This window comes from Rhinolophus sinicus, chromosome 2 (genome assembly GCF_057876585.1).
Source record: "Rhinolophus sinicus isolate RSI-liver-muscle chromosome 2, RSI-T2T, whole genome shotgun sequence".
Lineage (NCBI taxonomy): Eukaryota > Metazoa > Chordata > Mammalia > Chiroptera > Rhinolophidae > Rhinolophus > Rhinolophus sinicus.
Genome location: NC_142502.1, coordinates 159,695,069 through 159,839,247, shown reverse-complemented (window position 1 = coordinate 159,839,247; position 144,179 = coordinate 159,695,069). Strand labels below are relative to the sequence as shown.

At 44.9% G+C, this 144,179-nt stretch overlaps 1 protein-coding gene and 2 long non-coding RNA genes across 5 annotated transcripts in view; 1 reads left to right on the top strand and 2 right to left on the bottom strand.

The window, feature by feature from the left end:
• Positions 1-2,319, bottom strand: part of SIX2 (SIX homeobox 2) — a 4,844-nt gene extending 2,525 nt beyond the window's left edge. The window contains exon 1 of one of the 2 annotated variants that reach the window (XM_019748594.3): positions 984-2,319. In XM_019748594.3, coding sequence (XP_019604153.1) covers positions 984-1,549 — 566 coding nt within the window. In that variant the 5' untranslated portion in view covers positions 1,550-2,319. The remainder of the gene's footprint in view (positions 1-983) is intronic. The other variant, XM_019748595.3, reaches the window with a different exon arrangement.
• A 42,358-nt stretch (positions 2,320-44,677) lies between these two features.
• On the bottom strand, positions 44,678-143,256 carry LOC109456350 (uncharacterized). Its single transcript, XR_016020461.1, has 13 exons — positions 142,339-143,256; positions 134,566-139,024; positions 134,001-134,157; positions 133,002-133,149; positions 120,881-120,936; positions 119,377-119,611; positions 119,090-119,220; positions 91,411-91,484; positions 89,841-90,328; positions 85,510-85,547; positions 83,367-83,531; positions 47,911-48,034; positions 44,678-45,757 (listed from the first exon to the last, which is right to left on the bottom strand). It is a non-coding gene; the product is annotated as an uncharacterized LOC109456350 (long non-coding RNA).
• Positions 116,886-119,196, top strand: LOC141571536 (uncharacterized). 2 transcript variants are annotated; one of them, XR_012496336.2, is made up of 3 exons: positions 116,886-117,514; positions 118,393-118,473; positions 119,059-119,196. It is a non-coding gene; the product is annotated as an uncharacterized LOC141571536 (long non-coding RNA). The 2 variants fall into 2 exon arrangements; XR_016020462.1 differs by lacking the exon at positions 116,886-117,514 and adding an exon at positions 117,957-118,073.
• Positions 143,257-144,179: the final 923 nt, after the last annotated feature.

Sequence of the window (144,179 nt, the reverse complement as noted above, 5' to 3'; positions counted from 1 at the left end):
CTCCACCCTACTAATCATGCAAACTCTGGGCTGCACACACTCTGTTGCACTCCGGCTGGACTCTGTTCTCACAATCAGTTTCTCTATTTCTCCCTCTAGATTTGGGGTTCTGAGAGACAACAGAGCTGGCAGCCACAAGGGCCTAATGGGCAACCATTAGATTAATTCAGGAAGTCCTGAGAACTGGAGGACAAGTGACTCCCAGCTTTTCTGAGGTCCTCCGCTCACTCCAAACTTACCGACCTACCTACTAAGTAGGGCAGGGACTGAAGAGAGAGGGGTGAAGGGCCTGACAGGCCAGGGAAGGGTGGCTGTATCCAACAAAGCAGAAAAAGGGGCATGTGTTTCTCTTCTTCTCTCCCAGAGCTGACAATTCCTCCCCAAGCCTTTTGCCTCCTGGTCCTTTGTATGCGGGATAAAAGACTCGCTATCAACTCCTATGTCCAGACAAGGAAAATTCTTGCCCAGGTCCCTCCACATCCAGGTCATACCAGGGAAATGCCAATCCCAGTGCTGATTCCTAGTCACACTTTGGCGGAGGGCTCAGTAAGGCCTATATCGAAAGTGCGAGGAAGTGCTGGTGAATTCGCACAGGCAGCCTGAAATCTGCAACGCCAACAGTCCTGACCAAAACCCCTCTGTCCTTCGGAAGACTATTAGGCCCTGCCGGGTGTGCTCCCCTTGCAGGGGATCCAGGCTCTGTCTTGCCTTCGTTCGGAAACTCGCTGCTTCTCCGCTTTTGTCCACAAGCGACCAGGGAGTTAGTTGACAACTTCCCCGATTGCTTTGCCCGCTTTAGACAAATCCCTGCCTTCCTGTCCTCCCGCAAGACCTGAGCGCCGTCCGGGGCAGACCAGGATGCGATCGGGCGGTGGCTGGGACCAGGGACCCAGTTTAGGCCTCTGCTGGGGTTAAGCCGACGCCCTGAGACCCCCTCCCTCGAGCCCAGGGGTGAGGGAAACTGGCGCCGGAGCTCTACTTACTCGTACCTTTCCTTGGCCTCGGCTGCCCGGTCACGCTGCCGCCGGTTCTTAAACCAGTTGCTGACCTGCGTTGTGGTGAGGCCCGTGGCCTCTGCCAGCTCGCGTTTCTCGCGGGGTGAGGGATAGGGGTTGTGTGCGTACCACTCGCGCAGCACACTGCGGCTCTTTTCCTTGAAGCAGTAGCTGGTCTCCTCGCCGTCCCAGATGGAGCGCGGCAGGGGAAACTTGCGGCGCACGCGGTACTTGCCCACCGCGCCCAGGGGTCGGCCGCGCAGCTTCTCCGCTTCGATGTAATGCGCCTTGAGCCACAGTTGCTGCAGCTTGGCGTGGTTGTGCGGCGAGAACTGGTGGCTCTCCAGGATCTTGTAGAGCTCGCGGAAGTTGCCGCGGTGGAAGGCCACCACCGCCTTGGCCTTGAGCACGCTTTCATTCTTGTGGAGATGCTCGCAGGCTGGCAGCGACCACAAGAAGCGGCCCAGCCGCTCGATGTTGCCGCCCTGTTGCAGCACCTCGCAGACGCAAGCCACTTGCTCCTGCGTGAAGCCGAAGGTGGGCAGCATGGACATGGTGCCGGCTGAGCCCCAGCCCGCCCGCCGGCGCGCGCGCGCGCCCTCACCGCTCTGGGCTGTCCGGCATGGGCGCCTCCCCGCCGGGCGGTCCCGGCCGAGAGGCGGGCGGGGCAGGCCCCCTGGTCCGGCGCTGGCTCACTGCGAACTCCGAGTCACTGCAGTACGTCCCCGCGCCGGTTGCGACTCCCGCGCCCGGCCGCGCCACCACCGCCTGCACGCCTCGCCTTCGCCCTCGTCCAAGCCCGGGGGCCGCCCCGGGCGCCGCTCGGCATGCTCTGCGCCCGCCCGCCCGCCCGCCCGCCGCTCCCTTGCTCGCTTCTTGCTCGCTCTCCCTCCGGTCTAGCTCGCTCGCTGCTTTTTTAATAATATTATTCTAAGCGGGCATGAGGCGCAGCGGCCCGCGCCCTGATTGGTCTGGTTATCTGACCCGGGGCTTGCCCGCGCCAGACAATAGCCGGAGTCAAATTATTCGCCATGGAGACGCTGTCAGTCACTGGTAACCCGAGCCCCGGCGGGCCGGGCGGCTCCCCCCCGCCGGCTCCGCTGACAGATCGCCCCGCTCTGCGCAAAGCGGAGGGCGGCTTGAGACAGGAGCCGGAGGCGCTCCAAGAGCCTGGGAGGCGCTGAGGGCCGGGCAGGGGCCCGCAGCGGCGGTGATTGACGGGGCGGACGCCCAAAGAGCAAGGGAGGAGACGGACTTTGGAGTGGGGCGGAGTAGAGACGCGGGGAGAAGAAAAGGGGAGGACCGAGGTAGGGAGGGAAGAGGAGAGAAGGGAAGGCGGAGGACTGTTTAAGGGGGTGCCGGGAAGAAGGGGAGAGAAGGGTGGAGGGAACCTCGAGGGGGAAGAACTTTGGGCAGCTTTTCGCAAGGCCCTGCTGGGCGCCTCCGCCCCGAGGATCGCCACGCCTCTCCCGGGGCCCCTGTTTTCGGGGGGTAGATTCTACCCGGGAACCCGCCAGTGGGATGGTAGAGTTTGGACGTGCTCGGACGCCCCTCAAAAGATTTGGCTTTTCCTGCTGACCGCGCCCCACCCCCATCTTAAGAACTCCGGACCAGTGCGGTCCTCGAGGAAAAGGGGGAGGGAGTAGGGGAGAGACGTGGGGGAAGATTTGGCAGTGGCTGCAGGCGGATGCCTGAGAATCTACTTCTTGGAGGATCCCGCCTTTCCTCCCTCTCCTAACCCGGCCGGCTGCCCCACTGCCGGTACCGCCCCGCCTCGGCGCTCTCTCTTCTCACCGGGCGGCGACTCAAACTTAACCCCACGGGTCCCACTGGTCCCGCGGCCAGAGAAGCGCCCAGCACTTCCGTGTGGCCTCTACGGAAGTTGACTCCGGTCGGCTGCGCCCGCAGTCTGCCCACGGGGAGGCGAGGGCTGGGAGACTAGGACGTCGTTGGCGCTTCTCCGGTGGGTGGTCGGGGAGGACCGAATGGAGGCAAGACACCGCCCCCCGCCCCCCCCCCCCCCCCGCCCCCTTCAGCCTCTCAGCTCTGAATCGGCTCCGGTCACTTCCAGCATGGGAACCGGGTCGCTGAGCTCCGGAATGAAGGGCTTAAAAAGGGGGTCCTGGTTTTTCTTCTTTGTCAGGGCGATGTGAAAACACGTGTTGCTGGTTCTCTGGGACAGGGTCAGACAGAGGAGGTGAGAGAGTTGGGGGGTGCTGCTAATGTTTCTACGGTTTTGAAAAGCAAGGGGCTGAGTTCCTTCCCGACTGGTCCTTTCCACTTCGGCTCTGAGCTGTTTCAGGCCAGAGCGGATCTGGCTTCCCGTGCCAGGACCCAAGCCAACACAGAGCCTGGGCTCTGCCCTCGGCTTAAGTGTGGAACCTGTGTCTAGGCAACAGTTCTTTGTTCCCACCCCTTTAAGCTTTCTCAGGAGTTTGTGCTAGGAGAACCAGAATGGGAATCCAGAGCCCTGGGTTCAAGTTTTGGCTTTGCTTGGTGTCTAAGAGTAAGTCTCCTATTCCTCTAAGTCTGTTTTTGTTTGTTTGTTTTTGCAAGAGTTCCCCGTCCCCCCTCCCCTCCAGCTTAATAGAAGTCTTCTAGGGAGAGGGGTTTGCATGCGTGAAAGAGTGGGACCCTGGGACTTTGCCTAAGACTTTTGTTTCCGGGGGACCTGCCCTAGTGTGTTTAGCCCACAGGGCTCAAAGTATGTTCCAAGCTAGTGCCAGGGACAGCTCCTTGCAGAAATCCAGGTGGCATCTTTAGGGTCTGCGTCTGTGGGCTGGGAGGAGCCCTGCTATGTCCAGACTACTTTATCCACAGTCCTGTGTGCTGCTGAACAGGGTTTTGCCCCGGAATTGGGCTACCAGGACTCGGACACATGGGGAATAATTTATTTGCCCCTGGCTACACTGAGGTTCAGAGTCCACCTTGCTGAACCCCCCAAAAGGGGCAACCTACTCTTTTCAAGACCTCTACTTTAGCCACATAGTTAACAGCTGGCAGGTGGGTATCAGCTCTGGTCATGTCGATTTTACATCCTGGCAAAATCAGACAAAGGCTGAGGGGGAGCACCCTTGTCTGGTGTGGGTGAGTGGGACTGGGCAGTTACTTCCTGGTGTGAAACTTTGGACCACTTTGTGGTCTGCTCCACTTCACTCTCTCCTACAATTAGATGAGGCCTGCATGACCTTTCAGGTCCCTGCTGGTTCTGGGCTGGGGTGAGTCTAAGAATATTAACCTTGAAAAAGCAGGTAATCTTTGCAACTTCAACCACAGCTTCCATCATTAATATGCCTCCCTGGACCCCTGGAGTTTCAAGATTAAATTTCCACCAGGTCTGGGTCCTGCTCAAATTCAGCTAAGGCTGATTTTCTGTAACTTTTCTGGAGCTTCAGACTCACTGTCCTTTCTAGCGTTGCCCTTTTTGCGACCCCCCTAGGTGCTAAGCCCAAGAGTCAGCCCTGCCAGGAGAACAGATGTGGAACCTGCCTCCTTAGATAATATAGTGTATGCTATATGAGAAGTCATAACAGAGCAAGCACAGAAAACCTGTAACCCCGTTTGCCCAATGTATGGGTGTGTGTCCATATGTCACTAGTTTTCCCCTCCCCCCATATTTGTAGGAAACCAACCGGTTCTAGCAGGTCTGGGCTAGAACCTCTTGCCAGCAGTGGCAGCTGAGTGCCTGCCAACCTATGAAGGTTACAAGCTCAGCTAGGGTCTTTTCACTCCTCAGCCCCCTCCCTAACTAACCCTTCCCTGACAGTCTTTGTCACAGGACAGAGGACTTGGGAGATGACAGGGTGAGGATTTGATAGATACCAGCCTGACCCTAAGGCAATCTCAGCCCCTAGTTACAGTGTTCAGAGCAGCTGCTGGAGAGGCCTGCAGGCACTAAGAGCCTAGGACTTACCCCACCCCTATCCACGGGAATCCCGTACTCCTTCCTCCCCTAAGGCGTAATTGAGAGGCCTGCATGTACTGTTTCATCAAGCCCAAATAGAAGCTCCATTGCTGGGGAGGAGAAAACTTTTGTAGACCTGTGGAAATCTGGGCTTCATTGAAATGTTTCCTTTCACCTCCAAGGTGTGTTGGAAGGTCCCTGGGATGGGACTTTCTAGAAGGCAGCAGTAGGGATGGATGGGTATGATCCAATGAGTTCACACTGTCAGAATGCCTTTACCCCCTACTCTTGTCAGGGACTGTCTGGGGCCTTTGTGTCTGGAACTGGGCGGGAAGCTGTCCAGAGCAAGGCTGGAGGGCTCTCACAGATGGCACCCATTGCCCTCCCCAGAGCCGGCACATCGCCACGGGGGGACTTCTGGAGAAAGGGGGAAAGCAGCCGCACCAGCCTCTCAAGGGCTTCCCTGATTTTGGGTTGGGGCCATTTTGGTAAGAAGAGGGTGACCTAAGGCTAACGAGTTCCTTACCGGCTATTGCCAACGCCTTTAGAGAAGGGAGAGGGGGTTCAGTGCCAAACCAGAGGACCAGAAGCTTTTTTTTTTTTTTTTGCTTTAAATCTTTATTTTTCCAGCCTATAAAAACTGCAGAAACCCCTACGCAGACTCAGGCCCTGGCACTGCCCGTCTCAGGCCCTTCCTGCAGCTCCACACTCAGGACTCCAGAGCTCTGGGGCGCCCTGCGGGGGTGGACTGGACGTGGTCCTGGAGCCTTCTCTTCCCGCGTGGGCCTCAGCGGCGCGTTTCGTTGAAAGCGGGCAAGGAGCTCGGGGCGGGTGTGTGCTGAGGCTCCGGTCGCCTCGCTACTGTCCCCGACCTCACCTGCCCTCGCACCCGCGGGTTCTGTTGCTGCTGTGCGGACACATTGGGGGTATTTGCAAACCTCCGTACCCCACGGTTTTCTGTGTTGTCCAAAGTTTGAGGCCCGTCAAGGCGCGGGAATTCCGCTCACAACAATTCTCCGTTTCAGACAATAGTCCCGCGGCGCCCCGAGCCCGGGCGAGGTTGCAGGGCACTGGGCTCCGGTTGGCCGCCATCCTGAAACGGCGAGAAACGGGGCGTCGCCCGCGCCGCACGTGGCTGGCATGGTCACAGGCCCCCAAGATCCGGGGCAGCAGGGTCCCCCTGGGGCCACCACTGTCCCTCCGTCCCTCGGGCCTTTTGCTTCGGACCCACACAGCGGCCTGGAGGGCCCTCGCAAGAAAACGGTTTGGAGGCCGCGGGCTCACGGGGGATCTTGTTCAAACGAAAAGAAAGCTCCAGGCCCATTTGGAGTCCGGCACATCGGCCAGAAGCGGCGCCAGGATCGAGCGGGACTTGAAGCGGGTGCCCAGGCCCCGGGCGATGCCCGCCTTCTTGCGACGCCCGGCCCGGCTTGCGGCCGTTCGTACCCGCCCGAGGTCAGGGCTCAGTCCTGGAGTCCCTTCCTCCCCGCTCCGCGCTCCCTCCCCGGCGGGCAGGGGACACCGGGCTCCTTCGCCTAGGGTGGAATGGGGAACGCGAGCGCAGCTGGCCAAGCATCTGAGTGGGGGCCAGGCTGTCGGCTTTGGGTTCTAGAAGACAAATTCTGTCTGTCTGAGTTCATTGGAGAACACCCATTCACTCCTGCTGCGGCCTTCCAGAAAATCCGCCGCCGGGTTTTTTCCGCGGGGCGGTAGAGGGCCTGTGAGTCCCTTATCTGCCTGGGGCCGGGTCTGTCTGGGAGCGCCCCCACGCGGCAGGTTTCAGCGTCCGGGTCGGTGGGTCGCTTCAGTTTCCCCCAGGCTTCCAGCCGAGGAGGGAGAGGGCAACCTGCGGGCCCGCTTGTTCCTCCCTTCTCACGCCCCAACCCCCCGCACTAACCGGCCTTATGCGCTGGAGGAGGAGGCACCAGAACTGGGGCGCGTCGGTGAAGCGCGCTCCCTCGGAGACAGACACACAAGCCCGGAGGCGCGTTAGGTGGCTAGGGTCTGATCACACCATCTTTGGGGGACAGACACCGGCTTTTTACTCTCGCATGTTCCCTTTGGAGAGTCTGGATCCGCTTTGCCTACATTGGGTGCCCAGGAGATGTGTGAATGGATGCCTGAATGACCAGTGGGATTTGACTGACAGAAACAACTGGGAAGTACCAGGCCCAGAGGAGAATGGTCCATTTCCTCCTCCTGCCTCCTGTTCTTCCCTCCCAGCCCCCATCTTGCCCTCCTCTTCTTTGTAGGGGAAGTCTCAGAGTTGTGATGGCTTCCTCCAACCAGAAGTACTGGGTGCTGGAGTCTCTCCATAGAGCTATTAGCTACAGACTGAATGCTTTGCTCTTAGAAACTCCAGGTTTAACTGCCTGTAGCATTACCAGGTTCTCTTAGGTCGAAGGAAAGCAAGTTTTCTAAGTAGAGTTATTCTAATTTTTCTGGGCTGCTGTTTTTAGTTGCATTTCCTTAGTTACTTTACAAAAATCCTCTGTAGGCAACGCGTAGATCAGATTTCCTGTAAGAAGTGACTTTTTTTTTCTTCTTTCCATTACCTGTGAGAAATTCTATACGGGAGTAGGGATTCCTGGCTTGGCACTTCTCTCTCCTGCAGTATCTATTTTTATTACCATTAATTACAATGCATCAGCCCCACTCATCAGTGATACCCCCTCCCTCTGGCTGATGACTGTTCTTGGCTCTCTGGATTTAGGTAGCGCCTGGGCAAAAGGGCACTCCCACCCAGTCACTGAAGGCAGCCACATAGGAATTTCCACCAAGTTCTGCATTTTAAAAGGGAACCTGGAAAAAGCCAGAGTTGTTCTTAACTTGGAAATCCAATACTTTATTTTGTTGCTTCTATGAATTAAGGTTAAAATTCAGGGGCTGTTTCTTATAGAAGAATGTGTGCTAATTAATTTATGCACAGCACTGTGAGAATGTTTTAATCAAGTAGGTAGAAACAAGATACAGCTCTGCTGGGGAGGGCACATAGCTCAGGGAAACCTGGGTAGGAGGCTGCTGCAGAGGGACCAGGTCAATGTCAGCCTCAAATAGACATCCTCTGGTAGCACTGTGGCCTCCTGGTTTGTGATGATAGGTGTGGTTGGCCCTCTGGCAAGTACCATCTTTGTTCCAACCATTGTAATATAGTTGCACTGTTAGTAAATGCTCGCATAAGGGGAAGGTAGAGTAAGCACAGCAGAGGACGTTGGCTTTCGCGTCAGACAGGCCTGGGTTCTTGGTCCAGACCCACCACTTTCGTAAGTCACTCAATCTTGGAGCCTTGTTTTGCTCATTTGTATACTGAGGATAACACGCATTGGCACAGTGCTTGGCACACAATAAGCATTCAACAATTGCTTGTTGCATTGAATACATTTGCATTGGGGATTAGAGATAGTTTATGAAACATCTGGTTCATGATAGATGTCCGTCCAGTAACTGAGGCTATCATTGTCATCAGGATGTGATGGGGTAGTGTGTTTACATAATTGCATACAATTAGTGTTATTCAGAAAGCAGTGATTTAAGTGTCAAAAGGCAGATTTAGTTTCCAGGTGACAAATACCAATCTTCTGTTGTATGCTGAGACCTGGGCTAGGCATTGTGGGAAATGCTCAAATCTGTGATTGGAGATTCTGGAGCAGTTGGAAAGACAGGAACGCATACACATGAGACTACCTTGGTGTCTGCAGTTCACCATCCACAGCAGCCTTGGGCATTGGAGTCAGGCTATCTGGGTTAAATCCTGCCTCTGCCACTTAGTAACAGTGGGACCAAAGGCAAGCTACATAAACTTATGGAGTCAGTTTTCCAGTGTAAGGAGAATAAAAAGCTGGTGTAATAAACACTTTGCATCCACGGTTTTGGGAAGAGGAAATGAGCTAATGTATGTGAAAAAGCTAATGTATGTTCATGTCCCTGTTTGGAGATAAACAGGAGAACTTTAGCGGCCATGATATTTTGTCTTATCTTACGGTGTTTTAAGTGAAATGTTTTGTAACCTCAGCAAGACTTTAATTTTTTTTAGGGTCTTTGTTCAAAGGGTATATAGAGGAAAACACACACACATGCACACAGAATCAAACAGGAATGTACATGTAAATAATTTGTATATATACACACACATGTAAATAATTTGTATATATAGGCAAATATCTGTCCCCACATATACACATGTGGACATACACAAATACATATGTACTTATATCATAGGAAATTATGGATACACCCATTCATACTCACATTAAGAAATCATTCCTGAAATCATGGGGACCATTTCACTCTCAATGTACCATAAAACTCTGTGTCACTTCCAAACCAGTATTCTCTATGAGAGTTTAGTCACAATTTAGGGATTTTTGTGGAAGGAGATTTAGGTGGTAAGAGGGGTAGAAGTTGAAGCTATAAAATGTAAATAGCTTCATTTACTGAGTTTTCCCCCTTCTAAATAGCAAGCGTTCTTAATTGAAAAAATTTGTATGCTCAATGCATTATAAACTTTGTGGCTACTTGGCACGTGGCTGGGGATGGGACCGTTCTTAAAGAATCTGTAGTTTCTACTAGTTTTATTTTTCTAGGTCATATTTAATCTGAGAACTTTCTGTTAGGTCAAATGTTACCCACATCAATATGGACAATACGCACCAGCAATTCAATTCAATTCAATCTCATTCCATTCCAGTCAATGAAACAAATATACTTATTTTCCTGAAGGATTAGTCTAAGGAATATTTAAAGTGCTTCTCTTCTATGTCCAACTCTGTGCTAGACTCTGTTAAGGGAAGAAAATAAGAAGACACTATCCTGCCCTCTAGAAGTTTACAGACTGGTTGGGTAACAGAACCAACCTGTGTGAAGCAGAAGAAAATAAGACCACACACCACTACTTATCACCATGACTGGGGCACAGAGGTGGAGAAGAAGAAACTATTGTGTGCCTGGGTGTGCAAGGAAGGATTGTTGGAAAAGGTGGTCTTGATCTGGGCTTTGAACAACAGGGAGAATTAGGATAGAGGGAAAGGCGTGAGTGGGATAATCTGAAGTCCAGATGAGGGCAGGGCTGAGTGCTGCTTTCCTGACCTAACTTAGCTACACCTGGGAAGGCCACCTAGCATTTGTGTTCATCTCCTATCCCCTTCCAGCTCTCCAAAGCGAATGAGATTTCTAGGAAAAGGAAAAATATATACAAATATACAGAATCCACCAATGCACATTTATTCTGGCCCTCTCAGGTGATAGACAGCCCTGGATGGCAAATGCAGTCTTGTTGCAGAGAAAGGACTGGTGCTCACAGTGTAGTCTGAGAACCATGCTAGATGGGGTGAAGCTTGTCATGCGGGGTGTCATGCGGGGTCTCAGTTCCCGCTCCCCGCACAAGAACACAGGATATGGTGAGGCCATAAAGGAACACCAGCGGAGCTTTTATAGATAGGGGAGTCACAGTGCTATATTCTCGCTGGCGGCTGGGTTGGAGACACAGGAAGCAGGAGCCACAGGATCCACAGGATCCACAACCTGCCATCCGCTTTCTGCTCTCTGCCAACCGACCCAACTTGCTAACTGCAATCCGCACTTGCTAGCTTAGGCAGTTTTATCAGTGGCTAATGGCTAACTGGTAACAGCTTATGGCCAGTTAGTCACAGCTGATGGCCATTTACTACCCCAGCCAGCACCTTTCCACGTGAGGCCGAGAGCCTGGAAACTGCTCTCTGGGACTCTGTCCCCACAAAGCTAATCTGAAAAGCAGTGGTTCTTAACTTTGGGGGTGAGAGACCCAACTGGAAATATGAGGGAAGTTCTCTCCCCTGGAAAAATGAGCTGATATTAGCACACACGAAATGTGGCATTCAATTGCGGGGATTCAAAGACCCCGCCTCTCAGCCTGAGCTCATCTCTGGATCTGTGGTGTGCACAGGTGCAGCTGGAAGGGTTGCTGGGGCACTGCCAAACACTGGAGGCCTCCTGCTTCCTGAGAATCCCTAGCACCCCTTTGGGGTCAAGGTCAGGGCTTTCATCTCCCTTCATAGCCACTAGCATGACAAGCACAGGAGTGGTTAGAAGAATTTTTGTGCTCACCCATAGCACCAGGGGTCTCCTTTCTCATCAAGGGCAGGTACCATTTTTACCCATTAGTCAACTCGGTCAGTTTTCTCAGACACCAAATGTTTTCCATTTCCTGTAACTGTTCAAAATTAACTGGACTGAATAATTTCTTTCTTGCAGCCCCTGCCCATCCTTGAACGTGGAAATGGCCCAGCACTCAGCATGATGCCTTGTCCCAGCAGAAGCTCAAAAAAAGGCTTTTGTTAATTTATAAATAATAGCTTTTTAAAAATGGAATCCTTACAATGTGCAGACACTGAGGAAGGGGCTTTAGAAGCAAGGATTCCATGGACTCCCCTGACACCTCTATGAGGTGGATACTATTATTTGGTCCATTTTACAGATGGTAAAGTGGGTACTCCTAGTACACAGAGGTTAAATGAGTGAAGTGGGAGAGGAGGGAGTTAACCCAAAATCTCCCTGCAGAATCTGGCACGTAACCACTATCCTATATCGCTACTCTGAGCAATATAACCAGTCAACTAATGTTGAATACACTGACCATGATTTGGCAGGAGCAAAAGAAAGAAAGACGACCTGAAGACCTGCCTAAATGCCAGGCAGGCTAATCGATGCCCGCACGACTGAGCGCTGCTGCAAGGCCAGGGCCCTCTGCCCCTCCTCCAGGCAGGTCCTGGGGCAACCTGATCTGGGATGCAAGGACAAGCCAGTGCAACAACACCTTACTGGTATTTTATTTCAGCGATGGCCCAGGCAGGAGGGAAGCTGCCTCATTGAAAGAATTGGCTCTTTCTGGAATGGACATTAATTTCCGACTGCCCCCTCCCACGTCTCCAGAGCTGGCTGGTGTCAGAAGGAGGATATTTTCATAAGGATGAACTGTTCTTGAACGTTTCCTGCCACTGCACAGGTCTCCCTTCAGCAGTCACAGGGCCTGTTATCTAACACCTCCCTCCGCTTCCAAACATATTCAAATGAAAATAAAGCCCCTCTATGAAGAGCCCCGTGCTTTCACTTTCATGAATGAGCCGGTCTGAGCTGGTCGCAGGCACATGCATAGTGTGCTATCCACTCTCCCCTCTGGTGAGAGGGCTGAGAAGTATTTGGTTCAATTCAGTGCACATTTTCTTGAGTGTCTGGAAGTGTGCTGGGCGCTAAGTTTGGGGTAGGAGGATGTCAGGCTTGGGCCTAAGATCCTACCATTAAGTAGTTAGTCGCTTTGTGAAAATGCTTCATTAGCATTCCAGCAGACAGCATTCAAGGTGTCTGTGAACTTGGATAAGAAAAAAATTGCATCTTTATTTTCACCAACCTCTATCTGAAGTTTAGCAGCTTCTTCAAGAATGTAGGCCTCGACCATAGCAATCCTGGGCAATACCTACGACAGAAACCACAGATATTGTTACATCACATGAGAATTGATACGGACTTCTTGAAATACGTAGGCTCATCATTACATTTGAAATTATGGTACTTATTAAACTGACTGCTAGATCTCACAACTTACAATGTTAATAAAGAAGCACATATGTTACTATATCACTTTTAAAAATTATTTTTATAACTTTATTTCAACATAATTGTGTTTTTTTGCAATCATGAATATTTTATTTTATGCGTTAGAAAATATTAGTCTGAGAAGGGGTGAGTAGGATTTGCCTGATGCCAAAGGCACAAAAATTGGCTAAAGACCCCTGTGAAATCGGTGTGTATTTAGGGGTTTTTCCTTCAGTTCAGGGTTGCACCTGTTTTGAAGAAGGATTAATTCTTCATCTTTCACCTGCTCAGAGAGGCCCTGGCCAGACATCAGGGAGAAAGAGGAGCAACCTGGAGAACCCTAAGAGGTTTTGATCTGTTTAGGCCTCAGTTTTCCCATCTATAAAATGGGGTGGCCAAGCCCATCAACAGGAGGTGCTCTTTCCCCATTCCTGACTGGATAGGAGATTGGCAGAGCAGTTTAGGCGTCAGGTGCCAGGATGTGACACGGCTGGGTGCTGAGCCTGGCTTGGTGGCTTCACAAAGTCAGCTGGACCCTCTCTGCTTCCTGCATTCCAGGATGAAACAGCATTTTTCATTTGGGATCCAAGATGCTGGGTCACTGGCTAGCTCAGAAGATAGTTTTTGTTATAAAACTGTCCAAGAGGCCCCTCCCCAATCCCCGCCCATCATTCTAGGCCTTAGCTCAGTTCTGATTTTGAAGGGGTGCCTCCAGGAAGCACTGCAGGGGGTGGGGGGCTGTATGAATCAGGTTCTAGGAGGAAAGCCCAGGTTAGAGTTTCCAAGAATGAGCCCAAGCCAGGCACTTAGCCTTGGGGCCCCCTTCCATTTACTTTGTCTAGAGTCTATGCTATTCTTAAAGTCTCTGTTGATCATCTCATGTGCCCAGCCACATGCTCCAGTCCATGGGGATCCTGAAGGGATAGACAGTTCCTGTCCTTGATGACCTGACAATTTAACTGGGGGTGGGGGGGACCCATCTGGCTCACCAGATACCGCACACCTCCCAGAAGAGCTCAGGCTGTGCCACAGGTAGGTCAGGAGGAGAGGCTGAGTGGACGAAGAGGGACTATGTGAAGAGGCAGAGGGCACAGGGGAGGGCATTCTATGAAGGGGGGTCAGCCTGAGCACAGGAGCAGAAGGGGTTTTGATTAGTGGTGGAGGACACGGTGATGAGATTAACCAGGACAGAAGTAAAAGGCAAATAAATATTGGAGCAGTCTAGGCTGTGGGAGGTAGGGTACAGATTATGGAGAACTGGACATCCATTGAAGTGGTTTTGAGCAGGAGAGTTGATTCTGGCTGTGTTATCGGCTTGTAGAACTCTAGGTTTCTAAGTCCAGGCCCTAACTTATTCCTGAGTTATTGCTTTCCAATCTTTCTAAATGTAGCAACCATCCAACCATTCTTGACTTACCATCCATCTGTCTATCCATTAATAACCCATCCATTCATTCATCATCCACCCTGCCTTCCTCCCCACCCCAATCCATGGAAGCTCCCTCACTAGGCCAGAGACTGTTTTCTGCTCTATTCCTGGTTTCTAGCATAGTTCCTGGAACAGAGTCGGCCTTCAATAAATATTTTTGAACAAACTCTCTCACTGAGATTCACCTAGCCTTTTACACTTTGCACAGGATGCATTGCCTGGAATATTGAGTCCATTTGTCCCTGTTCCTCTCTGGGGCCGCATCTGGTTTTTTTGAGGATCCAGAATGTCCCCTTACTATTCCAACAGAGCCCGGGAAAGTCCCTTTCCCCTCTAGTTTAGCCAAGTGCTTTGAACTGCAAGAAAGACCTGGGTACTGGTCCCAGATCTGCAAAGAAAAGGTATGTAGCCTTGGTCACTGTTTACTTGGCAGCGAGTTGACAAACTTGGGCTAGAACAGATTTGAGATTCTTTAGACTCTGATGGTGTTTGCATCTGTAATTAACTTGTCCCACTGTAGAGCAAGTGAAACCATGTTAACGACTGCTTGAATCCAAAGGGACATTTCCCCAGAATCAGTGATTTAAGGTACATTTCTCAGCAACACAGAGTTCCCCTAGCTGAGCAGCTAAGCATCCCTCAGCTCTAGGAAGCCGTTCTCTTCTGATAGTCCCATTACGAACACATTATCCACTTCATAATTGGGAGGATCCAGGAGTGCCCAGAAAGGGACTTGATTGCTCTGAGATTGCGTTAGTTTCCTGATTAAGTGACTTAATAAATGACCACATCAAGTAGCCTGAAGCGAGGCATTTCCTAAGAGGACCTAAATCACTTTTAATTTTCAGGGCTGTGTGTTTTCCTTTTGCAGCCTGGAGCTGCTGTGCCCAAACTGCCATCTGAGAAACATTTCTTCAAGGTGTCAAAAGGACGTGTCATGCATTTGGAATGAAGGCTAAATTAAAAGGCCATACAACACATAGTTATATAAATAGTGAGATATTCCGGGTTGTTTCCAGTATAAACTACCCACTTGGCAGTCTTTTCTTGAGCAGAAACAAATTAATGTGGGATACTTGCCTGATATTGACACCCTCACAAGCACATTCATGCACAAGTATACATACAGGTACACATATGCACAAGCACACACAACTATAAGCTCACACACAGGAAAGGAAGCAGAAGTTTCCCTGAACTGGACATACCAATGAACCACTTGGATTTTGTTGTTACAGAAAGGTGGGAAGATCGGTGACTGGTAACTTGGCACCTCTAGTTCTCATGCCTGTTTTGAGAATGGCTGTGGGACTCTTCTCGCCTTGCCTCTTGAGAGAGAGACTTGAGTTCTGTGATGAGCTCATGTAACACGCTATATTTCTTAACTCAGAAGTGAGAGGAAACTTTGAGTGATTTTATCCTATTGCCTCAATTTTTACATGAGGAAACCAGTGCCCAGAGAGGTCTGGGCACTTGCCCAAAGACGCACAGTGAGAGAAAGCCAGAGCCAGTACAAGGACCCAGGTTTCTTGGTTATTTGTACCACACAGTCTACCTTCTGAGGTTTAGAGGGTATCATTTACACCAGTGAGCAAAGTGGCTGTTCTGGTCTCTTCAGTTTCTGCTCTACCGGGAAGCTGGGCTGATGGGCAACTGCCCCCTCCCTGGCTGGTGTTGTCTGCCACAGGCCTTAGCCACACAGCAAGAACTCTGTGGCTGCTAGTTCTTCCCAAATGAACTTGACCTCCCAGAATTCACACCCTTGTGTAGTCTCTCCGGCACTGAATCTTGGCTGGCCCATTTAATCATTAGAGGGCAGTGGAAGTAACACTGTGACTTCTGAGGCTAGATCATAGAAAACTTTGCAGCTTCTGTCTTAGACTCTGGAAACACACATTCTGAGGAAATTTGCGACTGGGTGAGAAGTCCACTATTGTGAGACTACCATGTTGTGATGGAGCCCAAACTAGCCGTATAGTGAGAATGTGTGGCGGCCACACCCCAGCTGTCCCTACTGTCTGGGCCTGGGTGCCAGACATATGCATGAAGAAGTGCTTTTGGACTTCTAGAATTGGTCAAGGCTTCAGAAGAGTGCAGCTCCTGCTGCCATCTGAATGCTACCACACAACAGACCCTAAAGGGAACACTGCCCAGCTGAGCACCAACAAGTCACAGAAATTATGAGAAATGAAAATACATGGTTGTTTGAAGCATTTGGGGGTTGTTTGTTATGTAACAACAGATAACAGGAACGAGCACAGACACATGTCATGGTTTCTTCCAGCTCTGCCCTGCTGCGAGTCAGGGCCCCTTTCACCCCTCCCCTCTGTCCCCAGTCCCTCTCTCCCTCACCCTGACTTTATCCCACGTTGGATAAGCCACAGGCAGATAATTGACAGCAGACTGTCTAGGCCACTGATTTAACCCCAGGGAGCTGAGAAGTTCCAGCTGCTCACACCATTTTGTGAAGCTGTTGGCTTTACTTCTACTTCATGCCATTAAGAGACCATTTCCAGTACCTGCCAGGAGTTTTCGGGTATTTTTGCCGTGCCCATTTCTGCTCTTTATCTAGCCTGGAGGGTTGTTTTTGCTTTTCATTAAAAAAAAGTCACCTTTTCTTCCAATTAAACCCTGACTGGGTGGGATAGCCCAAGGCCAGCCCTTCCAAGGCAAATGAGGGTGAAAGAGCTTCTGAGCCAAACTTAGCTCAGCTTCCAACCCAGGAGTGAGCAAACTTCTGGGAAGAAAACCCAAGCTCTCCTGGGCTCTTTCCCCAGACTCAGTGATAGGCTACGTCAGCCTCTTCCTGGCCTTAGGTGGTTGAGGGACCATCTGGGATAAATGGACCAGAAGTTGACCTTCAGAAAGCCTGGGGGTAAGAGGGGAAGGCGGTTTTTGGAAAACGAGATCCCAAAAAACCAAACAGTGTCTGGGCACACACCACAACCAGGTGCTGGGCTGGACATTTTCTCTTTGGCTATTTTACTGAACTACTCTGAGATCCCACATTTACTTCAGGCCGAGCTATGGAATGCAGTGGTCACTCATTCTTCCCATGGGGGTCCATTAGTATCTCTCTGCAATACCTTTCAGCCCTAGCCATTGGAGAAACTGAGGCTCAGAGAGGCCACTCCATGGTAGAGTTCCTGAGCTGTGAGATGTGCTTCCCTGCTCCCCTTCCGATGTGATCTGCAGGGCTGCCAGATTTAGCAAAGAAAAAGACAGGATTAAAAAAAGAAGAAAGAAAAAGACAACATACCCAGTTAAATTTGAATTTCATTCAGATGAACAATGAATGTTTTTAGTGTAAGTATGTCCCATGCAGTATTTGGGATGTACCTACGTTAAGAAATGATTCATTGTTTACTTGAAATTCAAATTTTATTGAGTATCCTATATTTTATCTGGGGATCCTAACCTATAGGGCTTTGGTAATTTCTTCATTTGACTACAGGGGTCTGCTACAGAGGAAAAAATGTATGCAAGTTACTGATTTAGGTCAGCCCATTTATTGGATTATTTTCCAGGAAAACTCAGGGAAGGAAAGTGACAATCTAAGCTTCCCCAGAGAGCCAGTGGTGAGTCAGGATTAGAAGCTCACCTGTGTCAAGTCTTTGCTCCAACATTACCTTCTCAGTGAGACTGTCCCTGATCATCCATTTAAAATTGCACACCTCCCACCCCGGGAACCTTCCCTGTTTTATTTTTCTCCATATTCTATGCTTTATTTGTTTCTTTTATTGCCTCTCTCTGCCTACTAGAACATAAGCTCCATGAGGGCAAGGATCTTATTTGTTTTGTTCACATCTATATCCCCAGTGCCTAGAAAAACGCCTGGCACTTGGTTGGCTTGCAGTAAACACTTGTTGAATGGATAAACAAAAACACCCAGGACTCATAGTCAGAAGCTCCTCTCCCCACAGCTTTCTGCTCTCCCTGTCATCTCTTTCCTGCCCTCCAGCCTCCTTGGAGCCAGGGAATTTATGCAACAGCTGCCTTTGTGGTATGTGTGAGGGCTCATGTTAGGGCTGGGCTCCAGGAGGGCCACCCTTGGAGCTTTGCCTTTAAATCCCAACCACTCCTGCTGTCCTGCTGGGTGTCAGCAGCTGCTGGTGTCAGGTAGGAGCATGGGTGGATGAACTTTCAGGAGGGAAGCACGCTGTGACTAGTGCATAGAGGGGACTCTCTGCAATGATGAGAACTTAGCAGATCACAATTGCTCTTTCTTAACAGCGCTGCCTTCTGCTGGCAGTATAGAGACCAAGGTGTCCTGGAAAGAGGTCCAGACTAGAGTGATCTCGCATGGCAGAGAGCCTGCATCCTCTCTGTCAGTCACCACCCACTGAGAGGCGGTGAGTGGATGGGGGACTGCCCTTTCCATTTGGTCATGCTTTCAAGTCCTTGCTGGCTTGGCAGTCTCACAAGTGGGACACTGATCCCGCCCCCCAGCCTCCTCCTGGATCCCGAGCACCTGCCGCCTACCCAGTGGGACCACATTGGGCACTGAACCTCAATGAGAGATCATCTCAGAGACACCTCACAGCCCTGCGGGATGGATGGGTCAGGGAAAGAAGCCTGCTTCATACCGGACACATGTCCTACTGGGACAAATGTCTCTTTTTCAGAGAAGGAATGTCAAACACCTCTGCTGTATCTTTGCCTTTATAAAAATAATAAAATAAAAGATTCCGGAGGAGATAACAAAGGAAAATAAAACCATACATAACTGGGAAGCACAAAGGACATTGGAGATCCTCTAATCAGCCCCTGTTTACCGATGAGGAAACAGGCAGAGAGGCTGGGATGGGTCCAGTTCATTTTGTGACTTGGAATCGCGTCTCAGCCTTTCGGCTAAGATCAAGTGCATTTTGTGACTTGGAGGAGGTGGGAGGGGGTGGGGCCTGAGCTAGGACCGGGTTCGCTTCCCCCCATCTTGCCACCTACAAACATTTGGAAGTTAAAGTTGGGTGACTCTGAAAATGGGTCTCACAGGGTCAGGTCTATTGTTTGGGGAGTTCAACAGCCTCTGAGGGGTTCGGGGTCTGCAAGACAGGACTCTCAAGGGTTTATGGTGAAGGTTTCTCTACGTGAGGATGGAGGGAGAGCCTTGTCACAAAAGTGGCTGTGGGATTTACTTGTTCTTTTGTCACGACCTTGGGCAGACTTTGCTAAATGGATGAGATCTTAGGCTTTCAGGAGCCCCCATCCCTTAATTTGGTGGTGTGAGGTCTTGGGTGAGCTCCCAGCACATGAGAGGGACTGAGGGGTAGGGAAGCTGACATCTTACCCCTCACAGTAAAGGATAGGTCAGGGAGGGCCACTGGCAAGGAGAGGGCCCAGGTAGCTTCATCCACAGATGGGCTGGAGGGCCGGAGAGTGGAAGGGCTTGCCCAAAGTTCCACAGCTAGAGAGTCCCCACCTCTCTCTCTTAGCCTCCCCTCTTGGACTCAATGAATACAACCAGTATCTGCCTTTATTAAGTCCTGACTAATCCCAGGTGCAGTACTAAGCATGATATATGTGTGTGTGTGTGTATGTGTGCATATACATATATATATATATATATATATATATATATATATATATATATATATATATAAATAATCAGTTTATGTACAATTCCAACAACAATATGAGGTCGATTCAACATATTCCCATTTAATATATGAGGAAACAGAGACTCAGAGAGATCAAGTCTCTTGCCCAGAGTCACCCAGCTAAGAAGCTGCAGAGGAAGAATGAGGAATGAAAGCCCTCACACCTAACTCTGCTTTGTGTTTCACCTCAGGGGCAGGCCGGAGGACACCACATATTTTTTTTCTCTGCTGCTTAGGACCCAGCTGCGATTTTGTATGAGCTTTTCCAATTCTAGCCTCATTGACTTAACATGAAAACAGATGCCACCTGAGCTTTGCAAGCCAGGGGTCCTGATTTATTTTGTTAATGATTCTATTTATCAGTAGCTTTATTAACATGTTCTCCGAGTGTCCAGATTACAAAGTTTATAAAGAATTGTATTCTTAATTGAAACATGTCAGATTACAGGTGAGAATCAGTTAATTGCCTTTCCTCTCTGAATGGAAATTGACCTTAATTATGAAATATTAACCCACATATTTTATGTATTACACGAACCCCCCATTTTTGACATGGAGAGCAAGGAAGGCAGGTCTGCGGTTACATAATTGTTTTTAATGTAAGTGCATCAGTTAATTAATACTTGCAAAGACCCAAGGTTTTTCAGGAAACTTACAATTACAATAAATTTAAATGCACTACTACATTAATATGGTGACAAGTCCAATAATAAAACTTAAGTGATTGCAAGCAAGTGCTGAACAGATATATGAATAAGCATGCAGGTTTTGGGTTATCGGATCATATTGGAAAGTGGGGCAGTGAAAATCCCCAAGCCTGGGCCCCAGCCCGCGGCCCCAAGTCTTCAACACCAGCCCCAGTCTCCAGCCCCCAGTGTTTAGCCCCAGCCCCAGCCCCCAGCCCCCATCCAGCTCTTGTCTCCAGCCCAGCTCAGACTTCAGCCCCAGCCCCTTTTGATGATTGTATTGCTGGCCCCCTGAAATAGGCCACAGACAGATCTACTCTCTCTATTTTGATCCGAACACAACACACACATCTGGCACTGATGCCCTCATTTCCTAGCTATCAAAGAGAGTTATTTCTCAGCACAGAGAAACTGGGCACCTCTCAAACTGATTGGAGTCCAAAATGGTTAGGGGAGTCCAAGGAACCCCTGGAACAGAGAAGACACAGACCAGGAAGGGTTCAGAGAGACCACTGACCCTTCTCCTTCTCTCGCCACTCCTCGTTCCTGCCACCTTCCCTCATAGCTAATCCATTAATGTATCACCCAGTAGGTGTACAGGGAGCTGGGGACGCCTTTGACGCTGCTGTTTTCCACTCAGCTGCATGACTTTGGACAAGTCCACTTACCCTTTCTAAGCCTCAATGTTTCTATCTGCCCAGTGGGGAGTTGTGGCAATTTTAAAACATGTTGGGCAAATTATTTGATGCTCCTGCCATTAAGAGGTAGAGATTTATGTCCCTTACCCTTGAATCTGGGCCATTCTTAGTGACTCACTTGTAACTTGTAGAGTGCGGTATAAAGTGACACTGCATGACTTTGAAGACTAGATCTGAGAAGGCCACAGAGCTTCCGCCTGCTTCTTCTGGGACAGTCACCTTTGGAGCCTTGACTCAGCAGGTGAGAATTTCAACTACCCTGAGGCTGCCATGCTGTGAGGAAGCCCAGGTCACATGGAGAGGGCACGTGTAGATGTGTTTCCGCTGACAGCTAGCACCAACCACCAGATGATTCCAGCCTCCAGCTGAGGCCCTAGGCATCAGTTAGCAGAGTCAGGAGTAAATTATTTTCATTTCCTACTTTGCAGAGCTATCGTGAGAAGCCAATGAAATAACACACCAAAAAAACCTTTTGAAAAGCTTGTATAAAGATACTTATTATTTTTGTGGTTGTTTTTATTATCATGTTCAGTCCTATATTAGGTTATATAAAGAGACTATAAGAAATCAAGAAAATAAGGTCTTTGCTCTCAAAGAGCCTATTCTAGTTGGCGAAGACCAAGAAACAGAAACGGATAGCAAAAAAGGACAGCAAATACAGGATGGGACAGCAAAATACAGCTAAAACAATGAGGTGTGAGGTATAGATTAAGTGCTATGGTTGTTTACAGGAGGCAGGATAATGGGGGAGGGGCAAGGGGCTTGAGGGCCAAGAAAGGCTTCTCGGATGATGTGGGACTTACCTTGAACTTCGGGGAATATTTCCGTTGCTAGAGAGGTGGTGGAGAGGATGAACTAGGCTTGGGGGAGCCAACTAAGCAAAGGTACCAACAAGGTAGCCTTGTCAGGGTGAGGAAAGGACTGGAGGCAGAGGGAACCGACCTGGAAACACTGGATGGAGCCAGATAAGTCTAGCTCATGAGGGGCTGAATAAGTCAGGTAGGAGTTTCGTGTTTTCTGAATCCCTACAAGGAGGAAGATTTCATGGCCCCTCTTCCTCATGCCTTCTCATGTCATCATTAACCTCTTTGGAAACAGAGAAGCAGCCTCTTGTCTACCTGTGACTCTCCTCCAGGCACTTCTTACCCTGCCCCCTTCCCGGCATCCCTTTTTCAGCGCCTGCCGCTGATCAGCTGACCAAAGCCGATTGGTCCAGGATGAACACCTGACCAACCTGGGATAGTCTGCTTTTTTCTAGGAGTTTTGTAACTTTGAACCACTGAAGATGAGAGTTGGCACCAAGTGCCCTTGGAGAGGAGGCAAAGACCCTGCTGCTCAGGCCCCCGCGGTCCTCCCTGCACCCCCTGCTTTTTTCCTGCCGACCGTGTGGCTGTCCACTGGACTCTGACAACTCTTCTAGAAATCTAGGAAAGGCTAAGCCCTCTCTGTACCCCCTTATTTGTGTACTTATTTATTTAGCCAGCCACTGTGGGTGTCTGGTACCAGTGACCACAAGCGACTTAATGAATACCAGCCACTATTAAAGTGTGGCTTTGTGGTGAAGAGGCCAAGCCGACATTTGCATCTTGCCTTCCCCATTCACCAGCTGTGTGACTTTGGGCAGATCATGTTCTCTGAAGCTCAGTTTCCTTATAAAAATGAAGAAAATAAGACTAAATATCGGTTTATTGTGAAGATTTTATGAGATAATCTACATCTGGCAGACATTATGTTCTGAAAACAAAACAAAACACAACTGTTAGCTGCTATTATTAATAAAATTTGAGCTTAAAGCGTTGGAAGCAGGCTGCCTGGAACTATGAGCTCGCATTCACCCTGCTTAGTGTAGCGCGTAGATAACAAACACAGGCGACAAAAGGGGTTACACTGATCTTTAAGTGGCTTTCTGACATTCAGTGGAAGGCACTTGACCCCTGACAGCAAGTTCATTTCAGAAAAGGGTCCCAGCCTTGGTGTCCATTCATGATTATCCGGCTTTATATCACCAAGGGGAACCACGTGGGCTGGTTCACTCTGATGATGGGAGCCAAGCCTGAGGTGATGAGATCAACATGAAAGACGTTTCCAGGCCACAGGCTGCACTTTTATTTTAGTGAGCCAGCACGGGCAGTGGGTCATTCAGTGGCCTGGGAGAGTGTGGATAGGTCCACGTATCCCTTCGCCACTGCTGGAAACAGTTTAGAGTGTTAGACCCCAGCTGAGTGTGTGGCAGGGGTTGTAAAGTGACTGGGAACCAGTGGCTGGGCTATCTGGTGTATGAGACTCGGAACGAGCATGAGAGCATTCTGTCTATTGAAATAAAACTCTGAATGGATTTAGCTCTGGAAAGGGATTCTCGAGGTGGGAGGGACAGTTGGGACCAAGAGGCCCTGGTCTGTCAGCGTGGGTCCTCCTGTGCTTTTCCACCCGATTCCCACCGCTCCTGCCTCGTTGGCCCCCAGAGCAGGGGCGTCAACCTTTCTCTTAACGGAGACAGCTGGAATGTCTCAAAAGCCTTTTGTAAATCTTAAGGGAGGGAAAAAGGGAAATAAACCCAGAAAATAAGAGGGAAAACCAGGCCGCCTTCAAGAGGACAGGGACTTTCTGCTCTGTCTCATTCCCAAGAGGGTCTCAAGACGAGATTTATTTCTTCATTCTCACCCCAAGGGTTGGGACACCTCTGCAGAGCCCTTGCTGGCTTTCCCTCTTAGCACCAGACCCCCATCCGCATCCAGGAGGGCCCTCAGACACATCTTAGCCTTCCTAACTCTGACCAGAACTCCTCACATTCTTTCTTCCTCTGCAAGACCTGATGGACCTAGGAAGAACCTTGTCTCCTCAGAGAAGGCTCTATTTTGCACAAACAGGAAGCAGCTCTGGTCCTGTGCATTTCGGGAGCATCTTCTCAACTGTCACCCACCAACATTTCTGGAGAGGTGTTTTTCCATAAAGGTTTTTCGGTACGTGCTTATTTCACAGGTGAGAACACTGAAATTTCAACGAGGTTAAATGACATGCCCAGGGTCTATGGTTGATGCTAAGGTCAGGATTCAACTCATGTCTCCTGATGCCAAGCTGCCTTTAGCTTGTGCATGTAGCTTGCTCTTTAAAAATTTTTTAAAAAATTATTTTCAATCACAGTTGACATTCACTATTATATTAGTTTCAGGTGTGCAGCATAGTGGTTAGACATTTATGTAGCTTATGCAGTGATCCCCCTGATAAGTCTAGTACCCACCTGGCACCATACGTAGTTATCACAATATTGACTATATTCTCTATACTGTACTTTACATTCCTGTGACTATTTTGTAACTGCCAGTCTGTACTTCCTAAACCCTTCACATTTTTCACCCAGCCCCCTCAACCCCCCCTCCCATCTGGCAATCATCAATTTGTTCTTTTTACCTATGAGTTTGTTTCTGTTTTGTTTGTTCTTTTGTTTTGTAGAGTCCACATATAAGTGAAATCATCTGGTATTTGTCTTACTCTGTCTGACTTTTGCTTAGCATAATACCTTCTAGGTCCATCCACGTTGTTGCAAATGGTAAGATTTCATTCTTTTTTATGGCTGAGTAATATTCTATTGTATACTCGTATATGTACCACATCTTATCAATCCATTTATCGATGGACAGTTAGGTTGCGTCCATATCTTGGCTATTGTAAATAATGCTGCAATGAACATAGGGATGCATATATCTTTTGAATTCGTGTTTTGGATTTCTTTGGATAAATACTAAGAAGTGAACTTGCTGGGTCATAAGGTAGTTCTATTTTTATTTTCTGAGGAACCTCCATACTATTTTCCATAGCGGCTGCACCAATTTGCAGTCCCACCAACAGTGCATGAGGGTTCCCTTTTCTCCACATGCTCGCCAACACTTGCTGTTTGTTGATCTACTAATGATAGCCATTCTAACAATTGTGAGGTGATATTTCATTGTGGTTTTAATTTACATTTCTCTGATTAGTGATGTTGTGCATCTTTTCATATGTCTATTGGCCACCTGTATGTCCTCTTTGGAGAAATGTCTATTCAGGTCCTCTGCCCATTTTTTAATCGAATTGTTTAAGTTGTATGTGTTCTTTCTATATTTTGGATATTAACCCCTTACTGGGTCTATCATTAGTGAATATCTCTTCCCATTCAGTAGGTTTTCTTTTTGTTTTGTTGATGGTTTCCGTTGCTATGCAAAACCTTCTTAATTTGATATAGTCCCATTTGTTTATATCTTCTTTTGTTCCCCTTGCCTGAGGAAACATACCCCCCAAAATATAAGAGCAATGTCAAAGCATTTACTGCATTCTTCCAGGAATTTTATGCTTTCAGGTCTTACATTTAAGTCTTTAATCCATTTTTAGTTTATTCTTGCATATAGTTTAAGAAAGTGGTCTAGTATTTTTCTTTTGCGTGTGTCTGTCCAGCTTTCCCAACACCATTTATTGAAGAGACTGTTTTTATCCCATTGTATACTCTCGCCTCCTTTGTCATAGATTAATTGACCACATACAGCCTGCTCTTTTATTGTTTCATGTCTTCCTTCCCACTCCTCTCTCCTCTTTGCACCCAGAATTCACTGTTGCATGACCAAAGTCGCTGAACTTGCTTTGATTTACAAATGGAGGAAATGTTTATAGAAAGTCAGTGGACACTCAATAAGTCTGGGTTGAATTACATTGACAGAAAGAGTTGTTGATAAGCATAGTGATAATAACGAAACTAAACGATCCATTTTGAAGGGGAGAAAAACTTGCTGAAAGGGGATAAACAGACCAGTGACTTAAAATCCAATGACTTGTAGGGCGAGGGTCATTTTTCCCTGGGATTGCATTTTGGTTCCTGTGTGGGCAACGGTAAAGGGATATACCTGTTTCAGAAGCATGTGGGGATAACATAACAATTAACATTAAACATTTTTCTTCGAAGGTTCTGCAATTGAATAACTAGAAACAGTGAAGGTTTAGAGTGAGAAGCCAGGGAAAAGTGGCCATAGGAATAATGTTCATATTTAATTCATTTAAATGACAGCCTCAAATACAATGCGATTTAAAAAAGTACAACAAGCATGTGGTGGAGTTTAGAGCATCTGGGTCTGTTTAAATTGCTCTTGTTTTTCAAGATCAAGGGTATTATTGATAAAAACAAAAATCTTTGTAATCACTAAATTTAATCCAACTAACGATGATGAGAAGACCGTTGTAAACATGAAACATAACTTGGGAACCAAATCTTACATATTTTCCTCATTGGGAAAGGCATGTTTTCAGTCATTTGCATTGGAGAAAGCTGCAGAAGCGGCCAAGAAGGGCTTGTGGACTAATCAGTTGCCAGAGAGAGACCCCCAACCAGCTGGTGCTTCACGGGGATGGAACTGTTAGCCCCAGCAAAACTGAGCAGTGGCAGGGAATACCTTTGGTTTCATACAACCCTTAGGAGGGAGAGAAGCAAGCCTACATTGGATGAGGAAGAAAAGGAAAATCGGGAGAAGGAAAAAAAAATGTCCCCTGGAGAGAAACGTTGTCTAAGAACAAAGTAAAAATGCACTTGTCTACGCTTGGCTTAGCAATTCAAGTTTTAGGTCTAGTTTTAAATTTTTATTCCTTCATGATCGTTGGGGAACTTGCCCCATCGACATTTTGATTTAATTAGCAAGTATGGAGTGCGTAGTCCTGGGCACCCAAGAGGCTGAGAACACGACCGCTCTTCTTGCTGGTATAAATGGTGGTGCACTCCCAGGGGAATAGGTGCTGCTCTGGAACCATCTGAGTCATCTTTTCTGTCCTCTTTAGGTATCAGCATGGTGACAACCACTGTTGGTTGGTCATCTCTATACCTGCCTCACCCCTGCCTCTTAATTCACACACATATTTTTGTCCTGGTCCAAGTATAACCCCTTAATAAAACATGTTAGGATTCTTGGGACTTTATAAGAACAGCAAAAGATTAATTGAGAAGACCCAAACTCATAGTTTATTAAATACACATTTTGTTAAACTGCTAACCCAAACACATCAATAGGAAGAGTAAATTACATATCGTGGACATGCCTGAGAGTAGCCCTGCTCTGAGGGTTACCACTGCCTTCTCCAAGCGCAGTGCTGGTATCATCCTAAGGAGGCGGTGTCCAAGACAGCACTCTGTCCCGGTTGTGTCATCATCCAATTTGTTTCTGTGTCACAAGCTGGTGTCCATGTTGAACTGCTTCTTCCTTGAATCTGAGGTAAAATACTATTGCAAAACTTTCTTATTGTTGATGTCTCTAATGTTCAAGTTCAGTCTTTAAAACAGTATTGTGGGGGCCGGCCCGGTGGCTCAGGCGGTTGGAGTTCCATGCTCCTAACGCCGAAGGCTGCTGGTTTGATTCCCACATGGGCCAGTGGGCTCTCAACCACAAGGTTGCCAGTTCATTCCTCGACTCTCAGTTCGTCGACTCCTGCAAGGGATGGTGGGCTAAGCCCCCTGCAACTAACAACGGCAACTGGACCTGGAGCTGAGCTGCGCTTTCCACAACTACGATTGAAAACACAACAACTTGACTTGAAAAAAGTCCTGGAAGTACATACTGTTCCCCAATAAAGTCCTGTTCCCCTTCCCCAATAAAATCTTAAAAAACAAAAAAACAACAGTATTGTGTTTCTGTTGCATGAGCTATCCACCTTGCCACCATGAGGATCCATGGAGCACATAACCCTCTGGGAACTGTAAGCACTTTAGAAATGGCATGACTCTCTGGGTACTCTAAGCACTTTAGAAATGTTTTGTAACACAGACCTCTGTACACTTCTTTTAAAATATTGTCCTCTTGTGAGTGGGAAAAGATAATCTATCAACTCATTAGAAAATGGGAAAAGCACATTGACAGAAATTCACAGAAGTAATAGAAAGTAAATTACAAATGTTCAAATCATATGTAAAGATACTCAGTCTCTCTAATAATAAGGCAAATTAAAACAATGGCAGTTTTTAAAATTTCCTACTGGAGTAGAAAGATGACAACTACTGCTAATACCCAGTTTGGCAAAGCTGTGGCAAAAATAGACACTTCCATGCAGGGGATGAAAGAGTAAATTGACACAACATTTCTGGAGAACAATTGGCATTGTCAGTAAAAATTAGAATGTCTATATCCTTTGAACCAGAATTTCTAGGTATAGGAATTTGTCCTATGGAAATACACATTGTGGAAGAAATAGATATACTCACTACATGATTTGTAGTAGCATAACGTTGAAAACCCCCTAACTGTCCATCAACAAGGAATTAGTTAAATAAGCCACTCATACCATAACCTGGTAATCCACACTACAGAACACTGTATGACTATTGAAAAAAAGATGACGTTGATCCAAATGTACCCATCTCGGAAAGAGTCCACAATATACTCAATTAAAAAACAAGTTGTTCATCAGTGTGTATACTTTGATCTTTTTTTCTTGAAAAAGTTTTTGTGTGCATAGACCATTCTGGAAAAAAAAATGTATAGTATTTATTTTTAGGGAAGGAGGGTTTATGGCACATTTTCACTTTTTACTTCATAGACTTTTGACATCTTTGAATCCTTTAAAAAATGACAAGGGAATTGTTTTATTTATGAAATTAGAAAACCCACAAATAGTTTTAAAATGAAATCCTACTAGGGCTGCTATGCAATGAGTTTCGAGAGCGTATGAATCTTGATGGGAGACTATTACCCATGATCCTCTCTCACTGCTCAAGAGTTTTGTCTCTGGGTCTCATCCTCTCCTCTTCATCACCCCATTGCTCCCACTCTGCTCCAAACCTTATGGTGGAAAATGAGGTTGATAGGTACCTGCTTTCTAGCTCCTGTGGTTCAGTTGTTTGACCTTCACCACACATGGGCCTTCTTGTGTTTCCCCTCCTTCCAACTCCCTCTGCTCAAGTCTTCCTCAAACAACTGCCCTTTTCTCTTCTTTCACTTCCCACCATTCCAATGGCCGGCTCCTAACCAGCAGCTGGCACTCTGTTCACCCCTTCTCATTGAGATGCTCTCTCCCCTGGTTCCTCTCCACTCCACTTCACTCAGTTCACACGCACATTCTCCTGCCAGCTCCGTGGCTCTCCCTCCTCCCTCATTTTCCCCTCTTCTCTCCTCCCTGGTAGTTCTCTTCAGCTGCATAGCATTCCCATTTTCTTCCTCGGTTTCATTTCTCTGCAGATGTCTCCTTCCTCCAGGTTCTGAATCTGCCCTATTTCCTAAATCCTAGACTCACATTTCCAATGGTTTACTGGATGTCTCCTCTGTGACGTCCTCTGCTAGCTAGCGTCCCGAAGTCAACATACCTCCTTCCCGTTTCTTCCCAGCATCAGCTTCTTCCCACTTCCCAATGTAGGGGAGGAAAAAGTTTTCCTCGACCCTCCTAGGGGCCCTGGCTGGGTCTGAAAATTAAACTGACAGACAGATTAATAGGAGAAATGTTATTACATTTTTAAAAACTATGACATATTTTATTAAATTTTTACATGTACATGGGAGCCTTCACAAAAGAATGAAGACCCAAGAAAGTGACCAGAGCAGGAAGCATTTATACCTTTTAGACAAAGAAATAATAAATTTGTGAAGAATTGACAAGACAGAGGGGTTTGGGCTGTGGGTAGTAAATGGTAAAGAAGTAACTAGGAAGATGAGGTTTAGTTTAACAAGGTTTGTTTTTACAGACTTCTTGGCCCCAAATTCCTGTCTCTGGTGATAAGAATGTCTTCCTTTCCCCTCGTACAAGGATGGGAGTTTTATGACCTGCTTTAGGGAAGAAGGACAAGTGGGTAAGTCAGAGTGACCTTTCTGCTTCTGCCATTTTTTTCAACTTCCTTCAGCTTAAGATCCTCAACCTCAATACTGCAACATGCCATAATTTGGGGTAATGTGTCCTGAACTCCATCACCAACATCTTCCCTCTTATATTGACAATGTCACTGGCAATCTCAGTATCATCCTCTATCTTTCTCACGCCTCATATCCAATCAGTTGCCAAGCTCTGGAACGAGTAACATGCATGCATTACTTATAATAGCCAAGAGGTAGGCACAACCCAAATGTCCTTTGACAGATGACTGGATAAAGAAGATGTGGTACATATATACAATGGAATACTACTCAGTCATAAAAAAGATGAAACGTTGCCATTTGTGAACATGGATGGATCTTGAGAGTGTTATGATGCTGAGTGAAATAAGTCAGATGGAAAAGGACAAGAATGATTTCATTCGTATGTAGGATATGAAACAAAAAACAACAAATGAACAAATCAACCAACCAATTAACCAAACAAATGGGAAAACAAACTCATGGATACAGACAACAAAATGGTTGTTACCAGAGAGGAAAGGGGGTGGAGGGAGGATGAAATGGGTAAGGGGGGTCAAATACAAGGTGATGAAAGGAGACTAGACTTTGGGTGGTGAGCACACAATAGGGTATATGGATGTTGTATTATAAAGTTGTACACCTGAAACTTATATAATATTATTAATCAATGTTACCTAGGTAAATTTAACTTGAAAAATCATCTGAGAAAAAGAGCAACCTGCATGATATTTCTTATATCTCTCCTTTGTATTCCTAGTAAAGTTGAGCAGCCTTTCCTGAACCCCACATCCTAATATGAGTACAACTTCCCCCAAACTCTAAAGCGTTTTTCCTTCTCTGACACACGTATCTGTTCTGCTGTGTCTTGACTTAGTTCTGTGCATTTCTCACACCCTCCTACCTTATTTAGATCACAATCTCCTTGAAGTCAAGGGCTTTCTCACTTACCTCTACCTCTGCAAATCTTGCACAGGATTTCACACTGGTAGGTGTTCCGATTATACTCTTCTTGGATGACTTTGGGCCCCAGACTCCAAGTGCAGTGCATTGACTTGATTGAACTGGTCCCTGATACTGCTTGTGGTCTGGAGGACCCCATTAGACTTGGCTCCCACTCTCAGGAGAGGCCTAAGGAACAGAAAGGTGCTGTTTAGGTTCTGGTGGTTGTAAGAAACAGAGACTTACTCAAGTTACTTCAGGAGAGAAGAAGATTTTTCTTAAGGATACTCATGCCTTGGACCAGAATGTGGTCAAGAACTGAAGGAGCTAGCACAGGGTTCTCTGCTATGAATAGCCTGGTCACTGTCTCACTGTGTTTCTCCATCTTTTGATGTGTCTTCTCCATTCCCCTCCTGATAACCCTTTGAGTCTGGTTTCTGTTACTTATAGTTTCTGTTCCCACGTAACTGTGGTTTATATTACATTATCATGGTTTCTCTGGTTTTTCTTAAATCACAAACTTTGTTGTAGCCTTATTGCTAATTATATCCTTCACTTGGCATTCTTGGTTCAAGTACCTTAGAAAGAGAAACTGATGGGCACAGCTCATCTTTCGAACTGGCTGCCCTTGATCCACATGTCTGACACTTGTTCAGTCAGCTCTTCTAGTGCTAGAGAAGTGGTAATGGTGGGTCATTAAGGCCCAAACATGGCAACTTAAAGACTACCCATAACACAGGTGTCTCTGTTAGAACAACACTGAGGGTATGGCAAGTCTGAGGCTGGGTCTGTCCAGTTTAGGAATGTCATTCAGTGCTGTCTCTAGCTATTGCATTTGGAACCAGGAACCAGAATAAATATAGGTATGGTTAAGATAAAGAACTTCCTAGTTGTCTGAAATCTCAGTCCTCTCACAATATTGCCTCCACCTTCCCTCAGCACAGCCCCTCACTGACACTGAGAGCATTTCCTGACATGAGATGTATGAGGGTTGACAAGCTAGAAAGAAATCAGCAAACAAAGCAGTCCTCATACCAACATAAGCAAATGCTGTGAATTTTACAAGGGAGAACATTGATCTTCACCAGAAGAGCACAAGAAGAGAAAAAGTAGACAGACTCAACTGAGAACTTGATACCCAGACAATTCAGAGGATGAAATAAGCCAGGTTGTCAGGATGCTGAAATGAGAATCTAATAAAATGGCAATTGATGTAATCAAGACTAACTGTAGGTTGAGATGTGAGAATGAATTTAAAAGAATTGAGTGTTGATTCTCCAATGCTAGTATAGGGTTGACCAACAAAGAGGACACATCCTAGCCTCTCTATTTGCAACTTCAAGTAAATTTCATAAATTGCCAATGGATTTGTTTTTTCTGCACTGCAAGAATTTCTCTTGGTGTGTATATGAAAATATTTTAGAAGAAAACCTAGCTATAGATCAATCTTTGTTCTCTATTTAGAAGCTACTGTAAAATTCTTCCTTACCCCCTCCTTTCCTCCTTCCCTTCCTTTCTCCTCCTCCTTCCTCTCCTTCCTTCCTTCTTTCCTTCCTTCCTTTCTTCCTTCCTTCTTTCCTCCAATATTTATGAACATTTCTTTTGTACAAGGCATAATATGTACAAATAGTTTCTTACTCAGCAGCATGAGAAATACAAACACATGCAATACAAAAGTCTATCATTCATCAAATGCTTATCATGTGTCAGGTACTGTTCTAAGCTCTTTACACACGTCAGTCCTCTCAACAGCCTTAAAAGGTATGTACTAATATTATCCTCACTTGTAAAAAGTAAAATGAAGAAACTGAGGCACAAGTGGTTTAATAATTTTCTCAAGATCACCATCAGAAGTTGGAAAACAAAGCAATTGGCCTCAGTGCTAGTAAGACCACTAGCAATGTTGGTGGACCACTTGGGCAATTGCAGGATGTGGAAAGAGAGAAGCTCAGCAGGAAGAGTCTGCTTGTCAGCTCCCAGCTGACCCTCTTTCTCCCAGGATGGTTTTCTGGAGGGAGACGTTTGAGGGGTAAAGAACTGGAGGGTTAATCTACCACAAGTACAGTCCAAGTCATTAACACGGGAGCCGCTCCTGGGACAAGCACTGGGTCAGAAGACCTGAATTTCAATCCTGTCAAACCAATCTTCCTGCATGACCTTGGGCAAGTCTGTTACCCTTTCTCTCCATAGTTATGATCACCCAAGGAGGCAATTATTAAATACTATGAAGAGCCATTCAAATATTTGATATGAAGTGGCCATGGCTTGGTGGGACATATTTGAGCAAGGCCAGTCTCTGTGGCAATGGTGAGCCCTTGCTCTGTATTGGAAGCACAGGGCTGAATCCACAGTTCTCAACTGAAATGTGTTCAATTGCGTTGACATGTCCCTTCAATGAAGCTGAGGCCCAACAAGGATGTGTGGTCTGGAGGAGCTCAAAACAAGGAAGTCCGATAGCTTTTTTTTTTTTGATTGGGGAAGGGAAACAGAACCCCACTGGGGGAACAGTGTGTACTTCCAGGACTCCCCCTCCAAGTCAAGTTGCTGTCCTCTCCGTCCTAGATGTGTCAGCTCCTGTTGCTAGTTGCAGGGGGCGCTACCATCCCTTGTAGGACTCGAGGAGTTGAACCAGCAACCTTGTGGTTGAGAGCCCACTGGCCCATGTGGGAACCGAACCGGCAGCCCTCGGAGCCAGGAGCATGGAGCTCCAACCACCTGAGCCACCAGGCCGGCCCCCGATAGTTTTTTGAAGGAGAATTTGCTCTAGGACTTTTGTCATTTTTCTCAGACTAGCAACTTCTAGACCTTCATAAGAAATTACCGAGGTAAGTCTGCTTGTGGCAAGGTAAGAGGGGAAAAAAGCCAGAGATGAAAGGTCACATATGTATAATTCCATTTACATAAAATGTCTAGAATAGGCAAGTTTATAGAGACAGAAAACAGATTAGTGGTTTTCAGGAATTGAAGGGATTAGGGTTTGACTGCCAATAGGTATGGGTTTCTTTTCGGGGTGATGAAAATATTCCGGAATTTGATACTGGTGATCGTTGCAAAATCTTGTGAATTTTCTACAAACTATTGACTAGTATACTTAAAAGGGTGGGTTTTATAATATGTAAATTAAATCTCAATTTAAAAGAGAAGTTAAGAGAGGAGGCTTCCTGCAAGTTTCCCATTGCTATGGAAGATTTCCTCATTGTGGAATTCTCTCTGAGTGGAGGCTAAGCCATAGGGACTCAGAGTTTCAAAGATTGTCACCCACTGTGGGGTCTGACTGGGCCCCTCTGAGGAGTAGTGTCACAGGCAGGCCACCAGCACAAACAGCCTGTGGACAGAGAGGCAGACAGGCCCCCGGGCCCATTTCTCACTGGGCAATAGTCCCCAGAAGACCAAAGCAATGTCAGCTACTGCCGAGGGGACCCAGCTGGAATTTTTGCCTTTGAAAGCATGCCCCAACCACTTCAAGATGGTCATCGGGAGAGGAAGCTATGACCCAGACTTGGCGCATATTTTGTGGTTTGGTGGGATTGGTGGGGTACGGTGCTCCATGTCAATGTCAGTCTAAAGTTGAAGAGTTGAAAGACTCCCTGACTCTTTTCACTTTGCCTTGTGGCTTACCTCAAGCACTTGCACACACTTTCCTCCCTTCGGAGGAGGCCTTGGGAGAAGAATTTTTTTTTTTTTAAATAAAGAAAATATAGTAAGTATTCATCTTGGTTTACAAACTCAGGTACACACACACAAATATCCCTTTATATATTTTCTTGACATGAACTCAATTCCAACTCTAAGCTCTCATCCAGTGGGCGGGTGGGAAATTCAGTTGTTGCTGGCTCCACCTATCACCTGGCTCCAGGCAGCACCGGTATCTGGGTTTATGTGGTGCCTGGAGAAGGGTAAGTGCCTCCAACCCTTCATGAGTCAAAATCCAGGCCTGAGTGTTCCTTTGAAGTCTGGTGGCATGGGGGCGCGGGGGTCTTGCATGGGGCAGGGACTCTCTCAGTCTTCTCTGCTGAGGTCTTACCACCTCCCTCCCCAGGAACCTGCCCTGTTATGTGGGTGTCCCTGCTCCTTCAAGACCCACCGTGGCCTGATTTATCCATGACATACTAAAGTGCAAGAGCTTTTCAAGGGCTCAGGAAATGTCTGATCATTGGAATTAAGGCCATGGATTCCAAAGCACAAAAAAGAGAACTGCAAAACAGAAATGAATGTGATCAGGACACCTAATAATGTCGTCTTCGTTAGAATTAATATGAACAAACACTTCATTCTATTTGAAAACAGTGTGTTACCTTCTCTCACTTAGCAAGAATTTCTGAGTAGGACAGTATTTGCTAAATCATCTCTGGTCAGGGGGAAAAAAACAAACACTAGCAGTACAACTCTGGAACAACCGAGAAGTGACATTCACACCACGCTAGGTTTCCTAAAGAAGGGCTTCTCGAATGCTCATGTGCCTGTGAGTCACCTGGGGGTCTAGTTCAAATGCACTTCTGATTCAGTAGGGCTGGTTTGGGTACTGAGGTTGGGCTTTTCTTAAAAAGCTCCCAGGTGGGGTAAAGCTGATACTGGTAGTCCCCAGACCATATTTTGTATAGTTAAACCCTAAAGCATGCTTTCATTTATTGCTTCTTGTTCACGAACATCCAGTACCCTCAGCTGACCTCAGGGTTAAGTCCAGAGTCTTCCAGCTCCATCAGTACTGATGCTTAGACACTGACCCCTTTCTCCCCCTGGGGTCCCACTGAGTTCTGTGTCCAGGAAATGCTTATTCCAGCTCTCAGGCCATTGCTTGAGCTGTTTCTCTGCCTGTAATGCCCTCCCTCCTGATCTCTGCCAGCAAGATCCCTTCGACCCTTCAGCATCCAGCTCAACTGCTGCTTCCTCTGTGAAATCTGCCCCAAACTTTCCAGCTAGTATTGCTTCCTCCCTCCTGAATTCTGCTTATGTCCTCTGTCATGGTATTAGCTAACTCTTTGAAAGATGTCTGTCTTTTTTCTTCAACTAGGCTGTAAGGCCCTGGCGGACGTTGCTAAGGTTTCCCATTTTTTTCTGCAGTCTAGACTTGGCTCTGCCATTAATTAGCCACATGATCTTAGAAAAATCACTTTACTTCTCTGTGCCTTGGGTCCCTCATTTGTAAAATGAGGAGTTGAACTAACTCAGAGACTGCTGAAAGCCTGTCTGCCTCTTAAATTCCTTGGTTCCATATGGTTCTGACTGCCCTACATTGCCTAGGACATGGTTGACATCCAAGAACACACCTAGTGGATTTAATTAAATTGAAATTTTAAGCAAGGAAAGGCTATATGTCCCCAGAGAGATGGTGGATAAATGGCCGTGGGGTAATGCAACAAATCATGGCTGTATGAGAGATTCATTCTTCCTGTGCTCCCCCACTTTTCAGGGGCCTTTCCTCTGCATCTGGAATTTGCCATCTCTTCCCAGAACTAGGTGCTTCCCTCCTTTCATACTTTACCAAGACCACAGAGAAAATAAAACACAGTGAAGGAAATGCATGCCTAGGGGTGTGAAAGAGAAACAAGAAAGGAAAGGGAGTGGGAGACAGGAGTAGGGGAGGGGAAGGTGGGGGAGGCGGATGGGAAGAGTGGACCATGAGGTCATAATCTGGAGGGACCAGACTTTTCAGAAATAATCTGTCACAGCAACCTAGCCACCAGAAGATGTAAATAAATTAAGATGGTAATTCCATCTCAGATTTGTGGTGTTGTGAACAGCCCTTCCAAGCTCGGCTCTCACGGTGTGTGATGTCACCCACATGCCTTGATGGAATTAGAGCCCTAATTTATTTATGGTTGGGGATATGGTATTCCTTATGGCACTGCAATTGTCTTTATTTTATAGGCTGCTTGAAGCAATTTAATATGGCTAGATCCCACAGAGGATGCATACGAGCAGACACTCAACAAGTGAGAGCTGCCTGGCTGGCGGCACCACAATGCTCACTCCTCATGGACAGCCAGCTGCCCGGGGCCATGGAAGGCCTGCCAAAAATGGGGCCTCAGATTTTTCATCTTCCTCAGGGGCATCTCCTTCAGGAAGCAGAGACCTCTAAAGTGTCATAATCAGGAGCTGTCACAGTAGGGGTAGTCTTCTCAGAGACCTGGCCAAGCAACTGTGGAAACAACCCCCCAGCAGGATCAAAGATGGTCAGAGTTTAAGAGGACAATGACTCTATGCTCAGAGTTGAAGCAGGACTTTGTTCAAACTACTCCACACCATGTATGGAGGGGCCTAGACCAGCAAACAGTATGGAATAGTGTAAGAATTTGGAGTCAGAAGCCCTGTGTGTAAGCCTTGGCTCTGCCACCATCTTTGTTGTCCCGGGCAATTCAGTTAATGAAACCTCATTTTTTACAGGTGAAATAGAAATAATATTTCCTACCTCAGAAGGTTGTTAAGGTGACCAAATGCCAATGTAGGTAAAGTGCTTGGTAATCTCTGAGTATTGCATAGGCGGTAGCTCCCACCTGGGAGGCAATGTGTGGATGACCTCACTTGTAGCACACCCTCTTCTGGAGGCTGTTGAACTCTCAAGGGAACCAAATCTCAGGACACTAGAGCCACCTATTAATATCCTGCATCCCCCGCCCTTTGACCAATGGTCATCATGGGTACTGACTAAGCTCTCTCCTTGAAATACCCAGACATTAGACTTCTGCCAACATGCTGGCAGCCTTTAGATTCTTATGGATCAGGGATCCCTTCTCCCTTATAACCTCTCCTCTCATCCCTCTTCTATAGGAGTAATACACGTGCTTTGCTCATTTTATGGTTTTCTATATTAACTTGTCTTTCTTGAGTGTAGTGTAGGCACTCATTGAATCCTGGAGCAATGTATTTCTTCCTTTTAGGTTTCAGAATGTTCTAGGGTCTCACTTGAGAAAGAAACAGCTAGGTACAGAAATAAACTGTAGTTGAGAATACATAACTTATTATATCCTAATCCCTATGGTACACAGCTATATGTATTTAAGGAAATAGTCAAATGATAAAGAAAGGAAGAAAAAAAAATGCACACAACTGTACATCTTAGGATACACTGCAATTTCCTCACCTACAAAATGAGGAGTTTTCACCAAATGTCTCTGGCAGTCACATCCAGTTAATGATATCCTGTCCATCTATAGTTTATTCCATCATTGGCAATACGTCACAGAGGGCTCACCACTCATAGCAGACACCACTAATTAATCACAACACTTTTCTCCTGTGCTTCAAACAATCCCTTCCCAAATCATGTTACCACCCGAGATGAAGCATTCAATCATCAAACTACTGTTGAGTAACCATTTTTTCCTACTTAAAAAATGTATTTTCCTACCTTCTCTCTCCCCTTAGCTCCCTCAGTGACCATTATCATGAGGGCTGCTCCATAAGAAAAATACAAAATGCAATGGCTAAAATGATGTTTGGATGAAGCAACAGGAGCAGCCCCATGGAGGAAGTAGCACTTGAAATATTATTAAAACTACAACACTGATAACCACTACCATGGAGCAGAGGACCGGCTATACGACAGGCATAGCATCTGCCCTAGAGCTTACCAATCCTCACAATAATACTTTGAGATATTTGTTATTTTTCTCATCTTCCAGATAAGGAAACTGAGATGCAGAGGAGTTAAATCATTTGCCCACCATAAATCACACAGCATATAAGTGGCAGAGTTGGGATTTACCTTTGAAGCCCACAGTGGGTAGAATTTCCATAGATGGAAATAGAGGGCAGGAGACTGACGAGGCCCCAGGAAAAGGAAACTGGATGACTGTTTAAAACATATTGCAGTTAACGTCCAAGCATGGCCCATGCAGATGGTCCATGCATACTGAGATCCGTGTAGGACGAGCACACAAGGAAAGCTGGGCCATTTCAAAGCAGACCGGTGTATCCCAGAGCAGAAAGCTGCCTAAGGTCATTTAACACTCACCCAGGCCAAGGGGAAGAAGAATGAATCCACTAGGAAACTTCTGCAGGTTGGGGAGCCCTGTGCCTTATTCCCGCACTCTTATTATGGAAGGGGGCAGACCTCAACGCTGGGCTTGTGTGCTATCTCCTCGGGAGAGCTTGGCGGATGGACAGTGATCGGATGGGCAGGTGTCCAGATGGACACTTGGAAAATAATGTGTTTGTAGTCTGCAAAATAATTTCCTGAGGCAGCTATAAACATCAGGTGGGGGTTGGGGGGGGGGTGTTGGGGACAAATGGCAATCTGAGATTCTGAGTGGGAAGAACCCCTAAGGCTCTCTCCCAACAACCTGAGCAGGTCTGGGGTCACCAACAGGAGGGAGTAAAGAAATTGGTAACCTGATGTTAACAGAATTTCAGGGCGAGGGGGCCGAGTGAGGGGAAGACGCACAAATGGCTTGCCGGTTTCGGAATGGTTTTTGGAAGTGATGGCTGGTGCCCTTTTCCGGGGAAGCTGAGGGTAAATGGGCTTACCTCTCAGTGAAAGAGTCCTGAGAGGACACTCAGTGAGTAAGGGTTCTCACAGTTAGGGTGTCCTCTCAATCACTTCCCATTCCTGGGCCATAGTTTCATTTTTAAACGAGATACTTGGATTAGCTGACGGCCCAGTGTGCCTGGCAACTACACATTGTGGCCTTCGTGAAAAGACACAGAAAGCTTTTGTCTTCAACGACTTAGCGTCGCAATAAGGAGGCTCAGACAGAACACACGAGTGAACACGTGTTGCCTAGACCGTGAATGTGGAGAGGAGGGGGTGGGCTGGGAGGGAAGCTCAGAGCTGGGGGCGGGCGGCCAAGGCTGAGCAAACTGAAGCTTCTGGTTGGGATGAAGGTCAGACGCTGGCTGTGGTGGTGGCAGTCTTTCTCAGAGCCACAGCTGACAAGGCCTCTCCCCATGCTCACAGCAGGGACAGGAGCCCAGGTCAGGAGCTGTGGCCTCAGAGAGCCTACTCTTTGCAAGCTCGATGGCTCCCCTGCCTCTTTGGGCCACCGAGACCCTAACCTGCAGGCCTGGGGAGGAGGCTCAGCCGCATCTTGAACTCATTTTCCAGCACGAGGGGGTCTGGTTTTATGTCACAGTCCAAGGCACGTGTTTACTCAGCTTCTCTGCTCTCCGCAGCCCAAGGAAAGATAACTGAACTTGATGGATAACCACTAATTGGATCATTACCTTCATTTCGAAATGATTGCCCCTAGCCCCCAGGGGCATCAGTTCCGAGCTGGGGGCCCCCAACCTGGCCCAAGGCAAGCTGTGGAGCAGAGGACGGGCTCCATCAGCTCAGACCCCAGCCCGACCATGACCCCACAAGGGCTCAGAGCTGTGCTCCTGCCAAAACTCTAAACAGTCCCATCCCACGCCCTCCCGGACTCCCTGTGCCCAGCCAGTCGTGATGTACCTTGCTCTGGCTGACACACCCCTTAGAGTGTCCTCCCGTCCCTGTTCCCCATGCTCCCAGGGAACAGCAGTTCCCGCCTCTGCTTTTCTGAGAACTCCGTCTCTCATCTCTCGGCGCACCACGTCCCCAGTTCTCACTGCGTGCAGTTCACCTTCCCAGACAGAAAACAGGGTGCTGGAAGGCGGGTCCATTCCTCTTCTCCCAGGCGCCCCTTGTGCTGCTGGCACTGGGCTGGGCACACTGGTGGCTTGTTGGTTGATTGATGATATGGGGCAGGAGGAATGGGCCGGAAGGGAGGGCGATTGATTCCAGCTGAGGAAGGAGGGAGGCAGGGCAGGCTAAGGGTAATGGATGCCGGGAGGGTGGGGGCAGGAGGGTCAGTAGCTCTGAAAGAGCCCCTACCCCTCGACCCTGGTGGCTCTGAGCTGGGAGCCTGGGTTAACAAAAGAAGTTTACAGAAGAAATTGCTCTGAGAGTGATTAAATAAATGACAATCACTCCTGAGATGAAATATGACAGCCATTAAAAATGCTCTGAAGAATATTTAATGATACAGGGAAATATATACTACATGAGTAGGAAAAAAAACCAACTTGAAAAATAATTTATGATACGATTCCAATAAAAATTGTTGTCCAAACATACATATGGGATAATGGCAGCTGGCGTGTATTGGGTCCTTACGACATGCCCTGTCTTGTGCTATGTATGGGCTTCCTGTGTGTCATCTCATGCAGTCTCCTTATCAATCCTAGGAGCTAGGTTCCAGCTCATTGTACATATCCCTATTTTATATATGTGGAAACTGAGGCACAGAAATGAAGTAACTCTCCCAACTTTAAAGCTCTGAGTTTCATATGCTGCCTGGAAGGCCCACACACAGGGGAATCAGGTCAAAACTGTCTAACGCCATGTTCTATGGAGAGATTTTAGAGGTGTGTCATGTGGAAGATGGGTCAGCTTTGTCCCCAGATTGGGGACAAGGAGCAGACTGTGGCTGACGAGGAGGAAGAATGAGTTCCTAATTGCTGCTGAGATGGAGGCCTGCCTCCCTGGAGGTGATGAGAAATGATTTCACACAGGGATGATCTCTGAGGACTTCTAATCCTCATAGCCTATGAGGAGTGCCAGCCTGGGAATGAAATCTAGGGCTTTCCCTGGCCAGGTGCTTGCACAGAGAATCCAGGGTCTCAGGAGCCGCTGCTTCACTCCAGTTATGGACTGAATGTTTGGGTCCCCCCAGAACGTATGTTGAAATGCTACCCCACAATGTAACAGTATTAGGAGATGTGGCTTTTGGAAGATGATTTGAATTATATGAGGTCATGAGGGTGGGGCGCTTACCAACGGGATTAGTGCCCTCATAAAAGTCACCAGAGAGCTTTCTTCCTCTCTCACCCTCTCTGCCTTGTGAGGATACGAGAAAACAACTATCTGCTTCCAGAAGAGGGCCCTCACTGAGAACCCCACCATGCTGGCTGGCAACCTCATCTTGGACTTCTAGCCTCCAGAACTGTGAGAAATACATTTCTGTGTTTAAGCCCCCTTCTTTCTGGTACTTTGTTATAACAGCCGGAGCTGACTAAGAGCTGGGAGATGGGTGCCCTATCTGGGCACGCCTCCAGATTTCCCTAAGAGCGTACAGACCACGGCCACTCCTTCCAGCCCTCTCTGTCTCTCAAACACACATGTGTTCCATGTGCTAAAGGCCCTGGAGCTCAAGACCAAGTTTTTCAACCTTTCCTACACTGGGGTACCAGGGCAAGCTTGGCAGTGAAACTGAACATTCAGGAGAAAGGTCACACTAGCTGGGTAACAGTTTATCCTGCTGAGAAAGGCTGGGGATAGGGACACTGAGTCTCTTCTTGCCTGCTGTGTCTTCCTGAGATGTAGTGTCAGTCTGGCTAACCTGGGTCTTGGAGGTCTGAGAGGTGTGTGTATACTGGGTCGGGGTGGGGACACGTCACCTGAGGTGTTCAGAGTCCACTGACAGTTTTCTAGGCAGTGAACTGGGCTTTGAAAAAGAACATTGGGATTATAAATTCAAGCTGACATCATTCTGTTATCTCACAGGGCCCGACGTGTGGGTGATGGTGTTTGATAATCAATCAATCAACCTTTCTTTATTGCCTGGTAATCGTGTATCCAGCCTTGCGTGTGCGTGTACACACTTGTATGTGGATACACACATACATGTTCATGTATGTGTTTGAGGGGGTAAGGCATGAAAAGAAGGCATAGCCTTGCTCTGGGTATAAGACGGACCCAGGAGGAAACCGTTCACAGTAAACCTAAAACTGGACAATTCTCTGTTATGAGTCCGGGGAGACAAGAGTTGCTTGTCTGCCTGCAAGAGTTGAGCATGAAGCAGTATGTGCCCACTGTCTGAAAAAGCCCCAGGTCGTCCTCCAGCTTTTATACTTGGTGAAATGCCATTTTACTCTGTGTTACAAAAGAAGTCATTGAGTGTTCGCAGATGTGAAAGGATTTGATATGAAGACAGACACAAGCTTGAACCCTGGGCAAATTGACCATCTCCTCCAGCTGAGTCCTTCCGCCATGCCCCCTCCTTTTCTCTACTTTTTTCTCCCCACTCCCCTCAATTTAAACCTGTGTGGAAAACACTCGTCTTATTCTGCCCTGTACACAGCATTGATTTTCATTCTGGGGGGATGTGGGGTGGCATGGACAGGCCTTGAATACCTCATATGAGAGGGTCTTGGTGCTGGGACTGCGCAGGGGATGAGAGGTGAGTGAGTGAGACTTGGTCTTTATCCTCATGGAGCTCACCTGCGACACTGCAGAGCCTCGAGGAGAGGGACAGTCGAGGACGGCCATGGGTGCTGAGAGCAGAGGTAAGAAGAGTGAGGACAGAGGAGACGACAAGGGATGATTTGGGATGAAGGTGGGTCAGTGTTTGCCCAACCTGATGTAAGAGAACTTCTGACAGAGGAAGGTGGTAATAAAAAGCACTGTTCTGGCCCCTGGAATACTTGGCCTTCCTCACTGACCCTACACAGCCTGGCCAGGTGGGCGTGCGGCTTGACATCCAACTCATTCTCTGCTCTTCCTTCCCCCACCCTTCCCAGAAATCTGACCTCCTCCTCTGGACTTCTCTGGGTGTTTACTACTGGGCTCCATGGGAAGCATCCAGAAGGCCAATGTGCTCAGGATGTCTACCCAGGCTGTACTGAAAGCAGAGTGCGGCTCTGCAGCCTGACCTGGCAGTGGTCCTTTCACTTTCTCAGCTGGACATTGCCCCCAGGTGTGAGGAGGGCCCATCTGGAATGCCCCTGCCTGAGCAGAGCTGACTTTGAAGGCTCCTCTGACCCAGGATGTGACCCAGGGCTGAGCAGCACCAATTTGCTCATCTCCCCTGACGTGGCCTGTCCTTCTTGGATTCTTGGACCCAAAGTTTATTCCCTTGTCCTGACCTTGTCCTTTCCTTGGGAGCTTCAGGCCCAGGAGGAGGTGTTAACTTCTTGGTGGGCCCATGGGCTTTGCTAGTGCCTCCTTTGAATTCACCAGTCACTATTAGCTGTTCTACCAGTCAGTTCCAGATTCTACACTGTCTTCCAGGCAGCTCAGCCCCTCTCTTTTAAGTGGTCCCTCTCCTGTGAGGCTGACTCTAATTCTTGGCCATGACTTCAATCTTGCTGACTAAGGTAGCAGCTGCAATCTTATGTCTTCTCAATGTCATGAACTATCTTTAGTGCTTCCTTTCTTCCCTGCCCTTTTTGTATCCATCTGGAGAAGAGAGGGGAAGACAATGAGCTGGGTGTTTTCCATTTATTTATTCTTTTTCTCATGTAAGCCTCTCAAGATCTCTCTTACATGGTGCTTCTCTTTCTCACAAAAGAGTCTCAGAGAGTTGCCTCAGATGCCCACGGTCTCACCAGTGGCGAGGCTGAGCTGGGTTAGAAACTAGTCTCTCTGGTTCCAGAACCCTGGCTTGGGTTTTGTTTTGGATTGAATTGTGTCTCTCTCAAAGAAATATTGAAGTCCTAACCCTTTGGTACCTGTGAAGGTAATCTATTTGGAAAAAAGCGTGTTTGCAGATGTAATCAAGTTAAGCTGAGATCATACTGGATTAGGGTGAGCCCTTATCCAATCACTGGGGTCCTTATAAGAAGAGAAAATTTAGGCAGAGAGAGACAGGGAGAAAGCCATGTGAAGATGAGGCGGAGATTAGAGTGATGCTGCCACAAGCCAAGGAAAGTCAAGGATATTGGGGGAGAGACATGGAACACATTCGCCCTCAACTGTAAGGAAATAAATTCCTGTTGTTTTAAGCCACCCACTTTGTGGTCACTTGTTATGGCAGCCCTAGGAAAATAATAGTTTCTTACACATCACTTCAAGCCAGAATGCCTTTTTTTTTTTTCCTGGCTAAAACCAGCAGGCTCCTTCAGAACCCACTCTCAGAATCCTTCTCTCTGGAGTCGGTTCAGGTCTGGTTAAGAGGCGATTGCATGCATCTACCTGGGAGCTGCCTCAGGCGGTGATAGAGGCCAGTGGGTGAGTGAACAGCTCATTCTTGTGGCCCCCAGAGAAGGCTTTGTGCAGGCGGAGGCCTGATAGAGAACAGAAATTGGAGATGGAGGATAAAGAGCTAATTTGAGTGGGAACAGAAAGCATGAGAACATGTAAAAGCACCTGGCATGATAAGGCATGGTGTTTATTACATTGTAGGTGGTCAATTAATGTTAGCAAAGAAAACGAGAGAATGCAAGATGTCGTGAAAGCAGCTGAAACCAGGTACAAGCCGCTGTAAATCTGCTGGATACAAGTTTTCGGCAAGAGCATTGTTAACTAAAATGATCTGAGTGAACTGTCAACGGCATATACATCTAGTACAATAGGGGGAGGGGGGGAGAACCCAGCCTTTGGCCTCAAAAGTCATGGATTCTGGCTTTGACTCTGCTGCTTCCTAGTTTTTGTGAAGCTGTGAAAGTCATTTCTCTCTCAGCCTCAGTTCCCTCACCTGTAAATGGAGGTGACAAATGTGCTTTAGCTTACAAAGTTGTGAAGAAGGAATGGCAGAGAATTGGAAAGTGCTTTGTAAACTGTAAAGCACAGTGTGCATATAAAGTATTCTTCTTATTTTTGACTCGCCGGTCTCTTTACTGTCCTGTGAATGCCCCATACCCATTTGTGCCTCTGAGTCTTTGCTCGTGGTCTCTTTGCCCACTTGCAAGACCCCCTGTGTTAGTGAAGATTAGATTGGAATACAAGTAACAGAAAACCCAAGGCAGCAGTTGTATGTGTCTCTCTCTCATGTAATAGTCTGCAGGCATTCCAGGGCTGTGTGGGAGACTTAGGATCTTTCCATTTTGTTGCTCTGCTGTGCCTGGTAGCCATTTCCAAGGTCACCTTATGACCCAAAATAGCTGCTGGAGCTCCAGCACACATCCACATTTCAGCAAGGAGGAAGAAAAGAGAGAGAGCAGGCTTCCTGTCTTTAAAGACACTCTCTGAGAGTTGCATATGCCACCTTTTTATGTATCCCATCGGCCAGAACTTAATTACATGGACACACCTATCATCTGGAGAAACTGGCAAATGTGTTTTGTATTCTGGATGGTCCTGTGCCCAGCTGAAACTCAGGGTTCTATCATCATCGAAGAAGGAGAGAAGAATATTTAGGGAGAACTAGCATCTCTACTGTTTCCTTCATTTCTTCTCCGTGGATCCATATTTCATTCTTCAAGATCGAGTCAAGTTCATCTGCAAAATAAGGAGTCTGTGTTACTGGTGAGATACATAGCTGGTCCACAGGCAGCAGTGAGCTAAAAGCTTTACATGGGTCATCTCATTTACCCCGCACCACGGCCCTGGGGGCTAAGCACTGTCACTGCCTCAGGGTTCGAGATGCGGAAATGTGGCTCCGAGAGCTGCGCAATATCACAGTTTATGTTTCCTGGGAAACAAACCCCGAGACGGAGCATAGCACTTAGTGGGCAGAGAACATGCATCAGAGAGTGCTTTTGGAGCTTAAGCCTGTGGAAGCGAGGGAGGGGTTGGAAGGATTGGGCAGAAGGAAAAGTTGGGCTGCGATGCGGTTCCAATAAAGGTCTCAGCTGGCTCCCCATGGAACTCTGGAGCTGGGATAGCCCCGCAGAGCGGTTCCAAGTCCTCACTGGGGGGACAAGCCTTTAGATCCTTAGGCTGGTCACTCACTGAATGCAGGCTGCCCCAGGAACAGGGCCTGACTTTGAGCAAATCACTCTCTTTAGTTGAGGCAATCCCCGAGGAGGCTGACAGCTGAGGGCTCCCTACTGGCAGCACTCCCAGTGCCTGCAAGCGTAAGTCTTTCCTTCTTGAAGCAGGATCCTGGAGGGATCAGTGCGCCACATAAATTCACTTGACTAAGCTTGCACTAAGTAGCAAGTGACAGAGATGGGACGAGTACCAGGACTTCTGACTCCAGCAGCGGGGCTTCGCAGTTAAATGGTTTGTTCAAAGTCAGAGCTAGAAGGAAATGCCCACCATTCAGGCACCCTCATCTACATTCCAAATCAATTTGCTGTCTTGCCTCCTTCGGATCTCTGCTGGTGCCTTCTCCTGGAAACTCTACCTCCATGTTTCCTATGTATCATGTTCTGTCTTCTCTCGGAACAAGCTCTGTCAGTTCATACTCCTTTGGTTGAACTATATTGAGTCAATCAAAGCAGTGCTTTGTTGATAAAGTCTCCTAGGGGCTCAGTTCTCTGCCAGGTGGAATGGGATTCTGAAGACAGAATCGTGCCTCAGCAGAGTTACAGGCTGCTTGGAGAGCCAAGGCTCCCCTGTGGAGGCACTGGCGATTGTGGCCGATCAGAGTGGCACAGAGTGGTGCCCTGGGAGTCCTGTCTGTCAGTGCTGTCACATTCAGAGGAAGGAAAGGCCAACACAGGCTGGATCAGAAGACCTGTATTCATTCTTCCTCTACTCTCTGTACCCATCACAACGTCCCGGACGCAGGGATTTTTTGGAACCCATCAGGTGCTCAGGAAGTAGGAGGGGATTTTACAACCATAGACCTGGAGGAAGACAGTTGCATTTCTTAGCTCAGAAATGAGAAAACAGAACCCCAGAAGGCAGCACGCCCTGCCCGAGGTGACACAGCCAGGTAGCAGTAGCTGGACTGAGAAGCTGGTTCCTCGACCATCCCAAGCTACCCCTGCTATGTGACGGCAGAAGGACTGAATGAAGATTTCAGGCTGGTCCCTGCCTTCTGGCATTTTCAGCAAAGCACTCAGGACTGTCAGTGTCACAATGAACAGAAATGAAACACCAGATTAGGAAGAACAGGCCCATGGAAACACCCTGTGGAACTCTATCGCTGATTTCTACCAGCCCAGCTGCCTCCTTGCTCGTCCAAGGTGGTTGCTTCAGGAAAGTGGGTAGGGAGAAGAGAGTACAGAAGTTCTTTCTGTTTGGAGATTAGCACCTGGGACTGCAGACAATGCCAAATCGGCTGAGATTTAGAAGTGGTTCCGTAAGAAGTCACTGTGTAATAAGCTTTAGATCAATAGTTCAATCTGCAGAGAGCTTTTGCCCACCGCCCAAGAGAGGTTCCTAACACACTCTAACCTGCATCTTCCCCCTGAAACATCTTAGCTCCGTGAAGCAATAAAACGGTCTGGCCTAAGTTACCGCACTTCTTTGAAGTCCTGGAGAGGCCCATAAATAAGGCAGGTCCTTTGGAAGGGGGCGTTCATTTTGAGGGATCCCCATACAACTCTTTCAGAGTCACATTGATTTGTAGCTGCCTCTAAGTCAATTTCCTGGGGCTCATAAATCTCGATTCGAGCAAAACTAAAATGTCATCGATATTTATTCGATGCATTTCTTACCACTCCATAGGAAAGGAAGGAAAGAAATGCCAGCATTCTCACCCGCCACCCTGGCGTAGGCATGGGACTCGGCCATTCCCGCTTCCTTGCAGACCATTTCGTCGTGAACCATAAACCCCGGGTAACAAATGTTCCATTTCATGGTCAGCAAGAGTGGTAACTGTCACTGGAGAAATAAAATTGAGTTATTGTTTCCAGTTTCAAAAGAACAGCAACAAGTATAAAAAAAAAAAAAAAAAAAAAAACAAGGAAAAAAAAAACTGTATGTGATCCCTGTCCTCTTCCCCTCAGACACCTGCAGCCATCTAATGTTTCACTGAATCCTGCCACATAAATGCATAGCTTCACTCACTAATCCATATGGCTCCAGAGACCACTGTTACATGAGAACTTAAACTGATGGGGCCAGGCAGCCCAGGGCAGCTTAATCTTTTTTAATTCAAATCGACTGAGTCCCATGTGGCCCGGAGATGATACACTATATGCTGCAATCAGACTGACCTAGACTTCTCGTGCTCTAAATGATTAATGAAACTGCCTCGAGTTTGTTTCTATGGTGATTGGAAACCTGACCCGGACAGAGGAATCTGCCATTCACGGTGAACGGAACAGAAAGGGGGGCACTGGGGACCCTGGCTGCTGGTGGTGAAGAGATGCCCAAATGCTTCGAGTTCCTCTCCCAGACCTGCTGCTGGCCTCAGAAAGTGGAGGGAGGGGACAGGATGAAAATGACCCTCTTAGGGAAGTTTTAACTCAACCAAATTGCAAATAACAGAATTATTTGTTTGCCCTCAAAGAATCTGAAAACTCTTAAGTATTCCTAAAGCCACCGACTGAAGAGTTGAGGGAAGATGGCATTTAACTCACCTTGGGTTTCCTAAAATAAATACACGAATGAATAAAATAAAACCATGAAATCTTGGATTCCTTCTTTGGAATGAATGGTTTTGCCCTTGTTGAATATTACGAAACCAGCTAAGGACCTCACATTACCGGTTTACTCTTTGGTCATGTGTGGTTTTATTTGTTTTTGTTCCTCATATGAAATAGGTCATATTTGGGCTCCACCTGGCAGCGTGGGGCATAGGGGGAAGTAGATGCCGCTGGTAGAGAAGCAATGGGTATGAATGGTTAGTGCTAATGGTCATCTGCTGCTGCCCACGAGACAGGTCCTGTTTCAGGATGAAGTCCATTGTAGCTTTCCTATCAGAGCCCCCAAACCCTGCCCAGGTGCCCCAGCTGTACAAAATCCTGAATCTTTAGAGAAGTCCATCACAGAGAACACCAAATAACACACCTTTTCATTTTAAAAACTAAGGCTTAATTCCACGTAGCTATTGACAGAGGGATAATGGCCATGAAAGTTGGTGGGGGCATCGTTCCCCTTCTTTCCTTCTTCACCTATTACCCACCTACCTTTCTTATCATGGTCACTGGCCACCTTCTTAAACACACTGTCCCCCTGCCTCTGCACCTTTGATGCTCCGTGTTCCCTACAGACAAAAATCCCAAATTTTAATCAGACGTGCAGGGCCCTCCAAGGTTTCTCCCATTGCAGCTCTGCCTCCTGGGAATTCATCTCTGCCAACTGTTTTATGAACGTCCTCTATGATTGTCCCATCCTCTGTGTTGGCTTTGCTGTCCTCTCTGTCTGGAATGACCTCCCCATGTCCACCTGTTAGAACAATCCTCTTGGTTCCTCCAGACCCAGCTCAAATGCCACCTCACCACATGGGTGTCCCAGTTGCTTAGCCACAGGCTCTCCTTCCCCATATTGTGCCTTGTATAACAGCGTGGTCCAGGCGCTGCTTTCTGTGATGGGACATCTTGCTCCCAGTCACAGGGCTTGGCCCATAGTGAGTGCTCAACCTGTGTTCGTTCAATTGAATTTCTTCTTCCAACCCTGCTCTTTGGTCTTGGGCTCCACTGACTGCCAGCTGGGAAGTTCATCTGGCCTTCTGTCGTCCTCATAATTGTCACTGCTAGCTGTCCCTGGGTGGGCAAAGGGTTCAGGACCTTGTAGCTTAGCCAACACTCAGGAATACTGGGAAAGCAACCAGTAATCGCTCTAGATCAGCTCTAAGACACTCTTCTGACCAGGGTGTCGCTCATCTGGCTTAACTTTCTCCAAACTGGAACCTTCCTGTTGAAGGCCTGAGCTGGTCCCAAGCAGGCTGAGTGCTGTTTAGAGGGTGTGTCTGAGCCAAGCCTCTCCCCCTGGCCCCTTCTGGTGACTTGGCCATGCTGGTGTGCACCTGTTAGGCAGCGCCCTCCTCTGCCCTCGGCAGGGGATGGAGCACCTGACTAAGAAGGGACCTCAAACAGCTTCTCGCCCATCCAGTTAGACATTGTCACAAACTACCCACTGGTGAGCAATCCTTCGGCCTTATCTGACTCTCCCATGGAGGGAGATATCATGTGTGCCTGTTTTGTTCTCTGGGGACACAGGTGGCAAAACTTGGGTGTGGGGCCTTGGCAGGAGGCACTGGTATCCAGATGCCTAGGAACAGATATTTGGGTGAGCAGAGACAGGGTGACTGCCTCTCCTGGCAAGTGATAAGCCTGAATGAGTTGTGTCCTGGCATCGGCTCCATTTCACCAAATGACCCCACCCAGTCTCTCGTCTGGAATCCCCCAGGCATCGAGCTCAGAGAGTCCGCCTCTGTCACTTGCCCCTGTTAAATGGACAAGGTCGAAAGCCCCGAGTCTGTAACATTCAGTAAGATAAAGAACTTCTCTCCCCTGTCCCCCTGACCTCCCCTTGCACCCCGCATCCAGCCACCATGTACTTGGCTGTACACTTTTTAAAATGACGTTTCACTGTGAGGGTTTCAGAAAAAAATCCTGTTGCCTCCATTCAGAAGGTTCTTCCTGGATGAAGTGAGCACTCTGCTGCCGTCTCCCCAGGCCAGGCCAGGGAGGTGGAGGGGTGGGGGTGGGGGCTGGAGAACTTGGGGACTGAGGTGAGGAATGTGAGACACGCAGACGACAGGGCGAGAGGGAAGTGAAGTCATGAATATTTAGACAAGGGGGAGAGTGGAATTCAATCTGACACTGATACACAGGAGGATTGGATTGATAGCAATAATCTAAAATTAGAAGCAGTCTGTCATGGGAGTTTAGAGCTCAGGCTCTAGAGACAGACTGGGTGAAAAACTGAATTTGCCACTTACCAGCTGAGTAACCTTGGACAAGTAACTTAACCTCTCTGTGCCCTCAGCTTCCTCACTGTAAAGTGGAGATAATAAAGTACTTCCCATCTGGGATTGTTATGATGATTAAGTGAGTTCCTGGGACAGTACTTGGCACATAGCAGACACTAGCTGTGGTTATAATTGAATAAAGGTCAACGTGGTGTCCTTCCTAGAGGCTTTGGATCTTTCTTTCCTCTAATGTTCCTTTCCCTAATTTCTGAAATCCTCCACCCTACGCCACTCCCCCTTAAGTTATTTTGGAAAAAAGAAGGGTCTAGGCCACCACTGTCCAATAGAAATATAATGCAAAATACATGAAGTTTAAAAATTTCTAGAAGCCACACTAACAATTAAAATTAATTTTACTCATATATATCATTTAACCCAATACATCTGAACTATTATCCTTTCATCATGTAATCAATACAAAGAATTGTGAAGGAGCTATTTTACTTTTTTTTCATACGAATCTAGTATATATTTTTCACTTACAGCACATCTCAATTCAGGCAATAGATTGTCATCTGGAATACTTGATCGTTTCTAGACCTCATCAAACTGACAGTTGAAAAGTAGCTCCACGTACCCAAGTGGTTCCAAACAACTTGGTTCGGCTTTCCAATAACCGAATCCAGTATCAGTTTTTAAATGAAAATGAAATAAATATTCAATTTTTCAGATGTACGGGTCACATTTCACGTGCCCAGTAGCCCCTTGTGGCTCCTGCATTGGATAACGAAGATCTAGAAGTTGCTGTGGGGAACAGGTAAGTTGCAGAAACTGTATCTGGCTGCAGGCATCACAGGCATAAGGAATTTACCAGAACAGAAACTCTGTAACATCCTGAGCTTGTTCCTAGTGGTGTTGGGAGGTGGGTAGGGTGGTGTGGAGATAGGGGTGAACTGGGAATTCTCTTTATTCCTTTGAGAACCGATGCATACCAGTGCCCGTCATCTACTAGGCGCTGCCCTTGGTTCCAGAGATGCAGTGAGAGTTAGGGCTCTGGGCTGAAATGGGGTTAAAACCTACCTGCCATCTTCCAGTCTTTAGCCTCCTATAACTTCCAGGGAGCGGTGGACTCTGAAATGTGACCCCAGCCCCCAGCCCTGCCCTGACACCAGCCTGGCACAATAATCCGAGTGATGCCCATTTTGATAAGATGGCTGGTAAGTGACTACTGTGGGCCAGGCCCCAAGCTCTTAGCTGGGATGCAGCTTAATGGGTTAATGGGGTGACCAGCATCATTTGTCTGATTAGAACTTCCAAGTCCCCATTGTCCCTGGCTGTGTCAGGAACCTGTGGCTTCCCCCTGCCCCACTGCACCCTGGCTTTCCCTTGTCCCCTACGCAACCCTACCCCTACCCCCCACCCCACCACACCTCTTCACTATCCTCAACATTATTAGCCTTGTGATCTATTTTGGCTCTGGATCTTTGCCAATTTCATTTTCCCTTTCTTGAATGACCCTCCTATTTGTATTCCACCTTACCTGTTCAGATCCTACCTGCTGTCAAGGTTCTCCTCCTCCAGGCAGCCTTCCAGCCCGTGGGATCTCCTTTTCCCTGCATTCACAGCTCTTGCTGTCTATACCCCGCTGCTGGTGGTTAGCTTGGAGCTGCATGCACAGCAGGCAGCATTATTTAACGTCTCATGTTCATGCTTTGTCTCACAGTGAAAGAACTGAACCGCCACTCATGCTTCTGTGAGTCCTGCACTTGCTCCCATTGCGGCCTCGGCTCCCTGCTTCTCTCCAGCACTTGGACACAGAGCAGGCGCTCAGGAAATACCTGCTGATGCCTGGTATCCTGGCCAGGAGACCAGCCTGTGTTATAAAGCTCGGGAGCCCATCCGTTCTGCCCGGGGCAACAAGGTACACACCAAGGACCTGCTTTGTCCACTGTTACGTCTTATATAACCCAGGCCACAGTTGAAACACTTGTGGGAAAATGAATTGCCCTGCATCCAGCCTTCATTGACTTCTCTGACACTGCACTGCTCTTTCTCAGTAGAAAGACTGGAGAAAACCAGAGGCTCTACTCCCTTAATTCTTTATTCACCTATGGAGCCATTTTGCTGTTGAGCTAGTTAATGGTAATAGCAATGATAGTAGGAAGCGTCACTAACATCTATGGATCCCTTTATGGATAACATTTGCCAGACACTGTGTCAAGGGCTTTAGGTGGATAATTTCATTTCATTCCTACAATGACCCACTGGGGTAGATGCCACTAGGAAGCCTGACGTGAGTGGAAGGCTCAAGAACCGATGCTGGTAAAGGGCAGTCTGGCTCACAACTGCCAGCTGTACGATTTGGGGGCATGTAGGTTAACCTGGCTGTAAGGTAGGGATGATAACTTTCAATTCTTGTGAGGATTGGAGAGATGATGTATGCAATGTGCTTAGAAACACATGTTCTACATTTTCAAAATATTTGGGCTGTTGTTACCATTCGTCCCCAGTTTATAGATGATGGGGAAACTGAATTACAGAGAGCAATTAAGTAGGTTGCTCTATGTCACAGAGTTCGTAAGAGATGCATTAAGGTTTAAACCCAGTTTGACCTCATCATCCTTGCTTGTAGTCACTACACTACAATAAACACGAATTGATTCATCTTCTTCGCCCAGGCCCGGTGCTGGACAGTCAGCAACCAATTATCTCACTCAATCTTCCAAGTAATTCTGTGAAATGAATTTATCTCCTGGGCAGGGAGGGGCCTAGGAGGAGCTGCCAGCTGGTCTAATAGTTGGGGAGGATGGTCCATTCTAGGTCGGAGAGGGCTACCCCGATGGATCCATCCATGGAGTATTGTGCCAGAAGGGAAGGCTGCTGCCCTGGTGGTAAGGACCAGGTCTCAGTGGTTACATAAGAGGGGCATCACCACTGTTTGAGAAGTCAGGAAAGTTTTCTTGAAATAGAAGTTCCACCTAAAACAGCTGTAAACTTGGTGAGAACATGGTCTTTTTTTTTTTGGTGTTTTGTTCACCACTGTGTACTAGAACTCATGCTTGTACCTGACATAGAGTAGGTGCTTCATAAATATTTATGGAATGCATGGAAAGTGAGCTCTAAATTATGCTCCAGGCAGAGAAAAGAGCATGTGCAAAGGCCCAGCGGTGCGAGAGAGGGCAGCCACTGGGGGAGTCAATTGGTTGAGCCTCTTCTAAACCATGGGGAGCTGTGCTGTAATACAGGTGGGGCTCCTTCCAGGCAGGGGGACAGCTGAAGCCTCACAGGAGTCCAGTGCGGCTAAACAGGTAGCAGTTTGCCTAAGGGCCTGGGATGGAAACCCTACGGAGTAATGAAGAGGACTGTCCTTGCACCCCTCAGGCACAGGTGCAATGACTACAGGAGGCAGACAGAGGAGAGCCATGGGGAGGTGGCAAAGGAGCCAATCGCCAGCTCCTTTGATGCAATGCCAATTAAAAGTTCAGGGAAACAGTGGAGATACTTGTCGTAGAGCGTGATGGTGTCAAGTGAATGAGAAAGACACACACACATTCTTCTTTAGGAGAAGAAATTCATCTCAATAAATGTTTCTTGAGTACTCACTGGAAAATGGTTATACTCAGAAAAAGTTAGAGGCCAGATTTTGCAAAGCAGCTACAGGAGAGGGGTTGGTCTTAGGGAGCTGAGTTTGGGCGCCACGGGGCATCTCCCTGACCCTGTGTCTCTGAGTAAGCAGCCTTTTCTCTCTGTACCTCTCCCCCACTTTTTTTGGTCTTATATGTCTTCTTTGAATTATCAGCTTTCAGCTTAGTTGCCAACTTCTCCAGGACACTGTGTAATGCCCCAAGCCATTCCATCTCCCAGTGCCCCACCTTCAGACTATATATCCTAGGTAGTCTTTTGCGCTTTAGGCGGCCAGAAAGACTTGTTAAAATGTCCACGTTCACTAGCACACTGTCAAAGGTTGAGGCAAATTTTGTTAAACATAGAAGAGCAATCTACAGCTCAATTCTCATCTGTAAAATGATCACATTAAGTTAATATACTGAGTAGGCAATTTAGTCAAATGGTTCAAAAACCAAAAAAATATACAAAGACATAAGTGACGTTAGGCTCCCACCTGGTCCCTCTGCATATTTATGCTCCTCCCCACAAAAACAAAAACAAACCTGGTACCACTGTTATTACTTTTTTTGGACACACTTCCAGAGATTTCTAAATATGTTTCCAAATAAGATTCTTTAAATACCAATTTTATCATTCTATACACACTGCCCTTCACTTTGTTTTTTTCCCCACTTAACAACAGACTTTTAGAGTCTTTCTCTATTAGTACATAAAGAGTTTACTCATTTTATTTTAAAGTTGTATAGTATTCATTTTGCAGATGCACTACAATTAATTTAACTACTACCCTACTGATGGATATTTAAGTATTTAAGTTGTTCCCAGTCTTGTGCTATTACAAGCAGTACTATAATAAATAATTTGATATTTAGGCAACAAATGTGCTCCTAGAATTCTTACTCTAGAAATAATATTACATGCACACACTCCTTACCATTTAGAAAGCACTTAAAAAAAATTAAACATTTCATTTTGAGATAATTACAGATTATACTCAGTTGTAGGAAATAATACAGAGAGATCCCGGGTACCCTTCACCCAGTTTCCCCTACCTGGGTGCAAAACTAGAGCACAATAGCAGAAGGAGGAAATTAACATTCATGCAATCTGCTCACGTAATTCGGATTTCACGTTTTACACAGGTGTGTGTATGTGTGGGTGTGTGTGTGTGTGTTTAGTTCTATGAAATTTTATCATCTGTGTAGCCTTGTGTATCCACCACCAGAGTCAAGATACAGAACAGTTCCAGTACCACAAGGATCCCTCCTCCGACCTTTTATAACCATGCCCACCTTCCTCCGGGCCCACGGCCTCTGTCCTACCCTCACTCAGTCTCTAATCTCTGGCAACCTGGCCACTTTTGGCAATCTGTTCTTATTCTCTATACTTTTGTCATTTCAAAATATTATATTCATGGAATCATATCATGCAGTGTATGATGCCTTTTGGAATTGACTTTTTAAAATCAGCATTTTCCTCTTGAGATGTATCCAGATTGCTGCATACGAGGTCTGACAGTTAAGTTCATGAACTCATCCTAGAAAAAGTGCTCCATACCTCATTGCTGAATATCACTACAGTCACCTTCGAAGTCCTCCCCTTGGGAAGCTATGCGCTGATGCCAGCGCCTTGTCCACCCTTCAAAGCAATTTTGGAACACTTTCTGGAATGGCCACCAGAGATGGTCATATTACCCTTGATGTCCTGAATGTCATCAAAATGTCTTCCTTTCAATATTTCCTTCATCTTCGGGTAAAGAAAGAAGTCATTGGGGGCCAGATTAGGTGAGTAGGGAAAGTGTTCCAATACAGTTATTTGTTTACTGGCTAAAAACTCCCTCTTAGACAGTGCTGTGTGAGCTGGTGCATTGTCGTGATGCAAGAGCCATGAATTGTTGGCGAAAAGTTCAGGTCGTCTAACTTTTTCATGCAGCCTTTTCAGCACTTCCAAATAGTAAACTTGGTTAACTCTCCAGCTGGTACAAATTCATAATGATAATTCCTCTGATATCAAAAAAGAATTAGCAACATTGTGCAACAAGTTCGCGACCTTAATCGTCAGACCTCGTATATCAATAGTTTGTGAGTAGCAGACAATGGTGTGGATGTACCACCATTTGTTTAAAGATATCCAGGTTGTTTCCAGTGGTTGGCAACTAGGAATAAAGTTGCTATGAACACTCCTGTACAGGTTTTTGTGTAAAGTTAAGTTCCATTTCTCTGGGGAAAAATACACAACGGTAAAATTAATTGTTGAACTGTATGGTAGTTACATGTTTAGTTTCATGGAACCTGCCAAACTTTTCCAGAATGGCTGTACCATTTCATATTCCCATCAGCAATGGATGAAGGATTTTGGATCCTTGCCAACATTTGGTGGCGTCGCTATTCTTTTACTTTAGCTTGATAGGTGTATGCATAGCTTTTTAAATTTCTTTCCACAATCTTCCAGCTTTAAGTCTCCTGACTATAATTCCACTTGCCAGTAATAGTAACAATTGCCCTTTATTGAGCCCATACGATATGCCAGACACGGTACCAGGCGTTTTACATGCATTGTCTTATTTCATTTGCTTTATCCCTCAGCACAAGACTGTGGGGTAGGATAATGGCTGTGCATCACGGGCTCAGCCATTTCTGAAATGGTCAGTGGGCTTTAAATTATCTGCCTCTCTGTGTATCTGTTTTTCTGTCTCCTTCTTCCTCTCGAAGTTTTCTCTTCTGTCGTCTCCCAGGGGAGAAAGAAACTGGGAATATTTAGGATTCACTGTTGAGACAGGTGCCAGGTAGATAGGGAAGGGGCCTGGAGAGCCCAGGGTCCAGAGAGGGGAAGCATTGATGGGCTGGGGTCCCTCTACTTCCTGGCTCATGGCTGCAGCCTGACCAGCCAAGTCCGAGGGCAGGAGGACAACAGAATATTCTTTCCTGGTTGCCACCTACATTATCAAGCCCCGAGGCTCTCACCATGAACTGAAAATGCCTTTGGCATCCTTCTTGTAGGGACAGGATCCTAGTCTCCTGCCCACAGCCTTCCTTTGGCAAATAAAAACCCTTGACCGAAACCCTGCTCACTTTGCAGAGCGGCAGCGAAGGAGAACAGTATAACAGTGACAGCTGGCAAGTCCCAAAGACATCTTAGGGGTCAAGCTGGAAGCAACCTGATGTCTCTGAGCTAACAAAATGCCTGGAAACCAATTTGGGTAAATAATGCTAATCAAGCAATCAGTCAATCAAAATCAATAAACATTTTCCAGCACCTTCTATGTACAAAGGCTTTTCACAGAATATTTGTGGGGGGAGGGACCTTAGGGACCATCTCCACTTTCTCCACTTTGCAAACAAAGACAGTCCATCTGTGAAAGGAACGAAGAGCAGGGATGGGAAACTCAGTATTTGCTGAACATCTACTTTCCAGGCATTTTTTAAGGTCATTTCATCCGACTGCGAGCTTGAATTTTTTTCATTTTAATTTTTGGATGCGGAAGCTGAGACTAGAGTTTCAGGAACTTGTCCAAGGTCCCCCAGCTAATCAGTAGTGCCACCTGGGCTTGACAGACGTCAGCCTGTTCCTCTGCCTCTTAAAGATGCAGTCCATACAATAACAACAAAGACAAGTAATAAAGGGAGGTGCTGTTCCAAGAGCACAGCATTCTGCCACTAACTTGATGGGTGACCTTAGACAAACTACCTACAACACTCGAGGACTCTGTTTCTCTATTTGCGAAATGGAAAAAATGGCGAAGGCCTCTAAGGTCCCTTCCAGCTCAAACTTTCTATGGTGGGGACATCATTAAAGAAGGTATTACCCACCGATGATCAAAAGAGGCAACAAATAGTGATACACTGTATAACCCAACAATGGTGGGGACAATTAGAAGAATAGAAAGCCCACCAGGGCAGGTGGCATAAGAGAATTACAGGGAGGTGAGTTTTGAGGATGCTTGGCTATCACAGTCAGTCTGGGGAGTTCTTTTGTTCGGCTAGTCAATGAATGCCATCTTAAAAGTACCAAGTTCTTACAGGCCCTGGTTTCCCATCCACTGCCAACACTCTGAGCTTATTTCATACGGGCCCCGTGGCCGAGCCCTTCACCGAGGTCCCTGCACCCGCCCCGGCCCAGCCCCTGGTGTGCACGTGGGCTGCAGCTCACTCTCCCAGACTACAGACACTTTTGGTTCCTGTAAGTAGCTTTGACAGAGCTCAGCAGTATTCCCAGGATGAAAGCTGTTTTCTTTTAAAAAACAGATGTTGATGACAATAAAGTCTAAAGAGAAGACTGCAATATAAGTGGATTTTTAAATCACTTCTACTTAGAGGAATTCACAGGACACGTTTTAAAAAATATAGCCCCCTACATGATTCCTATTACTAGTTCTATTGATGAAAGGCTCAACCACATTTGCTTTAACATCCTTAATACAAAGGGGCACCTCAAAACACATTTCCAGATGAAAACTGCTGTAGATTTTTCTCCTTTTCAATTAGACCTTACTTTCTGTCAATGGGGGCTCCCCTGTTACCTCTTTTTCCTTTTAAAAAATTCTCTTTCTATACAGTTCTATAAAGTCAGACACCTGAAATTTAAATGTTATTAACCAATGTTACCCCAATACATTTAATTAAACAAAATGCACTGTGAAAAAAGACAACCAAAAACCAAATCCTAGTGCAGAGGAGCCCGCAATCTAAATATTAAAAATAGTAATCAGAAAAAGAAATAAAAAGTTTCCTTCATTTATGAGATAATAAAAAAGAAGCAAAAGATAAAGATGATTTGATTGATATTATTTTTTAAAATAGGAAACACATAATGTGATTAAAAATTTTGAAAGAACAAAAATTCATCATCAAAAACCTCTCTCACCCCACTGTAGCCGCTCAGTTTCCCTTCCCAAAGGCAACCTGTGTTATCAATTTTTTGTGCACCTTTCCAGCGGTATATTGCTCAAACACAAACAGCCACCTATAGTTTTTCCTTTTTACGTAGTATACTCACATACTGCCCTATTTTTTTTTCCATTTAGCAATATATTCTGGAGACCATTCCTTTTCATTACATAAACATCTTATTCTTTTTTTTCAGTTGTATAGTATTTCATCGCAATTTATTTAGTCCCCATATAGACGGCTGATTGTTTGCAATCTGTGGCTATTACAAAAAGGCTGCAAAGAAGTGCCTCGTGTACATATAATTTCTCACATATGCTCGTATATCCGCAGGATAAACTCTTAGAAGTGGAAGTGGAAGGTCAAAACACATGGGCATTTGTAAGTTTGATAAATTAAAGATTCAGTTTTAAATCACCTATTATCCCTTCTCTCTTGTTAGTCATGCTAATATTTTTATCAATAATTTTCTAGAGTCGTTCATTTAACAAGCATTTACTGAGCTCTTAGGGGCTAAGTCTTCTTTAAGGCACTGGTCATACAACACTAAACAAAACCGACTCAGGGACCAGAGTGGGAGGCACTCAGTGGCTCTACCGCCACTAGAGCAGCTGAATGGAATTGCTCGATGACACTTGGGCGTGAAAGAATGAATCCCCACAAATCCCATCAAATCTGGCTCTCAGCTCCGCCCATGCCAAAGGCTGCACTGAGTTCAACAGTAGTTGTTGGAGTCACTTCCTTTCCCATGGATTGTACCAAAATCCTGGGGTTTATTGTGGCCAGAAAATTGGAGGCAGCTCTCACATGTTCAGCCTACATCCTAGTCCTGTTGTTATCTCGTCTTTTCTGCTTGCAGCCCTCTGTTCCCGTCAAACCCATGTGAGTTCCCACCAGCCCCACCTGCTTCTGAGTTGGAGGTACCAGGTTTTTAACGACTCCCACTGCATTCTGCCCCTGGGAATTTACTCAGTTTCCCAGTACCACCCCCTCTGCCTTCTTTTCATAACACCAGCTTCCATTCCTTCTTTCCCTTGCCCAATGCTAGCTGCCTCCTCAGAAGCCCACCAATACCTGGGAGATGCGACGCTCCCAAAAAAGCCTGGACATTAGACCACAAAGGTTAAGCTGCTTTGAGAACTGGGGGTGGAGAATCACATTTTTCTTCCTGGGGTTTCTGTTTCCATGGAATAAAGCAAAAATTCATATGTAAATGAATTATCCCACTACACAAATAAATGAATTAAAATGTAATTGCAAGGGGTGGCAAGCCCTGTTTTGTTCATTGCTGCATTTCTTGCACCTAGAATACAGTCTGATACATAGTAGTCGCTCGGTAAATATTTGTTGATTGAAAGAATGAAACAGTAGGAAGAAAAAGAATGAGGGAATGCCTGACACTGGAGCTAGCGACGACTGCTGTGGCCTGAGTAGGCAGAGAGGGTTTCTCAGAGGAGATGACATTTCCACTGATCCTGGAGGATCAGAAGAAATCATCTCGGTGAACTGTTTGGGGAGAAGCCATCCAGACAGACAGCAGTGGGCGGCTCCAGAAGTGGAAGAGAGTTTGTGAAGTGAACACAGATAGCAGCCTTGGGCAGAGGTGGTACAAGGAAGGGACAAAAGAGGGCAGAGGCTGGTTGGGGGACCTGGTAGGAGGTTAAGGAGTGTGGAATTTATGCAAACTGCAATATAACAAGTTTAAATAATGTAAAGCAGGGGAATAGAATAATGTGTTAGAATCTCTTTGCGTTTTAAAAGGATCTCCCTGGCAGCTGAGTGAACGTGGACTGGAGCAGAGACGTGGGTAAATGGGAAGATCCTTTGAGAGGTCTTGCAATCATCACAGCAAGAAGAAATGAGTTGTGTGGGGAGGATGGAAACGTGTGGGCAGATTTAAGATACATTTTAGATGTAGATTTAGATAAGACTTGATTATAGATCCAACGTGGGAGTCAAGAGAAAGAGGCAAATTTTAAGAATGACTCCCAGGTTTTTATCTGGGAATTATTGTGGGCTGGGAATAATTGTGAGGTGATGGAGGAGGTCAAGGAAGAGATGGCTGAGGGAGCCTGGATGAAGAGTTAGTATTTCTGGTGTAGTGTTAAGAGTTGAGGTAAGTCTCAAGCTGCCCAGGTTCTAGTCCTGTCTCCGCCATGAGAGACACTCAGTGTCTCCATTTCTTCATCTGGAAGCGAACAATGATAGTGCCTTCTTAAGTTTTTATGAGGATTCATTGATATAATCTATGTAAAATGCTTATCATAGTGTTTCTTACATAGCAAAATACCTAATAAAATTTAGCTATTTTATTATCTACTTATACATTGGCATTTAAAATGGATAAACAAGATATTTCATTTTTATGAATAAATTATTTATCCAAATAAATAATTTGGGTTGTTTCCAACATTACAGTTTAGTAATAAAGAGCATAGTGGTTCACAGCACAGACTTAGGAGCTAAACTGCCTGGGTTCAAATCCTGTCCCCAGCATTTACTACATGTATAACCTTGACAAGTTACTTGACTTCTCTGTGCCTCAGTTTCCTCATCTCTAAAGTGAGAATAACAATAACACCTATTTCAGAAGAGAATCTAAAAGAATCAAGTGAGTTAATAGATCTAGATCACTTAGAAAATATTAAATACCATGTTTACTATTATGTGCCAACTACTCTTTTAAGCACATTAAGTGTATTTTCTCATTTAATATTTATAACATCCCCATGAAGCAGGTACTGTTATTATCCCAGGGTTACAGACCAGAAAAGTAAGGTACAGACACCATTTGAACCTGCCTGCCAGAGCCCCTGGTTCCAACAACTACTATCTATGGCACATCATTTTATATATGTCATTGCTCATCTGAACAACTATTGTTTTTAGGATAAATTGCAAGGAATGGAATTTCATCATTTAAAAGTTCTTTTTAAGGCCTTTGATATATATTTAACAAATTATTTTCCAGTAAGTTTGTAACAATTTACAATCCTGTGAAAGTTATGATAGCTATGTTTTCTTGGTGGATAATTCCCTTTATTGTTAAGTAATTCTTATTAATATGGCTAAGCCAGTTTTCTTTTGGTTAGTATTGGTATAGTATATGTTTTTTTCCATCCCTTAATTTTCACCTTTCTATGTCTTTATTTTAGGTATGCCTCTTGTAAACAGTGCGTATCTAGATTTTGGCCTTTTATCCATTCTAATATTCTCTGTACCATAATAGGAAAGCTTAATTTATTTACATTCACTGTGGTTACTGATATGGATTTTTTCCCTGATGTATTATTTTGCATATTTTAATTTATTATACTTCATTGTCTTCTTTCTTTCCCCATCTTTTTATTCCTCTAAAATATTAATTGAGTTTTCCTTATTCCTTCCTTGGTTTCCTTGACTAGTTTGAAGTTATATGTTCTGTTTTTCAGCAGTTGCTCTTAATACGCTTAAAATTTTAATATGCTTATTTAATAACTTTTATCTTCTAAGCAAGATTAGGATCTTAAAATACATGAATTCCAAATTAACTCTCCTCCCTTCATCTATGATGATACTGCTAATATATTTATTTTTTAAAATATCTGCTTCACCAGTATTCTTTAAAAAGTATTTAGCCAGGACTTCTGGCTACGGCCTAATGCAGAGATTGGCACACTCTCCTCCCACAAAACAACTATGAAGCCAGACAAAATTGACAAAAATAATCATTTCAGTACTCTGGAAACTGATCAAAGGCATAACAACAATCTGAGCTTTTATACTTGAAAACCTGCTGGGCCCAGGATAAGGACAGTGGAAATCTTTGGCTCTGTAGACTGGGGCTTAGGGCAGGGCAGGCCAGGGATACTGGCAGCTTCCCCGCTCAGTTGAAGGCGGAGCAGTGGGTGAAGTCACACCCAGTGGCATTGTTGGTGGCAGTGACTCTCTCAGTGGCAGACATGGCTCTACTGGCCTGAGGTTGTGGGGTGGGGGCAAGCACATTCCCCGCCGAGGCTGTGCATGTACACAGCAGAGACTGGAAAAGGAGAATGATCACACTTTGCATTTAGTTGTCACATCTTTTTAGTCTTCTCCAATCTGGGACAGTTACTCAGCCTTCAGTTTTCATGATCTTGACACTTTTGAAGAGTACTATCCAGCAATTTGTAGAATGCCCCTCAATTTGGGATCAGACAAAGAATAATTATTATAGCTATGTTAAAGAATTTATAGGACAAGATAGATATCATGAGTAAAGAATTATGTGGAGGGTATTTCAGAAAAGAAACGGAAGCTCTGATATAGAACCCAATGAAAATTCTAGAACTGAAAAATAAATTATCTGACACCATTTTACTGGATGGGATGAAAAGATGAGACACTGGGTATTACAGAAAGAAAGATCCACGAACTTGGAGATGTGACAATATAAATTAATTAAACTGAAGCAGAGTGAGGAAAAATATTTTAAAAAATGAACAAACCATTAATGACACATGGAATAATACCAAAGAGTCTAACATACATGTAATTGGAGTCATAGAAAAGAGAGCAAATGTGACAAAAATTTTAAAGAAACAATGGCCATATATTTCTAAAATTTGGTGAAAAACATCAATATATATAGATCCAAAAAATTTAATAAACTTCATATGAAGTAAATATACACACCTAGACACATCATGACCCAATGGCTCAAAAAGATAAAGAGAAAATATTAAAAGACAGAGCAAAAAAGAAAGACTGCATACAAGGTAACATGGATATAAATTATGATTTTTTTAAAAATTAGAAACAATGCAAGCCAGAAGACAATGGAGCAACATCTTTAAAGTGCTGAAAGAAACTTCAGTCTTGAATACTGGAGCCAGTGAAATGATACGTACTTCAAAAATTAAGGCAAAATAAGGACATTTTCAGATAAGCAAAAGTTGAGAGAATTATAGCCAGCAGATCCTCACTACAAGAAGTGCTAACGGGGGGGGGGGGGGGGGGGAAGGGGGAGGGGTGACTGGTTAGCTCAGCTGGTTAGAGCATGGTGCTGGTATCAGCTGGTTAGAGCGTGGTGCTGGTAGCACCAAGGCTGCTGGTTCGATCCCCACATGGGCCACTGTGAGCTGCATCCTCCTTACCAAAAAAAAAAAGAAGTGCTAAAGGAAGTTCTTCAAACTGAAGGGAAGCAATGCCACATAGAAACATGAAGGAACAGGAAGAAATAAAAAGTTCTGGAAATGGGAAGCATGTGGGTAAATAAAAATAGACATTTTTCTCTTTCCTTAAGTTTTTAGAGTTCAGTTGACAGTTTAAAGCAAAGTGAATAATAATAATATATCATAGGGTTTATAACATATGTAAAAGTAAAACATCTGATCATAACAGTGCAGAGTACAGAAGGAGCTAAATGAAAGTTTCTTGTACAGTTTTTTACTACATGTGAAATAGCATAAAATTGATGAATTATAGTCTGTAAAAAGTGAAAGTTGCATAGTGTAATCTCAGTGTAAGAACCAAAAATAAAACAAGGAGGTATGACTAAAACTCCAATGATGGAGATAAAGTGGAATACTAGAAAATAATCTAAAAAAAGTCAGGAAAAGAGGGAAAAATGGGCAAAAACAGGGGGACAAATGGTAAACAAATAGCAAGGTGGTAGACATAACCTAATATAATTATTTATCAATAATTGTATAAATGCAAATAAGCTATGTGCCTCTATTGAAACCTGAGTGACTTGGCCTGTATCTGGTTCTAATAACATTATAAGCTATTTGGTTTTTCTTTTTTTACTGCTCTGCTTTTAACTTTCTTTTTCCATTTTCTGCTACCTGTGAATTTCATTTTCTTACTTTTGAGGTAGGCTGAATATGAATTATATTTAAATCAGAAATTCCATGTGTTTGGAAATTGAGCAGGAAATCTGGGGGCTTCTTCAGCAGTTTGGTCTACCATATTGGCAACTTTATTTTAAAAGTTTAAATAATCCATCCTGAATTTTGTTTTAAGCTAACAAGTAAGTTTTTAACTTTATTTCACAAATTATTAACCCATTGCCCTTATTTGTTAAATAATCTAGCCTTTCTACACTGATTTGAGAAGATACCTTGATCACAATCTAAATTATTTTATACATTTGTGTACATTACTAAATTTCTGTTCTGCTACCATGGTTGTCTGTTTCTGTACAAGGAAATGCAAGATATATTCAGTAATATAGTCTTAAAATTATTTCAGCTTTACATTATTTCAGTTTTAGTGTCTTGTTGGTGAAGGCTCATATAATCACCATCATTTAAAAATATACAGTCTATTTACATGAACTAGAGAATAGTTTCGTCAAGTTTAAACATTTTGTTTGGATTTTATTTGAGATAATGTTAAAGATGTAATGCAATTTAGGGTAAGAATTGGTATTGAAGTGGTATTAGATTTTCCCACACAGAAATATGGCATTTTTCCATTTATTGAAGATATTAACATCTCTCAGTAAAGTTTTGCAATTTTCTTTGTATGGATTCTATACATTTTTGTCATAAAGGTATTCCTTCACCCATATTTAGTAACTTGTTTTGTTATAGTGAATGAGATCTTTTTGTCATATATATTTATGTACATACATATATAGTTCTCTTGATCTGACCTTGTGTTTAATGAAATAAAGTATTAAATTTTTTCTTTTACAAAGCTCACTAATGTGGTATTGTGGTCAAATTTTCTCCTTCCTTCCTTCCTTTTTCCCTCCCTCCCTCCCTCCTGTTCTCCCTCGCTCCTTCCCTTCTTTCCTTCCTTCCTTTCTTCTTTCCTTCCTTCCTGGTTAACTATTTTTGTTGAGGGATAATATACATAAAGTATGTAAGTGTAATAATCTTAAGTGCTCATCTTGATGAATCTTTACGTAATTATACATATACCCAGGTTAAGATATGGCATTGGGCATCTTTCCAGTACCCCAAAAGATTCCCTCATGTTCCCTCTCCATCTACACCAACCCCTGAGGTAACTATTGTTCATATTTTTATCAACAGGAAGTAGGTTAACCAGCTTGTGAATTCAATATACCAGTCTTGAGGTTCATACACTTTGTTGTTCTCATCAGTAGCTTGTACATTTTTATTGCTTTGTAGTATTCCATTGTATGTGTGTGTGTATATGTGTATGTATATGTCTGTGTGCATACACTTACACATAAATCTTTATGTATACACACCAACATACCACAATTTATCAGTTTATTTGTCCATTCTCCTGTTGACAGGTCTTTGTGTTGTTTCTGGTGTTTTACTATTATGAATAAAACTACTACAAACACTCTTGTACATGTCTTTTTGTGAACATGTATACAACTTTCTATTGTGTGTGGATTGGCTGGGCTGTAGGATATGCACATGTTTACTTTAATAGACACTATCAAATAATATTCATAAGTGGTTATACTATTTTACATTCCCACCATCAATGTTTGAGAGTTCAAGTTGCTTCATATTCTCACTAACATTTGGTATTGTAGGTCATTTTAATTTTAGTCATTCTGGGTATGGGGAGTGGTACCTCATTAAGGTTTTAATTTGCATTTACTTGATAAGTAATAGTGTTCAATACATTTTCATATGCTTATTGACCATTTGGATAGTTTCTTTTTTAAAGTGCCAGTTTAATATTTTTATACATTTTTAAATTGTATTGTTTTTTTGTATTCATGTGCAGGAATTTTTCATATATTCAGATATGAGTCTTTGTCCTGTCTGTTCAGAGATATTTGTCTGGGGCTTGACTTCTTATTCTCTTAATAATTTCTGCTGATGAACAGAAGTCTTTAATGTTAGTGAAGTTCAATTAATCAGTTGTTTTTCACTTAGGGTTACTGTCTTCTTATGTTCTGTTTAAGAAATATTTTCTTATCCCAAGGTCATGAAAATATTCTGTTTGCTTTTAGAAACTTTACAGTATACCTTTTATATAAAAATCTACAATCCATCTCAAATTAATTTCTGTGCCGTGTGTGAGATAGGGGTTCACACATATGTCTTTTCCCATTTTGAACATCCAAGTTTCAGCACCAATTATTCAAGATCATTCTTTCCTCCTGACTGAATTTCATTGGTGCTGTCCTTGTGAGTCAGGTGAGCATATCACCGGGTCTAGTTCTGCATTTTATTTTGGAACATTGGCTTACTTATCTATCCTATTTATCCTATTGGTGAATACCTCTGTGTCTTAATTACTATGGCTTTCCATCTTTGTAAGACTTGAAATCTAGTAGTATAAATTCTCCAACTTTGTTCTTCACGATCGTCTTAGCAATTCTAGGTCCTTTGCATTTCCTTGTAAAATGTAGAATCAACTTGCCAATTTCCAGAACTATAAACTTTCTGGGATTTTTACTTCATTGAACTTATAGATAAGTTCAGGGAGAATTAATGCCTTAACACTATTGAGTCATCCAATTCATGGTCATGGCTGTGTCATTTATTTAGCTCCTGTTTTAATTTCTCCCAGCAATTTGCTGTACTGTCGGTGTACACGTCTTACACAAATTTTGTTAGATACATCACTAAACATTTCATATATTTTTAATGGTATTGTAATGCTATAGGGTTTTTAATTTTTTATTTTCCATTTTGTCGGTCTTTTATAGAAATACAATTTTATCAATTGACTTTGTATTAATTCACTTATTAGTTCTAATAGTTTGTTACAGATTCTTTTGGAATTTCCACATGTACAATTATGGTAGCTGTAAATAAAAAGTTTTACTTCTTCTTTTCCACTTTTTATGGCCTTTTATTTATTTTGCCTTTTGAAGGGATTTTCAAATAATTTCTCTGTAGAATGATGGTCCTAATTCAAGTCATATGTAAAACGAGCTGTAGAAAGTATCAGGAGAAGGAGGACTTAGTTGGAAAGAAGATTGGATAATTTAATTGAAGCAATGATGTGAATATGATTTCTCACTGAATGCCCCTATTGATACTAAGTATTTACATGCACAAAAAAGTATACAATACCCATGCATAATAAATATGTACATGAGCAACCAAATTGTGAATCATCTTTGTAGAAAATGCAAGAAAATCTTTCCTAAAGAAAAATTTTTGTTAAATCACCATATAAAGCTCAAGAGCTTGAGTGCAGAGGTCTCAAAACAAACTTTGCTTATGTCATACTTTGCCTCTTTTGGGACCTTTTGGAGAGCAATTTTCCCTGTATTCATCCACCTGGCAGCCTTGTTTGATTAAACATTTCCCTGGGATATTTATGTGGAAACCACGGAAAATAATTTCAGCACATACGAGATAAGAACAGGGTTTCTGTCTTCTATGTCTACTCTGGACTTTGCCAATTCGGTGTTCCACTGATGTTCCTTGAATGAGTGAATGCATGACTAAATGAAAGGAGTGAATCAGTGGAATTATGGATGAGAGAAGTCTGTCCCAATCTTCAGCTATCTTTGATAATCCACCCTGTCAAACTCTGAAATTATTTGCTATTTTTCTGTTTGATATTTAAATAATCTGGTTTCCCATTTACAACTTAGTTCCATTAAAAGAATATTCTCATCCATAGTCGACTGTTTTCAAAAATAGTCACAATAATTTCTCTCCCCACACCACTTCCATCCCACTTCTCAAGGTTGCCATTGGTAACAGTCAAACAGTAAATTAGGCGAAGTAGATGTTGGGTGGACTGAATTGGGCTGATTTTAAAAGCTTAACTTGGTTGCATCAATCTGTGCGTTACATTGTGTAGACATGTCATGGAAGCAATGTCATGATTATTGCACAGCATCAGTGAGCTTCACTCTCTCATCGGCTTTGGCAGGGGAGTGAAAGTGTTCTCTCCTCACTGACCCTCCATCTAATTTGAGGCAAGCGCTTCCACTCTTTGTTCATACTCAGCACTCCTGCCAGTGCCAGCCAGGCCTCAACCTCTCACACGAATAGTTTCCCTGTGTACATCTCCATCTCCATAAATAACTTCTTTGGACCCTAGGGCTCTCAGTACAGTGCTTCGTAAAAAGTAGGCCCTCCAACTAATATTTGCTAGATGCACAGAAGAAAAGAGGAAATGAGAAGGGGGTAGACATCAAAGGTGAGATGCACTGAATACATACCGAATGTTGCAATCTACAAGGCATAGTATATATACATTAAATTGCACTGAATTGCTTTCTAGTAATTACAGTGCTAGGCTTAAAATGGTTTTTAGAGAGGCATTAGAAATTCCTACTTTAGCTTAATCACAATGTTTAGTTTTCTCTAGGAAGGCACCTTATTTATTTAATGTCACAATGCTAAAATCATTCCTTTCTGCAATGTTCAATAAACAGAAAAAGAAATCCCAACATCTATATTAAATTGTTACTAACAAAGTAAACATTTCTCCCCCTGTTTTTTCCGAGTTGATTAAGCACCAGTGTATTTAAAAATGTTTCCTGAGCCTGAGAAAGGCTCCCCTCTGAACATACAACTATTGAGTGTAGAATGTTTTTCCTACCACTTGATTACAATTTGGCAGTAGTTTCTGAATAATTTACAAATTTTAAATTTCTGTGCCCCAAACACACATGTGTTTGCAGCTAAACAGACTTGAAAGAATATGCAAATTGCACTTTTATGTCAAAAATGAGTGAACGCAGCTTCACGCAGAAAAAAGCAAACTGTCACCCTCATGTTTTTGTTTAGACTAATCTGTGTGCTGTCGCCCCCACATCAGACTGCATCAACATTTTCTTTGGGATATTAGACGTAAATGTTTATGGCTGCAGATAGCCTAGGAGGGATTGGCACTTATTAAAAACGACCCTGGAGTATTTTCTTTGGTTTCCACATAAATATCCCAGGGAAACGTTCAATCAAACAAGGCTGCCAGGTAGAGGGAAATGAGCATTACAGCAGAACACTAGGGTCTCCCAGGTCCTGTTGAGTGGGAGGCCCCATCCAAGACTGTAGTCAAAAGGCTGGGCCCAGAGGACCGGGTGGAGCTGGCTTTTTCTCAGTGTGGATGATAATCTCAGCTGCTGCTGCCTTGAAATGCTTCTCCCTGAGGCCAGGAGTCCACCGCTTCCCACAAGAAAAGCTTCACATTTTAAAGAGTCATCAAAAATCTAGATACCATATCTGGATTTCAGTCCACCGTCAGCTGTGGGGCTCGAGCCTGGGTATGTTGTCAAGATGGTGCAACCTATCGCAGCCCCACTGGTTTTCTTCATGGGTTGTGGCAGGTGGGAGTCCACCATGTCTTCCCAAAGGGTAGGAACTGCTTCCTAAAATTGAGGCCTGGAAACGTCCATTCTTAACTCCAGAAAAAGCTACAAATTTTATTCGAGAATCTCAGACACGGAGGACACATTTCTAGCCCTCCCTGCTTCAGCCAAATTGTATCCAAACTCCACTGTATGAAAGTCCGGTATGTTCTCCTGTTGCTAACCACTTCAATGTAATCACTGTCCTCTAGCTTTTACCTCGGCTCCCTGAAATTCAGGGAACGTCATCCCCGTCTCAAAGGTCTTTTTTGCCTCCTCTCATCCCACTACAATAGCTATTACAAAGCTCATAAATGACCTCCACAAAACAAATCAAAATGAGCATTGTTCCAACAATAAAAAACAAAAACTCCATTAAAAAATTGGTAGAGTACTTGAATATGTAGACATTTCTCCAAGGAAGACACAAATGGCCAATAGGAACATGAAAAGATGTTAACTTCACTCTCAGGGAAATGCAAATCAAAACCACAATGAGATAATACTTCACATCTATTAGAATGGCTATCATCAAAAAGACAAGAAACAGGTAGTGTTGGAGAGGTTGTAGAGAAAAGGGAAGGGAACCCTTGTGTACTGCCAGTGGGCATGTAAATTGGCACAGCTGCTATAGAAAACAGTATGATAGTTCCTCATAAATTAAGAATAAAAAAAACATATTATCCAACTATTTGATTGCTGGATACTTATCTGAAGAATACAAACACATTAATTCAAAAAGATATATGCATCCCTATGTTCATTGTAACATTATTTACAGTAGCCAAGATACAGAAACAATCTAAGTGCCCATGTCCACTGATGAACAAATGGATAAAGAAGATGTGGTACATACACACACACACACACACACACACACACACACACACACACCACGTAGGAATATTACTCAGCTATAAAAAAGAATGAAATCTTGCGATTTTTGACAACAGGGATAGATTTTGAGGGGCCTATGCGAAGTGAAATAAATCAAACAGAGAATGACAAATATCGTATGACTTCATTCATATGTGGAATCTAAAAAGCAAAACAAAATAAATGAACAAACAAACAAAACAAAAACAAAGTCATAGCTGCAGAGAACAGATCAGTGGGTACCAGGGTGGAAGGGGATTGGAAGGTTGGCAGGAGGGGAGAACCAGGGTCAACTGTAGGGTGGATGGCAACTAGACTTTCGTGGTGACCCCTTGTGGGGGACACAGATGTCAACTTATATTGTTGTACACCTGAAACTCATATAAGGTTATATACCAATTTTACCTCAATAAAAAAGAACATTTTTTTTAGTTCCCATCTTTTCTTACCTCTCAACAATGTTGATAATCTTGGCCACTCCCTCCTTTAACCCCCTTCTCTTCTATTGGCTTCAATATCGCCACGACCATTTGGTTTCCCTTTATGACTGGCTACTACTCTCTCCTTTGCAGGCTCCTTCCTCTCCATACAGTCTTTAAAAGGGGATGGACCCAAAATCACATGATCATCTCAAGAGGCACAGAAAAGCACTTGACAAAATCCAATACCCTTTCGTGTTAAAAATACTCAACAAACCAGGACTAGAAGGGAACTTCCTCAACCTGATAGAATACTAACGCTAGTAGAAAACTAATACAGATTTTGGTCCCTGGAAGTGGGGTGCTGTTGTAACAAATACCTGAAATGCAGAAATGGCTTTGGAATGGGGCCATGGGCAGAGGCTGGAAGAATTCGGAGGAACATGATAGAAAAAGCCTAGGTTGCCTTGGACAGACCGTTAGCAGAAATACAGATGCTAATAAACGCTGCTAATGAGGACTCAGAAGGAAATGAGAAGCACAGTAGAGAAAACATAAATTGCCTCAGATTATACCTAAATCATCAGGAACAGACTGTTGGTAGAAATATGGGTGTTAAAGGTGCTGCTGTTGAAGGCTCCGAAGGAAATGAGGAACATGTTATTGGAAACTGGAGGAAAGGGGGTTCTTGTTACATAGTGGCAGAAAGCTGAGCAGAATTTTGTCCTGCAGTTATGTGGGAAGCAGAACTAGTAAATGATGAAATTCAACATTCAGCTGAAGTTTCCAAGTGAAGTGTTGAAGGTGTGACCTAGTTTTTCTTGTTGCTTATAGTAAAATGCAAGAGAAAAATTGAAGCAAGAACTTAAAAAAAGAAAAAAGGATGCAGGACTTAATGATTTGGGAAATTCTCAGCTTATGCAGATTGCAAAAGACTCTAGGAGAGATTCACTCTCAGGAAAGTAGAGGAGAAAAGTTGAGAGTGTAGCTGCACAACCTTTTGCCGATACCTCAGAAAAATAAAAAAGAAGAGTATTCAATTTCACCAAAGGCTCTTAGAGATTACATGTATGACACTTAGACACCCTCAGCTGTCTCATCAGAAGCCAAAAATAGAGCTGGGAAGATTTAGGGAGACTCTGTGGAGGGACCTTTTGTCTAATGGGAGAACAACAGATTCTTGAAAATTTTATACCAGCAGAAACACTGCCAGCTTGTACCAAAAGGGACAAAGAGAACCAAATGAAAGCAAGCTGTTGGACCCTCAAAATTCTTCAGGCAGGAAACAGGCTGGTAAAACTACCCAGCTGCAAAGACATGTAACCTTTCCTGAGAGAGAACGGATGGCTCAGAAGATGGAGCCTCAGGCTCAGACGGTAGAACCAAGGACCCAGCAGTGGGAACTGAGGGCCCCAGAAGATTATCGCCAGGGCTTGAAGTCCCATGGAGTTTGCCTGGTTGGATTTCTACATTTTGGGGGACCAATGACTCTTTTCCCTTTCTATTTCCTCCCCTTTTGAGCCAGAATACCTATGCCTGTCTTACCTTTATATTTTGGGAGCACATAACTTGTTTCTTCAGTTTCACTGGTCCACATGGAGAGGAACTGTGCTCTGGGACAGATATACTGAGTCTCACCCATACTTACATTGATGCTTTAGGGATGGTATTTGGGACTTTTGAATTGATGAGATATAGGTGAGGTTTTAGACTTCTTGATGCTGTAATGAGTTGAGAATTTGGGGGATCTTGGGATGGGGTAAATGTATTTTGCATGTGGGACAGATATGAATCTTTGGGGGTCAGAGAGTAGAATGTGGTAGGCAAAATAATGCCCCCCCCCCAAAGATATCCACATTCCAATCCCTGAAATCTGTGACTATGATAACTTACGTGGGAAAAGGGACTTTGCAGATGTGACTATGGTTAAGAAAGTTAAGATGGGGGCAGGGGGGGTGGCCAGTTAGCTCAGTTGGTTAGAGATTGTTGCTAATAACACCAAGGTTGCCAATTCGATCTCCACATGAGTCACTGTGAGCTGCGCCCTCCTTAAAAAAAAAAAATGTTAAGATGGGACCTAATCACTTGAATCCTTGAAATTGTGACCTTTGTCTGCTATAGTCAGTAAGAAAAAGATGTGACTACAGAAGAAATGCCATGAGAGAGATGCCATGTTACAGGCTTTGAAATGGAGGAAAGGGGCCATGAGCCAGGAACTGTGGGTGGCCTTTAGAAGCTGGAAAAGGCAAGGAAGACTCCCCTACAGTCTCCAGAAAGGAACATAGGCTGACACCTTGGTTTCAGTCCAGTGAAGCCCATATTGGGCTTCTAAACTACAGAACTGGGAGATAATAATATTAGTTATGGCAGTTATATAACTATTACAGTTATTCATGAAAAACCCACAGCTAATATCAACTTACTGGTGAAAGACTGAATGCTTTCCACTTAAGTTAAAAAATAAAACAAGGATGTCTGCTCTTTCCACTTCTAGTCAAAATTATACTGGAGATTCTAGCCAGGGGAACTAGGCAGGAAAAAGAAATAAAAGGCATCAAGATTGAAACAGGAAAAGTAAAACTAGCTTTATTCATACATGACAAGATTTTGTATGTAGAAAATCCTACGGAATCTATAAAAAGATATCAGAACAAATAAACAAATTCAGCATGTTTACAGGATACAAGATCAATATGCAGAAATCAATTATGTCTCCATAACATTGACAATGAACAATCAGAAAATAAAATTACGAAAATAATTCCATTTATAATAGCATCAAAAAGAATAAAATGCTTAGTAATAAATTTAACCAAATAAGTGCAAGACATGTATCCTGAAAACTACAAACACTGCTGTAAGAAATAAAAGAAAAAAGATATCGCCTTCTCATGGATTGGAAGACTTAATATTGTTCAGATGGCAATACTCCCCAAATTAACATACAGAGACAAAGCAACCCCTATTAAAATCCCAGCTGGCTTCTTTGTGGACATTAATAGGCTTATCTTAAAATTAATGTGGAAATTCCAGGGACCCAGAATAGCCAAAACAATCTTGAAAAAGAGCAAACTTGGAGGACTCACACTTTCTAATTTCAGAGCTTACTACACATCAAGACCGTGTACTATTGGCATAAAGATAGACCTAGAGATCAATACAGTAGAACGGAGAATCCAGAACTGAACCCTTACATTTCTGGTCAATTGATTTTTGACAATGGTGTCAAAACAATTAAATGGGGAGATAATAGTCTTTTCAACAAATGGTGTTGCAACCACTGGATATATACATATACAAAGAAATAAATGTGGATTCTGGCCTCCGAAACATACATAAAAGTTAATGAAAATGGATCAGAGCTCTAAATGTGAAAGCTAAACCTATAAAACTTTTAGAAGAAAATATAGCTTAATCTTAATTCTTTGTGACCCCAGATTAGGCAATGGTTTCTTAGAGATGGCACCAAAAACACAAATTACAAAAGAAAAAATAGGTAAACATCATCAAAATTAAAAACTTTCATACTTCAAAGAATGCCATCAATAAAGTGAAAAGCCAACCCACACAGAATGGGAGAAAAGTTTTGTAAATCATATATCTGATGAGGGATTTGTATCCAGAATTTAAAAACCTCTACAACTCAATAATAAAAAGACAACCCAACTTAAAAATGGGCAAAAGATTTGAATAGATATTTTGGCAAAGAAAATATACGAATGGCCAATAAGCACATGAAAGAACGCTCATCATCATTAGAGAGACGCAAACCAATCCCAGTGATGCCCCTTCACACCCACCAGGGAGGCTAAATCAGAAAGACAGACAATAACCAGTGCTGACGAGGAGGCGGGGAAATGAACTCTCAGACATTGTGGGTGGGAATGTAAAATCATGCAGCTGCTTTGTAAAAACAGTTTGCCAGTTCCTCAAAAAATTAAACACAGAGTTACCATATGACCCAGTAATTCCACTCCTAAGTCTATAAGAGAATTGAAAACATATGTTCACACAAAAACTTGTTCCTAGCAGCCTTATTCTTATTCATAATAGCCCCAAAATTGAAACAATCCACATGTTCATCAATTGATGAATGGATAAAACAAAATGTGGCATATCTATACAATGGAATATTATTCAGCCATAAAAAGGAATAACGTACAGATACATGCTACAACATAGATGGATTTCAAAATCATTGTGCTAAATGAAAGAAGCCAGACACAAAAGGTCACATATCATATGTTCCCATTTATATGAAGTGTTCAGTATAGGCAAATCCGTAGAGACACAAAGCAGATTAGTGGTTGCCAGAGGCTGGGGGTGAAGGTCGGTTTCCTTTTGGGGTGACAAAAATATTCTAGAATTAGTAGTGATGGTTGCACATCTTTCTGAATATATTAAAGTACTGAATTGTACACTTTAAAAGGTTGAATTTTAGGTATGTGAATTATATCTCAATAAAGGTTGGCTATGTGTTTAAATAAAAACAGTTGATAGGTTTCAAGCCTTGGTCCTAAATCTTATTCTTTTCTACACTCTTTCTAGGCAATCTCTATTATCCCTATGCCTCAACTGCAACTGAGGTACCCACGTATCCCAGGATTATATCTCTACCCCAAATCCTTCCTCTGAATTCCTGTCCACCCAAACTCTGCATTTTCGCCTGTTGCTCTTAGCCCTAAGTTCACGCAGCCAAGTTCACGTCGTGCCCTCACTTCACTGTTACTTCTATAACAGTCTGTCCTATTTACCTCTCAAACTCTTTGTTCAAAAATATTGATGAATATATGAACAAATGAAGGAAACATTCTAACCGTTCCATGTTGTCAGGCCTAGGTTTCAGGCTCACTGATGTATGGGTGTTACTTATGGGAAACGGAGGCTCTTAGTAGAAAATGCACTTGCTTACAATGCATATGTCCTACTACAGAAAGGTAAGGAGTAAAATGTATTTAGATTTGGACCCTTCCAAGAGGCAGCACAGAGATCATTCTGCCATGACTGCTGACCTTCCTGGAAGATTTTGAAAAACCCACGCCTGAAAATGGGAAGGCTCTGCATGCTTCATGAGTGTTTGGTGAGTACTAGACAGTGGGAAGGTTTGTGCTCTTTTCTATAAAGATTTTATGGTGGTGCCAGCAGGATGAGGGCATTTTTCACATGTGGCATAGCAGAGGCTGCCTCTTGCAGTTTTCTTATGCTTGCAGCAATAAACCTTTTATGACAATCCTGCTATCTTGCACACTACATACATCTTCTTGTGCTAATTTCAGTCTTATTAGCTGCTTTCCTTAAGGGCGGGACAAATGGTGACTGATCTCCAAGTATGCATGTAGTCATAAGAGACATGAGCAAAGCCCTCTTAGGGTTTGTACTTTTCTTTCACTTGAAGAGGCCAGACTTAAGTTGCATGATTTTAGTTACTCTCTGGGTGTGTGCTGGGCTCCAATATGGACCATATCTGGGATAGCCTATATACACAAAGTCTGACAATTAAGTTTGTGAACTTATTGCAATGATGTTGCTAACCTTTTTTGATACCAGAGGGGTTATTCATTATGAATTTGTACCAACTGGACAAACAGCTAACCAAGTTTACTATCTGGAAGTGCTGAAAAGGCTGCATGAAAAAGTTAGACAACCTGAACTTTTCACCAACAATTCATGGCTCTTGCATCACGACAAAGCACCAGCTCACACGGCACTGTCTGTGAGGGAGTTTTTAGCCAGGAAACAAATAACTGTATCGGAACACCCTCCCTACTCACCTGATCTGGCCCCCAGTGACTTCTTTCTTTACTCAAAGATAAAGGAAATGTTGAAAGGAAGACATGTTGATGACATTCAGGACATCAAGGATAATATGACAACAGCTCTGATGGCCATTCCAGGAAAAGAGTCCCAAAATTGCTTTGAAGGGTGGACTAGGCACTGGCATTGGTGCATAGCTTCCCAAGGCGAGTACTTCGAAGGTGACTGTAGTGATATTCAGCAATGAGGTATGGGGCACTTTTTCTAGGATGAGGTAGTGAACTTAATTGTCTGACCTCGTATTTAATATTGGGTAGTGGTGAACACTTGGACTTGGCCACCCTCCACCATCTGCGCTATAACATGCGCATTCTTTTATATGTGCAATATATAACATGCATTCTATAATTCTGCTCATTATCAGGATTTAACTGAATAGCAGCATAAACTACTCTGTATATTTGCTGAAAAGCATAACCTACTGAACGCTGCAGAGACATTAAAAGCCATGCTGGCAGACTCTAGATTTTGTCCTTCTTCCCAAAGCTTTGCTGCAGAAGCCTTAGCTTGGGGCCGAGAGGGAGAGGTACAGGGGAATGCATTTTGGAGAAGGACCATCTTCTCCCCTCTTCCTCACCATTGACAAGAACTGCTGGGTTGAGCATGTTGCACCCTGTGCATCCTGACCCTTGACCCTTGCCTTTTCCTCCTCTGTCAGAGCCTTGGTTGTCCTACAGCGGCTCACTACACACCACTTAAGTCCCATGCCTTTTATGTGGCCCAACTCGCACTGTGGGCAAGCAATAAAAAAAGCCCAATGTGTATAGATGATGTATTATAGAATTGTACACTTGAAACCTATATAATTTTATTAACCAATGTCACCCCAATAAATTTAATTTTAAAAAAGGCAAAGCAGGTAAGAGCACAGGTTTAGGGGTCAGACACACGTGGGTTTGAATACCGTGTGACCTCAGGCAAGTTACTTAGCTTTTCTGAAACTGTTTCTTCATCTGGAAAATTGGGATAATACTACCAACTCCCTCATGAGGTAGTGAAAGAATAAGTGTGCTAATAGGTAAAGCAGAGTGCCTCGAACATGAAATGATCTAATAAATGTCAGCTATCACCACCACCACCACCACCGCCGCCATTATCATCATCCTCATCATCACGATTGTATTCATCAGTTTTAGTTGCAAGAGACAGAAGCCCATCTCAAATGAATTTAAGCAAAGAAGAAAAATATTTTGGTTCAGTTAATTGGAAAGTAAAGTCTCGGCACAGGCTGGATCCAGAGTTTTAACAATGTCATATCTGCTCAAACTTTCTCTCTCCAAATATCACTCTACTTTTCTCTCTTGGCTTCACCCTCCAGTGGGTGAACTAAAGGGCAGCTGGGGAACACTAGCCTGCAGAGGCCGACCCCCTCGTCCAAAGGCCCCCCCCCCACCAAAGGGCCTCCAGCCCAGGTGTCCAAGCTCCATTCACAAAACTACCTCCCAGCAAACAGCCGCCCCCTGGCCACTCCTTGTCCCCTGAAAGACAGACCTGGGTAAGGGGCTTCCACAGGCTCTGGAAATAGATTCAGGGCTGTTTGGGGACAGAAGTCTGGGGTCCTGGGCATCAGGAACACAGTCTAAAGGTGGGAATAGAAAGAGTGCAAGCTCAAGATGGGCACGTTCACTTGGTTCCAGACTCATCACCCCATGGGGAAAGGCAGGGCTGAATGAGGGCCCGAATAGGGGCCCTGGTTGCCAGGTGAAGAGAGGTAGTTATTTATTATATAGTGTATTGATTCAGTAGTTATTGGTGTAGAACACTTCAATAACAATTCAAGACAGGATACAATGAAGTGTTGTGAAGTTTCAGAAGAGAGAGAGATCACTGCCACCAAGAAAGGATTCCTTGAGAATGGGGCCTTGGAGGATGGGAAGATCAGGCTAGAATGGGACATAGAGAAGGGCATTTCAGGTGAGGAGAGCAACGTGAACAGAGGCCCTGAGGTCAAATTGGGTCTACTGTATTTTGGGCCAGTGAAGAGCTTGGTCGAGTAAGACAGAAGGTGTGTGCTGGGAGAAACAGGAGCTGATCGGTGGGAGCTGGTGGAGACATTTAGAAGAGTTTAAGAGTTCTAACAGGTCCAAATCGGTTGTAGTAGACTTGGGGAGTCTTTGAAGGCTTATGAATAGAAGATGATGACTGTGCCATGTCAGTGGGCCCAAGGGCTCCCCCAGATCTGAGATCGGGGCTACTGCATGAGGCACCAAAAGTGTTAGTGCGGATGATGAATGGTGGGAGGTAAGTTGGGGGAGGAAAGGAGCACTTATGCACAGTCCAGGGAACAGGCCAAGCTGCCAAAGTGACCAAATCCAGAGCTGATGGCACCAGAAGAACCAAGTACCTGGCCCTGGGTGAGCTGCATACAAATGTATTCCCAAATTGAGCTGTTGGGGCAAATGAGATGGACCTCCGCGTACATCCAGTCTTACTTGTGGTTAAGATAACCAACTGAACTGTACCAGGTGTTTGCTTTTCGATTTTTGTCCCAGTCCCCGGATGGGCAAATCAAATTCAGTGAGTCCATGCGACCTGTCCTGGGTGAGGTTACTGCCTCTGGATGCTCTGTGGGCAGAGCTGGCGCCTCAGACTCAGGCTGACGCATTGGTGAAGTTCCTGTGGCCAGAACTGAGGGCTTTTTCCTGGCTGGTGTTGCTGGGCGGTTTGTAGGGCCCTGTCTGTTGGTCAGGGGTGAATGCAAACTGGAATGTATTTGTACAGGGGGCTTCCAGTCCTGGTCTGGGCCTGCTGGCTTCTCCTGTGAGAAAGGGGAACCGCAGGCGCCTGGCCAGCCACATGACTGGGGTATGTGCCAACAGGTCCAGGCGGGTACCCTCTGGTGCCTTGGTTCCTACAGCATGGGACACTCAGAGGGCCCCAAGGGTATTTCTGGGTGAGAAAAAAAAATCATTCCAGGCCATTTGATTCTGCCCCAGCCTTTCAGCTGGGCAATTTATACTTGTGTGGTACCCATCAACCCACAATTATTTATTGATGGCCTGTTATGCATCTTCATTTATGTGGAGTGTCATATGAGATACAGAAGAGATCCAAATGACTGCTAAGGAGTCCAGAAGTTTAAGTTTGAGGACTTGCATTCAAGTCCCAGTTCTGGTATTTACTAGTTATGTAACCTTTAGTAAGTTTTCTAACCTCTCTTTCCCTCAGTTTATTCGTCTGTAAAATAGGTACAGAGACACTATAAAAACGTGGATATGAGAAATAAATGATATCATCTATAATGATATATCATCAATAGAGAGGTATTTATTCTAATCTAATAAATGGAGATTCATATAATTACTAATTTTATAATATATTTTCATAATACAATTTGTTCTGAAATTCAATGAGTTCTATGAAACTTTTTCTTGCCAAGACACATGTAATCCAACTGGGGCAATAACATTAACACACATACAATAGCAATAAATCCAAGAGAGAAAGAAAATATACCATATGGGCTAAGAGTCACTTGGTATTTTCTCAACTACGGCCCAGATAAATGTGGTCATTTTCTTCCTTTCTTCTTGCCACCTCTCTAAGAAGAGTTTGGTTTTACCACAGGCTCTTGAAGGTGGAAATTGTCTATGGTTAGAACAACTGTCCTCTTGGACCCTGTTTACAGAGGGAACACCCAGGCCCAAGGAGGTATAAAGCCTTGCACTGCAAAGATTGAACCTTTAGGAAAAGGGAGAGCTGACTTGACCTCAGGATGTCTGGCCTTTTCCAATCACTCTGCTACCCTCTGACTTGGCAGTCATCTGCAGTACGTAAGATCTGGGTCACTGAAGGGGACCCACTGGCTCCTCACTACTCCACTGCAGGCCATGCCTTACTTTCCTTCCCCGGGGGCATCCCTCCCACATAACGATAGGGGCAGAAATCACTGTCTTTGAAAACATTAATTTTAGAGTGAAAACAACTATAACAAAGCAGAGCAATGGGAATTTTTCAAATGGGACTAGGTGGAGAGACAGGTAAAAACACGCCCCAGGGCTCCTCCCCCCAGCAGGAGCCAATACACTCTGATCTTAGACCTTCCAGCTTTCCCAGTCCACAACCCTCAGCTCAAGGAGTGATCACCCCATAGCTGCAGTGTCCCCGCTGCCCTTTCCCCTACCCCCAGCACTGGAGGTGGGAGCAGCCAAGCGCAGTCCTTGGTTTTGCCATTTTCCTATCTGGCAGGAGTTGCGAATCCTTCATTACTGAAAATAACTTCTTTACCCAGGGCCCAATCACCGTGAAACCTCATATCATCAGGATGCGATTTCTTCCAATCCCGTATAGTAACTGATTTTCCTAACGATGTCCCCGAGGCCCTGCAACACCCTGGAATGCTCTCTGAATCATTGAGGGAGTATGTGGTTGTGTTCAGTCTAGTTTTAATGTGAAGTGATTCTCGCTGTGCTTTTCCAAAGCCTGGAATGAAAGGCAACGCTTATGGGACCTACTCAGCTGTTATGGAGAAACAAAAGACAACCTGTCCATGGAATGGCAGCACGTCCTGGTCATTTCAGCCACTTCTGCTCAGCTCTGGTTCTATCTATGCCCTTTGGTGTTTGTCGAAGGGGTTTGAGACCTTGCATTTTTTGGTGTATCCTGCTTCTCTCATTTGGCTGCAAAGTCCTCCAGGGTGAGAAACATTTCTCACCTCTCTTTGTCTCCTAAAGATGCGCTGCTGACCACGTTGGTCCCACCAGGAGCCCAGTCCATGCGGCTGCTGCGCTCACTGCACGGCTTACTCTGGCCAGACAACTCACTGCCTGTTCCCAGTAGACACATGCCACCTGCAGAAATGTAAACCTGTCTCCCAAACGGATCAATCCTTGGGCCCCAGTTTCCCAATGACTTTGGCCTTTTCCCCTGGAATGCAGTCTGCCAGCAGTTCTCCCAAGGAGAGTTATCCACTCCATAGTTTCTGCTTGCTCTCCGCACATGCTGCCTTAATTACACTATCTGCCTCCAGGGACAGGAGCTGGTGAATGGAATGAAGGGAAATAGCTGGCAGGGCAGCGGCAATAAGGAAATGCTGGCAGTGAAGTGATAGGAGGCCCAGATGTGCGTTGCCCTCTTTCTGTGAAGTGGCCCCTATAACACAAGGCCCTTCGGGGCAAGAATCTTATGTGTCCAGTGCACCTGTCTAGTCCCAGTACTGAAGGAAGGGCTCTGCTTTCATTCAATAAATATTTGCTGAAGGAATGAGATGCGGGCTCCCAAGACAATTCAGCCATTCACGAGCCCTGTGGAGATCCTTCGTCTTTTCTTATCTCTAAATTGGAGGGGGGGGGGAGCTATGGCTGTAGTTCCTTTGCTGTATTATATTCCATTATATAAAGCTCAGAAACATAATGTTGAGTGGAAAAGAAAAGTAAATAGTAGATAATGACGTGCAATATTAGTTGTCATTTTTCAAAGCTCAAAAACAGACATGCTCTTCACAGAGACAACTGTATATTATCAGCGATCGCCACAAGAATGGTACATAACAAATTACTCCAAAGTGGCTTACCAAACTTCATGTACTCTGTCTTACTCAGGTATCTGTGGATTGGCTGGAATTTGGCTGATCCAGTCTGGGCTCCATTGGGTTCGGTTCCAATTTCAGATTGGGTCCAGGTCTGTGCCACATGTCTCTCAGCCTCCTTGGACCAGCAAGTGGGACCTGGAGCACGTTCTTCTCATGGCAGAGGCAGGAATGTAAGAGGAGAAAGTGGAAACATGTGACACCTCTTAAGACCTACGCTCAGAATTGGCATCCGGCAATGCCTACAACATTCTATTGGACAAAGCCAATCAAACATCATTGGGCAGGGAAATTTATTCCGCCTCTAGTGGGAGGAGCTACAAGGTCATGTGGCAAAGGGTATCTAAAACTCAAAACAATAATGCAATCTACCATGCAGACATCATTGGCAAAACTATAAAAATGATAACAGGATGATAAACATAAAACTGTTCGTGTGGGGAGGGTGGGGGTGGGAGAAAAGAATGGGAGGAGCATCCATTATAATGGTCTAGTTCTAAGGTGGAGTGGTGGGCTCACAGGTCCTAGGATTACGAAGCTTTATAACTTATATAGATATTATTTTGTACATGTCTAATGTTACCTAAGCAAAACGGTGAGTACAAATAAATAAATAGATAAATAAATAAATGAATCAGTAAATAAAATAAAAGGCATGATCCACTAATATGAGAGGTTCTTCCCTGTGCTAATGTTGTATACTCTACAATTCTAAGTAAACAGAAGCTGAGAGCTCTCTTTTGGCGAAGGAAAACATCTGATCATTCAGCAGTATCCCCGGCTACCCAGCACCCAGAAATTCACCCATGCTGGCTGGTTCTGTCCACATCCAGCCCTGCATTAGGTCCACTGGGGAAAATGAGAAGATGTGCTCCCTGCACTTAGGGCTATGGGAAGTCTCTAGAAAACAATCTGGATTGCAGCTGTGAGACAGTAATGAGAGAGCCCTGGTTTAGATTCCTGGCTTAATCTCATTGGCTTCAAAAACCAACTGAGAAACTCACCAGCTCTTTGACCTCGGGAAAGTTACTTGGCCTTTCTGAGTCTATTTCCCCACCCATGAAGAAGACAATCCTACCTTGGAAGGTTGCTATGAATCCTTGAGTGAGTGAGTTTCCATCTGCTGTCTGATGAGGCCGTGTGGCATACTGGGTTGCAAAGTCTGATACACCTGTGTTTGAATCTAACCTATGCTGCTTATAGGGATAGGTCCCAGGCAGGAATTTAGCTTTTCCAAATCTCCATTGCCTTCTGTAATGTGGTGGCACTAATATTTTTCTTCCAAAGGCGTGTGGGTGGTTGAAATTAGATAATGTATATAATGAATCTGATATATTTAGGGGCTCAATTAATGTTAATCCCTTTCCCCTCCTGCTTCCAACCTCTACACAGCTTCCTTTTGGCTATGGCTCAAAGGGGGTGGGGGAACAAGGTCAAGTTCATGGCCAGGTGTGTTAAGGAGAAGATGGGTGTAGGTGTTGAAATCCAGTCTCCTTAGTAGCTCTGATGGTAGGGGTGTGTCAGGTGTGGGTACTGGGAGGGGGTTTAGGCCCAGGGAGGGATTATGTTTTCTATTACCCAAACATCTCCAATTTCAGCCTCCAATTTTGGGAAACAAAATAATTTTGGCCCCCCACACAGTATCTGTCTCTGGAACTGATTATCTGCTTTGTTAAGTTCAGAGGCATTCTGATAAGGGTAATTGAATTAGGCTTCTCAGGGTTCCTACAAGCAGGCTCGCTGCCACTGTAGGGGGTCCCTCTGTCCAGGCCCCTTGGCAGGAGCATGCAGGCTCTCCCTCCAGCACTCTTCTTTGGAGCCTGCCCTCCTGGGGGGCTCAGGGCCTTGGGGTTTGCCTTTGAAGATCTTTGCTGAGAAGCCTCTCCACACTCACAAGGCTCTTCGTGCTTCCCTGGGGTCCTGCCTTGAATCTGTTCCCAGCCCACTTTGGAAACCTCTGGGGTGGGGGTGGGGAGGAGAGGAGGCGAAGTCTTCCCTTGAGGCAGAGGAATTTCTAGAGGTCAAAGAAATGTCTGCCTGGCGTTAAAAGAGCAGGAAGTCAAGGTTCAAATGATGGTGACCTATATTTTTCCCAATTCCAGAGGGTGTCTCCCTTAGGGGAACTTACCTCCACTCTCCTCACAATCTTGGCAGGAATCTGCCCACCTGAAATGACAGAAGTCCAGTCATTTGGGGATATTACTATGACAGCAGCCACTCAAGTTTTCAAAAATCAGCAGGCTCCAAAAATGTTATTTGACCCCCAATATGTGAGCAGACTCAGCCCCTATTTCTTGTACTTCACTATGGTCTCCATACCCTATCCTCTCCCCTTCTTGTGACCATACTGAGAAAATCAGAGGGTTTGCTGCTGTGTACCTCTTAGGGGTTGTTTCTTCTTCCTCCCACCAGACCGGGTCCCATAGAAATTCAGCACGTAAAGCGTGACAGAGCAGAGTGACTATGCAGTGCGCCATTCAAGGCTCTGCTCAAATCTACTAGGTTCCAGGATCTGTGGGTCCCACCTACTTCTCCAACTTCTGCCTTACCATGCCTATCCATCTTCTGATGAGCCCCCTGAGCTCCCATAAACAAAAGTAATGTGGTTTTAGAGACCACAAGCAGAGATCTGGGTTCAAAATTCTGACTCTGGAACTATATGACCTTGGCAAATTAGTAACCTGGGAGGATTGGCAACAACACAGAAGTTCTCAAACTTTCTCAGTTTATGGTGTCCTTAGTACCTTAGTAATTTTTTCACAGGCCTTCAGAAACACCTTAGAGTCCCATTTATTGGAACCGACTTCTTAATAACAACCTAAGTATTTCTGTTCTGATAAAATAATACATACATACTGAAAGAAAGCAATAATTTTATTTCATTCTTGTTCACGTAATAACCATTACTTATTAATGAGATGTATGCACCTCTTGGGCACTGTACAATTTCTTAAGCCTTGCAATCTGATTGGCCCCTGCTGCCCTCATCTCCTGTTCTGTGCTGATTTACATATGGTTCTTGTTTATTTATTGCAGCTGCTACCAAAGACCCAGCTCCACAGAGATGACATCATCAAAAAGAATGGGGTGTGATCTCATGTTAAAAGTGTGAACTACCTTGAGCTAGTAGTTTGCAGTGTCTGACAGATGGGGAGTGTCACCATGTTTTCCTCAAAATGTACAATACCTCACAGTGACCCTGTGAGATTTCTGGAGCACCCCAGACTGGGAACTGTAATAATAATGTTTGAAAAACCACCTAACACACTATAGGCACTTAAAAATGTTAGCTATTATTACTTCTTTTTAAACTTTTAAAGTCACCATTGGTTGACTTATGACTGCATTGCCGTGCCACAAGACTAGACTACAATCTCATTGGAAAGCTATCTTATCCATCTAAGTGGCCTCTATAACTGGCACATAGTAAGTGTTCAATAAATGTTTCTTGAATGGATGGGTGGATAGATGCCTTTTGGACCATCTGTCTGTTGGTCCATCCATCCATCCATCCATCCATCCATCCATCCATCCATCCATCCATGCATACACCCACCCATCCATCTATCTATGCATTTAATGAACATTAGGAAGTTGACTCTGCGATCAGGTGGAATTGCCTCCCAACCACAGCCCCACTTTAGTGGATAGTATTGGCTCCTCTTCTCCTTGTTTACCTCATGTTGCCTTGAAGAACATCATATCTTGGGCCCCAGTTCTCGAATTATTCTTTCATGTGTATAGCTTTTTTTCTCAAAGGCACCTGAAAATTCCGTAAGGATAGAAACAGGTCTAATTCACCCATGAATCCCAACTTTTCTGACATGGACTTGTTCTTCACAGGGCTGAGCATAATGGAGGTGCTCAGTAAATACTTGCTAAATGAATTATTTGATTTATGCTATGGCTCTATGCACAAACCAGTGTAACATTTAACCAACTTGTCTAGTGACTTGTTAATTACCAAATGGGTAGCACATAGACGGAAGGCAAGAGGCATCAGGATGAATTCAGCAGTCCGTGAGCGCTTCACTGAGAAGGGGGCTAGAACTGGGTGTTGAATGGTGGGCAGGATTCAGAGAAGCTGAAGAAAGGAGGCAGGCATTTAGGACTGGGACGGCAGATCACAGTATGAGAAACGGCCTAAAGGAGGAAATGGGCTTATGTGTGAGGAGCCAGTGAAGCAAAAGTCTTACCTAGAGAGAGAAGGAATGAGATGGAGTCATGAAGAATAAAACTGGATAAGAAGCTTCTAAGATCTTGAAAGCCAGGGAGAAGCATATTAAAATGTGAACATTAGTAGTTAAAGTGGAAGGTATACTATAGAGTTGGTTGTACAAAGGTGGTTGTACCATACTGAATCACTTTACCTAGGGAAGAGGGACAAAGGGTGGAGGGGAAATTAAAATAATATGTCCTGTTACAGGAAAGGTCCACATGAGAACATTTTGCTGGGATCTAACTGGCCATAGGTTCGATGATTTTCTAGCCACCACACAAGTAAATAGCTCAAGGGCAGGCTGCCCGCCAGCATAAACCTTTGTGTGGAAAATACTGCCAGTGTGGCTATGGAAAATGCCCTCTTGCTGACCATAATTATACAGAATGTGTGCAAATAAAAGCGGAAAGAAAACACTTTTGCAGAGGTGTATTTTTTCTGTTCTTATTTTGACAGAGTGGAAGAGAAATTCACAGACCATTTTCTCATTCTCCCAGTTGGGGCAGAATGAGCTCATGCCTCATGGTTGGGCTGGGGGTTGGGTTTCAGGGAGAGACCCTAAACTAGCTTCTACACACAGACTTACAGTTATGGGTCTTTCAGTCCTGAGATAGCCTCTGGAGGCAGGGGTTGTCGAGGGGGAGTCCAAAGGGGCCCTGCCTTATATAGCTCTGACAACCAACAAGGTTTGGTCTTAGCCAAAGGGAGATGGGAAAAGTTTGGAGTACTCAAAGGATGATCCTCACCTTTTAAGGTTTAGGTGACCTTTTAAGGTTACCTTTAGTTGCCTTAAGGTAACTCCTCTTTGTCTTCAACTCTTTCCTGGGTTTCCCATCAGAGACAACCTTTAACTCTGAAGAAGTCTAGTGCATAATAAATACCTCCTAGAGAGCCCTCTCTAAGCAGCAAGATGGCAGGTTTTGTTCCTTTTCAAGTTTTCCATCCGCCCTTGCAGAAAGTTGCTCTTTCTCCTCTTCTCTTTGACATTCATAGAAATACTTGAGTGAAAAATCCTAGGTGAAGAGCTGGTATTTGCTAGTCCCACTGTGATGCATTCGTGGATTGCCTGGCTCCATCAGAACTAGGCACCAAAGTGCAAATAGGCAAACGACAGACAAGTCAACAGACTCAAGGTCTGCAGTTGTAGAAGGTTCACTGCAGGGGCACGTGTGTCCTGGAGCTGGAAATGGATCAGGAACTGCAAACCTGGAAGGACCCACAGCAGCCCTGGAGACTGGCGCTCTCTCCCATCAATCCTTGTTCTGTCTGCGTGGCACTTGCATTTTCCTCTTTGCTTACTCACAGTTTCTGTCACTTCACTTTGCATTAGGCTCATCATGACTGCCTGCTCCCTTCACTTGTGACAACTCTCTATACAACTTTTGGCATCTGTCCCCAATGCTAACTGGCTGTTTCTCTTGTCAGAAGAGAAATCGAACTGGCCTAACTGGCCTTGATCACTTTTCAGGGGGCAAGGCCTAGTGCTGTGGCCAGCCTGTGTCTTGGCTGCCCTTGTGTTGGGCACCCAGAGTGCAGTCAGCGGAGAGGTGAGCAACCTGACACTTAGGAGCAGAGGGTATGAGTTGGGGCATGGACAAAGTAGGCAGTGATTTCCATCTCTAATACAATAGTCATTCTGAACAGCACTGTTTGGTAGGGCTGTGGCAGGGACTACACATATAGTTCATTTCTCTCTCAAGCAAAAGTTCAGAACAACATAGTGGCTTTTCTCCACAAAACACACAGGAACCCAGATGCATTCTGAGTTCTCCCCATTTCTGGAGACCTCTACTTCACAGGTTGGTTCTCCTCCTGTGGTCCAGGATGGAGGTCCCTCTGACACATTTTTATTACAAGCAGCGGGAAGGAGGAAGAGGAAAAGAGGTAGCAAAGGGCACACACTGGCCATCTCTTAAGGAAGGTCCTTAGAATCTGTAACATGAACTTCTGCTTACATCCCATTGGTCACGGGGCCACCCCTCACTACAAGAGAAGTTGGCAAATGTAATCTTTATTCCAGATGGCTGTTTGCCAGCTAAAATTTCTATTACTATGTATATTAGTTAGGGTTCTCTAAAGAAACAGAACCAATAGGATGTATATCTATCTAACATCTATCATCTATCATCTATCATCTATCCATCCATTCATCCATCCATCCATCCATCCATCCATCCATCCATCCATCCATCCATCTATCATCATCATCTAAAGAGATTTATTATAAGGAATTTGCTTACCCGAATATATAGGCTGGCAAGTCCAAAATCTGCAAGGTGGGCTGGTAGATTAGAGATCCAGGAAAGCCAAAGCTGCAGTGTCAGTTTGGAGGCCAGCAGGCTAGAGAATTCTTTCTTGCTTCCAGTCTTTTTGTTCTCTTCAGGCCGTCAACTGATTGGATGAGGCCCACCACATTATGGAAGGCAATCTGCTTTACTCAGAGTCCACTGATTTAAACGTTAATCTCATCCAGAAACACGCAGAATAATGTTTGATCAAAATATCTGGACACTCTGTGGCCCAGCAAAGTTCACACATAATTAAATCATCACAGTGTGGAAGAACTGTAGATGGCCACTGGGGACAACAGCAGTCTCTATCACATTAGAGATCCGCAAACTCACTCTGAGCAAGATTCTTAAAGTCCTTGAGGGTAATGGCTGTGTTTATTATATTGGTTACCATTGTATTTCAGCAATTTTCATAAGGCTTGCACAATAATGGTGACCTATGAATATGTGTTGAGTGAAGAAAGAAGAAAATCAATGTGTAGAGAGTATTAAAATGAGCTAGAACCACAGACAAGAACAGGGTAGGCAAATATTTTCCATAAAAGGCATGAGAGTAAATATTTTCAGCTTTGTGGGCCATATGGTCTCTGGCCCAACTCTTCATTTCTGTGGCTGTAGGTGAAAGCAGCCACAGACCATATGCAAATGAATGGGCATGGCCAGATCTGACCCATGGGCAGTAGTTTGCCAAACCCTGGACTAGAACATCAGAGTTTAGAAGTACCTAACGTCTCATTTTATAGGAAGCCAGAGTTAATTGGCATGGTCAAGGTTACACATGGGTCAGTGGAAGCAGAACCGAGAATAGATTATAGGTCTCCTAACTCTGTGTCTAGTGCTTAAGCCCTACATTCAAAATTAATTTTCCAAGGTTAACAATGTAGAACGAACAGCTCCTACACCTCACTCTTATCATAGAGCTTGGAAGAGCAGATTGTGTGTGTGTGCTTCGATTATGTATGTGTGTGGTGTGTGGTGCAGTGTGTTTTGTGTGTTGTGGTGTGTAGTGTGTTGTGCGGTGTATTATGCATGTGTAGGAGGTGTGTGTTTTGTGTGTGTGTCTGTGTGGTGTGGGGATTGTGTGTGTGCTTCGATTGTGTATGTGTATGTGGTGTGTGTGAGTGTGGTGTGTGGTGTGTTTTGTATGCTGTGGTGTGTAGTGTGTTGTATGTTGTGTGGTGTGTGTGGTGTGGTGTATTATGCAGGTGTATGAGATGTGTGTGTGTACTGTGTGTGTGCTTCGATTATGTATGTGTGTGAGATGTGTGTGAGTGTGGTGTGGTGTGTTGTGTATGTTGTGGTATGTAGTGTGTTGTGCGGTGTATTATGCATGTGTATGAGGTGTGTGTGTGTGGGTGTGTGTGTGTGTGAGTGTGTGGTGTGTATGTTGACAGCCACAGGGAAGGATCATTACCTCCTGTGGGCCTGAGAGGGCACTGGTGTGCTATGATACCATCGCACCAGCCTCCATGGATTCCTTGTTTGAGGAGACGGTGCAGAATGCCAAATCCATGCCTACCTCCTCCTGACGTTATGCATGCCTTCATGGGTGGGTCATAGACTGAGGTCCTGTCCTCTTTGTAAGCAGTCACACTGAAAGAGATAACAAGTGAAAAGAAGATGCGAGGCAGGTGCATGATGGGAAAGAGAAAGCCTGGCCCACTTCCCAGAGCCTGAGATTCTATAGAAAGGCAAACTTCTGAAACTGTAGCTGCCATGGTTACTCTATGGCTGAGCTCTCCAATATGGTAGCCAGAAGCCATGTGTGACTACTGAGCACTTGAAAATGGTTAGCATACCTGAAGAAATGAATTTTAAATATATTTAATTTGGGTTCATTTAAATTTAAAAACGGATGCTTAAGTTATTAGAAAACATTTTAAGTCTGTTGGGAACAACCTGCATATGAGAATCTAATTTTCAACTAGATATTTTATGAAATTTAAATATGGATCAAATATTTCTGCGGAAAACTTAGGATTTGAATAGAGATTTAAAATAGACATGGGTGGTGATGGTTTCATGAGCTTATATCCAAAGTCATCAAATTGTATACATTAAATATGTGCAGCTTTTGGGGATCCATTATTCTTCAATAAAGCTGTCAAAATAAAAATAAAATACATATGGGATCTCAACGCTTTAATGCAAAAAAAAAGAATTTAAAATGTCTCAGTAAATGTGTATGTTGAGTACACATTGAATACATGTTGATAATATTTTGAACATTGTGTGTTAAATATATTATTAAAATTAATTTCACCTGTTTCTTTTTGCTTTTTGTAGTGCAGCTACTAGAAAATGTAAAATGACATGTGTGGCTCATGTTATATTACTACGGGCAGCAGTGTTGTAAGGACACTGGCCCCACACCTGCAGGGATGCCTGATCTACCCTCTCAGCTCCCACAGAGACAGCATTTTTGCCTGGTCTCTGTTTCATGAAATCGTCTTTCTTTCCTCCCCTGTGGGTGGAAGTGGAAGGATGAGACTTCGGCATTCTCGGTAGCGCCTGGCATACAACAGGAACATGCTGAGGATTGAGTGGAAGGATTCTGAGCTGGGAATCGGAAAACGGGGACTTTGCCCTGACCTTACAGTCAGTCAGGCGACTTTGAACAAGCCACCTCACTGCCCTGGGCTCCAGATTCCTCATCGATAAAGTGAAAATAAGTATTCCTGGCCCTCCTCTCAGGGCTATTTTAAAAATAAAAACGAATATCTGAGGAAAGCTTAAAAAAATGCAAGTGCTACTCTAACATTAAATAATTTATATGCACAAAGTGGAGGGATTTTTCTTTCCTCCCTTCCCTCCCTTTCTATCCAGTCAGCAAATGCTAAATGCCAAATGCTTGCTTCAGGCCAGGGCCACACTAGGCTTACCTGCACCTCACAGGCAGTCTTCCTACCTGCTCCGCTCCATCCCCCTGACCTGCCAGAAGCTCATGCCTTCTCACCTCTAGTAATCACTGCAGCTCACAAACACGCCCTTGGGGCCAACAGTAGTTTATTCAATTTCATCTTCATCATGAACCCTGCATGAAGCCCTGAGGAAGACATCAGCTCACACAACAGCGTTTCAGGCCCATCGTTACCCCGGCATGATGAAATGTACACAGAGACCCTCGACATTGGTGTTAAAAGCACATAAACCTCTTGGGTTGTTGAGATTCTAACCCAAGCAGTGTGTGTGTGTAATATCACTAAAAGCAGGTATGATGGATAAAAATGAATGATGGCCCCTTTCCAACGTAAACCGAGATGCTCATCCCTCAGGGTTGTTTATAAATAGAGGGGAGTCCATTTGTTCGGGATCCCGGGGACAGGCCGGCACTCCATTTAGATAACGACCACATTTCGTGCCCAGCCATCACTCACCAGCTTGCAAGGTGGCGATTAATCAAACAGTGTTTTGGTTTCTCCCGATACACATCTAGTCCTTCCGGTTTAGAGCGAGCTGAAGATGGCTTCAACAGTTTACAGAACAGTCTGGGCCAGTACATTAGAGGCAGCGAGGATGAGCGTCCTCAGAAGGCCCATCGGGCTGGCCTTTCCAGTCGGAATTCTGAGTTGGGAGCAGCTGCACAGATGGGGATTCCAGAAGTTTAGTCAAGTGGGAGGCCTGGCCTTCTGGGGCATCATGAACTTGTTACATTCAGTCTGATAGAGTGAATAACACCTGCCATTAAGATGGAGACACCTGGAGTTGTGGAACACCAAAATTGGACTAATTGGAAGGCATTTATTTTTCTGATAATGTAATCAGATGCAGACCCAGGGTAATATAGCCTCTCCCTTGGCCTCGTCACCTCGATCAGCAGGAGTAAAGAGAGGCCCGAGTTCTGTGTGCAAAGCACTCCCATCCCAACTCCCACAGCCTCGTGACCACGGTCTACCTGTCAGACCGTGGGGGTTTAGTCCATCATGCCTTTTATTCCTGTGTACGTCAATCACCCCAAGGTGTCCACACTGCCAGAGCATCCTTTGTCCCCTAACTCCCACCTCCACACAGCTTCATGACGCACCTAATCTTAATCTGCCTCTCACTGCCCCCTCCCCCAAGCCATCTGGATCACATTCTCCATTGTCAGTAAAATGCCCCCACCGTCTGCTTCTCCCAGAACGCTCTTTGCCCTCTTGCACTAATCAAAGGCTCTTCCCACCCATGACATAGCTTCTTCTGCAGCCCTCAAGTTTCCTCTCCTCCATCCCTCATGCCACTGTTGGGGTCTTCCCTGATCCTCAGTGCTGCTTGGGGACCATTCTTCTGCCCTCCTGTCTGAGATACCTGCTTTGAAGCACATGCCATCAGCCTACACAATAGTCTCGGAGCCCCAGCGTTCGGCACTGTTTCCCACACTCTCCAGTTATCACTTTTATGATTCCAATATTCGTGAAGATGACCCTTCCAACACTGGGACTGTCAGCTCCTTGATAATCTCCCCTTCAATACCTCGTCCTCCACCCTATCACAGGTCCTCATGCCTTATAACCTCCTCATCACCAATGACTGGAACCCTTTCACAATCTCAGTTTCATCCTCCTACTCTAGGGTCACCTGCTGCCTCATAGCCCATCCTTCTGTACTCATCCCCGACATTCCTTTGACCCATGTACAGTTGTGCATTTTGTGTACGTGTACTGCACAACAGTCATTGGCTAAGGGGACAAAAGGGCCCCGAAATCCAGCCCAACCTCCAGAAATGACACTGTGTATTCCAGCTCATGGCTTTATCCACCCAGGGGAAGAGGGAGCTTTTCTTTGCACAATTGTGAGACTGTATCACCTACAGGGGAAGTGTTTATCTAATTCACTGAGGACACTCTGCAGACTAGTGCCAGCTCTGATTTAGTCCCCCCGGGACCTGTAACTCATTGCTCTCACTATTTTCCCAATGCCCCGCCTCCCCTTCCTTCCTTTCCCATCTTAGATCGCACACTCTATGATTGTGCAATCCCTCCTCTCAACTCCCTGGCTCCTTTTTCTCTTCACTGCATCCCTAGCAAAATCTCAATCCTTTTCAAATGGAACCTTCCAGGCCTGCACCATGCAGCTGAATATGGCTGAAGTAAAACATGCACAGTTCACATTGACATTCATGAGCATTAACTTCAAGTGGACGCTTAGTTCTGCCTGGTACTCCTAGTGTAGTCACTCCCTCACTTTCTCAGATATCAGTCTGTTGTTTATACCCAGTGAGAGGCCCACTCCCCATTTCTCTGTGAGAACGCAATCAGAAGAGAATTCCCATATACTCCTGCCGCCATATTCACCCATTTGTCTGCCTCTGTCCTCTCTACCCTGCCTTCTCTCCCCTTCTGTGGATGAATTGTCCCTGCTCTCATCCAAAACCAACCGCTCCACTTGGATAGCGAATACCATCCCTTTTGCCTGTACAAGGGCTTTTCTGCAATAATCCTCTATCCAGCATTATCACTACTTCTTTCCTCCCTCTACTGGACCACTTATATCAGCATATCAACACATTGTAGTATCTCCTGTATTTTAAGACACTCTCTTGACCCTGTAACTTCCTTCAGCGAGTACACCATTACTCTGTTCCCCATAACAAAACTTCTCTCAAGGGAGGGCTATACCTATTCCGCACTCCCTCTTGAATTCACGCCAGCCCCCAGATGTCTGTCTCCCTTTTCTGCCATGTGCGGACACAAAGAGCACATGACGTCTACGAACCATTAGAAGCCAATGTTCTAAGTGCTGTCACAGAATGAAGCCCAGGGAACCACGGGAAGCGAGATGAGAGAGGTGCATCAGCATGGAGGGTTTGAATTGAGAGTGAAGGCAGAGTCGGAATTAGAACCCAGAGGAGGGGGAAGGGGCTCCTATATAATGAGGACTGCATGCATGCTCGGCAGAGGGGTTAAAAAGGGAATTATGAAGCTACCAGCTACTAGACCTTGGGATGAATCAGAGAGAACTAATTCAAATCCTCCTTCGTGTACTTGGTAGAGAAATTACATAATTTCTCTGGACCTGTTTCCTCATTTACAGAATGGGAATTTCTCTTCAGACTTAAGAAAACTCCGATCACAATGTCTGATGCTTAATAGGCATCCAATAAGCAATTTTTAAAATTAGTTGTTTTTTAAATTCCTCAATATAGGTTTTTTTTTGGAAGTTTTTCATTTCAACAGTTCTATTCCAACATGTCCAAACAATCCCTGGAGTTTTAATCTGAAAAATAAAAGAAGAAATTTGAGGATCCGGAGAGAAAACAGGTTCATTTCCCCTCCTCTCACTTGACTCACAGCTGCATAGCCTGGCTTACAGTGTGTTCTTATCTATGTTTGCAACACAGAAATTCCTTGCAGCAGCCATGTATTTGATTCTGGGGCCTAACCTGGGAATGCTGTCCTGGGAGATGGACTGGCAGGTGAGGCAGATTTCCCGGTCACGTTCCCATTCACATCTACTGGGTTGGACAGGGAGTAGAGAGAGAATGAAATGGAAATAAAAGGTTTACTTTTAATTCAAATGTTAAAGTTTGCACCATTGAGAACAGAGCATATAATAGCTGGTCCCTGCCTTCAAGGCAATTACAACATATTTGAAAGGACCAGACTCAAGCATATAAATCTGTGAGCTGAAGTCACAGGATATGATCAAGTGTTTCAAATGTCAGGATGGAAGATACAGACACTCAGAGCCGGGGGAGAGGGAGGCGGGAAGGCTCCTACTGTGGCTGGATTGATGTTCAGAGAAGCACCGTAATGTAGGATCTCTGCTCCCGCTCCCCGCACAAGAACGCAGGATATGGTGAGGCCAAAAAGGAACACCAACGGAACCATAGATAGGGGAGTAATACCACTATATTCTCGACGGCGGCTGGTCGAGACGCAATAGCAAACATCTGCCAATACCCCAGTGAGGGGTCTTCCTGCACCCCAGTCTCGCTGGCGGCCGGGTGAGACACAGGAAGTAGGATCAACACAATCTGCAATCCACAATCCGCTTGCTGATCGCACTTGCTAGCTGCAATCCACACTTGCTAACCATGCTTGCTAAGCGTGTCATCTGCCATCTGTGCTTGCTAGCGTAGCCGTGGCAGTTATGGCAGTGGCCAATGGCTAACTGGTTGCAGCTGATGGCCAGCTAGTTACAGCTGACGGTCATCTGCTACCCGAGCCAGCACCTTTCCATGTGAGGTCGAGAGCCTGGAAACTACTCTCTGGGACTCCGTCCCTACAAGTTCCTAGCCTGCCATGCCATGTTGGACTCTGCTGGGGCAGATGGTGTCTCTATACATTAACCTACTTTTTACTTGAATTTTCAGCTGTTCATTCCAAGACTGAAACTTTCTAGAAAGGAAGTACCGGCTAGACCCGAAAGCCATTAGGCCAGACCCATCAAAGGGCCTGCCCCATATGCTTTGAGGATTAGTGTTGATTTTACTTAACAATCTAATTAATGTTTTCATAATTTAACAATTTTGTATGCTTTCTGGAGGGCTTTCTAGGGGAGCGACCTTGGCAAAAAAAGCTATGTTTTCTTTCATTCTTAGAGAGATGCCTTTTCTGATCCTATTAATGAGAAACATCCTTCCTATCTGGGCTGGGCCAACTGAGTAAGAGCAGGCTTTCCTGCTCTTGGGACAGGGTAGGGGCTCCCCAACAGTGTGGCCAGTGTGGGATGGGGAGGGTGGGGGCAGAGTAGCAGCTGTCTTCTCAGCCCCCAGTCACCCCAATTTCAGGGCCAGCCCCCGTTCAGGGTCTAGCTGTATCCACTGTGAAATGTACCCTGGCAACCTGTTGTGCTGCATGGACTAGGCCCTTCCTTTCTCTGGGACTTCATTTCTTCCTGTTTCAAATGGACATGATCATCCTTATTTTCCCTGCCTCCGTGGGTGATAAGCCAAGCCACCTGTCAGCAGTGTGAGAATCATTGGGGAAGGTTAAAGGAGGCCCAGGCCAAAGACCCGGTGTAGGCCAAACGCGAGAAGTCCTTTGTGTGACGAGGGACCTCCAGGGAAAGCACAAACTACCTTTCTCCTTCCAAATTAAGACCCTGGGGAGCGGTGGTGCGGCATGCAGATGACCAAGTCCCTGCTCCATCACTGACTTGCCGGGTGCCTGTGGGTGCAAGTTGATTGGCTTCCCTAAGTCTCTTCGTCTATAAATGGGTACAATAATGGCATCACTTTCATCCTTCATAAAGCTGTCATGAGAACGAAATGAAATAATGTATAGGCAGTCTTCACTTTGCAGAGTTCAAATAAGCATGAATTTCAGTTATCACAGTTTAGTTCAATAACAGAAGTCCCCAACAACATGGTTTGAATTTTAGTTACCACGTGTATTAACGGTGAGTAATTGCACAAAGTACAAACTTCTCTGCTAGTTCCTCCATCCCCAAATCTCTATGTAAATGACAGGCACATCATGATCAGTGACCAACTGCACCACTTATTTCAAAGTCTTTGGGTGACTGGTCACCATGCATCTGTTACTCACTTCATGCACAGACAGCAATGCCTGTAGCTGTTTTCTTGTCTCCCACGTGAGAGACAAGTGTGATATCACGTGATAAACCCACGTGAGAATCAAAAAGAGGGAGTTGGCCAAGAAAGATGAAAGAGCAGCAAAGAAACAAAAATGATAATGCTGGAAGTGAAATCCAAACCCAACATAAATGAAGTTAAAAAAGGCATGGCTGACCATGGGAATAGTGACAGTGTCACTCTTCTAGAGATCTTGGGGAAAGCAAACTTAATGACATGCCTGAGGAGAGTGGTGTGACAAAAAGAATGAAAATGTCCCAGAGGAAGTGACGCCAGCAAAAAACTTCCCATGAAAGAAACTCTCAGAGATCCTTCATAACATTGAAAGCACACACGAAAAATAAAGCATTGGAAGCTGATCCAAACTTAGAAAGGAGCACGACAATTTGTCAAGGACAGAAAAGATGCTTTCTCTATATCATATGTGTTATGATGAGAAGAAGGCAAGCACTATTCACACTTCTCTTGACAGGATTTTTACAAAGAAACAAAATACGTTAATTGCCAATGTTTCCAATGTTTTAAATTACAATCTACTAAGTGAATATTGGCCTCATTATTCTTTTCATTTCAATAAACATTTATAACTGACAGGAAGAGAGTTCTCTATGTTTTGACAAAAAAATTTAAAGATCACAGAACAATTATAACTTTCCCCCATAATTATTAAGCTTGCATTGCCGGTTTGCAGGTTTTCAGCTTTCTCGATCATTTTTACGGTCCTGCACTATCGTGCAAAGTGAGGACTGCCTGCAAATAAGGAGAAATGCTGGTAAATGGTGGTTGCCATTATTATTATATTGGCCCAGGGTCCAGAGGAGCAAGTCACGCCTTTTTTACTCACTCATCAGGTAAGAACACTGGTTGAGGAATATAATAACCAACAGGAGAAAGCGTTCTGAGCTGGGAAGCCTCACCCAGGGAACTTTCTATGTGGAACAAGTAAAGGACTGATTTGCAACCATAGGCAACATGGTCCATGGAAATTTGCAAATGCTCCTATTATCTTCTAAGATACCTCTAAGATGCTCAACCTTTGGTAGAATCTTCAAACCCCACATTTTATTTAACCGACATTAGAAGAGATAGAAAGTTTCTGGGTGGCTTTCAGATCCTGAAGACAACTCCACCCAACTCTCAAGAGAAGAGGTCTGCAGGATGGGATGGAGGGGGTGGCCAAAGGCCCAGAGCATAGACTGGTTCTGAATTTCCAATGGTTTCTAATTTCTCTTGTGAACCAATCAATCTAAAGCACTTATGTTATTCTCAGCTCCAGGCAAAACGAAGGTGTGTGAGATGGGTAGGTAAGGGTTGCAGATAACTTAGAAGACAAACTCTGTGCCAAACTGCCAGGGTTCAAATCTTGGGTCTATAAACTAGTATCTGAGGGACTTTGGGCAAGTTACTTATCCTCTCCATGCCTCAGTTTCCTCATTTGTAAATTAAAGATAATAGCAGTGTCTTCCTCAGCTCAGGCTGTTATAACAAAAATACCACAGACTGGTGACTTAATAAATATTTACCTCTCACCGTTCTGGAAGCTGAGAAGTCCAAAATCAAGTGTCTGGTGAGACCTGCTTCCTAGTCCAGTAGACTGCCGTCTTCTCACTGTGTCTTCACATGGCAGAAAGGCATGAGCGAGCTCTCTGGGGGCTTTTTTATACGGACACAATCCCCATCATGAGGGCTTCACCTTCATGACCGAATCACCTCCCAAAAGGCCCCACTTCCTAACACCATCACATTGGGGGTTAGGCTTCAGCATATGAATTTGGGAGGGAGACAGAAACATTCAGCCCATAAGAAATGGTATCTATTTATACAGATGCAAGTTCTGAGTTAAGCCCTTTGCACAGATTCCGGCATCCAGTGACTGCTCTAAAAATGTTTGTTTTATTAGAAAACAATTAGTTAAAAGAAAAAAATAAAGATAAGATTCCCATTCATGCAGCAAGTTGCAGAGCATCAGGTTTTTACCATTATCCAAATAAATTAATTCTATCCTAAATTATTTGGTACAGAGAATTTGTGTTGCTGGTATAAAAATATGAGCAGAAAACTATTGGTAAGGAGACCCCTGTGGTCCAGTGGAAACTTTAGACTTTCACCCATCTTATGGGCTCTCACCGTCTCCTCAACAAAAATTAACTGTTCTCTTCTGCCCGAGACACTTTTGAGTTAATGCTTTATAAGAAGGAGACTCCCTTCATCTGTCTTCACCAACAGGGACTACGTCGGGTACAAGTTGTGTCACTTTCTAGAGGTGGGGGTATTCAGATCCTCTCCTAACTCTCCTTACCCCTCCTTCTTGTCAGTGGCAGGTTTTAGTGAGAGGGCTGGCTAAGGCGAAGGGTTGGTCTGTGGGAAGAGACGGAGATAAGAGCAGGGCATCATCCATGGAGTCTGAGCACTCCAGCCCAGGCTGAGCTCTGTGCAGCTCCCATCTCTATATTACAGCTGGTCTTGATTGGCACTCAGCATATACTAAGACTTTGTTTGCCAACTGATGTCCACCGAAGTAGCTATTACACTCCATGAGGGTAAAGCGCCATCCTTTCCTGTCTCACCTCTCACACAGGGAGCTCTCAATAGCTGTAAGCAGCAAGTGCATGCTGATTGATTGAGAGGAAGGACCTCTCAGGGAAGTGGGATGGCAGTTCCTAGGCTGGGAACAGCCTGGAGGGGAGGGTGAGGCTGGTACAGCCAGAGACTGCATCTGTCTCATTTTTATCCCCACAACCGGCAGTCAGGACAGTTTTCCACCTCCCACAGAGTCTGCCTGGGAGTATGTCTTGGGTGATGTAATGGTTCCATGAAAATGAAAGTTGGAAATGGAGGTGCTATACTTTCTGGAGAGAGTGGGAGGGAAGGACCCAATCCCTTTAAAGCCCATATGGCAAATAAGACTGGCGGCATAAATTGCAAGGCCCAGTGCAAAATGAAAATGTGAGGCTCCTTGTTCAAAAAGTATTGAGAATTTTAAGACTGTGACAGCAGAGCATGAAACCAAGTGCAGGCCCATCTAAGGGTGGGGCCTGTGCTGCACAGGTCTCATGGCCATGAAGCTGGACCTTCAACAAATCCAGGAGCTCTGCCCAGCTGGGGCATGGTACACTAACTCACCACCTGTCTCTCTAAGCTTCTCAGTGGGCTTGGGATTTAGGGGCAAGGGAGGAAGCAGTGTTTAGCTCCTTTCTCCCTGGCTGAGAGCAGGGGTGGGAAAAAAGGAATGCTGGCAAGACCAGTGTGTTGTGCCCTCAGAAGAGGCCCCAGCGGCCCCACGGAAGGAAATGTTAAACACAAAGTCTCTGTGTTTATCTCACCCGGTCGTCATGTAGCATGACTAAGGCCTGCCTGCAATTCTACACTGGGTGTGCTCAGGAGGAATCACAGCCTCGCCATGACAATATTTACTTCACTGTTGCCTTGGGGAGCTCTAAATGCAGAGAATGGCGGCGGGTTTTCTCTAGAGCTCCACTCTCGTGAGCAACTTCTTTTGCCCATTGATAGTGTTCTGGTTTGGGTGGAGTGGGGTGTAAATCACCTCTGGGAGAAGACCCAGGGAAACTCAAGACCTTCAAACTCTTACTATGACCAAGGATGGCGAGGGGACGAGGCTACTCACACTCAGTTCAGTTTGCCCACCACCATTTAGCTTATGAGTGTTTTTTGTTTTCTCTGAGTACTTTCAGATGACAACAGTGCCCATACCTTCTTTTTCATCTCTTCCCCCTCCGTAGCTGCGTTCCTATATGTAGGTGCTCAGTTTACAGAATGGAAGGAGGAAGGACGGAGGGGTAGCCAGGAGGTTTCTCTTGTATGTGAGGTGTGTTGGACAGAGGTGGTGTGCCGAAGGGTGAGGAGGGTCTGCTGTTCCTGACAGTCGGCTCATCCTCAGCTCCTCAAGGCAGACTCAGCTGACTGGAATTCAGGTGTTGACTTTTGCCAAATATTTTAAGAGCAATGAACACTTAACAGCTTTGTGAAGTTCCCCACAGAGGCACCGGAGTTTTCTTAAGGATTTAGCTTGTTGTGAGTGTGTAACACCTAAGAAAACTCTGCTTTTGAGAGTGATGTCCCAGAAAAGCCAGATAATACCAGGAAGATGAGCCTCTTGTCTGCAGGAGCCTAGCTAGCAAATCTAACGCCCTTTTGCTTCATGCAGATACTTCTATTCTGTTTACGCTGGTGGCAATACGTTTCCTCTGGCATGATTTCTATATGTCAAACCTATCAACCTACGTTATTTGAATGGTTGTACAGGTTTTATCTTTAATCTTTGTAACATAAGCTGATATATCCAACTAACATAAAGGAGAAATACAAGGAAATTAATTTGCTATAATTAAAATATCACCATTTTATTCTATGAAATATATATGCATGTGTTATAGATTATGTTATATATATGTTATATGCTAATGTTACATATTGTTTATTATATAATTAGAATTACAATAAATACAATTACATTATATAACATATAATATGTATGTTGTATATTCTGTTGATTGCAGTTACTTAGAGTTAATTTAGGACTCCTTTTTCCAGACTTCTAAATTCCCAGATCCTTCTGTCTTAATTGGTCCAGATACTTGATGTTATCATGTACATCCACTGAAGAGAGGCTAATTCTTTCAGCCGGTGGCTTTATCAGACAGCTAGCTATTCTGCTTTTTTATAATGTGACACAATTACATTACATCATATGGGAACAAATTATTATTTGCTCTGTATCTTTGCAGGCTATCCTACATTTCATTTGCAAGGAAGATTGGCTGCAAACTATTTCATGCTCTTATGAAGTTGGACAGGTATTGGAACACATATGTAAGCAGCCAGTATCTCAAAGGTGAAAGTACTATGATGATCATGACTTTTTCCAATGGTTTTAGCCAATTTACAAAACTGAGTAGTAAACAGAATTTGCTGTGGGCCAACTTGATACTCTTTGGCTTTCTGTGGCTTTCTGTACTTAGAAGTGTTCAGGCCGGGTGGGGTTGGGAACTTTCTTCAAACTAGGCACTTGGTATCACTGATTCCCAACCTATTTCCCCACCACACAACTTCTGAAACTTGTTTTTCCCCCACTGTTATCACTCACCTCACATTAGAGACATCCTTTACACCCAGATAAAGTGACAGACTCTTGGTGGCCTCTCCAATATCAACCCTCTATTGTTTCCTGCTTAACAGAGGCAATCTCCCTCCATAGAGGATCAAGACGGCTGCTTAGGCCTGGTCATGTGACCCAGTCCTGACTAATGGGACTTGAGGGGAAGTTGTCCTGAGTCTTCTGGGAAAGATTTTCCTCCTCAAGAACAGAACAAAGAGAAATGGCAATTCCTGCATTTGGATGTGGTGTATGGAGAGTAAGAAAATCCACCTGTGGAAGATGATGGAGCAGAAAAATGGAAAGAACCTAGGTTCAACTGTCATCGCTGAGTCTCTGCATTGACCAATCTGCTTCTGCCCTGTCTTTCAACTTGTTGTTGGGTAAGCTAATAAGTTTCCAGGTTGTTTAAGCCATTTTTGGTTTTTGCATTTTGTTATGAGCTTCTGAGAGCATCCCTCCCAACTAATAGCATTCACTAATTAACAATACACATAGAAATGAAGAACCCTGTATCAGATATTAGTGGGAAATGCAAAAGAAATAGAAAATGTGTTTAAATAAAAACTGCAAAAATTCCTGCAAGATTTGCTTAGATTATCAGTTTTCAACAAGATGTCATACTGTTAGGAGAGAATCAAAGAAAAATATAAAACATGGCTCCCTTTTCTTTCATGAATCTGCTTGGAAGTTGACATTGCTATTATTGAAAGCCACATACTCTGATGTTGTTTTGGAAAGCACTGGGACATAAAACATTTCTCAGAAATAGGAACTCACCTATACAGCCTGTTGAACACATACACTGCTGCTTCTGTCTGATTTGGAATATGCAAGCAATTTGCCTCTAAGAATTTATTACCATCAGGTTAATAATTTTCACCTGACATTTGGAGAGTAAATCGTAGGCGCCTTTATGTTTTTTTAGACTCTATCTGCAGCTGAGCAGTTAGACAATGTTGTTAGACAAATGCCCATTTGATGGCCGAAAATAATTATTTTGTGCCTTTCAGTTTTCCTGGAAGCCACATCCATTAGGCACGTTCTGAAGATGGTAACAGAGTGTACTTGTAGGTTTGTGTTACACGGCAGTATGGTAGTTGTGGCGGCAGCTTTGACTCAAGCTTTCAAAGTTTGGTGAAATAAGCCTCATTTGAAACATAAACTAGTTGGTTGGCCTTCACATATCTTCCCAGAAATACCATGAAAATAGACCACAATCTAAATTTCCCTAGAGAAGTTGCAGGGGTTCTGGCAGCTGGGGGTCAGCTCTACCCCAAAGTATATCAGAACTTGAGAGGACCCTTGTCCTGCTGAGGAGGAAGTGACAGTAATGAGAGGGGCTTTTATGGATGTTGATACTTCTGCTGCACTGTGGTCAAGGGATACAACTGTACAAGACCTGCATAAACTCCAGAACCTTCCACAGATCCCATCTGTGCTGCCTCAAATGCAAGCTCCTCATCTCAGCTTTCCAGGCCCTCTGCCACACCACTGATCCCACTTCTCTCTCACACTCATTAGTCTCCTCTCTGTCCTCTGAAGTGGACATGTTTACTCCTGTGTCCCTGCCTTTGCTCATGACATTCCCACTGGCTGGAATGCAAACCCCACCCCCCATTTTCTTTCTACAGCTCCCCTCTCTGCCATCTTTACTGCCTAGTTCATGTCCCACCTCTTACAGGACTGTCCTGGCCATCAGTGAGCTCTCTCTTCTGATAATAACAGTAATTACCGTGTATTGAGCATGCAGGATATGCCAGGTAATCACAGTCATTATGTGAAAGTCTACTGGGATGGAATGGGGTTTTACTACTCCCCATACACTGATTCTGGCCATCCCCACCTTGGGACCTGGCACACACTGTGAAAAGGGCATTTGGTAACGCAACTCAAGGAATTTGATAATTAGAGCTCCTGACAAAATGATGCTTAGATTGTCTCGCAGGTGTTCCTCCTCTGGGAGCTTACGGCCCCAAGCCAGTCACAATGGAATGAGATGGAAATGAAAGGAAGGCTGATAACATTTATCAGAGGCTAGGGGAGAGGCTGTAGGACCCAAGGATTAGGAGAAAAGGGCTTAGAGAGAATTCACAGTAATGATTTTGCTTTCCTCATGACAGAGAGAGGGGCCAATCATGGGGCAACCCCAAGAGCCATGATCAAAGGACCTGCTGATCCTAAATGGACCCTCAGTGGTCTAACGAAGAGCTGGAGGACAGGCTGAATAGGCAGAGAAGGGTCACCTGAATTCCCACCCTACTACAGACTCTGAGTGAAAGGTTGTTGGTTTTCTACTGCAAGTGCTTTCAGTGGAGCACTGCATGTTATCTAATGGACCCTCTAGAAATTATCGGACTCAGAAGGGGATGCATCTTTGTCTATTAACTAGGCTAATTAACAACTCTGTAGGGGTAGAAGTTCAGGGATATAAAATGTATAAACGCAAATGATTCTAATCTATAGGGATCAGATACATTTTGTGCAGTACAGTGGCTTAAAGAAGATGGGAGTTTATTTTTCTCTCTCTAACAATCTGAGCATAAGTAGTCCCTGGCTATTATGACAGCTTTACAGTGTGTGAAACTGACTCTTGTCCTGTTGCTCTGCGATCCTCCACATGCAGCTTCCCTTTGTGAACTAGGAGCCATTCCAGGTCTCCTGTCATCATGTCTCCAGTCTAGCCATGGGAAGGGAGATCAAGGAAGGAGAGGAGACTGTTCCTTTCATCTAGAAACATGACCCAGAAGTTGCACATATCACTTCTGCTCACATCCTATTGACCAAAAGCTATGACACGGCTACACAGACATACCTGGGAGGCGGGGGAATGTGTCTTTATTCTGGGCACCCATGTGCCCAGTTAAAATTCAAGGATCTGTTACTAAAGCAAGAAGAAGAGATGGGTATTGGGGGCCAACAAGCAATCTCTGCCACCATCTTCTTAAAGTTTCTAAGTCAGGTGCCTCTATTCTTCCTTCAATAGCTCCCCCTCCCAAAAAAGGGAAGAGACTCTGCCTCTTAATACCTTTTTCCTTGCAACACTTGGGCCAGATGCTCACAGAGGCTTTCTTTTTCCCTGTCACACACACCTAAAGGGGTGGACTGTGCTTTGCTCTTATTAGGTGAACGTGGACCCTCCAGTTTCAGTTCGACCTCCCTACTAGGAAGACATGGCTATTTTTCTTTTGTGTATGTGTGTGTGTTTTAATTTTTTAAAGATTTTTATTAAAATATAGATAACATACTAGGAGAAGTAAACACACCTACCAAGGCAACACTTTGAACTTTTAAAGGCACTGCAGGTACCCTCACATGGTGGGAAGGCTATTTCTCACATTGGTATGTTTAGGAACAAGAGACCTTATTATCACCATGCTAAGGAGCACTGGGCTCTCTCCTACCCCTCCTGAGCCTGCTTGAATTACTCTCCCCTCTGCTACCCAGGAAGGATGGCACCAACTCCTCATTATCTATCTATCATCTATCTATCTATTATCTATCTATCTATCTATAATCTATCATCGAATCTATCAATCTATCTAGATATAGATAACATAGATATAGATATATAGATATACAGATATATAGATATAGGTATTAATGCTAAGAAATGACAGATGGTCACGAACAACTAAAATTGACTGAGATGTACCAAGTGCCAGCTGCTCCTCTAAAAGCTTTACTTGGTTTACTTCATTTAACCCTCATAACAACCCATTGAGGTTGGCAATAGTATTGTTGTTTTCAATTTACAGATGAGAAAACTGAAACTTAAAAAGGTTAAGGAACTTGCCCTAGATAATACAAAACCGAACTCCCAAGTGGTTTAGATTCAAAAAGAACATTTGTATTTTTGTTTTATTTTTAAATGAATAGTTATTGGGAATTTTTCTTGTGATCAATTGCTAATGATCAATTTTTACTGCAAGAAGCATGAAGTGAAAAATGGACATCACCTCTCACACCATTTTCACAAAGCTAGTCCCCGTAAATATGTTGTTATATTTCCTTATGGTCTTTTGCTTCTGCTGGTCTGTCTTTTTATTGATCCCGGTTTTGCTTTACTACCTAATAAGCTAGATCTCCACGGAAATACCACTCCCAGCTTATAGGCACTCTCCTCCCTCACTGTTAATATGACTTCATCTAAACCTCCAGCCTCAGTGTGACCTTCAGAAATCGCTCAGATTGGAGAGACCACTGTAGGACGGGGCCCTTGTCGCATAACATTCACACAGGGACATGCCTGGAGAGGTTTTTCAGGCAATAAGAGAAATGCTTGGATATTTTTAAAATGTCATTGCACTCTGTTAGTTGTAACTCAAATCCTCCCTGTCGGCTGCAGCTTGAACCCCAGGGCTGCAGAGGAGACGGGATGTGTGGCGTGGTCCCAGGCTGAAGGCCTCAGCTATCAACAAGGCATTCCCTCGGAGGAGACCTAAGGCTTTTTCAGGTAGGAGCCAAGAAATTGAATTATATGATGACATTTGGTAATTTTTTTTCCAACGGACCACATCCAGAACAATAAAATTTTAGAGACTATGCATTTGCAGGCACTCGGCGTGGTGTTGGGGCCTACAGACTTGGGACACAAAAGACAAAAATTTCTGGTGAAAGACACTAATGTTCTCTGAAGACAATTTAATTTAGAAATGTTTATGCAGATTATTTAGGCCGAGTTAGATTATGAGAGAGCGCCGAATCCTAACCACTAGACCACCAGGGACGCTCGAGTTAGATTATGGATCCTGTGACTGTCCAAATTCAGATGCATTTGGCTAGACTGATTAGGGGCAAGAAACAGCTCCAGGATGCCAAAGTGAAAAGGATAAAGCATTCCAAGGGCCTCTTTTCTCTACAAGAATCTATCGTCCATTATTGAATGTTCATTCTTCTCTCCTCTGAGTTCTTTTCAACATTTACTGATTCTTAGCCAAAGGTGCCCTGTTCCATTAGTCATCTTTTGAGGGCGTTGGTGGCTTGTCCTGAACACTCGATTGTGCCTTCATGGTGGCCTTTCTTATTCTCCTCACGCCCATGGTCAACCAAGGTAGCCAGCACACAGGAGCTGCTCACTGGATATTTTATTTGTTCCTGGGCTAAGCTGCAGAAGCAACCTTTCTGAACCCAGATATTCCAAAGAGCTCCCCTAGATGGGTTCATGGATGGCCTCCATTTTCTCTGGGAGATTAAGATTAGCCTCATTGATAAAGGAGGAAGCTGAAACCCAGACAGGTCAAGAGATTTGTCAAAGGTCCCACAGGAGCAAGTGGTAAAAGCAGGGCTGGAAATGAGGTTTTCTGATCCCAAGTCCAGCGTCCTTGCCCTGATATGATAGCTGTTCTCACTTCACCACAATGATCAGGCTGTGAGGGAACCTGTAGCAGTGTGCCCTTGGGGAGAAGGCAGAAGGAGCATTTCCAGGACCTCGCTCTGCATTGCTTTGTCCCTGGGCCCACTGTGCCAGGCCCAGAGGGGGCTCCATAGTGCCACTTGGCAGACTCGGGCTCCGTGTTTTCCTATTAGATTCTTTCATTCCTTTCTCCCTGCCCCCTCACCTCCCTACCATATACAGAAACAACCCCAGGAATAAAATGCAAGAGCTCCACCAACATAAAGCAAAGGTTAGAAATTGAACGCCACCCCTCCCGAAGCCAGGAAATTCCAGAGACGTGGTTCTCATGGCAAGGGGACTTCAAGTTACATATTTTGCAGTCTGGCTAACCCGTTGTACTTTTCAGTGTGAGGCTTAAGACAGGGTCTGCCTGTGCCACGAGGGTGCCTCCGGTCTCTCAGACCCATATTAGATTGCAGGCAGGCTGTACTGTGGATTAGCTGTGAGATTTGCAAATGTATAGTTTACAATGTGGTAAGAGCCTCGTGGCCCTGGAGCGAGCAGCCAGAGGGAGAGCGTTACTGTGGAGGTGGTGGTGCTGCGTTTGGGGGGATTTGCCCTTCAAGCCTCAAGGCTGCATTAGCATAGCTGGGGCCTACAGAGCTCCCCGGAGCGCCCCTGCCTTAAGAAGCAATCTCAGGTTAATTTAAAGTGATTTTCCTGAGTCCTCCCTCCTCCCCATGCAACCGGACGTGTTTCCCTGGATAAAACCTTGAGTGCCTCAGAAATCCAGATAAGCTGGGATGCCCAACGTTTCAGATTAGAAGACTGGTCTCTATTAGAAGTGGTTTCTTAACCAGTTGTGAGTTAAATATGGGGGTCCTGTGGCCCCCCTCACCCTGTATGTTCCTAGTGAGTGGGTGAAGCACCTACTCCAAGGGTCTTAGGCTGAGCACCTACTGCCCAACCCTCCTCTGACCAAAGCAGGGTCCAGAGGGTTCTCCAGCCCATGGCAAGGCACAGGGCAGACCCTCACCCTAGCCTGGAGAATAGCAGTGAGGAAACCCCAGGCTTTCTCCAAGAGTCACCCTACATAGAGAGTCCCATGACTTCCTTATCTCTTTCCTGAGCTGTCCCTGGCCCCACAGGGCAGTCCGTGGGCCTCTACACATCACATCTCAAGGATCTTCCACAGTCTGTGTTTTAGCAGCAGAAGCTGATCCCAAGTCTCAGACAAATCTCCAACTGGCTGTTTGATTTGGGCAACTTTCTTGCTTTTTTTCTTACTCCTACCCCTTCCCCCCCGAGTGTCTACTCCGTTTCCAGGCCTGTCTGTCTTAGACCATTTTCTGCTGTGGAGCTCTCTCCCTCCCCTTCTCCATTCCTCCTCCTCAGGCCTCCTGACAAACTTCCTCCCAGCTCACACACAAGAAGATCTGTCACTCACAAAAAGATCTGATAACACTGGGTAAGAATGACCTATACCATTACGTTCCATATCCAAAACAACATATTAACAAATTCTTTCTTAATACATATTTCTCTAACAGGTTAAGTGACCTGTACCAGATCATGCAACTAAAAAGTGCAGGATTTGAATCCAAGTCTTTTGATCCCAAATACCTGGTACCCTTTACCAGCAGCTGCTTTTTCACCACTGCCCTGCTGGGGATTGACAACTGCTCAAGACTCCATCTGTTCCTTACCCCAGTAGGGTTTGTATTTTAGGATCCAGGGTGCTTATACCAGAAGAATAAGCCAGCATCAGAGAGAGGCTAGTGAGAGAGCCTGGGAGGGCTTTTCTGACTCTCTCCCATACAGACCTCAGAGTAGATGGCTCCCACTTGACCTGCTCACGAGAGAAATGAATCGTGCTCATGTGAGGAACTTCCACAGGCTCTTTTCTGCCAAATTCTACAAGGCAAAGCCGGGGAGGGAGGACATGTCGCTGGAGGTACAATTCCAAGTGGAAAGCCGACAGTGTGGAGCCCACAGCCTCTCCTCTTCCTTCCCATCTTCCCCATTGCCGGGGGTTCATTTTTCCTTGAGCCTGAGCGGCCTCTCTCAGAGACTCTGGTTGTGGTTCCAAAGCTGATCCTGCCAGCCAGAAGTCTCACTCCTGCGGAGCTGGTAACACTTCTCCCCCAGCCCCCTGGAGAGCCCCATATCCCTTTCCTCACTGCCTTTCTTCCGTCCCCTCCATTATTTGTTGCATCAGTGAATGAATGCTGCCCCTCTGCTCTTGGAGCCAAGTCACCCAGACAACTCATTCTCATGGGAGGGGCCTGAGGGACTTCAGAGGTTACCTTCTGCTGGAGCGATGCTCAATTTTCAAGGAATGGGTCACTAATATAAACCTTAAGGCCCTAGAACTCTTGGTTGGAGAAGATAACTCACCACAAGTCATTTTAGTTTACAAGAATGCATTCAGATAGAAATTGATGCAGTCTGCCTTTTATATAACTGTACTAGATGGTTGCCCATTTGCTGTAACTGGAGAGAGGCTGGAATAGCTCTTCTACCCCAATATCACTCACACGAGTCTGTCTCAGCGCCTGGGATTCCACCACTAGAGATGGATTACTTTGTAGTTTTAAGAGCCTTTGAGACAAGCATTGTTAGCAACTCAGTAAGTGGTGTTATGACACCAAATATTCAGATACATTCATGTCTGTGATTGGGATTGCATAAAGATAGCATCATTATCCTAATCAGATTGCAAAATGAGACTCACATGCTTCTTATTTTCTGAAACTGAAGGCACTTTGTTGACTCATCCTTCCCCTTCCTCCCCATCCCTCTCTATGTTCGGGCTCTGCAGCACCTCCTGCTCTCTGGGGTCTCCAGCAAAACCACACCCATGGATTCGAGGCCCAAACTCTAGAAAAAGAAGGGAAGGTGCATGAAGAAGAAATGGTGCTGGAAAGCAGAGTGGGAGACAAAGGAGCTAAGTAAAGAACAGGAGAAGAGAGACAAAGAAAGAGGGAGAAGAGAGATAAAGAAAGAGGTGCTCGTGGGGTAACAGGATGGAGAACTACAGGAAGCTGTGATTCATCCTCGTGGGCTAAGGCTCTAATCCTCTTTCCCTGGACTCACTATATTCCAGTTTGTCCCAGATCCTGGAATCCCACCTTTAGGGACGAGCTGCTTCATAACTTGACAGCCTTTTAGCAAACCTCCCTGGTCAGCCTGGGGCTGGTTCACGTGGCTACCGGTCTGCAGAGGTTCTGCTCCTCTAATTGAAGGGCAGATGGTGAGGCTGGGCTGTGTAGAACAGGCTGCTCATGTCGATGTTTTTGTTCTCACCGTCCTTCGCATCTTCACAACCACAACAAAGAGGTTTTAGAAAGAACTGAAGTGTATGACTTGGTCTGATCAAGTTGCTCAGTGGGACAGACTACCACAGATGCAGGATGCCGGAGATAAAAACAGGGAGTTCGGCAGTGATCAAGCAATGCACTTTGTCCTTTGCAGCAGCCAGCTCCCAAGCCTCTGTCCTCCCAGTTCTCATTCGGAGATCTGGGCAGAAGTGGGGGTGAGGGCACAGTATTAGCTGCTTCTGGAGAACCAGGCTAATGAGCAGATGTTGCTTTGCCCATTTTGTTTTCTGAACAAATCTATGTGTAGATATTGAGTATCTGGAGATCAGCCCTGATCCGATGTCCTCAGATGTCAGGGCCATGCACTCGTCCACCTGGGCAGTGTTGTTTAAAGCATTGGCGCTTGAGTACAAACGAGAGTTTCAGTCTCTGTAGCAAATGACGGCCTCATGCAATGGGCAAAGCATGCCTCACCCTTTCAACTTCTGCTGGGGCTTCTGGATTGCAGGGTGGGAGAGAATTCAACATCCTGTTTGACGCTCACTTTCAGTGGGTTCTTCATGGTTCCAAGGGGCTCTCTCCTCTCAGAGCATCTCATTCTACCTCCTTTAGATCTTTGAAAATGCTTACCAAAACTCAGGCAAAGGACTTACACCTTTAGTCTCTCCTACTGAGTCAGAGGTTTCCAACTTTTACCCACCCCTAGTTGTAACACGTAACAGCAGTAGTTCTCAAACTCTTTGGTCTCAGGACTCCTTTTCGTACTTAAAAATTATTGAGGACTCCAATAAGCTTCTGTTTATATGAATTCTATCAATAATTTCCATGTTAGCAATTAAAACTGTGAAAATTTAAAAAAAAACTTGTTTATTAATCCATTTAAAAATAATAAACCCATTATACCAGGGGTGCCAAAAAAAATGTACACATTTTAGAACGTGTTATCTATGTATTACTTTTCGAAGTAGAATTGAATTACGGTAGCAATGTGTAATATGACGTTAGCTCAAAAGATGGTGTTAATCAAATGAATGCTAGTGTCATTCATTGTATTACAATTTTAATACAGTTTTTTCATTTCTTAAAAGGTGTATACTTTTTTTTGGCACCCTCTGTATAGTAACAAAATACTTTTATGAAAAATAACTACATATTCAGAAAAATAACAAAAAACCTAGTGAGAAACCTGGCATTGTTTTCCAATTTTGAAAATTTTGAAATGTTTGATTTATTTGAAGTCAGTTTGATTCTCATATACGCGTCTGCATCAGTCGGCTGTGAGATCACACAGCCTATAGCCTGTGGAAAGCTCCAGGGTACACTTGTGAGAGAATGAAAATGAAAAAGGCAAAGAATGTCTTGGTATTGTAGTGAAAATAGTTTTGAGTCATGGGCCACACTGAGAACTGCTGCTTCAGAGCTGTTAAGTTTCCCAGCATCAACTGCCTTCTCTTACACAGGTGCACACACACACGTGCCCATTGGCACATGCGTGTCTGACATTTTTGTTTTGGCAATGTCATGATGTTCTTGGGGTAACTGAAAACTGTACATTGTTAAGAGGCATTTGCACAATCTAGCTAGTACCAAAATAGAGGTAATGGCCCCACTTCAGAGCTACACAGTCTCAGATTTGGATGCTGGCTCTGTCACTGAGGAAAATGACATAATCTCTTCAAAGCCTCTGTTTCTTCTTCTGTGAAAGGGGACAGTAATAACTTCTGCTCATTGAGTTGCTGGGAGGAGTAAGGACACAACACACATAAAGCAACAGCTACAACGTCTGGCAGAGAGACAACAGGTGCTCAATATATAATAGGTATGATCACTGTCATCATCATTATTAGTCAATAATAATGCAAGCTCCATGAGTGTGGGGACTTTGCTCACTGCTATAACTCTAGACCTCTAGTTACTGATCATGAGATATGAATGCATGGACTTTTGTACAAGTTCACCTTTCTTCAGAACCTATTAGCCCGACTGAAGGTACAGTCAGACAAATGAAAGAAGATCAGGCGGTCACCTCCCCTGGGAGCTGTCTAATTAGGGAGGAAAGGTTCACCCTTGAGAAACAGAGCAGCAAACAAAGGCGTGTGATGAAGAGTCAAAATGAGCAGAGCCACGAGCATTTATTGTAGTTGCTCACAGGTGGGAACTTCTGACACCTGGCAGGGGGATTGCTGTTGGCTCCGAGGTCTATGTGCCGGCTGCTATAGTTGTTTTAATCTCTCTAGCAGTCTGCATGCACCACTGTGCAGTGGGGAGGAGACTGAGAAGATAGTTCTCAAAGATGGCTACCACCAAGCCCTCTTCTGCACAGACTGCTCCTCCCATCAAGAGGATTATTTCATCTGGACTGGCCTTGTGACTGGCTTTGAACAATAGAATGCCATGGAGATGACATTCTAGAACTCTCAAATGCAGGCCTTCTTAAGACAGCTTCTGCTTCTTCCCACTTGGAATAGCGCGGCCATGTAAGAAGTTTGGCCATCCTAAAACCGCCACGTTGTGAGGAGGGCCACCAGGAGGAAGGGCCACATGGAGAAGCACAGAGGCACCAGACACGTGCATGAAACCTTCCTTGACCTGCCAGGACACTACACCTAGCAGCTGAATGCAGCCAAGTGAGTGACCTCAGCTGATACTATGTGGAGCAGAACTGCCTGGCTAAACCCAGCTAAGCCACAGACTCATGAGAGATAATAAACTGCTGTCGTGAGCCATTATTTTTTGGAGTGGTTGGTTTCACAGCAATCGAAAACTGAAACAGGAGGGCAGGGGCTGGGTAAGAAGAGGGAAGGGTGGCAGAGCCACTGTACTCACACACCTCTGGGTCTGGTAGATGACACCCTTTTCTTCCAACGTCTTGGTACAGAGCAGATAGACTAAACACAACTTTGCTAAGGTGTTATGTGGATTTGAACTTATATCCTCAAAGGAAATCCCATAAACAGTTGTCAAGTAGGAAAAATGTTTAGAAACAGATAACAGAGCTTCCAGGACAGACATGTCCAACGTTCACTATTAGTAAACATGCAAATCCCTCCTGGTACTAATTGCTACCACTGTGGTTTCTTTTGAATAGTTTTATTTTGCATTCCACTTCTATGGGGACCACCAAATTCCTCCTGCCAGGCTTTTGCTTATGTTTCCCCTTCTCTAGATGCCCTTTCTCTTTCTCTCTTCCAATCGAATCCTACCATCATTCATGATCTCACTTGACCCATCAACTCCATTGCAGGATTTCCTAACTCCCGCTCACACTGGTCACACCCTCCCATGAAGGCCCACAGCACTGGTTGTATGTCACGTACATTTTGCCACTTAGAATCCAAGCATCACAGATGGTTAGGGCTGATTGAACTTCAGAGGTGAAGTCCGGGACCCGGAGCTCAGGGAAAGTGATATGCCAACATCTTATAGTTAGTTTAGTGGAGTGTGGAACAGCAATACTATAACTCTATAATTTTGGTTACCTAAATTTACCAAACATTTGAGTTAAAATGGAACTGAACCACTGAAAACCAGCAGTTGCAAAATAGGCTCATATCTGCTATAAAATGAAGAGGAGATACTTAGAGGAGGCAGCTGTACCATCGACAAGGTAAGACACTCAGAACCAGCATCACTGGGGGGAGAAGATTACGATCAAAACAATAAAAATGTATCTGTGTGGTCAGAGCTTATAATTTGGGCAGTTCTGATGTAACAAACCAAAGTCTCCACGTAATAAAGTGCCTGACTGGCCAGACACAGCCCTTGGGAAGCACGTCCTTCACTTGTACCCTGGCCTGAATCGGGATCATCCGCTTGTATTTGCAACCTTAACTTGGCTTAGAAAGTAAGTCTGACTCTTAAGTGTCGTTGAGTAAGAATCATACCCGAAGGTGAAGAACAAAGAACTAAAAAGTTAATAATTAGACTAAAAACAAACAAACAAAAGAGAAGAACCACATTTAAGTGTGTGGTGTTACCCCTTTTGTAACAGACTTCAGTGTAAGCGAACTTACGAGTTTTGCATAATCAAATCATTGTTGATTTATTTTCTTAAATGTGTTTAAAGCAATTAGGAGAATCTGATATATTAGAATTGTGAAGATTTCAATTGCTTAAGCATGCACAAATGGTAGGGGGAATCTAATTACTTAAGTTGATGTTTTTGAGTTATTAGTTATTCAGTAGTGTGTGGGTATTTTCAAAATGTTAATTGCCTAAAAATTAGTAATTTGGACACTAAACTAAGTAGGAATCACTGTGAACACTTTTTAACCACCCCCCAAAACCCCTTGGACACAAACAAACCTTGACTTCTCCCTGGGGAGTCCTACCTCCAAGGCTGGGTCACCTCCCTCAATCACACAGGTATTGCCTTGCTCTCTATTTCTTTCATATGTGTTTATTTTCCATCATGGGGGCAGAGATGCGGCATCCATTCTTTTTTTGTTTTCACTGCTCAGGGCAACCCCAAATCATCTTTACATTTTAAATTAATTAGATTTAACAGAATCGAATGGGACTTTTAATCTAATGACAGGAACATGCCTGGTTCTATAAAGAACTGAATTAGGCACAGCTGTTGTCAAGAAATATTCCTGAGGACAGGACACAAGAGTGAAGGGGTTTCCATATCTAGAGAAGGGACAGTGTCAACACACTCACTTGAAACATACTGTGCTTTTAGATGGTGCTAGCGAGCAGGTAGGTGGGGTTAAGCAGATCTTCCAGAGTAATTTTGAAGAAGGAGGTTATGACGGGCTCCAGAACTGTCTTCATGGGTCAGTAGAAGGAGGAAGACATGATAAACCAAGGAAGGCTAGGAGTCATGACTCCAACATCTCCTTCCTCACCCCGCAGCCACCGCCCCTTCCCTCAAAGAGAGACAAGTATCATGCATGAGGAAAGCCAGAGAAGGGAGACAGAGCCAAGGTCAAGGGTACAGCGAGTTTAATTTGGGGAGCAAAGCAAAGAGAAACTCGGGAAAGTTTCACTTTGAAAGAAGAGCTCTGAAGAGGACCAATGTTCACAACCCTAAAGGTGACAACCAGGGTTTCATTCCAAAGACAGTAGGAACTGAGACTAATCCTGCAGGAGACCTGAATGGCCAAGAGGGAAGAAAAGGGAGCCGCTTGGAGAAGAAAGCTGCTGAGGTGAAGTGGCCAGAGGCAGTGGGAGAGATGCACAGTGTCTTGAAGAGCCAGAGGCAGACCAAGAAGATACAGGAATGGGGTCCTACAGCCACGAAGCAATTCAGCAGCAGAAATGAGTGAAAAAAAACCAACAAAACAAAAAAAAAACAAAAAAAAAACTGCCGACATATGAGACTAGGCTGAGGTAAGAAAAAGCGTTTGAATCACTTGCATAAAGCCATTTAAAATTATGCAAGGTGATCGGGTTTTCCAGAATATTAACATTTGGGACCAGCATTGGCCTTGGTGCCAAGAAGGATTTCTACACCCATTGTAAGACCTTTAAAAGTTAATCCTTTTGTGGCAGAAAAATCTGTTCCTTTATTTGTGCAGTGTGTAATTTTGCACTTAGGGGAGAATATGGTGATGTGAGTCACCCTAAATTTCCACCACTATTGAGTTGGGTTGCTTGGCAGAGCCAGTAGACTTTTCAGCAGTATTTTAAAAAGCAGTTTACTAAAAAAATAAATAAAATAAAAAAGCAGTGTGCGGAAGTAGTTCAAGACAATTCCTTTTTATCCAAACTGCATCAGTAGATATTAAACACAACATGGCTGGCTGATGTGGGAGGGTGGGGAATGGCAGGAATCTGAATACGAGTCCCAGCTGGCTGCGCTGAGCGTGCTGTATTCACTTGCTTAAGAATGTTTCATACACTGTCTCATTTACCAACCTGCCCCATGAGGCACTGCCATTATTTACAGGTGAGGCCCCTAATGCACAGAGAGGTTCCGTAATTTGCCCCAGGTCCCAGAAGTGCCGGGATTATAATGTAGGTATGTCTGACCCCAGCACAGCTGATGATGGGGTGATGGGGAAACAACAGCACTGAGAGCTGAGATGGGACCACAAACAGGCATCAGCCTTAAACCAGGAACCAGTTTTGATGTGCTTAACATGGGGGAAAGGATGGATGATGTATGTAAGTGGCTGTGCCACTTATGACTGCCTATGACTTCTCGCTTTTTTCTGTTATTTACATTTTCATGTATTTTTGTCTTGTTCCCTCAACTGGACCAACAGCTCTTGAAGAAGAGGGCTACCTTGTGTGTCTCTTGCCTCTCACTTGACACCTATTACATACAGAAGCCCATCAGCGAAAAGGTAACGGATTAGTCTTTTCAGCCTCTTGCTTCACCATCTTTGTAAATGAAGGATAGTAACACTTGTATATTTTTAAAATGTAGTAAACGAAATTGGTAAACACTTGATGGGGGTTTTCTAAATGCTCTACTAGTAGAATGAATTTAACGATATTTCAAATTTTAATGGAACTCCTTTCATGCTATCTTCAGGTTGATGTTTAATTTAAAAGTTTACACTAGACTTTTGGTGAAATTTTCCTTAGTATTAAATTGCCCTCAGCCCCTGTCATTCTGTTGAGGTGAAAAAAACATATTCTGCCTATCAAAATACTATCAGACTGTCCTAAGTCATTTTTTGCTTTAAAGAAAGAGAAGCCCTAGAGTTGTCCTTTAGATTTTCTGATGGAACAATGTGTGGACGATGCAATGCTAAAAACTTGGTTGGAAAAAAGAGAGAGAGGAAAGAAAACACAGAGGCTAATGCTAATCCTCCACGGACGTGCACCTGGGAGCAGAGAACTGACCCTATCGAGGTCTAGAATGGTTGATACTGTCAACATGTTGCTGACTTTCTGATCAGATTCCATTTGTTACTCTTTCCCAGGACCTAAATAAAGAACCACAAATCGTCCTACCTTTAGCAGGAACTAGAACGATCTCTTCTAGTCGAAGAAGGGAAATTCTCCCCCAGTGTGCTGCCAGCTCGGAAGGCGTGGAACTGCAAACGGCTTGGGCTCATTAGACTGGAATTGAGTCTGGGCATCGTCTGAGAGGGGAAAAAGGTTTCCTGAGGGAGGCTCGGGCAGCAGTGGTGAAACAACTGTTGTCGCAGCGGACTTCAGGGAAGTCCAGTATTAGGAAGGCCCCTGTTTTGTGCAAACTGATCAAATACAGATGTTTCCAAGGAGTTGACCTTACTCACCAAGACTTCACTGGAGATTGAACGGCGGACAGCCGGTCAGCAGCGGGGTGAAGGCATGTTTTGGCGAGAGGGTGTAAATGTATATACAGTTGACAGGATGTGAATGACACTGGACAAACATCTCTTCTATTGATAAATATGTGTTTGACTTCCAAAAAAGTTTTATACCAGGGAGATGTCGTGAAAAATAATAAAGTTTTGGGCTTTGCTAGGTGTCTCCTGTGCACGTCAAACTCTGAAAGAGATGAAGGGGGGAAAATATTAAAAATGGGTTCAACCTTCCGTCTTCCTGAAATATCAGTTTTCATATAAAACTCATCAGCTGAGCCAAGTATTAGGCTTGATCAATGGCAGGAAACTAGGGGATCAAATGCTAATAAATCAGAAACAGATACCCCCTCTTGAACAGAAAATATATCTCAAAACTGAAAACAAGGAAATCATCTGATGATTTTCTAATGCATGTGCAAGGAGAAAATGAGCTTTTTTGGGGGGGTGGGGGGGTGGGAATGGCTGCACCTTAAAACAGCCACAAAAAATAAGATTCTTAAACACCTTAATCAGACTTGGACTTTCAAACACACAAAAGAATCAAGAAAGATCCGGATATTTGGTGAAGTCTGGATACTAAGGACTAATCGAAGTGTTTGTGAGTGTGCAGATATTAAGATGGCAAAGTGAACACATGAGAACTTGTTAATAATATTTTTGCTAGCTATTTTAATGCATTTTCTCTCTTTCAGAATTCTATCCCCAGCCCTCAGCCCTCACCGTTGTCTTTTAAAAATGTCCCACAATCCCATTCCCTTACGTCTTAGTGTTTTTTTCTCTTATTCATTTTCATTTCGTAAAGTAAATGCGTTACTGAAATAAAATATACACAGAAAAAGGCACGAATCGTAAGTTCACAACTACATAAGATCAATGAGTTTTCATGAAATGGACACACGTGTGGAACCAGCACCCAGCTTGAGAAACAGAACATTCTCAGTGTCCCCAGTCCTACTGCTCCAGTTTGCAGGCTTTGCCTCAGAGGGTGATCACTGTGCTGACTTGTAACCCTACAGATTTGTGTTGTTTGTGTTTGAGCTTTATATAAATGGAGGCATAAAGTGTGTATTCTTATGTCTGCTTCTTTTGCTCAACATTATTTAAATTGTGCAACTCATCCGTGGTGGTTAGCTGTGTGCTTATTAATATTTTAAACTATTGTTTTGAATAACACATGCATTCATTTCATTAATGCAGTTTTGTAGGTACAGAAATGTCTATTTATTTCAACGCATTGATCAGTCTCGGCACTCAGAAGAAAGTTCAAAAAAGTAGCTCACCCTCAATATAAATCACAAAGACGTCACTGAGCTGTGATAAAATTCTGAACTGACATGTCTGTAATGAAAAGCATATTATCACCAACACCTTTGAAAGCTTCATAATTTTTTTCTATTTATTTTTCTTAAAAATACACATGCAATTATTTTTCGTTGGTTGTTGTTTTACGTACCTTAAACAAGAACCCAGACAGTGTGGTCCTGCTCTCTGAATGGAAACTGTTTGCTTCTGTGAAAATAAAGAGCTAAATTAAATTAGAAAATCCTGGTATTCAGTAGGACCAAATTTCTCTTCCTTCCTACTTTCCCATTCCACAATCTATCACCTAGAGTAATTAAGACCAGGGAGGTATCATCTTCACTGGATTAACCTTAACTAAATTGTGCTCATTCAACATGTGCCCTTTTGATTAGTCCGAGCAGGGCCTGCTGTCTCGGATACACCCACCTTGTAATTCTACACACTTAATTAATTTCAGATGAATAGCAGAGGGGATAAGCTAAATTCTCCGATTAATAAACTATAAGTCCTTGTGTGTGTCAGAGTAGCTCAAGATTTTCATTCTTCCTTTGTTTCTTTGCCCTGCAAAGGCGAATGGAGATTGAACTACACACACACACACACACACACACACACACACACACGCAAACATATACACACAGCTGCAATTGTGTGAGGTTGGTAAAAGGATCCCTGAGCAATTTCATCACTGTAAAGGGCAGATCTTGAGAGAGAAAATACGGCACAAATTATTAGTAAAATAGATTATTTTTCTGCCAACCATAATTTTTAATGTCCTCCTTCACCTGGACCTCAGTCTTTAGTTTTTATTTGCACATATTTCCTGTTGTATGTACAGATTCTTAATTATGAAAATTCAATATCAATGCCATTAATTTTGCATTTTTAATGTACTTCTCAGAAGTAAAATATTATTGTCTGAGAACTTTTCTGAGAAATGGTTTGAAATTATGTGTTTAATCATCAAATTTAACAGCTCTCACTACATAAAAAAAATTTGTCCTCATGGGCATCCCTGACAGCAAAGAAAATTATTTCCTTATAATAAAACTGATCCCAAAGATGTTTATATGCTATAATTTATCTCGTTTTAAAAGAAGGTTAGGAAATTATACGAGATAGATTTACAGTCTCTCCTTCAACCCAGAAAATTTATATGTCTAGTTATTAGTGACTTAAAAAGTACTAGTGATCTGCATAATTGTATATAAAGAGTTTCCCCAGTAGCTTTTATGTCCTATGATTCAACTTAATGAGGTCAATTATATTCAGGGAATTTAAATTACTGATACTTAGGGAATATAGCCAACATAGCTGTTAGTTTCTTATGTTGGTATGCAAGGAATTCTAGTTACATAAGACAAAAAAAATATACATGAACATAGCCAATTTTTTTTTTGTTTAATTAAGCACAGTTTTTTTTAAGGCCATTAAGCTACTTTATAAGGAAAATCATTCAAGAAACCATATACTCAACTCCATTATGTCTTCAGATGTTAAGGCTGCTCTGATTTGTTTCCTAACTTTAGTCTTTGTTCCAAAATGATTTTTTAAAACAGCTCTTGAGTTGTGCTGTTAGTATTTTCTACTAGTTGAGAAAATTAAACTGTGAAATTCTTGCACTCCATTTTTGAGTGCACCACTAATTTCCAGGCTATTAAATATTCCTACAAGTTAAAGCATTGCTCAATAATTTACCATTAAACGAGTGTGGAAGACTTTACTGATCATTTTACTAATTGCTTATTTGTGAAAATTCTCCAAATGGTGGAGTCATTTAGTTAATTGAATGCAAATATTAAATAATTTTTGATTGATGACTTGCATGCTGAGAGGCACATCATTTTTCAGGACGCCGCAGCTAAAGGCCTTATCAGGTTTGTATTATCTCCTCCATCTGAGGCTGGGCACATGGGCATTTTAACTCATGTCAGGAAATCTTATTCTCTCTGCCTTCCCTAAAACCAAATCCTACATTTGACCTTTTAAGAAAACACAAAAGCAAGTAATTTAAGTCAGCCCACACCTGCACCATCTTCCAAAATATCCTCATATGAATGCTTAGCACATATCATTCCTGAGCACCTCAGACAGCTGAAAAGGACAATTTATTCCCTCTGAAGAACAAAATACTGACATTGCAGTTTGTCTTCTTCAGGGTTGGATGAAAGTTGAGATATTATTTATGAAAGGGCGGCCAAGCCTGGCCCTATGATTTAGATTTACTCCACAAACCAACAACAATTTTTGAATGATGGAATTAGGTATTTATATAAGGGGACTTAACAGTTCTTTAGCCAGGTTATGTTCTGCTGTTTATGTTACACAATCACAAACCTTGTGAATGCTGTTTCAGGTGATACATCATCAAGAATTTTTACATTAGGAAAGTAACCATATTATCTGGGATTGTTTGCTGTTGAGAAAGTTGCTTAGCTAAATTTTGCACTTTAAAAAATAATAGAAACACTCATTAGAACGTCTCTGAAAAATATAGTCTATTCGTCGCATCACCTAGCTTAATTGCCATGTATATCCTACTCCCGTTGACCTCTTTTAACAGGACTTGCATCAATAAATTCAAGTTTTTTGTTTTTGCTTACAATCGGCATTTCAATTAGGCCAGGTCCACAAACAGGAATTTAGGGTTGGGGTGGTATTTCGATATAATTTGAAGCTGTATGTCATTCTGTCTTTTAAGTGTCTCTCCCCTTTCCGCACCCCCATTGCTGCCGCCTCTCCGGCGATGTGAGTCTCTGCGCTAAGCAAGGTCGCTCTGGGCCAGTTCGCGTTTCTGAGCCTCGGCGCTCGGATTGTTGTATCCCTCTCGTCTCTTTCGTGCGTGTCTCTGGGGGAAAACATTTTTGTTTTTAAAAAGTTCGTGGCATTTCTGCGTGCGGATGGAAAGGCAAGCAAGAGAGGGTGCAGGTGCGGGCCAGAGGCTGCAGCGGGCGCGGCGGGCTGGCGGCGGCGCGGAGTCTCCTTCCGGCGTTGGGGGCAGCTGGGACCCGGGCGGGTGCGGCGCCTGCTCGGCGCACGTGGCTCTCGGCGCTACGGGGCTGGGGAGCTGAGGGTCGGGTGTCGCTGGTACCCACGGTCCCCGCCTGGGGCCCCTGCCCTTCGCGCCGCGCCCCGCAGGAACGGAAGGACGGACGCCCGGGGCCGGCCGGCGACGCGGGTAACGCTCGCAGCCCCGGGGCTCCGGCAGGCGGCCTCTGAGCGGGATCCTGCCGAGCATGCCCGGCGGCCCAGGGGGTGTCCAGAGGCGCTGGGGCGTGGGGAGGAGAGTAGGCTCCGAGACGGGTGTCTCCGACGCGTTGGGGGCCGATGGGATGGCCCGGGGCAGCCGGACTGGGCGGCAGGGCCGTTCCGCACAGAAGGCCCCGCACCCGGCGCGGCGGCCGGCCCTTCCGGCCTGCAGGTTTCCGAGCGAGCCTCTCCCGCGGCGGCGCGGCCCGGGGGCTGGCGCGGTTGGGGCCCGGAAAGACGGGAATGCTTGGGGCCGGGGGGTCTCTAGGGCGGGGCGGGGTGGGGGGCTGGCCTGGGCGCCTTGTCGGGCGGCGGAGGTGGGCCGCCGCCAAGTGGCCTGCATCTCCGACATCTGCAACCCTTCTGGGCCACGCGAGTGGCACCCGCGGAGATTGACGGGGTAGGCGAAAGGGGGTTCGCTCGGACCCAAAAGGCCCGGGTCGGAGGGCGAGAGAGTAGATGAGGGTGGCTGCGCGGGCTGGGAGCCCCGGACCCGACGAGGTTAGTGGAGCCGCCCCGACATGGTGGGGTTGAGGGGATGGTTGTGAATAAATTCGGAATCGGGCTCAGGACGGACGAAACACCAAAGAATGGGCAAGGCTCTGCTTTTCCCTGAGCCCGTCAGACTTGGAGCTTGCAGTCGAGGCTACCGCGGGGTCTGCGGGTCGCCGGGGCCGCGGGCGATTTGTGGAGATGCGGCTGCCCCTCGCCGTAAGCTTCCACGCCGCATCTCGCCTCGGGGCAGCGCCGTTCAGCCTTCACTCTGGCTTGGGGACTGACCCACAGTTGACCTGTCCCTCCACTTCCGCCCGCACTCTCAGGACCGCACACTGCGGCCCGCAGGCCGGGATGTCTCGAACACAGCTCTTTGGTGTCGGTGCTGAGCCTCCAGGCCGGGGTTGGGGCGGGGAGGTGTATTCCCGCGTGGGGTGGGGGTAAGCAGCAGTGGGGGAGAAACTCCAGACTCGTGGATGTCGCTGGCGGGTCAGGTGCTGCCCTGGAAGAGCGAAGCCTCCTTAGTGGTCGGGCCAGCCAGGTTCGGGATTTACCCTGGAGGCTGGGGCGGGCGGCGAGGGTGGTTTATTCTCCGGCCACTTAGGAAAGAAGCAGCGGGGCCAAAGAAGTTATGGGCGACTGGGCTCACACCATCCCCGTGCTGCCCTCAAACTTGGGGGCCTCCATTCCCTCTGCTGTTATTCGGTGCGCAACCCATTTCTCCAGGACATAGTTCCCACTGCCGCCGAGGGTGCACTGCTCACACAGCCAGGGCCCGCGGCAGTGTGCATCGGCCTGCTCCCGGAGGGAGGTGCGTGGCAGAAAGGCGGCCCTCCCTGGGTCTCCTGCCTGTCACATCTGCACTTATTTAAAGCTCGGCTGGTGGTCCGTGCTCTCTGGAATGCCAATTGCGGGCCTGGCCTCCTACGACATTTGCATTGATTAGCGAGCAGGTCATGGGGGAGGCCAAAGGCGGGGGAGTTGGGGGGCTTTGGGGAGACCGGAGGTTCACAATATTCTGCCTGACCCCGTTCCAGGAGCTACCCTGCAGCCCAGCGATTCCTACCGCACCAGATTGCTGAGTGTGTCAGGGGACAGAGAACCGTCAAGAGCGTTCTATGTAGGTAGGAACCACCATGCCATTTAGCATGTACGTGGTGGTTAGCGTGCACACACAACTCTAAATCTCTGAAGGTTCTAGCGCTAAATCAAGCAAAGAAGGTGGACAAGTGCTGTGACCCCAGGTCACCCCAGGCCCTACAAGTATCTTTGCAATGTCGGGGATATGCAGCTTCCTTAATGCACAACCCTTAAAGAAATGTTTGCTGGTGCAAGTCGGTAAAAAATGAGATTGACCTGCCTTGCTTAAAATACTGTACACAAAGCACAAAGAAGGCATGGGCAACCTGCACTGGAACCGCACCCCAAGAGGCTTGGTATACAAATTCATGGGTGAAGAACAGCTGTGTTCCAACTTAATGGGACTCCCTCAAGTGCTTGAATGGGAGAGAGACACGGGGGAACCTTTTCAATTCTATAAACTTGGAAAAGTTGGGTCCGATTTTATGTGGACTTGGTGTAATTGAAGGTGAAAATAAGGCCCCTCTGTATTTCGGTTCCCCCTTTGCTTTCTGTGAAGCGTTTACCCTAAAGGAGAGTTGTTTTACTAATCTGGAAAAGAGAAACCATGTGCTGAGTCAGCAAAAACACTGCACCAGGCCAGTTCAGTTCAATAACACTGCTATGTGTAATGTACACACTCTATATGTCTTTGTGGAAATAATGAAAAATACATTGGAATTTTCATGGCACAGAAATGCCCACAAAGCCTGTCGGCAGTTAAGAGCCGGATTAAATGCTATGTCTTCTAATACAAGAAATATGTTGTGAACATGCCTTCTCACAAGTGTTAGACCCAATTCCATTTAATAGGAGAAATACAATTCTCAAAATAACACAATGAATTTTTTTTCAAATGGTTGTGTTGCGGAATGTTTAAACATTCCTTTCTGGAGCATCAAGGTGGCTCCAGTAGATGGAATCATATTTTCCATTTTGAATCATTTAAAAGTATTTCTCAAAAATGCATCTTTCAAAAAGGTCTGAAAATTCTCCTTGCAAATCCTGTTAGAGCCTTGATAATCTATTGATCATGTGTTCTCGTTTGTGTGCAAGGAATAAATATATTCACAGAGAGTCGCTTGGATTGAAACTCATTTCTCAAGCAGTTAAGCAACTATTTTTGAGAATGATTTCTTTTAACTTTCTAAGTCTTACCTGAATTTGTAGAATCTGAACATTTCAACTGTTGAACATCAGTCTAAATCATTATATTTTCATTGACAGTATTTCTGGGTGTATTTCTTTTAATTCTTATAGTTGAGTAACAAAATGTATGTTTTTTTTTTTTTTTAAAGAACCAACCAAAAGTTTGCTTCTATTTCATTCATCTTTTCTATCTCAGAACTTAAATTGATATAACTTTTATGCTTTTACTTTTTAAATTCTTAAAAATATAGCTGACTTCTAAGTTGTTTCAGCACAATGCAAAAACATCTGGATGTGAATTGAAAAATTCAGCCTGTCACCCAGGTTCCAGATGTTTGGTACTACGTAGACAAAACATCAGGATGAATGACTGAAACTTTTCTCTCCAGTCCAGATGGTTTAGTGCCTATAAGGAAGCATATTTTCCTTCCTCTAAACATCACATCCTACCGTATCCCACGTAAGGCATGATTTACACTCTTTCATCGGCAAAATGCTGGGACATTTGGAGTGCAGCAAAGCAATCAGTAAATGAAACACTTAAGTATATGTTTTGGTAAATGCAGTCCAAATACAAGTGTTAGTGTGTACTTAGGAGGGAGGGTAGTTGTGGAGCCAGAAATGGGAAGGTAGGAGAGAAGAGCCTTATTCAATGGAAGAATGACTTGACTTAAAAGACACAGCCTTCCAAGAATCTGTCTGTGGCATCCCATAGTCTGACATAGGCAAAATGTAGCATTCAGCAGCAGCTTGAATTGGGCTGCCTTTTGCCTGAGATGCAATCGGACTGTGAAAGGTTATTGTGCTCTCTGAAGCCCTCTTTCCCTACTATTCCTTTTTGGAGCATTATAACATCAAATAAATGTAATAAAATATTAAAATACAATTGGGACTGATGAGCATTATACAGGTGGGGAAAGTCTCAATTTGAAAAGAAATCAACGTGATGAATATTTTAATCACTCAGAAAAAATGTGACCAATGAATAGATTTCTCTTCACGTGAAATGTCACCATAATTTTACAGTTGTTAAGTTTGGGGATGAAGACACAGAGAAACATTTTTTCCTTCCCCAAAGGCACAGAGATTTAATGTCATGAGTAGAGTCTGAGTTTTTCCAAGTTCCTTTGCCTTAACCATGTTGAGAAAGAAAGCACAGATAAAAAGAGAGGCCTTCCATTAGATTCAGCAGATGAAATCAAATCCAGAATGAATTCCATTCTACTTATTAATCTCACACACTCACTGCATTATAGAAGAGTGTTTAGATAATGAATGGCAATGAATGTTAAAACATCATAAAATCTGAGCACTTAACAACTGCTGCAGGAGAAACATACCATTTTAAATAGACCTTCTTACAACTCAGAATCTGAGACTCAGATAAGAAGACACAAGATTTCATACTGGCTCAAAATCAATTAAAAAAATAGTTTACAGGGATCTTTTAGAGTTTCAGGGGTATACATATGGAGTTAAGAGACTCAAAAGTCAAAAGGGAATCTTTAACACCATATAAAACAGAATCACAGTTATTTTTCTTGATTGTTATAATTGGGATGTTTTCGTGACTTTTTATGTGATTTATTTATTAGAATAATAAAACGACAGAGCTGGAAGACACCTAGAGCTCATCCAGGCCTCCTCTCTCCTTTTATAGATGAGTAAACTGGGGATGAAAAACAATAAAGGACCTACCCAAGGTCACACATTAGAAAGAGTTAGAACTAAAATCTCCGAGTTCCCAGTGTGACTCAGAGTCCAATGTTTGTTCCAGGACAGCTTGCCTGGGAATCATTACAACGCTGCTCAGTCACAGATTTCCGAGATGTATCCAAGAAACTGACACCCATCACTACAGGTTGGAAACAGCTCAAAACCATTCATTTGTGTTACACATCTAAGAACTATAAAACAAAGCCAGCGTGAAGACAGTTTCCCCGTTTGTCTCCATAGTAAGACAAGCTATTGCAAAAACAGAACTAATAAAACTCTGTCAACTTCACCAATTTGGCTAGTGGTCCTGATAACAACAAATGACAGCTTAACTTTTTATAGAGAACTTGAAGCACCTTGGAAGAATGCACATAATCTGCTTCAGTCTCTTTTCTTTGAAAATAACACATTCGAACATTCAAAATAAGTGACTTTAATGGGGAGAAAGGAGGAGAAGGTGGTTGTAGCCACACTGACACCATTCTTTACAGAAGACAAAGGTGTCAGTGGACGTGTATTATCTAGTTCATAAACATCTCAACTCACTGTCCCAGTGGCTTGTATGATGAAATGGAAAGTTAGGATGCACGGGTAGTTGGAGGGTGAAAGATGGGGGTGGAGGTGGGGTCAAAGAGAAATACACAGTTTAAGGATATTTAGATAGGAATATGAAGCATATGTCCCCAAATTTTAGGATCTGGGAACCTCACAAGTTCTTCATGGCACGAGTCAAGGTATTGGACTCATATGTGTTGTTACCAAACCTCTTCCATTTTATACTGTATTCAACATCAAATAAGAACACTGAAGCATTGCTTCTAGAAAGGGAGGCATTCTGAATGGCAATTTCCTTAAGCAATTCAAGGAAAGCTAGTGATTAGGAGAAATGGAGGTGGGAGGAGTGAGTGAAATCAGACTCAGTATTTGGAGTTGTAAGAAAAAAAAATAGTCACGTTTTGATTGGCCTGGAGAGAGAAGAGATCCTGGTAAGGCCTTCCCTTCAAGCTAATCCAAGTGTCGTCTGAGAAGCAGGATCTAGCCAGAATTTGAATTGGGGTGGGGGTGATAGTAACGCTGGAAAAAGAGGTCTGACAACCTGTATTCTTCTTTGGAAATGCTTAGGGGAGCAACTAAACCAGCAAAAGTTAAACCAAATAAAACCAGCATGCCTGCTTACCTCTTTAATTTACTCTCCCAAACAGATCATCATTTGGGCGATTCCCCTGAAGTCAAGCATGAAATCTATTTAGCTGGATAGCTACCCATTTCCTCTGACCTGAAGCAGAGATGTCTTGTTCTTTCAGAATCCCTGGAATGCCAGAATCCAGAGGAAACTGGAGCCACATGCCTGGGCTCCTTGAGACACTCCCACACCCGTCCCCACCCTCACACCAAAGCAACCCCTTAAGAAAGATGCAGCAGATTTTCCTTACTACCCAACCCGAAGCATACCTGCTGATTCATCTGCATAGGTCACCCCGTGACTTAAAGTTGCTATGAGTTTAAGAGAGTCTCTTGTCAACATGAGTTGTTTAATTTTTTTCATGCCCAGGACACTTTTGGCAGTTTTGTAAACCCTATGGACTGCTTCTCACAATAATGATTTTAAATGCATAAATTATATTGAAATAAGTTATCAGAATATTTTTAAGAAACAAATTTATAAGTACTATTTATATTTCTTTCTTTATTAACCTATTAAATATAAGATCCAGAGGTGGGTCTAATAACTTCTGTAGTATTGAAATAGTGATAAGTGTGAATAGTGAATAGTGATAAGTGTGTAAAACTATAATGTATGAAGGCATCTATGATTTCTGTTGGTAACAAACTACAATGCTGTAGTTTGTTACCTACATTCATAATGAAAGGAAAAGCTAATTTTCAAATAGAAGTTTGTAGAAATGAAGATGTGCATTTTTCACATCCAAGTTCATGGACTTTAGTTTTTACACGATTGCATTTCCAAATCATTTCACTTCCCAGTAAAGAATCCCTTAAAAGGTGGAAGACGGGCAGTTCTTATGGTACTTGACAGATACATAATGAGATGGTTATAGCCATTTGAATTGATTCTGATTGGATTATGCTGGGCCTACATTTGGAGTTTAAGCACTGAACCTGTGATATTAGGTCTTGGTCCTGAGGTGAAAAGTAACTTTATATTGTAATCCAATAGAGTGGAGATCTTGTGAAGTGTCCCCTTGCTGAGAGGGCACTGAGGGAAGTGTCAAAGATCACCTGTCAAGGTAGCAGTGGGCAGAACCAGAGCCAGGAAGGACTTGATAAGGATGAATGAATCACCTCTGCTTGGTGAATGAGCCTGGGGTGGGGCTCAGACTGGAATGTGAAATGCAGAGGGACCTAGGGAAGGACTACTGGCTGCTGATGGCAGGCAGGGAGACCCTGGGGAGGAAGACATAGTTCCAGCCTTCCAGACCTGTGGCCACAGAGGAAACAAGGCCCGGCATGAATCAGTAAAAGAGAAGGGTTCTGCTTATCCAAAGAGGAGTAACAGCTTCAGCCCCTACGCAGGAATCTACAGCTAGCCAGCGGAGCAGAGGGCTCTGCAGGAAGGGAGGAGAGGGTGCTGCAGATCAGTAGAGAAGAGCCTGCAGCCTGGGAACTCAGAGCAGACAGAACCTAAAGCAGAGCGTCCTTCTGAAGGCAAAGAATCGATCATTTGAACTCCATTCAAATTAAGAACTTCTATTCATCAAAAGACATCATTAAGAGGATGAAAAGGCAAACCACAGACTGTGAGAGAAATAGTCACAGCACACATATCCAACAAAGGATTCATTTCTAGAACATGTAAAGAATTCTTGCAAATCAATAAGAAAAATACAAACAAACCAAAATTTATGAATGTACAAAAGACTCAATAGGCAGGCACATCATCAAAGAGAGTATCCAAATAGGCAGCAAGAAAAACAAACAAAATGAACAAAAAAACAAAACAAAATAGCCAGCAAGCATATGAAAAGGTGCTCAATGACATTAGTCACCAGAAAAATGAAATTAAAACTTCACTGAGATACACACACTGCAGAAGGGCCAAAATTTAAAAAAAAGAAAGGAAAAAGAAAGACATTGACAATATCAAGTATTGGAGAGGACATGAAGCAACTGAAATTCTCACACATGGTGGGTGGGAATGCGCACTGGTACAGCCACTTAGGAAAACTTGCAGTATCTACTAAAACAAAGCCTAAGATCCATTGAAAGACCCATTCAAACCCAAAGATCCACCAACTCCATTCCTAGGTATAGGCCCAAAATTGCATTTGGCCATCAAAAGATGTACAAGAACAAGCTTTATGTATTTTGCATGCTTATAAATATTATAGAATTTATATAAATATATATCAACTTTATTCATTATAGCACCAACCTGGAAACAACCCAAATTGCAGTTTGTTTATACAGTGGAATATCATATAGCAATGAAAAAGAACAAACTATTGCTACACACAAAGTGGATGAATCTCACAGGCATAATGAAAAACAAAGGAAGTGAAACACAAAAGAATACACTCTGTATGATTCCATTTATGAGAAGGACAAGCACAGGCAAAACAAATCTATGGTGACAGAGCTCAAGATAGAATTTACTTTTGCGGGGGTGGTATATTGATTGAGAGGGAGTACAAGGGCACCTTCTGTGGTGCTGAATTATAAATATTATTGACTTTCTTAAAAGTGATTTGGAAATGCAATCAAGTAAAAGCAGACGGCTATACAATCCTGCTAACTCTGTGGTTTTATATTACAAAAAGATTTCATTGGGCCACATGAGGATGAAGAGAGTTCCGAGGTAAGCTATAGACTGGCAGAAGATTTTGACAATAGATGTATATCTGACAAAGGGCTTGTATCCAGTGAAAAACGCGCAGACGATTTGAAATGCACTTTACAAAAGAGGATAACCAAATGGCTAAGGAATACACGGAAAGGTGCTCAACATCATTATTCTTCAGGGAAAACAAAATCACAACTTGATACTAATACACACTCACCAAAATGAAGGTAATATAGAACACTTGCAGTCACAAAGGTGGGCTAGCATCTTGAGCAATGGAACACTCATTCACTACCGATGGGAGTGCAAAAAGGGGATATCCATTTTGGAGACCGGCTGTGTCTACTAACCACGTACCTGTCAGGTTAGGAATCTGTGTGGCTGGTCTAGGAACTGAGTTAGATAAGAACATGAGAAGGACCAGGGGTCTTGGCTGATGAAGCCCGCCAGCTTAGGAATCCCTATTACAAGTGTTTTGGGTTTTCCTTAGGTTTCTAGTAAAGTTTCGTAGGCAAAATCCCAGCGTTATCTTGATTTAATTAAAGGGGGAGGAGAATTGCCCATGCTTAGTTGAAAATAGTAAGGGAAACAAGAGATCCATTTCGCTGGTGGAAATGGCTGAGCCAGAAAAAAAAAACACCTGGGGAGAGTCCAGGAAGCTTTGGAGTAAGTGGGCAAAATCAGGATGGCGAAAGGGTCCTCTCCTGAGTCCCCAAGGGAAAAGACTGAGGAAGCCACTCACCTCTTCCCACTGCAGTCCAGGAGATGGTCCTCTCCCTTCTAAGAATTCCTGCTACTCGTAGGTGGCATGGACAACACAGACAGACATCCTGAGCAGAGCTGTTTCTGCAGCCCTCATTTCTGCATCTGAGGAGCCAGTGCTGCCAGAACTGAAACAAGAGGCCAAATTTATTGTGAAAATCCAGCTCGGGAGGGGAGGATGAAGGTGATGGAGGAGGAATGTAGGGAAAGGGGAACAAAGGGACCAAAGGAGCAAAGAAGACTGGAGCCAACGGAAACCTGAGGCCCAGTCTTCCAGTTAACCTCAGGTGAGTCCATCCATCGGCACGAACTTCTGGCCACATGCTGATGCTTCTCATGAAAACTGGTGCCGGGATGGAGGCTCCTGGGTGACTCAGAACAAACAGCAGAAGGATGGCTGGGGATTTGTTCTTCAGCCCATAATTAAAACTTCTTCCCCCAAACACCGAAGATGGTAGTTATAAGTACCAGCCTCTGTGTGTCACTGTCAGAGTCTTTTTCCCTAGTGTGAGGATTTCCTCAGGAGATGCAACCAATGAATGAGCCACCCCAAACTTCCCAGGTCACATGTTAATGTTCCAAGTTAGCATTATGGCAGCTAAATCCTTGAACAAAACATGAAGTACAAGATACTCTCTTACAAAAGGAAGGGTTTTTGTTGTGTTTTGTTTTTGATATTAAACTTAGACCCTATTCACATGTCTCGAGCTACTCATTTGGCTTTGAGATTTGGGAGGCTGACTTTGCGACCTCATGTTCCTTGTCACCATCCACTGACATATATTAGGCACCACTGTGTGTGGAATGCTGGGTTTCTCAGAGACAGGATATGTATAAACTCATAAAAGTTATCAGTAGAAGGACCCAAGGTCTTGTCACTAAATCCTAAAATACCACTCGTTCGTTCGTTCGTTCATTCATTCATTCATTCATTCATTCATTCATTCATTCATTCATAGAATGTTTACTGAGTGCTCACCATGCGCCAGGCTCCATGCTCGCACTGTTGACAGAATGGACAGCAGCAGGACAGAAGTAGTATCTGCCCCTAAGATACTACTTATAGTCCAGCGAAGGAGGAAGATTTTAATTTTTAAAAATCATTCATCTGTACATTTCACCCTTTCTCCAATGACCTGAAAAAGACAGTTGTCGAAATTAGGATAAATCAGGGGTACATAGCAGGAAATAAACTCACTGAATTTGAGAGGGCTCCAGGCTGGGGAGAGAAATATGCAAATAGGTCCAGGGGCTGCAGCTGGTAGTTCCATCATACATAGCATGGGGTTTGGGGGAGTTTGATGGAGGGCAGCTGTGGAATCCTTCAAACCAAGAGACACGATCCTACGGGAAGAACCACAGGAGTATTGCTATGGTTCTTATTTGGTTGTGTGAGGCCTATGCCCCTTTACGTGGTTGAGAATCCCCAAAACTGATGCCAGAGAATAGGTGGAATCTGGGGTGAAGGGGTGGGAGGTGGGGCCTCAGGACAGGTAGGGATTCTGACTGAGGTTAAGGAGAACACCATTCTAGGTCTCTCTCACCTTGACAACCTGACTGGGCCTCCACAGACAAAGAAGAATGAAGGAAGAGAATTCAGCTAATATTGCTCCCCACCTATGAAAGGAGAAAAGATGATGTGATGTGCAGCTGTCTACTTTACAAAGCACCTTCATCTGTATGATCATATTTGTTTCTCTTAGCCTTTTGAATTAGGCAAGGCAGGCCATTTCACAGATGAGAGAACTGAGGCTTCCTTCTACAGGTTAAATAATTTACCCGATACCACACAACTAATTTAAGTGGCAGAGTGGGGATTTGAACCCGTTTCCCCTGACTGTTAGCCCTGTGTTCTTTCCACAGACATGTATTATGATTTAATAATAATACTTGAGAGCATGAATGTCTCCCCTATCCCCCTACCCTCATCCCCACCAAGGAATCCAGAACCTCCCACAGTGAAAATTTGCTCCTGAACTCGGCAAAGAACACTGAAGATTCTGCCAGGAAAGAATCTTACATTTGTCGGACACTCTCCAGAAGTGCTTGCCTCTGCGTGTGCTGAAGAGAAAACAGATGTCAGGGACAGGTTCTCAGCCTCCAACTAAGTCCCCTTTATGGATTCTCTTCTACAGGCAGATTGAGAAAGAGATTCCTGCTTGCCTGATTGAGCCAGCTCTACGCACACGGGAAATAAATAGCTGTCCCCACCGCATGATTCTAGAGCAGCAGTCGGTGAACTTTCTGTTAAGGGCCAGAGAGTAAATGTTTTCGACTTTGGGGGCGACGTGGAATCTCCTTCACAACAACTTGACTCTGCCATTGTGGCATGAAGGCATCCATAGATAATGTGTACGTGGATGGGTGTGGCTGTACGCCAGTAAAACTTTCGAACACTGAAATGTGAATGTCATATAACCTTTATATGTCACAAAATAGTCTTCTTTTGATTTTTTTTTTTTTTTAACTATTTAAAGATGTAAACACCATTCTTAGCTCATGGGCCATATAAAACAGGCAGTGGGCTGCCCATGGGCCATAACTTGCCAAGCCCTGTCCAGAGGACCAGAGAAGTCTCTCATCCCAAATATTGTCCCCACACATACCCAAAGTTCCTCCCTTGGTATTTCATTCCTTTTGGGGTTATATTATACTTCTCCAGACTTTCCTTTTAAGAAGCAGTCATGCTGAAAGGAGGAGCATATTAAGTTCCTAACAGCTTCATTTAAAAAGTTTATTAGGTGAGTTAGAATGTAAGCGCCACGAAGGCTGGGCTTTTTGTCTGTTTTGTTCAGTGCTCTGTTCATGTTAAGTGCTTAGGACAACGAACAGAGCTGTATAGATACTCTGCACGAATTCTGGCTGAGAGGATGAGTGGACTTCCCCCTCTCTGACCTGAAAGATTGAAGCCACCAGCAGAGGCAGCTGGGAGAGGACAGTGAAGGCAAGGGGCGCTGGGTGAGTTGGGCAGAGGTAAGGAAGATAAAGCTTAAATCTCGATGTTCCTGCAGGCCCTGAGCCTGGAAGTTACTGAATGCTCCAACGGATGCTTCAGGGAGCCAGCGGGCTTAGACCAGGCAGGACACAGGGTGAGCCAGAGCCCACGGAGCCTGGGAGGGGCGTCAGGAAGCTCCAGTGGCTGCGCTCGGCGCCTGGAAAAGCGGCACCAAGGCCCAATGGATCACCCGACCCATTTCAGTGGAGCGGTGCGGTCCTTGCCAAGGAAAACGTTCGGACTTGACAGATTTGGCAAGTCCCCGGGACATGAATTTGTGCAATGTAAAGTTAGAAGGGCCTTTTGGGAGACAGGGCAAATCTGAACAAATGGTGGAAAAGTATTCATGGGATGTCAAAATCCACTCCCTCTTCAGGGAAGTGCCAAGGAAACGGAAGCCTGAAAGGGGAGAAAATGAAGACCCGCACCCCAGCAGCCACACGTACTCCTGGGTCAGACACTTCATAACATGCTATAGGATTGAATGAATGCAATGGCTGTAGTGTGTGTTATTAAAAATAACCTGGGTCCCTCACTGTGACCACAATGAAAACTATCAAGCAGGACACTTACCGGATGGAAAAGTTCTTGGAGACAAGCTGTCTGGGCAATGGGGCTCCAGCCTTGATTTTTCTCCCTGAGTTCTCCATGTGCAGAGAGGACTAACAACCAGCCCCCTAGCTGTCCTGTAAACTCTTCCTTATCTTAGCTATGGATACTGAGATCTGGCTAGATGGTTCCCCAACTTGTGGAGGGATGGGCAAAATCAGCCACGTTATCTCTGGTTATGTACATCAAGCTGGGGTCCTGTGACACCTTTCAGATATTAGTTCAGGGGCTGCGGTCCCCACACGCCTGGCCCAGGAGCCCCAGGATGGGGAGACACCAAAAGAACAAACTGAGCGCCCCACTGGAGCCGGAGTCTGTACCTGCAACAGCGTAGGTCAACGTGTGGGGCCAACACAAGAAGCACAAAATGTTCAGGAGGGCCTATGATGATTGTGGAGACATGTGCCACACGTGTCTTCCTCAGCGCACCCAAGCGGCATGGCGTAGTAGGAAGAGTCCCGTAGACTCAGATCACATCCTGGACCTGGAGCTTACGAGCTGTTTGACTTGGGGTAAGTTAATTTATCTCCAGTGGCTTGGTCTCGTCAGCTGTAAAGTAAAAGTGATATTGACCTCATTGGCTGCTGTGAGGGTTGATTGAAGTGATATGTGTAATGCCACTAGCACAGTGCCTGACATGTAGAAGTGCGTGATAAATGGCGTTGGCTGTTTTTCGTTTGTGTGTTTGTTTTTTAACCACACTGTGATGGAACCATTTCTATTTGCCTTTAGTTAGCAAGGCTTCACCTCATCACCGTCCAGCTTCTATAAAGAGAAGGGGGCCCTCCAATGTCTCCTAACATCAAACCGGCTACTTCGCCAACTCTTCCGCCAAAGTTCCCCAGTGGAGAGGAGAGCAAGCCGGGATCCAGGTGGGTATGGCTCACAGTGGCCCTCCGCCTTCACGAAATTTCTTTGAAGTCTCAGCTTCAATTTAAAGCTTGCCAATGTTGTAGGTTACTCCAGACAATGTTTTAATGGGGTAAATCTTATAAATGTGTTCTCCCAGAGTCTCTGTGTAACATTGAGGCTCTGAGGAGACAAGCATTGACCCTGAACCCATATCTCTGTTGGAGAATCTCACACCAATATCATTTGTGCCTGTGGCAGGTCATGGTAGGGAGGCTCCAGGTCAGACCATCAGGGACGGCTTCATGAAGGCCTGAGCAGGCCTGGTAGGGTTTGGACATGTGGACTGAAAGAAGAAAGGTCTGCAGGTGGACAACACAAATGAAACTCAAAGAACCACAAAACTTTGTTCTAGAAACCAGGAACTAGGGTTCTTTCTTACCTGAAAGTCTCTTGTCTTTGTGTCTCCTTCCAGTAAAACCTGATTGCCCAGGAGCCCGTTTGGCCATCCCAAAGCCATCAGTCACCTTCAGCAGCCACATGGTCCCTTGGCACTCTCCTCCCTCACTCCCTACACAGTTTCCATCTGGACAGGAGGCCCCGTGCAAGCATGGCTGGCGCCAGGCATTGCTCACACGCCTCCCTCAGGACTGACAGTCATTAAGAAATTTCTCATAACGAGCATGTTGGCCCCAAAGCATCCAGCCTTCCCTGCCCCTCTCAGCAGCCCACCTCTAGGTTCCACCCTCCCCCATCCCAGGCCAGGCGTCTTCTCGTGATGGGAATTGTCCTTGCTTCCCTCCCTTTTCCCTTCCTTCCTTTGTGTAGTTTCCTTCCTGGAAGTGTTAACAGGGCTGAGGACCAAGGGAAGGGGGAATCATGATGCTCGGATTGGTTCCACGACAGAAAGCTTCAGCTGCTACAGCATGCTGAGCTAACTTGCTTCTTGTCGCCAGAACACTGCCATTTTGCTCTTCCAGTGTCAGTTACTTCTTCCAGGTTCAAGTGGAGACGTGAAGGAAGCAAAGCAAGGTACAAACCATGCTTGCCTCCCCCCGGCACGTTCACCACCACTGAAGGCTGCTCTGGGACTCACTGGTGCAGCATGATGCCATAGTAAGGGGCTTCTTGGGGCTCCCCGGTCCTTAGAGTTATTTCATGATGTTTGTCCTGCATCTTGAAATGACAACTCATGCCACTGGGGCCTGACTGCAGGGAACATGAGACAAGTGGACATGGTTTTCTGGGTTCGAGAGCAGGTAGCTGGGTCCTTGCAGATGGGAAATCTCTCTTCGCTTGCTGAGCATATTGTAGGTCTCAATGAATACTTGATGAAAGATATGTTGGTTCCCAGCCAACATGTTCAGATGTCTAATCCTCTCTCACACAGACACCAACATGGAGCTTCAGAACACGAGGACTGTGTAATGTGGAGAGACAGAGGCAGCTATAAGGCAGCACATCATGGCACCGAGGACGTGGCAGTAAGATGAAACCTGGAGCACAGGCTTAGGCTTTCATCCAGATGTGATTCCAACCCAGCGCCTCACCTGTAAAATGGACATAATGCCGCCTAAATAGGAGCTGTGCTGTGAAACAATTCAGCAGCCACGAACACCTAGCAAAGGGTCTGCTACATTGTCAGTCCCAGGCGTAACCAGTTCCTTCTTCCTCTCTTTGGTAGGTTATCAAATTCAAGCTGGTAAATTGGCTCCTTTGGGAGAGAAAGATGTGTACATTTTAGACAGTGGGAAGTCAACTAATGAACTTCCCTCTGCCTCAGTGTGGCCCTGATGGAAAAATCCAGAGAGCTCACAGGAGAATTGGGACATATCGCGAAAGCTGTGCCCTGGCTGCTGAGTCCATGCTCTGCAGGGCTGTGGAGAAGGCTCCTCGTAATTCCCACCCCAGTCTGGGTCTGGGTGTCCCAGCAGTCACGGGATTCTAGGCTGGACAGAACCCAGCGCTGACACTGGGGAGGGCTTTGTCCCCCTCTGGCCTGCTAACGACACAGTGACTGAGCTTAACATTAACAGGAGAGAATGAGTGGCTTCAAAAGTCTCCTTAGGGCTTTGGGGAAGGACATGGAGATGCTTGAAGGGGGTGCAGGAAGAAGACACCCCATGGAATCGCTCCCCCTTGCCAGTCAGGGCAGTGACAGGTCACAGCACCCGAGGTGCATCAGGGTCTCTCCTCTGCCTTGTCCCCCCGGCTTAAGGTTTCCTGACCCTGGACCGTGAGCCTCAGCTCTTCTGATCCTTGCTTCACTCCAGTCAAGGCTGAGATGCTGCCTTGGTCAGAAGAGTCAGCACTGTAGGCGATTGTAACCAGCAGACTCCAGGATTCTCCATCCTGGAGGGTGAAGACCTGACCAAACTCTGACAGGGTTAACTTCCTAAAACCGAACTGGGTAGGATTTGTTCAGTATCTGTGTGGTTTTGAGAACTCCACTGAACATCAAGAGCCAGTCATAAGACCAATGAGGTTTCAGCTAAACTGGTTTTGCTTGTTCGTTTGTTTTGGTTTGTTTTACTGCTGCAACCAGAGGGCAAGAACTACAGAATTTTGTAGCACAAACCTCTTTCTGAGCAAGGATACCTATATTGAAATAGCACCTTTTCTTCCAGGAAGCTAGTAAATCAACAGAAGGTGTCCCAGAGGCAGGCGAATTGGAGTAAAGATGTAAAACGTTGACGTTTTCTGCCTCGATGACACAGCACAGGCAGCCTGAGCAGGGGAAGAAGCTGCAATGGGAGTTAGTTTTCTAAACCTCTAGCTTACAAGTCTCTCCGGCAGTGGTGGTTATTTTTACATTTAAAACAGAAACAGACTCATAGATACAGAGAACAAACCGATGGTTGCCAGAGGGGAGGGCAGAGAGGGCATAAATGGCGAAGGGGTATAAGAAGTACAAACTTCCAGTTATAAAATAAATACATCACAGGGCTGCAAGGTACAGCACAGGGGATATAGTCAATAATATCATAGTAACTTTCTACAAGGACAGATGGTTACTTGACTTAGCATGGTGGTCACATTGTAAAGTATATAAATGTCAAATCATTTGTTGTATACCTGAAACTAACATAATATTGTACTCCAATACAAAGCATAAAAACAAATATATATAAAAAATAAAAACAAATATATAAGTAATGCAAAAAACAAACAAAAAACCCCACAAACAACAAAAAATCCTTCCTTTTCAAATTTGGTCTTGGAATTTCAGCCCAGGACAGGGCTGTGCTGGTCCTGGAGGTGAAGCTCTCGCATGTCAACTAAAAGGCGTCCTATTGTGAAATTCTCCCTGGTTGGCCCCCATGGTCCTTGCTCCTGCTTCCCACTGCGGCTGCCATGCCACCCCTAGCCCAAGTATTCCCACGGCATGTTCTGTGCTTCTGTGCCTGTGTGCAGACGGCCAAGAGCAGCTGGAGCACACGTCACAGCCACGCGCACCAGCCTGCTGCACAGCCAGCTTTCCATCTTCAGGTCTCAGTGCTGCTCAACGCCCTAGCGTCCATTCCTGCTTGACTTTCTATCCCATTTCGTGGCTGCCTCAAATTTCCAAGACACCCCACTCTTACTATCACTTCCATTCCCGCCCTCTACTCTCCGCACATGATTTTATTGGTTCCTTCTCCAAGAGGCTGCCAATACTCTCATCCCCCCCTTGCCTTTATCTCAGCATTCTCTGGCCCATGGCCTCTTCTTCCTGGTGCATTCCCAGGCGAATCCCTCCACCCCTTTCTGCATCTCCCATGGTCGTGCTTCACCAGAGACTCCCCTGTCTGGTGCCTTTTCAATCTCTCCCTCCTTACCAGTTCCTTGTTGAATATTGTTCAAGGGCCAATCACCCAAGAAAAATTTCCTTTCACTCATCACTGCGAAACTTCTTTAAATCCACTCTTGCTGCCCCTACTTTTCACTTCCCACTCAACCTCCCTATACGTAGGATTGTCCTCCCAGAGACAACCAGCGTCTGATTGCTGAACCCAACCACCATCTCCCTTTCTGGGGCCTCCTTGAAGCATCAGAAATGTGTTCCATTTCTTCTTCTTGAAACTCACGTCCTTTTTCTTCTTGACTCATCTCCTACTTCCCCTGCTGTTCCCTCTTGTCTGCTGCATTGACACTTCTCGATATGAATGTTCCTCAGAGTTCTGCCTTTCTTCTATCCTGGTCCCTTTCTTCCTCCTGGATATTGTCTCATGAAAGTCACCACCCGGAACTCCAACTCCACATATCCCATTGGAACTGGTGTTTTCCTCCCCACCCCCCAAAACGACTTCTCTTTTAGAGTTCCCGGTCCCTATCACGGCCATGAGCATCTTCCCAGGCACCCTGAAAACAGCAGACTATTTGCTGGTGCTTCCCTTCTTCCCACCACATCCAACTGGTTGCGCTGGGCCCCTGCAGGGCCCACAGCATCCATCCTTTCTCTCCAGGAACACTACCTGTGCCTTGCCGGCCCTCCTCCTCTATGACCTGGGCTATGAAATAGCCTCTGGTCTGCTTGTATCCACTATCGTCCCTCCTCGGCCACTCCCCCTTTTTTTTAATGGCTCTCACATAGGGTTACATCACCACTTCCTCACTTACCCCCATCCAACACCTTTAAGGGGTGGCTGTGGTTTGCAAAATAAGCACAGCTTCTATACATGGATCTCAATATGGCCTCATCTTAACTTCAGTTCCATTTCCCACCACCTTTCCCACCCCCACCAACACACACACACACACAGTCACACACGCACACACACACCCTACACAGGCACTTACCTTCTCCTCCTTTCATTTGGGATCACTCATCATTCTCCAAACACAACTCTTACTTTCATACCTCCCTGTGATGCTGGTTCCTTACCTTGGAACATCACGCTCCTCTTTTGAAATCCTACTCATCTTTGGAGGCTCGTCTCTTCCATGAAGCTTTCTGTTACTCCTTCCGGCACAGCTCACCATTCCCTCCTCTGAAGTCACGTAGCGTTTTGTTTGTATCTCCATCATAGCACTTACTTCATCCTTGAGAGGGAAGCCCGCGTCTCTGTTACGCCTGCGCCCTGAAAACCCCAGCAACATGACTTGGTCATAATGAGAACTTACTCTTCGCTGAGTGCATGAGTGAGTGAATCACTAATGTGTTCCCCTGCTGCACGGGCGCAATAGGACAACCACCTTAGTGGGCGGCTGAGTGGCAGATGACTGTGCTTTCACAACAGTTTCATCTCAGTTTCATCGGGATCCCAGCTCAGACTCAGCCAATGCTCACTCCCGCTTCATTTTCTCACGATCCTTCCGTTCTTCCTGCTGGGACATGGGCCTCTCCTCTGCCCTTTACCTTGGATCAGGTTAAGTCTCTACTTCTTCTGTAAGTCTACGCGCAGTCGTTTAATCAAGGAACTTTCTACTTCTTTACAGGGCCACTGTGAAGGTGTCTCTTATCTATGACATGAGTCCCCCCACTTCCTGCCCTCTCTGCTTCTAAGAGTTCCCCTCTCCCTGCTGTTCAGATACTAGTTAACTCATGCTTTTTCTTTCACCCTTTCACGAGGGGGCTTTGCCCATAGAGACTCCATAGTGGAGACAGAAGTCCCTATGTTTCCCTTCCAAGGAATTCCTCAGTCAAGCCTCTTATGAAATGAGAGGCTTCATCCACTATTAAACGCTCTTCAGACTTTAGGAAATGGGCAGGGGAGTTCTGAGATGTTAAGATCTTTGGTCAGGCTCCTGAAAACCTGCAAGCGGCCATCTCCTCTGTCTTCTACCGCAGCAAACTCATGGAGGCCGGCACCACACAGAAGCTCTTCCCCTAAACACTGTCTGAGCACACAGGAAGAGAAAGCTGTGCTGGGGTAGGACAGCTTGTGATTCTGGCTGCCCTGCCGGTGAGTCAGCACTCATGTGGGCAGCCCCTGGCTCCTCTCCCACCGCCTGGAGGGAAAATGCTGAGTCGCATACCTTGTGGGCAGCCACTGAGCCAGAGACCCTATTGCTCTCTATTTCCCCATGTGCCTGACAGCTTGTGGGCCTTGTACATCCTTGGCCTTTGATGAGGGGTCTAGGAGGCTCCAGAGCAGTCACTGCCTTGGGAAGCCATCCCTCTAGTGGTCAGAGGAAACACAGGCCTTTGGGGAAGGGACAGGTCAGGGGTCGAGGGCCCACTGCCTGTACCTGTTGCAGGCCTGAGAGAGAGCTGCAGGCTCCCCTCCCCAGGCAGCGGGCAGAAGTGGAGCCAGCCAAGGCCACAACTGGCCGTCCAGGTTTCCATTCATGAACGCTTGACAAGCGCAAGGCTGGAAGGCAGCCGCCTTTGCCATGGCTTGAAGTGGTTTGCGCAGACTGAGTCCAGATATGTAATAGCCGTTCTCTATTTTCTATGAGAAGATTTATTCAAAAATAAATTTGGCTAAGGGGGAAAAGTTAAAAAAAAAAAAAAAAAAAAAAAAGGAAAACAGAGGGACAGATTTTCTTGTTGACTGGCTGCCAGGGATTGAAACGTTGAGGCAGCCAGTCCCTTCGGAGAAGCAGCTGCAACATTTCACGGTGTAAAGTCAGCGAATTTCCACGGGCCCGCCTGCCAGAGACCACAAAATGGTTTCAAACAACGGCTCGCTTCATGATAGTTTTGTGCGTGTGTGTGCACGCGCGCATGTGTGTGTGTGTGTGTGTGTGTTTGAGCAAAAAGCAAGGGTGGGGGGTGGGCAA